This window comes from Bufo gargarizans, chromosome 7 (assembly GCF_014858855.1).
Source record: "Bufo gargarizans isolate SCDJY-AF-19 chromosome 7, ASM1485885v1, whole genome shotgun sequence".
Classification (NCBI taxonomy): Eukaryota; Metazoa; Chordata; class Amphibia; order Anura; family Bufonidae; genus Bufo; species Bufo gargarizans.
The window spans coordinates 187,430,621-187,537,114 of NC_058086.1; the positions used below are offsets into that span (position 1 = coordinate 187,430,621).

Consider the following 106,494-nt stretch of genomic DNA (forward strand, 5'->3'; position numbering starts at 1 on the left):
GATAATCTGTGAGTCCTGGTCCTTCTCCTAAATCGGTCGGAGTTGTTGGGAGGAGTCCACTGGTTGAGGAGCCCCACGTTTATGGCGCTATGAATTGTTAGGGCAAAACCCCTACTTCTATGATCTACTGGGGTCCAAATCAGGTAAAGGTACGAGTACTCGGAAGAGATAAATGACACAGGCTCAAACGTGTATCAGAATGATCTCTCATCTTTATTGGGCGGATACAAAATATTTATACCCATTTTCTAGAACTCAAGCCAACACAGATATCGTCATTTACGTAAGCATCACGTGATTAATAATAATAATAATAACAACTTATTTTTGATGTTTGCATATCAAGCACATTTAATTACAAAAAAAAACTTATCTTATCCTTGAGTTGTTCATCCTTGAGAAGTATCTAGAACCAGTTGTACTCCCAGAACATCAGACACACATAGTTCTGAGAACTAACAAGTAATTAACTTTGTTTGTCTCAAGTACACACAGCTCAGCAATTCTCCATTCTGACCTAAAATAAACCAGCAAAGTAAATTGGAATCCAGGATACAAAATGAAGGTGCAATCCCTCACACGGTGCTGAAAGAAGGGGTTGGGGGAAAAATGAGGAAGAGTCAGATTAAGGAACATAAGCCGGCCTGAAAAGAAGTGTTTTTTAAGGCATGTTTAAAGCAAAGAAAGTTGAGCATCAACTTGATTGTCCGGGACAATGCATTCCAGAGAGCAGGTACAGCTTGGTCTTGAAGACCAGACAGAGGTTTAAATTATGGAGGATGGTAGTCTTAGATCATAGGCAGAATATAGAGCACGAGAAGGGTGGTAGATGGACATCAGAGAGGAGGAGATGTAAGGAGGTGCAGCACTGTGGAGAGCTTTGTGGGTGAGAAGTTTTGGCCATTTCCACAATGAGAAAAGGGCGGATTCTGGAGATGTTCTCGGGGTGCAGGTGACAAGTGATTGACTATGGGAAGCAAAGGAAATATCACACTTAACCCCAAGACATTAGGCATGCTGCCCAGGAGTTACGATTGTGCCACAGACCGAAACAGAATTATTTGGTTTAGGCCTCTTGCACTCCGCAAATTGCAGATCCACAAAATACAAATACCATCTTTGTTGCATCCGCATTTTTTGCAGCCAAGTATAAGACATGTTCTATCCTTTTGTGGAATGGACCTACAGATGTGGAAGGCACACGATCATTCATTTGCCTTCTGCATCCATATGTCTGTTCTGCAAAAAGATGGAATATGTCCAAAAAATGCGGACCACGGACCCAGTGAAGTCAGTGGGTCTGCAAAAAAGGTGCAGATGGCACATTGACAGGATCAACGATTTGCAGACCACAAAATGGATACGGACATGAGCACGAGGCCTTAGGTAGGTTAAAAGTAGATTGGGAAAGACAAGAAGTTCAGTTTCTAAGAGACTCTTGTTTTAGCTACAGAGAGGACAGAGGAGATTTAGGCTGCGTTCACACGGGCGAGATTTCCGCGCGGGTGCAATGCAGTAGGTGAACGCATTGCACCTGCACTGAATCCTGACCTATTCATTTCAATGGGGCTGTGCACATGAGCGTTTTTTTTCATGCATCACTTCTGCAATGCTTTAAAATCGCAGCATGTTCTATATTCTGCGTTTTTCACGCAGCCCTGGCCCCATAGAAGTGAATGGGGCTGCGTTAACGCATTGCATCTGCAAGCAAGTGCGGATGCAATGCGTTTTTCACTGATGGTTGCTAGGAGATGTTGTTTGTAAACCTTTAGTTTTTTATCACGTGCGTGAAAAACGCATCAAAACGCATTGCACCCGCGCGGAAAAAACTGAACAACTAAACGCAATTGCAGCCAAAACTGACTGAACTTGCTTGCAAAATGGTGCGAGTTTAACTGAACGCACCCTGAACGCATCCGGACCTAATCTGTCACGCTCGTGTGAACTCAGCCTTAGAGAGTAAAGAAGCAACTAGCTGCCGCTTCTCCACTCTTCACATGCACCATTTCTGGTCAATTTCTTGTCTAGCTGACATCCTGATCTTCTGTACAAGTTTACATTTACAGTTCAGATTAATGGCTTTTCTTCCAGACATTGGTTGATGGCAGCCGAGATGAGGCCTCAGACATAGTTTCGCTCTACCACCATCTCCTTGAGATTCTTATCAGTGACTAAAAACATTATAAAAACCATCCCTGAGGTGTGAAAACAGGAAAAGAGCACACGTTATAATCACGTAATGTGGCCTCTGGGTCTTGTGGGAATGTCCTCTTCATAATTTGGATTGATTGCTTTGCAGGTGAGGCTTCAGGTAAGTCTCAAACACTGGAGTCACCTGCAAGAGAATTAGAAAAGGGGTATATTATCCACACCACAGATTTAGTATTGAGCAATACTCAGGAAATGAAACAAAATTTATATTTTATTTAATCACAGGAGACCACTCTATCCTATATTCTCTTAGGCCCCTTTCACACGAGCGAGTATTCCGCGCGGGTGCGATGCGTGAGTTGAACGCATTGCACCCGCACTGAATCCCGACCCATTCATTTCTATGGGGCTGTTCACATGAGCGGTGATTTTCACGCATCACTTATGCGTTGCGTGAAAATCGCAGCATGCTCCTCTTTGTGCGTTGCGGTGCGATAATCCACGCAACGCAGGCCCCATAGAAGTGAATGGGGTTGCGTGAAAATCGCAAGCATCCGCAAGCAAGTGCGGATGCGGTGCGATTTTCACGCATGGGTTCTAGGTGACACTATTATTTTCCCTTATAACATGGTTATAAGGGAAAATAATAGCATTCTGACTACAGAATGCAGAGTATAATAGTGCTGGAAGGGTTAAAAAAAATAAAAAAGTTAACTCACCTTTTCCTCTTGTTCGCGTAGTTCGTTCCCGGTCTGCTAGCTGTGTGCTTGGGCTAAAGGACCTTTGATGACGTCAGATCACATGCTCATTCACCATGGTGATGGACCATGTGATTGGAGCATGTGATCTGACGTCACCACAGGTCATTCAGCCCAAGCACACAGCTAGCAGACCGGGAACGAACTACGCGAACAAGAGGAAAAGGTGAGTTAACTTTTTTATTTTTTTAACCCTTCCAGCACTATTATACTATGCATTCTGTAGTCAGAATGCTATTATTTTCCCTTATAACCATGTTATAAGGGAAAATAATACAATCTTCAGAACATCAATCCCAAGCCCGAACTTCTGTGAAGAAGTTCGGGTTTGGGTACCAAACATGCGCGATTTTTCTCACGCGAGTGCAAAACGCATTACAATGTTTTGCACTCGCGTGGGAAAATTGCGCATTTTCCCGCAACGCACCCGGCTCTTATCCGGGCAAAAAACATGACGCCCGTGTGAAAGAGGCCTTAGAGGTTGTGGCCAGTCTCTGAGGCCTCTGCCTTATTCTTGGATAAAACGTTTTAGAGCCGGTGATACGTGCGTCTTTATTAGTATAGTGTGAATAGGAGCTTTTGGACTTGCTCCTGGTTTCCCCGTGCCCGGCTTCATCCATGCAGTTAGGTGCCTGACTACATTTATGTTTATAAATCATTTTTTGAATGTCCCACCAAGCAGAGGACAAGCATGTGGAACAGTAAGACCTTATGCACATGGCAGAGCCCCCATAACATAATGCTCCATCAGATGCCATTCTCTTAGGGAAGAATAGCTCTCTAACATGGGATCTGAGCATACAAAAAATAAATAAAAAAAATGAAATTAGATGCATACTGAGGCATCCTATTGTCATGTTGCCCACAAGCACTGCTGTGGTCTTTATTAAAAAATATTCAACGGTTCTGTCACAGACTGCTGGATGATTTTTTTTATTTTATTGTATTTTACTCATTTTGGGCAAAAATTTTTTTTTTTCAATTGGTCTTTATTAAAAATATTCAACGGTTCTGTCACAAAGGATTGTCTAGCCGTGTAAATCATACTTTCACTTTGTCCCGGTCATCTAAAACCATTTTCACTAAAGTACTAAGAGGTCATAAACTCTTATTTCAGCCACATTCTTAGCAGTAAGATGAGGACTGAGCTATAATGAGTGTTTGTAGGGTCAGAGATAAGGAGCTCGTCAGCTGAGCTGCCTGACAGGAAACAGTAAAGATACAGAGCCTGCTACTAGAGAAACTCAAGGCTGTACAGAGAAAGGGGCTCAAAATGTTTAATAAAGACCAGCTGAAAAAATTATTTTTAGCTCAAAATGAGTGCAATGCAATAATTAAAAAAAAAAATTGCCCCCAAATGTTAACATAACCTTTAACCTTTCTGTGCAGCCCCAAACCCCCACTGGGTTGACAGCCATTTCCTGCATATGCATAACAATCCTGCCCCTATAGGACCACTGATGGATGGGCAAGAGACTAGACCCGTGTGCCCAGCATGAGCAACCAGTGCATGCACAGTGTTACTGAATGGGGGCCCACTGATGGATTGGATTGTCTCGAGTTCCTCCATCAGCAGCCATGTTTGAGCAGGACTGTTATGTATAAGGGGGAGCTGGCTCAGCACAGGAGGCCAGCAATGCTGATGCTCTTTTTTGTTCGTAGGCTGAATATAATGCAGTTTCCAACACACTAGGAAAAGTTAGCATACAATGGCCAACCCCTTTAAATGGGTATGCCATAAAAATTTGGTGGCCTAACAACTAAGAGGACTATCAATCCCGTGCTCCGATAAGCACTGGGATATCAGTCGCCATCACCCCCAGGACTCACCTTCTTGTTCTCCGGATTTTTCTGAGCCCACTCGAGCAGGTTATGATACACGTGGCCATCATAGCTCCCCAGGGCCGATAATAACTCTTCATCTGTGTAATCAAAGGCATCAACAAGTAGAACTGCGTCTTTCCTACAAATAAAAAGAAATGTTTTCAAGGCGGAAAGTTAGGAAAATTTCCTCAAATGTTTCGAAACAGGTGATTGTTGGGGTCCGACAGCTGGCACTTCAGCCAATCAGCTATTTAAAGAGACAGAGCGCCATGTCGCCTTCCTAGACCACTGACATCACCTTCATTGGTTACAGTCACATGGGCTTGGTGCAGCCTATTGAAATGAATAGGGCTGAGCTGCAGTACCAAGCACAGCCACTATGCAATGGACTGCGCTGTGCTTGGTAAGCTGTGAGGAGGTTGTGGCATTCACCAAAACGCTAAGGCCGCCTCAAATAGCTGCCCCGGGGGGGGGGGTGTTTCTGGTTGTCGGACCTCTACCGATCACATACTGAGGAGCTATTCTGAGGATACTGTACAAAGGTGGACTGACCATTCAGGCACTCGGGCATGGACCGAGGGCCCACGTCCACTAGGGAGCCCCATGAGAGGTTCCTGCTGCAGGGCCGTCTGCGGGGCAGCTGCCCCACGGGGTCTACTGTACTGTACTACTCATGGAGGAGTCACTATCAAAGTAGCGCAGCAGGCAGGCCTGGCCGGATGTCAGTGCAAGCTTAACGTCACTCACTTCACGCCGCGCGCCTGCTTCATTTATAAAGTGGGAGGAGTAGGCGCGTGACTTTACGCTGCCGGCCTGCTGCTATGCAACACTAGTACTGTGAGAGTGAGTAGAGACTGAGTTAAGAGCTGGTGGAGCTGTCACTTAAAGGGAAAGGCAGCATATCCCTCATCGGGAAAATAAGCCAAGGCTGCACTGGGCCGTCAGCTTCAGGGCGTGTTCACACGTGACAGTCAGATTGCAGTTTTTGCCGTGTATTTGAGGAAGAGACGGGGAAAAAAACGCAATATGGACATAACATCTGAATACACCCTAAGGGGTTTCAGGTTAGTGTGACAACAGATGGACTGAAAGACTGACAACCACTTTTGTAAATCAGAAATATGCCCAGATCGTTGTCACTTCCTTTCTCCGCTCCAGCAGAGGGCGACACTGAGCAAAGCCAGAGGCACCTCCCCAGAGGCCCATCCCAAACTTCTGAATGAGGCTTTCCCCAGCATTTATCGCACCCCTCAGCCCCACCGAACAGCAATGAGCGCAGACACTTACGCTCCTTCAGCCTCAAAGACCCCCAAACCCAGCAGGGAAGGAGGATGCAGGGGTTTGTGGTCCTTTTCGTGGTCTCTTGGCTGCTGCTCTGAGGTGGCATGCTTGATGCTGGAGGCCCATTCCCTCGGCATCTATGCCTCCAAGAAGCCTTGTGCACGGACACCCCATGTTTGCCAGCGGGCTTCCCACGTACCCAGGCTTGTCTTGCTGCCCCTCTGACATCTCCTCAAAGGGCATCCACCAGGAGGCGGGGGCTCATCTGAGATGAGAGAAGTGGTGGGGTTTTGGGCCCTGGTGTAGAGGGGTGGGGATGGCATGGACTGTGGAGCACCGCCTCACTACTCACTAGGGGACACGGCCTGCCCATAACAGTGTGTCATCCACAGATCCATTATCCCCCATAACAGTGTGTCATCCACAGGTCCCCCATAACAGTGCGTCATCCACAGGTCCCCCATAACAGTGTGTCATCCACAGATCCCCTATAACACTGTGTCATCCACAGGTCTCACATAACAGTGCGTCATCCACAGATCCATTATCCCCTATAACAGTGCGTCATCCACAGGTCCCCCATAAGAGTGTCATCCACAGGTCCACCATAACAGTGCGTCATCCACAGATCCACCATAACAGTGCGTCATTCACAGGTCCCCCATAACAGTGCGTCATCCACAAGTCCCCCATAACAGTGTGTCATCCACAGATCCATTATCCCCTATAACAGTGCGTCATCTACAGGTCCCCCATAACAGTGTCATCCACAGGTCCCCAATAACAGTGTGTCATCCACAGGTCCCCCATAACAGTGTGTCATCCACAGATCCACCATAAGGCCCCATTCACACGTCTGCAATTTCGTTCTGAATTTTGCGGAACGGAAATGCGGACCCATTCATTTCTATGGGGCCGCACGATGTGCGGCCCGGCTCTGGAAATGCGGACCCACACTTCCGGGTCCACATTTCCGTTCCCGAAAAAAATAGGACATGTCCTATTCTTGTCTGCAATTGCCGGTGTCCGTGTTTTGCGGATCCGCAAAATATATTACGGACGTGTGAATGGGGCCTAACAGTGTGTCATCCACAGATCCCCCATAACAGTGTGTCATCCACAGATCCCCATAACAGTGTGTCACCCACAGATCCCCCATAACAGTGTGTCATCCACAGATCCCCATAACAGTGTGTCACCCACAGATCCCCCCATAACAGTGCGTCATCCACAGATCCCCCATAACAGTGCGTCATCCACAGATCCCCATAACAGTGCGTCATCCACAGATCCCCCATAACAGTGCGCCTGCGCACTGAGGAGAGACAGAAATGAGGGGAAAGAATCTGTGAAAGCAAGCAGAGGACGGCACAGCAGACGACAGAATAGCTTCTTTTGTAAGTAAATTGTTTTCTTATAAATGTAGTTAAGTTTAATGTCTGTTTTTGTCTTTTATTATGTTCTGGGTTTTGCTTAAAGGGACAGTAAAAATAGTTTGTTTGTTTTTTTCGTTATGTATGATGCTTTTTGATAATAAATAAATGTAAATGTAGTGGTGCTGTAATGTGGACCCCAGGCCTCTCTGATGCCCTGCAGGCTGGCGCTGGGGCAGCATACGGTTGGCCAGGCAGCAGAACGGCTCTGGGGCTGTCATTGTGCTCTGGTACTTTTCCCTTCACAGCCCTGCTATCTCCCTGCCTCTCGTACAGCGCGGACTCTGCAGGAGGCAGACTGTTTCATAAGTGCACGGGATGGGCAGGCAGCACCTACTGAGGAGACAGACTGGGCAAGCAGGTAGCAGGGCCAGGGGAGGCTTGTATTCTCTCTTGTGAGTGTTCTTTTTTTAAATTAAGTCCTGCGTCCAGTGCGTTACAGACTCCTGCGCTCAGTGCGTACTGTAGGTCATCAGTGTTAAACACTCAGACAACCTCTTTCATCCCAAGCCATTCATATCAGCTCTTGCCACTTTGTGCCGTGTGCCAACCTTCACCAAATCACTTACCGGAGCTCAGCCAAGAGGCCCAGGTAAGCAGTGGTGACCATGTCCAGCTGTTTCTCCGACAGGTAGCCATGTTGTAAGAAATCACCAGCACTTGTGAATATTCCGTGCAATGCGTACAGGTCACACAGCCGCTTCAGAACAGCTTTAATGGCAGGCTCATCGGACAGCGAATTCAGAGCAGAGACGAAAATCTTCACGGTTAAGTAGTGGGAATGAGCCTAAAAGACACGACGACATCAGTCACCTCTGCTGACATATGTACATGTATTCTTCATGAAATAATTCTGGATCATTATTTATTAGAACTCTGCACAGTGCTGTTCCTCTGTTATTCCTCCTGGAAACGTATAAATAAACTGACAACTAGGTGTTGCAATTCCCTTGGTCATACGGGTGTGTCCCTACACTGTTGGGACTCAATGGACAATGTGAAGAACCACACCTTCAACGGGTAACATCCGGCTGTCAATTTATTCATAATTTTCTAGGAGGAATAATGAGACAGCCCTCTAATGAGAATTTTGCTCACATTTCATTACACTGACAGACTAGGTGAGTAGGCACTTACTATTGAGGCTTTCACAAGCTCCACAGAGGTGCTGTTCCACGCCAGGTATTGCTCAGCCCCCGATTTCACCAAGCTCTCGATTTTGTTCGCTGCGGATTTGACTAAACTGAAAAAAATTTATATTATTGTATCATTTACAGTGTAATTACACTGACGAACATCATGGCGATACAATGCCGTTCTAGAGATAGAGTCATCATTACTGTTCTCCAGGAACACCCCTTTTACCAATTGTATAATTGTTACATCTTACATCAACTTTAGGGTTAAAGGCTATGTACACCTTTGGGACGCAATTTTTGCTTATGATTGAATTTTACTATATTTTTTTTCTAAAAATCATATTTTCAATTGGCCTTTATTAAAAATATTGAGCTGTTCTGTCACAAAGGGTTAACTCTTTTCCTATCTGTGTGACTGGTACTTTTACTTGGTAAACCTTCTCTCTAAACTACTAAGAGGTCATAAACACTTATTTAAGTCACATTCTTATCTGTAAGATAAGGATCGAGCATTAATGAATGCTTATGTCACAGAGCAGAGATAAGGAGTTTGTCAGATCCCCAACTGACGGAAAAGAGAGAAAATCCAGAGGCTGCTAGTAGAGCATCTCAGCTCTGTACACAAAAAAGGATTCCATATTGTTATTAAAGACCAATCGAAAAAAAATGATTTTTAGCTCAAAATACGTACAATGCAATAATAATAATAATAAAAAAAATGCCCCCAAAAGGTGTACATGGCCTTTAAGGTTCCTCCAGACCCCCTTCCCTAATACACGCTCAATACACGGAGTAATTCGCTGTCAGGCCTGGAGAACACAAGGATCGAGATTGTAAAATTCAACTATGTCCACTCCTTCTTCCCTCCTACCTGTCCCTCGAGATGGCCCAACAGCCTCTCTGCCACATAACAGTATGGTACTACGGTAGGTAATAGCTTTGTGGACCTGTTAAAAGATTCTGCATCTTGTCCTGGAGACTTCCAGTTACAGGGATGGGATGGCAGGTTCTCTTTAAGAAGGCAATGCTTCAATTCACCATTTTCTAAAGAGGGAAATTGCTGTACAGTCCGTCCCTCCACACCATAACCTTACTGCGGATAATTTGAATTGGTGCCATTTGGGCTAACCCTGTCCTCCAACTACCAAAACATAAGTGGTAAGTAATCTGCCTATGTATGAGACGGTTCTGTAATGTGCTATTGAACATCGGAAGAGGGCATCAAAAGTTTAGTGCCAACCTTCTCTTACCTGTATGCCCTATACTCATATGCCTTCAGGTACACCTCCGGATTCAGGAAGTCAGCAGGTCTCATGGCCTTGCATCCACCAGCCCCTGGAGAGGATAGATAGGCTGTACTGGCTGGTAATGGTTTCCCCAACTGGGCACCAGTAAAACATTTGATTAAAAATCTAGGAAAAATAATAAAAGGTGAAAATGAATTAAGAAAGAAAATGCATGAACAACATCTCTGTTGATATCAGATATTGTTATATAGTGTTACCTTGCAGTTTGCAAGTGCAGGACGGTATTCTCCCCTTCGTAAGTACACGAAGCAGTCACTCTGGTGTACAGAGAGGGTAAACCACTGAAAAGGGAATAGCCGTGGCCCCCACATGCCTTGCGGCAAACTTCTACTCCATTTGAGCAGACTTCTGTTGTGAAAGCCTTCATTCCGGCTGTAAGGGCATGGAGCTGAAAATACAAAAAAGATAGTACAATGTGAAAAACTAGATTATTTATTCTGTTCTTCTCATCTACAAGCGTTACGCAATCTACATAACATCTGTAGTGCCCTGGAGAAAGGGTACTTTGGACTATGGACATTTGTGAACATTTGCCCCTATTACTACTATGCAAAGATATCAACTCCCTACTTTATTGCACTTCGAAGGGTTGACTTGCACTATGATTTATGCTGTTTTGTGCACTTATACTGTTTTATACTGTTGAACTGAATTTGATATGGTTTATTATCTTGTTCATTTGCACTGTTCCGTGGAAAGGGGTAATACACAGCCAGATAATACTGAGAGACTTTGGGACTTTTTACCTGTACACTGAGAATCGATTAATTTTCCACAGTTATTAATTATAAGAGAATATGGAAAGCTACGTTTTTCAAGGAAAAAAAACAGACCTTTTGACCGTCTGATTAAGCTCTGTTAGACTGTATGTCTGAAAATTGCTTAGTTGTTCCCATTGACTTGTACTGAGGGTCTATACAAGTCTATGGCAGACTAAAATTGCAACATTACTTCTTTTTTCACCCCTCCCACTAGAATATTCTCATTCATTTATAAACTGTATAAAAGTAGAGCAATCAGAGCCCCTAATCTTCTGCAGATAGGGACCAGGGTTCAGTAGGAGAGAGTGCCAGACTGCACAAGTGACCAGAAGAAGATGCGGAAACAGGTATACTCTGCCACTGACCCTGGTTCAACAGCCTTTTGACCAGGGGGCCAGCTGACCGACTGAGCTACAGACCCTGGGCCACCAGCCCTTTTGGTCAGGGTACCAGTTTTCTGAAAGAGAGAGGGACAACTAGCTCAGACCTTTCCTCAGCTCAGAACCTTCTTCTGCCAGAGTGAAAACTGGAGAAGCCAATTTAGTGCCTTGCCTGTATTGCTTTCCATTTGAGTTCCTCCAGTAAAAGAAGTGAGTGCTGATACCCCCACCAATCGCTAGGGCGAGGAGAAAGAAGTGCATGCATATAGCGCTCTATTTTCTCGCTGCAGGAACATCTATGGGCCCATCTCACTTCTGTGAGAGAAACACAATATGTGAACACTTCTCTCTCCTTGTTCAAGTGATCGTGAGGGTCTCAGCGCTGACACCCCCGCCGGGGATCAACACGTTTTATATGCGTCTATGACATAGCGAAAGTTTTATAAAAACGCATTGACCCTTCAAATAGATATGATGAACATGTGTAGTTTTAAAGTGCAACTCTAACTTGGAGTCACTCATTAGTGAATGCCACTATAAACAGTTCAGATTATAATTTCACCATCACATCGCAATGTCAGTAACAGAGCAGAGCACTGTCAGAGAAATCAGATTAGATTCTGCAGCCCTGTAGGGGCCACCATCAGAGTATAGGTGCCATTTACAGCAGCTCTTATTCTGTGAATGTTTTGCCTACAGAGGGCTTTTGAGATGCCTATCAGTATATTGTGATAGCCCCGATCAGTGATCCTTTCACAGAATACAAGCAGCATAATCTGCACTTACATCCTGCAGGCAGCACAGTTTTTAAGCAAGCATCCAAATAGATGTAATAGATATCAGCTTTGTATACCCAGTAGACATGCTCCCTCCATATAGTATTTAAAGCCTATGTACACCTTTGTGGACTTTTGTTTATTACTGCCTTGTACTTATTTTGAGCTAAAAAATTATTTTTTTTCCATTTGGTCTTTATTACAAATGTTTAGTCCCTTTCTCTGTACAGCCTTGAGATTCTCCAGTAGCAGGCTCTGTGTTTTTGCTGTGTTCTGGCCAGCAGCTCAGCTGACGACTCCTTATCTCTAATCTCTGACCTTAATAACACTCTTATAGTGCAGTTCTTACCTTACTGATAGGAATGTGGCTTAAATAACCGTTTATGACCTTTTAGTAATTTAGAGATAATGGTTATTAGATGACAGACACAGCGTGAAAGTACGATTCACACAGCAAGGCAAAAGTCAACCCAGAAGTTAAGCTTCTAAATATTTTTAATAACGACCAACTGAAAAAATGATTTTAAGCTTAAAAGGCAATCATATAAAAATTGGCTCTGAAGGTGTCAATAGCCTTTAATATACGAGTGATAGAAAAGGTGAGCTACAAGATTGAACAAAGTCATCATTGTACCTCAGGAAGCGTGTTAAAGTTCTCCTTCTTAATCTCACTGTACACGTCGTGGTAAAATGTAGTCACATATTTTGCTGTAAAACTGACAGCGTAACACGTAGCCACGAGGGGCAAAAGTTTTTGTTGCTGAGTTTGGTAATCAAGGATTTTTGGTTCTTTGTCCCTAGGGTGAAAAATAAAAAAGTCACAATAAAGCATGAAAAAAACAAAGCTGCCTGTAATTTCTAATAATTTCTTACTAGCATGGAAACCATTACTACTTCTGAAGAAGCTCTAAAGTCTGCACTATAGTGGTAGCCTGTATTTGATCTTAAAGGAGTTGTCCGCTTTAGAAAACTCATTTTCTATTACCATTTTGAGGAAAACTGAGTTAATAGAGGTGGGAGGGGGTGGTCACCAACTATGGGCCCTTATTCTGTTGTTAGTTAGCTCTACCTAAAGATGGTGTATCTTTCACTCTGAAGGACCCAACATGGCCAGGCCCTTTTATTTTAATGAAAACCATGCAATTGCTGACTTTTCCTGTAGAGACGCTGCAGGGAGACTGAACAACCCACAGATTACAGCTGATTGTTGGGGTACACTCATCGAGGGATCCTTCTAACAAAAAAGGTGGACAACTCCTTCAAGTGATGACAGCCATTATGTTCAGACTATAGCCTAAGGATGAGTGATGTAACCAAGTCAACCTGTGATCTCATGAGAAGTCAATAAAAACTCACTTGGTAGGTGAAAAAATAAAAAATTTGTGGCTCCCGATGTGACCGCTATTACAGTTTGCTTTCCTAGAGGCCTCATGAACAAACCTGCCTAGTTATACTGGGATAGAGAAAGTTGCATTCCAGATATTTGAGAAAGTTGGTTAACAAACATTGATGTAGGTGTTATGGCAGCCATATTAATTGTCACTTACTTCTTTGAAAAACAATTATTATGAATGGTTGAGTAGAAGTTTCAAAAAACTTGACAGAAGAAGACAACTGAAAGTTATACACAAGCAGAAGGTTCTTGGTGATATACATGGTCATCGAATGCTGGAGAACATACCCTGGCTTTAGCTCTGACTGGCGTCTCACAGTAGAATATCGGACAGAGATGGTACAGGCTTTCATCAGAGCATCCAGAACCTCGCGTTGGATCATGTTGCCCCTTATAGCGATCATGGAGAAATAGTTCATCTTGTCAGATCCACGTTTAACATAGGAGCCATCAGGCAGAACCTGGTGCCAAAGAGGTAATCAACATCAACATCTCTACTGTACAGAATTTATGGAAATATCAAGCGCTGGATTATTATTCGTTTCTCCTGTTGTACAGCGTGAAAGATGTGGAACGGCACACATGGTGCCGTGGTGTCTCTACTGGATAATCCCTTTTCTGGTCTCACAATTTATGAAAAGTTTATTCTCCACACACTCATCACTGGGTGTGCGGAGAATAAACCTCTTGAGACGCGTGTGTGGCTGATAACAGATTCTACATGAAGCAGTATAACGAAAAGTACTTTCCTTCTCTTGCGGCTGGGGTGATACGTCCTCGGCTATGTTCACACACACACTCCTTCTTTGTTTGCAGTAATATACTATTCACATGTTTCATCATAGCTGACATTGTGAGATCCCAGCCTCCCCGATGTCTGTTCCTGCCCTACACCATCTACTGCTGGGGCATCACATACTATGTAGAACCCCGTGACCGGCCCCATGTGGGACATTCTCTTTGGTATTGCAGGCACAGACACCATCAGCGTTGTAATGGAGAATATTTTTATCTTCACTTTTTAGTATCCAATTTATGATATCGATTAAATATCTATTCATCCAGCATCAGACTGATGTCCCTTGGGCCCACCAAAGGAAATTATTCTGAGGACCCAAACCTCTGTTTATACAGGACCTTTAAGGCCCTGTTTAATTAGGGGTCCATTATTGTCAAAACATGGGCCCACCAGAGGATTTTCGGGTACTCTGCTGGGCCAAATCATCTAATATCTGCCTATCGACTCAGCTTTTCATTTGGTTCTTAGTCGTTCGCCGTCTTGTATAGTTATTTACATCCCACGTTACATTATCATATCTGCTCCAACAGATTGGTGACATGGCTCCCTGTCTTTCCTGAGCTGGACATTAAGGATCTCTTAAATATAATGGATTACATCCCTAAAAACACTCCCATCAGCCAGAAAGATGGAAATGGTTCTACAAGCTTTTCAGAGATCTGATATGTGACTTGCCAGAGGTTTTAAGATAGAAATTTACCCCTCAGACTCTTGTCTTTGCTGTGGGTCTCCACAAGCAGATATCACTCATTGTCTGTGGTCTTGTGGGATAATTCAACCTTTCTGGTCAAGGGTCACGGGACTTTACCCAAACACACTTAAATGGGTTTGTACTCGGACCGACTATCAGAACAACCGTGCCTTAAGCATAGCAGTAGAGGCGTGGCGGAACTGCTGTAAAGGGTAGCCTAAAGGGGGCCACCCTATATGGAAGGATAAAAGAAGGGGTTGGGTGGGAGGGGCACACGCTGCAGTGCCGGGAATCGTAACGACAGCTGCCAGGGGGGAGGGCATGGAGGTGCCTTAAGTAGTGAGTGCGGGAGCCTCTCCTCCCACAAATACGGCAACTGTGTTGCCTACACTTGTACTCGGACCGACTATCAGAACAACCGTGCCTTAAGCATAGCAGTAGAGGCGTGGCGGAACTGCTGTAAAGGGTAGCCTAAAGGGGCCAAAAATACACGACACAGTAATGTGAACAAAGGACTGTATTAACACACATCACAGTAACAAATTCCGGAAAGCTAAAGACATCTCGCGTCTAGGGTTGGGGATGTAGCGAGTGTAGCATAATGATTTCCAACGCCCTAACCTCTTAATGATGTGACCCGGTACGTTGTTTTTAGAGGCGGCTGATGCTGCGCCTATCCGGAAGGAATGGCCGGTAATGCTCAAAGGATCCACCCCCAGTCCCGGCAACAATGTGCGGATGAACCTGAGGAAAGTCTGGATAGTGAGTGGGCTGGAATCGTAAGCCAACAAGGGGGAGTGAGGTGCGTCATGTTTGATCACCACCGACCATTCGTTAAATATAGCTACTGGGCACCATGCATTGCCCGTGGGAAAATACTTAACCTTGGTGGCCTCGCCGGGTCTGGTCGTTTTGGTATGGTTAAGTGTGAGCACGTAGTGGGAGCCTAAGTGTAGTAAGTGTTGTTTCTGAATGAAAGTATCGCGGGACATGGGGCACGTGAACTCCCCGGGTCGTAGGAAGCCGTAGAAGCATAGGTACAGGGCGGTTTTAACTAGGGCGCTAGTCCTTAATCCGAAGGGGTTGGTATCTAGGATGGCCGATAAGGACTTAAACATGTCCCCGGAGAAGGGTCTCCTGGAAACTGTGCTGACGGCTGCTGAATTCTGGATCCCCTTGAGGATCGTTTTAATAGGGTGAGCGGAGAACAGCGAGGGTCTATCTGGGTAGGAGATATGCCAGCAATGTTGTATACCAGCTAAGTATGACTTGATTGTGCCGTGTGCTAGTTTGAGGTCTGAGTGGCAAAAAGCTATAAACGCGAGTAAATACGTAATATCGTCCATGCCCAGTTGTGGACACTTTAGCTGGAACCTAGAAAAATGGGACCACGCTGTCTTGTACATCCTGGCCGTATTGTCGGACAATGACTTCTGCATGAGGAGCCTGGCTGTGACCAGGTGCGTGTTCAAGGCATGACTAACAGGCTGTGCGATGGTGTAGGAGTTGGTACGGGATCCGCCTCTGGTGAAATCTGAAAGAAAAATTCCCGTTTACCTCTAGATAGAGCATCTGCTGCCACGTTTACCTTGCCGGGAATATGTGCACATTCGAAATGAAATTGGTGCTGTAAAGCCAACCAGATGAACCGTCTCATGAAGGCCATGATCTCACTGGAGACTGACCTCCCCTTATTGATCAGTGCTGCTAGACCTTCGTTATCGGTCAGAATCAACACTGTGTTCTTGCGCCAGTAAGCTCCCCACGCCTGTGCTGCAGCGACAATGGGGTAGATCTCGAACAGCGAGGATGACTGGGAAAACCCAGGTATGGAAGTAACCTCAGGTGGCCAAGCGCTGGCCATCCAGTGGTTGCCGTAAATGGCGGCGAAGCCCAGAGCTGATGAAGCATCGGCGTGGAGGACGGGGGAGTGGCTGGACACTGAGGGAGTGAACAACGAAATTCCGTTCCAGTTGGAAAGGAACTGGTCCCACATCACTAGATCGGCCAGAGCTTGTTGATCTAGCCTCACCTGGCTATCTTGGTCGGTGGTAGCTGGCAGAAGGCTAAGGAGTCTAGAGATGAAAGTCCTGCCTTGCGGGATGATCCTCATGGCATAATTGAGCATGCCAAGCAGGCTTTGGAGCTCCACTCTGGAACAAATGCCTGCGCAAGCTAACTTGTGGACGTTATCTCTGATTCTACGTAGTTTGTCGGGAGGCAAACTAGCTTGCAACGTGACGGTGTCTAGTTGGATACCTAAAAAGGTCAAACTGGTGTGTGGGCCCTCGAGCTTATGATTCGCTACTGGAACATTGAGTTTGCTGAACACTTCGGACAAGACTCCTAGATCACCTGGAGGCCGTGACGGAGGTTCGATCAGCAGAAAGTCGTCCAGATAGTGGATGACGTGATGGGCCCTGAAGGTGTGCTCAAGGATCCAGTGTAGACTGCTGGCAAACTGATCGAACAGCCACGGGCTTGATTTTGAGCCAAAAGTGAGACAATTAGCGAAATAATACAGCCCGTCCCACCTAACGCCATGCCACTGCCATAGTTGGGGGTGAATGGGCAGCAGTTTAAAAGCATCGGTGATATCTGCTTTAGACAGCCACGTGTGCTGCCCCAAAGACAGTATGACCTGAATTGCCTCATCTATGGACGCATATTTCATGCCAAATTCCTCGGAGGGAATGAGAGCATTGAGGCTAGGCACGTCAGAAGAATGTGGAGCTGACAGGTCATAAATCAGGCGTTTTTTATTGGAGAACTTGCCAACAACCATGCCTATCGGACTAATTCTCCAGCAGTCGAAAGGGGGCTGGCGCAGAGGACCTATCAGGTAGCCCTTTGCCACCTCTGCTTGAATGAGGCCACTGACTGCCTCGGGGTTCCTCACCGCGGACAGCAAGTTCCTACATTCGTACGTGGTCTGTGGTAGGGATATCTGGCCTGTGTGGAAACCTACGGTGAAACCGTTTAGGAGGAACCTCACCCACTGTTGGTCTGGATGATCAGCCAGGAATGTGGCTAGCGTGTCAACATGTACCCTGCCTAGTCATGCCGGGTGAAGGCCTTTCTGGGGGCACGCTGTCTTGGGGTGAGCCCTGAAGCAGTTGGTGCATAAATGCAGCAACCGGCATTGGCTGTAGAAACACCCTGTGTAATTGAAGTTATTGCAAATTTGTGATTTGCCTAAGTACTTGATGGGCCTGCCTAATTTATCAACCCCTGTGGCGGATTTGGGCATGACGCTATCGGGTGCCTGTCTAGTCTGGGAGCTGCCTGACGGAGGATTGCTGGAGGAGCACCACTCTGCGGTGTGGGAGTGTGAACTGCAAGTCGAGCAAGCGGGGGCTCTCAAGCCAGCAAAATGGCGGCAAAAAAGCTCGGTGTCCGTCACTGCCCAGTCGACGGTGTGCTGAAACTGAGTGAGTAAGGCTGCTGCCCTAGCGGAAAAAGACCTGTTATACTCATAGAAGGCCGTGCCACCGTATTTGTGGCCTAGGTCTACCACTTTGTAGAGGTATAGGTCTAATTCTTCACGGCGACTGGGCGACACGGAACAGATGACGTCCCGGTATAGGCTAAACGCCAGCACAAACTCAGTGATGCTGAGTTTGCGGTTTAGCCTGATGTCCCGTGACTTGAGTATGACAGACACCTCCCCGCAGGCGATGGTCTTATTGTCAGGTACCTCGTGTGTAGCGATGAGTAGGCAGGCTAAATTGACATCCTTACCGTCTAGAATATCCTGCCTAACGTTGGCCGGGATGAAATGCGATGGTGCGACATTGGGGAAGTTGGGGGGGGGGTTCGCCGCAGACGTGGAGGGAACTGACGGAGACATGAGTGTAGGTGCGCCAGCGCTGGAGGTGGATGCCCTGTTATGAATTTCCTCTAGTCTGCTATGAAAGCCAGACATGGAGGACGCCATGTTGTCAATTGCTGCATGTAGCTGGGTAATGGAAGTCTGTATGGTGTTGGGCGTAAGCAACTCTTGACTGGAGCCTGGTTCGGACTGTAGCAAACGAAAAAGTTCGGCCTTCCTAGCAGATGCCGGGAAAGGAATCCCTCTGCGTAACAGTTCCGTAGTTATTCTGGATATGGTCCATGACCTAAGGGAGGGGGTCGTGCCTCTTTCTGACTGTACGTCCCCGCTGGCTTGGGATGACGCAGATGCAGTCGGAACCTGGTTGTGTGGCAGTTCCATCTAGAATACATGAAAAGCATGACACGACGTCTAGCTACGCGTGACGATAGCCCGTACCATACGCCCTGGTGAACTAGTAAGGGAAGAAAGACTAACCGTGCAAGCTGTGCCTGAGGGAGATAACACACAACACCCGTGTACCGTGACATCCCCTGCCACCTAGAGTACCCCGTGACGGGGCATGTACAGCCATGACAGCTGACGACCGTGGGGGCCCGCGACTGCGTGTGAGTGGGTTAAAGTGGATGCCTGTGAGGCAGGAGACCTGTACGCTCGAACTGTAAGCCGTACCGAGCTGGGACTATACTGGCGCCTATAGCCATGACAGAACTAGCGTTATCTCTGAAGGCGTGACAGAGTTGCGTATGCCTGAAGTCGTGTCAGGACTTAGACTGAGTCTGAGGACGTGACAGACTTGACGTGTGTGCCTGAAGACGTGACAGGACTTGACAGAGTCTGAAGACGTGACAGACTTGACGCGTGTGCCTGAAGACGTGACAGGACTTGACAGAGTCTGAAGACGTGACAGACTTGACGAGTTCGCCTGAGGACGTGACAGGTCTTACGGTGAGTCTGAAGACGTGACAGAACTGACAAATGCTGAAACGTGACGGAATCGGCGTGAGAGTCTGAGCACGTGTCAGAAGTGGGGGGCTGAGATATGTCGTGACTATGAACTGAGTCTGATGACGTGACAGACGTGCCGAGGCCGAACGTTCCGGGACAGCGTGTGAGTCTGAGGACGTGACAGACCTGCCGAGGCTGAACGTGCCGGAACTGCGTGTGAGTCTGAGGACGTGACAGACCTGCCGAGGCTGAACGTGCCGGAACTGCGTGTGAGTCTGAGGACGTGACAGACCTGCCGAGGCTGAACGTGCCGGAACTGCATGTGAGTCTGAGGACGTGACAGACCTGCCGAGGCTGAACGTGCCGGAACTGCGTGTGAGTCTGAGAACGTGACCGCCCTGCCGAGGCTGAACGTGCCGGAACTGCGTGTGAGTCTGAGGACGTGACAGACCTGCCGAGGCTGAACGTGCCGGAACTGCGTGTGCGTCTGAGGACGTGACAGACCTGCCGAGGCTGAACGTGCCGGAACTGCGTGTGAGTCTGAGGGCGTGACAGACCTGCCGAGGCTGAACGTGCCGGAACTGCGTGTGAGTCTGAGGACGTGACAGACCTGCCGAGGCTGAACGTGCCGGAGTCTAAGGACGTGGGGAGAACCCCCCTTTTTTTTTTTTTTTATTATTATTATTTTTTTTTTAAACATTGGCTGTACATGAACCCCCTGGTGAGGAGTGGAACCCCTGGTGAGAGAGAGAGCAAGGAGGAAAGGGGAAGAGAGAGAGCGAAAAAATATATACATATATATATATATATATATATATTTTTTTTTTTTCTTTTTTTTTTTCTTTACCGGATCCTGACGGAAAAAGTACGTGACTACCAGACTGTGAAACGAAACAGAGCACCGGGTCAGCTTAGGGGAAAGAAACCATAAAACTGAAACCTGACCTAACCATGTTTCCGAAATCTACCTGCACCAGGATTTGTGAGAGTTTGATACTCTGACCGTCCGAACCCCTGAAGCCTGTGAAGACACCTGTAAAGGGATAAAATACAGCAATGATATCGACGGTGCCAACAACCGAGTGGCCATAGTGAACCTGTGAAACATGAACCACCGGACAGTATGTGCGACCCGTATGCTGGTCCAGAGCTAGATGCACGGGACAAGCTTCAGAATAATTACGTATGCCCGGCGTGGGTATCTGCAAATAGCGTGCTGGCCGGTGCGATCTCGAGAGCGGTACAGTTGACGCCACTGTATGACCAGTATTGTTGAACACGAATATTCGCATAGTGATTTAAATCGCGGCTTCCAGAACGTCGCTGAAGGCGATCTCAATTGCGAATATTCGCTCAACTTTCGTGCGCCTGTTCAGTGCGTGTGATGCGATTTTTGCAGTAAGAAACGATGCCATTAGTGAGTGGTGGGAGGGACCATGGACCGTGCGACTGCGTGCGGTAAACCTTTAAGGGGTCTCTGTGATGTCAGTACTAATGGCCTGTCCTCAGGATAGGCTGTCAGTATCAGAATACCCTTATAGATCAGCTGTTTGAAGAGGCCAAAATGAGCGCTGTGGCCTCTTCCTCAGCCGATGACAGCGCGTGTATGTGTGATCACTGACAGTGGCGGCAGCATCGCCGGACGGAGTAACAACTTGACGTCCGCCCCCACAGCCTCATGTGACCCGAGCAGACACGGAGCCAAGTAAACGTCGCTGCGGCTGCGGGCATGGAGTGGCCGGGAGGGGGGATCCGGTGAGTGTGGAGCCGACAGCACTCTCCGGCGGAACAGAACGTGCGCGGCTTAGGCGGTGCCGCCGCTCGGAGGATGCTGTCGGCTGCGTGTACCCATTGATGCCCGGCGGGGGAGGGGGATGGCACGCCGCAGCCATGCCCTCGTGGAGGGGGCCTGCCCGTTACCTGTGCCTGGATACCTGCCGGACGGGAGCGGCTGTGGGTAGTGGAGGTAAAGCTCAGTAAACGAGGGACGGCTGCTGTCGGACGCTGATCCACCACGTGACCCGGAAGTGACGCGGCACACGCTGCAGTGCCGGGAATCGTAACGACAGCTGCCAGGGGGGAGGGCATGGAGGTGCCTTAAGTAGTGAGTGCGGGAGCCTCTCCTCCCACAAATACGGCAACTGTGTTGCCTACACTTAACAAAATTTTGTTTTACCAATAACCTATCCTCTAATCTTTGGCTATTGGACACCTGGGACCCCCACGGATCAGATGTTTGAGAAGGCATTGGAGCTCGCAGTAGCGCTGCGGCCTTCTCTTAACTCGCCAAGCACAGCGCTGTACATAGTATAGTGGCCGTGCGTGGCATTGCAGCTCAGGCCCACTCACTTCTACGGGGCTGAACTGCACCAAGGCCATGTGACCAGTGAACAGAACTTCACATGGTCTAGAAAAAGCTGTGAGAAGGCCGTGGTGCTAATGTGAGCACTGATGCCTTCTCAGACAACGCGGTTGTCGGACCCCCACGTATCAGATACTGATGACCTGAGCGGACACGAAGCAACATTTTTGTGATCCAGGGACAATAAAATTGCTTCACATGATCTCTGCAGCAGCACGTGAAGCCATTCTACAAAAATGGACAGACCCCCAAGTCCCGGATTGGGTTGAAGTAACTGGTCATAAAGAACTTTAGGTCAAAATGTGTTTTCATATATGAAAGTCATAGCCATCCATTCTCTCACACCCCATTCAGAATAAAGTTAAAGATCACTTCACATACACTACGTGGTACCTGAAATACAGGGTGATCCCCTTTGCATGTTATATGGCGCTACTTTTGGAAGGAGCAGCTGCGGACTCACAGACTTTCCCCCTTCCTTCCCTTTTTTTTGTAACGCTGCTTGTTCTTTGTATTAATGTGAACACAGAGGACAGTGTTGCCTAATGTGTTCGATCACTGCTCCCGACTCTTGTCCAAGTCTCCGATTACCCGTGCCATTTTCTTTGAGGCCCTTTTGTTGCCCTGTTACTGCTGCTCTCATCCAAATCCCATATCTTTACCCACTAACATCTGCCTTTCCTTAGACAGCTTACCTAAATATGGCTCGTGGGTCGGAGCCTCGGGCAGGTAACCTACATAATAGATTATGCTGCCCCTTTTTGATGGTTTAGTTTCGAAGAAATTGATGAAAATTTGAATAAATACATTTAAAAAAAATTCTACTGTTATAATCTACTGTTATCCACCTACCTCTTTCTTTATGCATCTATCTAATCTACCATTTATCTTATCCACCCTACTGTGAATTAAATGCAGAGAATTTGCTAATAAATTATGCTGAAGATACAAAAAATCTGCTGAGCGTACATTATGTGACACAGTGGTGACCCTTATGTAAGCAGAAGATGCGCATGTGATCGTTAAACAAGGTGTCACCCATGGGTTGCAGAAGTTTGAAATAAGTCTCAAGTGACAGAAGTAGACAAACACCGGATGCGACTACTCCGCCCAGGACCGCCTGACTACGGTGTGTGCACAGGTTCTCTCTCTGTATTACAGCCAAAGGCAGGTTCCCACGGTGAGAGATCCACAACCCTTGGATTTCTGCTGTGGATTTTCAGTTTATATGCTGCAGCTGAGATGATGGATTTCAATAACGCTAAACTGCGAATGGCTGCTGATCGCGCTTTCCATGCCAAGAATTAACATGCACACCACTGTATATCTAGAACAGCAGGGTTTACCTGTTCTGTAGGCAACATGTGGCCCTACCGTGGGGCCAATATGCGATTTGTTGGCGCCATAATGAGGTATGATTATACACAGATGTCAACAGACAAGATCTAAACAGGATGGGGCATAATGCTGGCTAAAAAAAATGTGCATAAATCTGCACTATTTATCAAGATTTTGGTGCATTTACGTGGTTTTTGGTGCATCTTTTTAGTTTTTTGTAACAACCCCATGGAAATCTATGGGAAAAACCACTATACACAAGGGACCCGATGACTTACAAGATATATAAGCAAGTGTTACCTGTGAATATCTGCTTAACATGTTTTCCTTAGGGATGCGAATATTTCTCATTATGAGGAATCCATTGTCAAGGTACTCAAAGGACATCTTAGGTCCAATGTCCCCGACAGTTATTCCTGAAAAGAGGTAAATGATCTGCTCTGTTAGAGACTGAAATGGAATATCAAGCCTCTGTCCGCAGGATCAACCCTATTAAACTAGCCATAATGCCTGGTACGGATGACTTTGCTGATTTGCCAGAAAGAACGGCTTTCAAAATAGGCAAATTAGGGCTTACATTCCCCAAGGGCTGGCCCTACCCACTGCACCTTAGCTTCTCTGCTCTGCTTCCCTGGACAGTCCCCCCCCCCCTCCACCTGGAAGCCTGGCTATTTAATCTATTGGAGGGGGGTGCGTCCGGGGAAGCAAAGCAGAAGATATTAGGTGCATCAAGTGGCTTGGGCCAGGCCTTGGTGCACTTTGGCCCTAATTTGCATATTTTTAAAATTAGCACTTATTTCTCTTATATGCAGCAATGGATCGGGGAAAAAAGGCATATTGACAGTCAGCCGGGGTTGATCCTGCTGACAGATACTCTTTAAAGAAACTGGTCAAGTTAAATATATATATATATTGTAGGAAGGAACAAGGGGTCGTCATTGATGGTCGGTACGTGTCACCGAGGTTCCTGGCCTCGGTGAAGTAAGAGGCGTTTTTTCTCAAAGTGTAAGTTTGCAGATTGCAGTCTGATACTTCAGCCGTTTTAGTATGGCTGCAAAGCTAACCCGGGACGGCTCTTATTGGGAGTAGTCAAAGTGATGTGTGGGTGGCTACTCCCCACGTTCCAGGCCAGGTTATTGTTTGGGATATAAAACACAGGCAGCACTGTCAGGTGGTGTGGATTACTCCTCTGTGACAGTGGAGTGCTGCCAGTCTCTGTGTTGGGGCCTGGGAGTTTGGGCCGGGATTAAGGCCTGCTACCTTGTTTGTGTGAAAGCACGTGGATTCTGCTTTATTCAAGGACTTCTGCGTTACTGCCTGGTGTGAAGGAACACCAGAATCAAGGTGACCGTTTTTTCTGGGAACTGATGTTTTTTGTCACTTACTTAATGTGTGAATAAACACTGAACTGTTTAAGTTAAAGACTTTGTGATTGCCTCTATACTGCGTCCGCTAAACTGCCTACCAGAGCGAATCCCCACTATATATATATATATATATATATATATATATATATATATATATATACACAGTACAGACCAAAAGTTTGGACACACCTTCTCATTCAAAGAGTTTTCTTTATGTTCATGACTATGAAAATTGTAGATTCACACTGAAGGCATCAAAACTATGAATTAACACATGTGGAATTATATACATAACAAAAAAGTGTGAAACAACTGAAAATATGTCATATTCTAGGTTCTTCAAAGTAGCCACCTTTTGCTTTGATTACTGCTTTGCACACTCTTTGCATTCTCTTGATGAGCTTCAAGAGGTAGTCACCTGAAATGGTCTACCAACAGTCTTGAAGGAGTTCCCAGAGATGCTTAGCACTTGTTGGCCCTTTTGCCTTCACTCTGCGGTCCAGCTCACCCCAAACCATCTCGATTGGGTTCAGGTCCGGTGACTGTGGAGGCCAGGTCATCTGGCGCAGCACCCCATCACTCTCCTTCATGGTCAAATAGCCCTTACACAGCCTGGAGGTGTGTTTGGGGTGATGGTCCAACTAAACGCAAACCGGATGGAATAGCATGCCGCTGCTAGATGCTGTTGTAGCCATGCTGGTTCAGTATGCCTTCAATTTTGAATAAATCCCCAACAGTGTCACCAGCAAAGCACCCCCACACCATCACACCTCCTCCTCCATGCTTCACGGTGGGAACCAGGCATGTAGAGTCCATCCGTTCACCTTTTCTGCGTCACACAAAGACACGGTGGTTGGAACCAAAGATCTCAAATTTGGACTCATCAGACCAAAGCACAAATTTCCACTGGTCTAATGTCCATTCCTTGTGTTCTTTAGCCCAAACAAGTCTCTTCTGCTTGTTGCCTGTCCTTAGCAGTGGTTTCCTAGCAGATATTCTACCATGAAGGCCTGATTCACACAGTCTCCTCTTAACAGTTGTTCTAGAGATGTGTCTGCTGCTAGAACTCTGTGTGGCATTGACCTGGTCTCTAATCTGAGCTGCTGTTAACCTGCGATTTCTGAGGCTGGTGACTCGGATGAACTTTTCCTCCGCAGCAGAGGTGACTCTTGGTCTTCCTTTCCTGGGGCGGTCCACATGTGAGCCAGTTTCTTTGTAGCGTTTGATGGTTTTTGTGACTGCACTTGGGGACACTTTCAAAGTTTTCCCAATTTTTCGGACTGACTGACCTTCATTTCTTAAAGTAATGATGGCCACTCGTTTTTCTTTACTTAGCTGCTTTTTTCTTGCCATAATACAAATTCTAACAGTCTATTCAGTAGGACTATCAGCTGTGTATCCACCTGACTTCTCCACAACGCAACTGATGGTCCCAACCCCATTTATAAGGCAAGAAATCCCACTTATTAAACCTGACAGGGCACACCTGTGAAGTGAAAACCATTTCAGAAGGGTGAAGGCAAAAGGGCCAACAAGTGCTAAGCATCTCTGGGAACTCCTTCAAGACTGTTGGAAGACCATTTCAGGTGACTACCTCTTGAAGTTCATCAAGCATACGTAGCTTATGCACCCAAACTGCCTAAGCAAGACCCTCAACTGGGAATCGGCGTGCTACATAAGGATTTTGCTAAATAGCACCGAATCCTGGTGTGGGAGACTGTGTGCTGCTTTATACAGACATAGCCCCGGCACTGTGATGGTCGCGAAGCGGCCAGCCAGACGCCGTGATTTAAAGGGCAAACACCACGCCCCCATTCGGTGCTATTTAGCAAAATCCTTATGTAGCACGCCGATTCCCAGTTGAGGGTCTCGGCTTAGGCAGTATGGGTGCATTAGCTACGTCGGCTCCTGATGAAGTGCACGAACTAGATGCACGGAAACGTGTAGAGCCATAGCTTAGTGTGTTCAGGTTCTGCTGAGTGCTGGATGCACTATAACCGACACCAGCAGTGACCTGCGTTTCTTATGCACCTACATGAGGGCCAGTGTATGAGGGATGGCATAGTGCACTGCCGCTCCTCTCACTAACAGTCACTGCCCAGTGAGACGCCTGTCACTGGTCAGTTTATTTTGTATGCTGCGTATGGTATCTCTTTATTTGGTTCTGGGAATCTATATGTAGTTACATCTCCCAGAGGATATACCATACTTTCAGTATTCATTCCACCAGTACATATTTAGTCAATAGGCAGCACTCTGCCTTTCGGAGTACTATATCCGACCACTAGTGCGGTGGAATTGTATACACATATTTTAGTTGTCCGTTCTATCTATATAGGGTATCCACAGTGTTCCTCCAATACACCATATACGTGAAGGTCACTGTTATTACATGATTAGGTACCCTATTCTGGATAGATGGCACTGACTTAGTGCCTTGTTCTAGTATTTATAGGTTTTCACCCCACATAAGTTTCCACTATTAGCACTAATAAAGAATTTATAATTTTTGCTCCATTTTAACGTCCTTTTCATTTATTTGGTCTTATTAGATGACCGGCACAAAGTGAAAGTAGGATGCACACAGCTAGAAAAACAGTTACCCTTTGTGACAGAATGGCTCAATATTTTTTAATAAAGAGCTATAGAAAAAGTGATTTTTAGCCCTAAAGACGTAAAATACAATCATTAAAAATAAAATTGTCCTCAAAGGTGTACATAGCATTTAAGAAGAGTGACTGTTATAGCGGCAAATAACTTTTGGAAATTAGATGTCGGATGAGCTTACACAGTGCATGGGTCATGTTCAGGTGTCCACGTACAAACAGTCTAGTGATTGTTACCTGGGAGTGGAGAGTGGTCCTCAAGACTTCGGACCTGGACTATGAACGGATGCATGCCGTAGTTCTTTCCGTTGCTATATAGCTGAGCTAGGACCACTGCATGAGTGCTGGTTTTTCCTACTGCACATATAAAAAATACAAAAATAACTGGACGTTATGTCACGTTTTATAATATATCAAAAATTGGAGCGCAAAATGGTTAAAAAAAATAAAATAATGACTTACAATCTCCTGGCCACCATTTTGTTGCTGTAATCTGGGGAGTGTCTATTATAAATTCCTGGGTGGAAGGGTCAAACGTGGCCGTGGTCTCTAAACCCCGCAAATATGATCCTGCAAAGGCATAACATAAAGGCATAAAATATGCAGACGGTTAGACCATGCGGCAAATGTACTCCAGTAGCAGTGTCCATATACAGTACCAGTGCGCGATTAGTCTGGGGCTCAATATTCAGTGTCATATAGTTGTGTAGTACAAAGGTTTTATAGTACGGTAGTACCCACACAGAAATACCATACAGTACGGGTCAGATACACTATAGCAGTGCCACATACAGCCATATGTAAAAGGTGCAAACACTTGGTTGTTGGGTGATCACATCTTTCATTTGGCAGCACGTCTTCCTGTATAACCAGGGGATTTGCCATCCACAATATGCAAGCTGAATGGGGGAGAAATGATCGCAATAATGATCATAGTAATGATCAGGACAAATGATTGTAGTAATGATCATTCCTCCCCAATCACTTTTCTTCAGGGTATGTTTTTAACACAGCCTCATGCAAAGTGAATTTTACGTGAATTCATTATTACGATCATTCGTCTTCCATTCAGCTTGCATATTGTTTGCAGCAAATCCCTTGGTTATACAGGTTGATGTACCACCGCATGAAAGATAAAATCACCTGACAAACATCACCCTGTACAACCAGGGGATTTGCTGCCAGCTATATGCAAGATGAATGAGGGATAAATGATTATTATTACGGTCATTCCTCCCCATTCGCCTTTCTTCAGGGTATGTGAAAAGCCCCTTGAAAACAAGCGCTGATCGATGATATATAAGTTGATTGGCACTCATTTTAAAGAGGCTTTTCACACAGCCTGATGCAAGGTGAATAGAGGAAGAATGATCATTATTATGATCATTCATCCGCCGTGCCTTGCAGTGCTGGGGTCCTAAGTTCGAATCTGACCAAGGACAACATCATCATGAAGTTTGCATGTTTCCTCATGTGTTGTGTGGGTTTTCTCCGGGTACTCTGGTTTCCCACCACACTCCAAAGGGATACCGACAGGGAACTTAGATTGTGAGCCCCATTGGAGACAGCATGAATGTTCATGTCTGTAAAGCACTGCCGAATATGTCAGCGCTATATAAGCGCGTATAATAAATAAATAAAAATTTAGCTTGCATATTGCCGACAATATGCAAGCTGAATGGGGGACGAATGATCGTAATAATGATCATTCCGCTCCCATTCCCTTTGCATCAGGTTGACTGTGTGAAATGCCCCTTAAACGAACACCAATTGACTTGTATATGATTGATTGCTGCTTGTTCATGGCTGCCTGGTGTAAAAAGAGCCTAGCACATATCGATAGTGATTTCATTACTGTATGTCAAGCACATGACAAATTCAGCTCTGCTACATGTGCAGACAGGGGCGTAGCTATAGGGGGTGCAGAGGTAGCAGTCGCTACAGGGCCCAGGAGCTTCCCTGCCCCTGGCCACAAAGCACTGAGGGAAGGGGGGCCCCAAGCTGAACTCTAGCACCAGGGCCCATGAGCCCATAGCTACGCCCCTGTGTGCAGAGATATTATTGCTAGGATCTAACATCAGCTAGATTGCAAAGAATAACGACTTACCAGTGTCCTAGTTCAGTCTGTGCGTAGGTTCCTATGATTTTATAATTTTGTGCGAGGGGCAACCACTTAGCAACTTGCTCATCGGAGCCCAGGGCGCTGATCGAATCCACAAACACATTATGTATATTAAGAGCACTTTCTCCTCCTAGTGCCCTGAAATCAGAAGATCAGAATAAACGGAATCAGTAAACAAGGCTGGCATCGTAGACGCCTCGCACCAGCACAGGCTCACCATTGTAAATGTTTTTTTTGTTTTTTCCTTTTTTCTTTTCTAATTTAAAGGGAGACTCCATCTTCAGTTATTTTCTGACATTACAATTAATCCTGATCATTCGGAAAGCCTGATGAAAAAGTATACCTGTCTAACCGGCCTGATCAGAGAGGTCACAGCTTTGACAGCTTTGGCCTCTAATGAAATCCTATATGACACGAGGCACCTGCTTTTACTTATTATATACCGTAGTGATTTTAAGTTACATGATCTTTTCTTCTCCATTCAGTTCTAAAGCTAGGTTTTGAAGTCTGTGGGTTTCCGGTTTTGGAATAGCAGTGCATTGTGGGAACTTATTGCCCGTACACCTTCATGAGCGGTTGACTGCCTCCTCCATACACATGCATTCTTTTTTTTTTCCGGGATGAGCATGCATGCGTTTTCAAAGAAGCTGCTGCCAGACACCTTTAACCAAAGAATAGGGTGTTAACATTCAGTTTGCCCGATCCAACACCATATTCTGGGGGACAGTTGGGAGGTCCCCATACATTAACTAGTGGTCTAGCCCTGCCCAAATCGGCACGTTTAGTAGGCCACAATCTAATGTGCATGGGGCCCTAAGGGGTTGTCCAGCTTTCAAGCACTTTTGGGCAGCCCCTCACCAATGTGTTTGCGTTCCAGTCCCAGCTTGTAAACTTATGAACAGACATGGCTCACATGTGCTGCTGCAACCAATGACTGGCTGCAGTGATCATGAGTCACCCAAGCTGCAGTTACTGGCTGCAGCGGCACATGTGACCCAGTCCAGTCCAGAGTTTAACGAGCTGGGACCAGAGCGCAATGAACACAGTGGTTAACTAAAGGAGCTGGAACTAAGTTGTGGGGAGCAGGTAAGTACGCCTCCCTCCACAGGTCCGGCCGGAAAGGGGTTTCGCTGCCCAAAAGTGTGTAAAAGCTGGCCAACCCCTTTAAGCTGCTACCTTTTTGACAATTTAAAAAAAACAGCCATGTAAATTAGTGAATTAAATTATATAAAATAGCATAACATTTTTATTTTTTATTTTAATACATTTATGGTCTATATCAATTGGTAATGAGGTAAAAGGAGGCCATGTTTTTCAAATGTGTAACGCCCCAGAGTGGCATTACCACCTTTTACGCATCTCCACTATCTTCTATGGTTGACACAACATCATTCTATGCATTTTTCTCCTGATCCTGCAAATATGTGTGTATTCATTTCTATGTAACTGTCACGTTTATATTAATGTACCTGGTTCACAAGCAGATGGCGGCAGTAATGGCAGAGCTAGTTTACCCGGAATGGAGCTTTTCTTTCCATTCTAGCTCTCTCTTTAGAGGGAGGAGTTTAGTTAGTGAAAGTCAGTCTAGCCTTCCCCTTCTAGGGGATAGGTGGTGTTGAGAGGACCCCCTGCAAGAGGGAGGTTGTGCTGCAGACAGGTCGTCCCTTCTGGGCGAGCCCTGCCTAGGCCAGCAGAGCATCATCAGCTCTGCTGGAACAAGAGAAAAGAGCCTCAGAGAAGCCAGGAGGAAAGGTTCCCTGGATAAGGATAAAGACAGAGTGAGAGTACAGCACGTTAAGTACAGCAGAAAGGAAAAGTTTACATTTAATCCTGACAGCACAGCAGAGCTAGAGAGCAGTTGGTGTTACAGAGCTGAGTGTGTTTGCCTGCCAGAATTCATGCCAAAGCTTGCTGGTGACCAAGATAAAGTTGGAAGATTGTTGCCTGATACAAGTTTATTCAAGTAAAGCTGCTGTTCAATGTTATGTTATATTAAGTCTGGACTCCATTTCTTTAATTATTCCTTCACCAACTATTTATCTTAGTTGCCCGGCTGTGGATGACCACACCTGGGGTTCCAGTGTATCCAGGTCGGAGCACCGTGACAAGTGCACAGCCACACCTAAAGGGACATTATAGGCAACCCTTACACCACTGGCATTCCTACAACTGGGTATCACTATCACCATCTACTTAGGGGGGACTCCGTCCCTCGTTGCTGAAATGCAACTGGCGTCACAACAAACTCTTAACAACTCATAACACCTTAAAGGGACTCCCCCCCACCCATCCCCCCCCCCCCCCGCGCGCGTGTTCCTCGTGGTTAGTGCAAATGCAAAAAAACTGTGAAACAGCGCCCTTCCTTCATAATCCACTTACCGAAAAATTCTCATTAGAAATGGATCAGCAATCCTTCTTCAATAATTGGTAAAAATGATGGGAGCCATATCACTGAATTTACTATAAATTATTTTCATTCTCAAGTCATAATGCGGTAATTTATGCCCCTGGGGTTTTCTTATATTTAAAAAAGACACCAATTTACAAAAAAAATATACGAGGTAAATGACATATATCCACACCTTTCTAAATGTAAAACACGCTGACTGTTTTGAAATATTACGTTTTTGGTTGTCCAGGATCAAAAAGTCTTTGTGTTCCCCTCCGCCAGTGAACACCAGGAACCAGGCTCGGACTGGCCCGCAGGGTTACAGGTGAATCCCCCGGTGGGCCCCTGAGCAAGGTGGGCCCCTAGTCCCCCACCCCCTGCACAAGTGGCACAGTAGACTTACTGCACTACAGACATATATTCAATGTACAGCACCTCAACCAGCCGATGTTCATATAAAAACTTGATAGATTATTGAAGAAACACTCTCCAGTTTATTATTATAGGACACGATTAGAGCTGAGAAGACTGTCTAGGTATAGAGGAACGCTACCAGTGTCCTCTTCTCCCCAGGACCCTAACTTCTCAAAGTTGCTGCAGGGACCCCCATATTCAATCATCCGGTAGCATCTTGCTGCTGTGCGAGCAGGTAATATTTTAATGTATCCGTACAGTGAGCCCCCAAAATAAATTTCACTGGTAAGCCCTAGGCAAAAATCGCATCAACTTTGCTGGTACATGTATTATGATCTCTGCGTGAAAATCTGTGCAGAAAATCCATTGTGCGTGTATACGCGACATGACTTCGCGTCACTGCTGAGGCCAGTCATTGGCGCGTGTGACCCTATCCGTGCAGAAGCCGATAGGCAGGGACCAGAGTGGCGGAAAGCAGGTGCCTATAGATGTCTTCACATGTACTGCTGTGGGGTGGGATGAATTTTTCAAAAAAATCCAGTGCAACCCATTTTTTTAATTAGATTTGTGAGAATCCTGTGAAAATTAAAGGGGAGCGCCCCCCACCCCCCCTTTCCTAAAGTTATGATCGGTTGGGTTGCGAACTTATATGGTCAAGTGGCATAGGGGGAATGGGTTTTCTAGGTATTGGAAAAAATCTGGACGAAATCCAGGGCCTGCTCTACGGGTGGAAATTTAGCGGATTTTCAGAAAGGTTTTCACCTTTTGTAATGCAAAGTGTGAAAATCTGCGCCAAAATTTTTCAGATGTCAAAATTTGAGGAGGAAAATAGCTGCCCTAAGGCCCCTTTCACACGGGCGAGGATTCCGCGCGGGTGCAATGCGGGAGGTGAACGCATTGCACCCGCACTGAATCCGGATCCATTCACTCCAATGGGGCCTGTGCACATGAGCCGGTGATTTTCACGCAACGCACCCACATCTTGTCCGGCCCCTCACACGCGACACCCGTGTGAAGGAGGCCTAAGAGCACGAAGACTCCGCAGAGTCCTGACCTTCACTGCGCGAGTATCCTGGAGGACTCCTACATGAATTATGTACACTGGAAATCTCCATTTTCCTGCACGTCATCCCTTCACCGCGGATAATACGTAATAATCTAGAGAAATAACCTGAAAATGAGTTCAATTTCCGGACCGTTTTCATCCCATCCCATTTCCTTCATCTTCTTCTTCATGTGGAAAGTGTTCCTGACGGCTCCTTCGTATCTCTCAGAGCGGGTCTTGAAGTACAGATATTCTCGGCTGAAGACAGGGTCCTCGAGAATGGCGCTCACTAGGGAAATCAGAGCAGATATGGGTGGCCGTTATCATTTATAGAAAGTGAAATGCAAAGAAAATATTCAAGAAAATGGATTTACGTAATCACCAAGGCCAAGAGACCAAAAAATATAAAGGATCTAAAAAGCGCCGTTCACTTAAAAAGGGCTCCGACCGGCCCAAAACCTCAGCCTCCTTCATTCACACGGCCGTATGTACTCTGTGGCCTGCAAAATACGGATGGTGTCCGTGTGGCATCAGCTTTTTTTTTGTCGACTCATCGACTTCAATGGGTCCATGGTCCACAAGAATAGAGCATGTTGTATCTTCTGCGGAACGGACATACGGATGCGGAAAGCACACAGATGCCGTCTGCATCTATATGTCCGTTCCGCAAAAGATGTTCCTATACTTAGCCCCAAAATGGGTCTGCAGAAACAGACGTCAATACAGACGACATCCACATTTTGCGGATCCAAGTTTTGCAATAAACAAAATACATACGGTCGTGTGAATGCACCCCAGGCTTCATGCGTATGGCCGCACTGCAGCTTTATTTTGTACGGAACCGTAATTAGGCAGCCATTCACACTGTACTGTCATAGGAGCAGCTGCGCTCTATAGGACGAGCTCATACAGCAGATCGCTTGTACGTGGTGATAATGCTAATTTACCTGCAGTCCTATGTAACACTATAGATAACCTATCAACATGTATTTGCCTAATGACAAATGTAGCTCTGCTACATCTGTATCTGTGTATATTATGATGGTGAACCTTTTAGAGGCCGAGTGCCCAAACTGCAACCCAAAATCCACTTATTTATCTTAAAGTGCCAACACGGCAATGTAACGTGAATACTACAGTCCAACATCGTATATCTTCCATGTACTTTATCATTTAGTTATAATACCCTGCCTACATTTACCCGCTGTTTGCAGGCTGCAATACTGGCATGGCTGTGTGCATGAGAGCTTATTGAAATATTATAACGGGAGCCCCACATATAATGACATTTTGCTCACAGGTTCCTATAAAATAAAAATAAAATTACGTTTTCCACTGAACGCATACAAATGTCACACCAACGTATGCGACTTTGGCGTGCTTCCTGCAATTTACAACCTACCTGAAGGGTAGATGCACACGGCAGTGTAGTTTCTGCAGATTTTCCCCACATGAGCCCCTTGTGGATTTCGACCGATTTGCACCCGGTCCCAGCTTTGACATTGAAAAGGGTAAAATCTGCACTAAAAATCCGCATGCAACGCTCGACATGCTGCGGGTTTCAAAATGCACACGGCAGGTCAATTTCTGCATCGAGTATATGAGATTTAGAAAATCTCATCTCACTTAGCTGGGACGGTATTACACCGCGTGTGCATATACCGCTAAAGCAGGGAGCAGCAACCTCCGGCCCTCCAGCTACTGTTAAACTACAACTCCCAGCATGCACACTCATTCACGCAACCATGCAGTGCTTTGCGGTCCGTAAATTGCGGATCCGCAAAACACGGATGCCGCCCATGTGCCTTCCGCAATTTGTGGAACGGAACAGGAGGCCCATTATAGAATGCCTATTCTTGTCCGCAAAATGGACAAGAATAGGACGACTCATAATTTTTGCGGGGTCACTGAACAGAGCAACGCATGCTGTCCGCATCATGGACAAGAATAGGACGTGTTACTATTTTTTTTTTCTGGGCCACGGAATGGGTGCGCCGTCTGCATCTTTTGCAATGAATGGGTCCGCGCCCGCATCCCATCCGTAAGAAAAGCGGATCAGATGCGGACCGAACATACATGTCGTGTGCATGAGCCGTTATAGAAGTGAAAGGAGGATTCTGGGAGTAGTAGTTTCAGAACAGCTGGAGTGCCGGAGGTTGCGGATAGTGTTGAGCGAACTTCTGTTTTCAAGTTCGGCGTATCTATGAATTTTGGACTGTGGTAGCGGAATCCATAACGGAATTCTTAGATAACCCGAACCTTGTACGGCGAACTTGAAAACACAAGTTCGCTCATCCCGAGTTGCTGATCCCTGCCACTTGCACACAGGTGTGGGTGAACGGATATGAGATCCGCATGAATTTCCGCGTGGATATATGTCAGTTTCTGCAGCATATTCGTACTAAAATCCACAATGTCCTAATTGCACTTTTTTGTGCAAATTTGCCCCGGATCTCACTCTTCCATTCAAAAGGGTGAAATCCGCAGCTAAAACTGCAAACGGTAATGGACATGCTTTAAATTTGGAAATCCGCACAGGAAAAACCTGCAAAGTGTACATGGGATCTGTGTAATCTCATACACTTCGCTGGTACTGTACTACGCTGCGGGCACAGAAAAACTGCCTGTATTCCGCAACGTGTGCAGGTGGCCTAAGTGACCAACTACTCTCACCGGGCATAGGCTGAACAGCGCTTTCTGGCTTAGGAACGGTTGCAAACGTTTCATAAATTGGAATGCATGCAAAAGAGAATTAGTCTAGGCGTGTGCCTAATACAACTACAAGTTCAGCTCTGCTACATCCGTATATATTTTAACAAAACTCCAGTGTAATAAAAGAGGAGCACAAAGTCAGTACACAGCGCCCAGTGCACCTGACAGGAGCCCTTACCTACTGCTCTCCTAAAGCGAGTCTCCTCCACACCTCCATCCAGAATGTTAGTAAGGGCCTCCACATTGAAGGAAGGGCTTCCCCTCTCGCTGCTGAGGTCAGGGTTAGGGTCTCTCCCTGCAGCGCTCGTTTTCCACCAGGCCATGGTGCACTGTGTCTTCCTTGCACTGGTCACACTGACACTGCCTGGATGGTAGCTTTGCACAGGCTCTAAGTAGTCAGAAGTCTGATCGGAGGGAGGGACATGATCTGCAACTAGAAGGAATTGTCCTCCCTGATGCTAATGTGAAGGGCTGGGGGGGGGGGGGGGGGTAGGACCTCACATGGGAGCACAGCTATTCTCCTGTGTCAGTGCAGGGAGGCGTGCACTGGGGTAACCCTTTCCAGACCAGACTTGTAAAGTTGTGAAACCTCTTGAAAGAGAATTCTATTCATGAAATTAAAGGGGTCATCCGTAGAGTTGAGTAGACACCTGGAAGTTCGGGTTCGACAGGTTCGGCCAAACTTCGCAAAAAAAGTCGAACTTGACCCGAACCCGAACCCCATTGAAGTCAATGGGTACCCGAACTTTGGAGCACTAAAATGGCTCTAAAAAAGTAATGGAAAGGGCTAGAGGGCTGTAAAAGGCAGCAAAATGTGGTTAAGAGCATGGCAAGAGCTCTGCAAACAAATGTGGATAGGGAAATGACTTCAAATAACATAAAATACATAAAAATAAAAAATAATACTCTTGATCTAGGAGGAGGAGGTCTATATGGAGTAGGAGGTTGAGGAGGCGGTGGATGAGGAGGTAGCCTACATTGGTTTTTTGTTTTGTTTTTTTATTATTTTTTTTGTTTAAATTTGGGCAGACCCCAAAACATTGGGAAATATAAATAAAACAAAGAGAAAGTGCGCTGCAGTATAACAATGGCTGGTTAGGGTCGGTATACATGTCTATTCTGCACAAGGTACGGACAAGTCCTGTGGGATCCACGTCTGATTCATTTTAATGAACGTGAGCTTGTCCATGTTGGCTGTGGACAGGCGGCTGCGCTTGTCTGTGATGAACGTCCCCTGCCGTGCTAAACACACGTTCAGATAATACACTGGCTGCAGGGCAGGCCAGCACCTCCAAGGCGTAAAGGGCAAGTGTAACTTCCCAGAGTATGTCACTAAACGCTGTCTCCCTGCTATAATATGTTAAGTGTATATTCTTATCATCTTGTGTAGTCTTGCTTTGCATTTTCCATTATATGTATTTCCTATGCCTGTTTTATATTATTGCTGTAATTTTCCATGTACACCAGCAGGTGGCAGCAATGTGTTTAGTATCAGTTTAGCATATCTAGACTGGAATAGTACATTCCAATCTAGCTCCCCCCCCCCTCTTTGAGGAGGTGTGGAATTTTCCCACTTCCTGCCTCATGGGGAGGAAAGAAAGTTCTAGTTAGTGTACCAGCCACCCCGGCTAGGGGAAGGCTGTGTTAGTAGGAGCTCCCAGAAACAGGGACCCCAAGACAGGATCGAGCCTCGGCTGAGGTAAAGATCACCCTTCCCAGCCGGAGTCTTCTACCTCAGCTGGTTGATAAGGAAGCAGCCATCCACAGAACTATAGATCTCCAGGAAGAAGACATCATACCCTGCGAGCAGTCCTGTGAGTACAGATCCAAAGTTAAGGAGAAGCTAAATACCTCCTCAGCTAGTCAGGCCCATTATAAGCAGACTACAGACAGAGCAGAAGACAGATACCTGCCAGATCTACTAGGCGTATGACAAGAAGCAGAATACATATAGATTCCTGCCACATATTGCCTATACCTGCTGGGACCCAAGACTATTGCTGTAACTTATATGGATTTAAAGCTGCCATTCAGTAAAGACAAGTTGGATCATATTACCTGTTTGGATCTTATTTACTGCTACCAAAGTTCCTCAATTACTCCTATTAACAACACTCATTTTATTGCAAGTGAGCCAGGATCCAGGCGTCCAGCCGTACCAACGTAGGAGACACCGTTGACACTATTACATTTGCTATACAGAGACATTATCCCTCCTCTGGCATTCCTCACCTGGTATGTGAGTTATAACATCTTAAAGGGCCCTGCTACAGTACCTTCGCAAGCTGCAATTGGCGTCACAAACTATTACATTTATATACTGACCCACTGCATAGCAACCCCTCTGACCCAAGTGTCCTGCTCATTGCATAAAGTGGCGTCACGAACAGGAACGGATTGAATTGTGTGTCTACCCCTGTCCAACAGAACCGGATCCAATTGTGTGCTTAACCGGATCCAACTGCATATTTCACAGTACTACAAGATCTGAAAATCTACTATATTGCTTCATTGCCGTGCCAGAAAGCACCATGCAGTGCCCACGAGTACTCAGGGGGTTAATTCGCCATATTCGCAAAATGTCGCCGCCTCTCCATGCTTGTCGGAGGCGGGAAAAGCCAAGAACGCCCTCTCAAGAGCGCGAAGATGTCGATTACGCCCCTCTAGAAGCGGGAAAACTAAAGGCTGCCCACCATGAACTTTGCATTGTGAACCAAGGGAGTGCAGACTCCTCCCTCTGGGCTGCACCCTTACCTCCTGCATGCACCATAATGAAAGAGAAGATGGCCGCCAACCCGGAAACCAAGATGGCCGCCGATGCTGAGCCTGCTCCCGCGGAGGATGCCGCTGATACAGTCACCCAGGCTTTGGACCAGCCTGCACCGCGGATGACAACTGGAGCTCCAGATGACTACCAGGAGGCACCGGAACCGGCCGCGACAACAGGTAGGAGCAAACGTGCTCCCTGAGGCCCAGGCCCGGTCCGTACCTGCCCCTGCACCGCTCCCTGAGGGTCCCGATACATCTAACAGGCCCAGGCCTGCTCCGCCAAGACACTTACTGGTGCAGCGGAGGCGGCCGGAGCTTCCACTTCGCCGCCCAGTGCTGCAACTACTGCCAGAGTGGGACGCTTGAACCCGGAGGTCCCCATGGTGATCCCTGAACTCCCTGCTGCCTCAATTCTACAAGTACCAAAGAAAAATGTTAGGTCAGCACTACTCACTGGTTTCCCAATCTTCCAATTCGTGGGGGTGCCTGCAGCGTTGGATCCCGGTCTGATGGTTCCCGTGATAAATAACAACAGAAGAAGCCGCGGCACTCAGAAGGATAAATTCCAATTTCTTTTATTTCACCTCTTGTGGCAACGTTTCGACCAAACGGTCTTTATCAAGCACAATACAATCATGGTATAGTGAACATATAAATACCTCCCCCTGGCCTCACATTGGCCACAATTCAGACATTCCCTTTTAACCCTCTATTCACATTCTGTATCGTTTCTAATATATATTACAAAACACAGATCCTCATTGGTTCAACTATTCAGGGCTTAGCATACCGTGCCTCTATGCTGTTCGAGCTCCGCCCGGATCCACATCGCTCCAAACTGCATATACTGTGTATTTTCTCCACCCGGCGTCCCTCCGTTCAAGCTGCGCCTGCGCCGGCCGCATTACTTCCGCCCTTCTAAGTCACTTCCGCCAGTCCCTCTGTCATGCGACGGAGCTCCCAATCACATGACTAGAGGTCTACAGTGACGTATTATCGTTGCTATGTTACCGGACGCCAGGCTCTAATTATATATACAAATTCGGGAGAAAGTCCTTCTGTGGCATAATGCGGGCGATCAAGGGTACACCAGAACATTAATTATACCGATTATTTTACTATATACGGAACACTGCAATATGGGAACTGCAGATGTCATTCAGGGTTCATTTTTCATGTCGTATTCCAGGTGAACCACATGGTGCTATTAGGTCACTATCAGGCCTATCCACCACTCAATCTACAGCTGGTATATAGACCATAAGAAATAGGGGAGGCAGCCCCCAGTTCTCATGGCCATCCAGCCCTATAATCACATTCATTCTTATGGAATCAAGGGGATGGAGGACTACAGTCCAAAAGCTGGATAAGTCATCTCCCTTACCCCTTATCCTGTTTAGTTTTTATGGATAGGATGCCTGTTTCATTGATCAGCCCAGTCACCATCTCACTCCATTTCCATTCCTATCAATCCCTAGAACGACAGCTGCAGATTCCCCATTCGCAGTCACCAATTATTAATCCATTTTATCTGGTATACTTCTGGGAGGTAGTGTGGTGCTGTCCAGAAGTATACCAGATAAAAGGGATTAATAATTTATATGTTCACTATACCATGATTGTATTGTGCTTGATAAAGACCGTTTGGTCGAAACGTTGCCACAAGAGGTGAAATAAAAGAAATTGGAATTTATCCAAGTGGCGCAAATAAATAACCTAGTACTGACTTTCAGTCTGAGTACAGGGGCACGTCTTACCCAGAGAGGTCCGTAAGTTGTCCCTCATCACGCCGGTTGCCACTCCGCTGCCCAGAGAGAGTGCTCCTTCCCTGTCATTGTCATCACTGGCGATACCTTTGCCAGAGCCACTACAGCCAGCAGTTCCCAATGTACAGCAGCTCACCGCAGCTTTGACCAGCCTCACTACCCAGACAATACCAGAAATTGCCACAAGAGGTCAGTGTAGCTCCATCACCGCAACCTGTCTAAACTATAAGATGCAGGAGCGCCCTCTTGTGTTCAACAGTTCCTGCAGTGATGAAGAAGTCACCTGGCAGGATAACCTTGCCCAATGGAAAGCCCGCAGGTGGAGTAAATTACAGGACTTGCTAAAAATAGCGGAAGAACGGAAAAAGATACAGAGGATGTTTAGTGAGGAAGCCTCCAAGTCTTCTTCTCAGCCGCCTGCTAAAGACAGCACACCTGATATGACTATCAGAACCAGCACCGAATCCGCAGCTATTTGCTATGAAACACCAAGGGTCTGTCCTTTATTGCTGTCCAGAAAACCTGTCACCTACAAGGAAAAAGCCAAGGCTTACAGAAGATTTTCCAGAGAAAGGTGATCCTGCAATTCCAAGTTCTGCCACAGAACGCCACCAGGAGATTGCAGATGAAGTTTCTGCTAGAGTTACAGCTGCTGAGAGCACCCAGGTTAAAGAAGAACTTTTGCCTCTTCAAACATGGGATCCAGGAGGAAGATTTCCAGACTTTCCTGTGAGGAAAACTACCCATTGTGCAAATTACCCACTACCTTGTGTGGATTACAATTAACTCTTATTGTTCCTGTCCACAGTCAAGCTTTTCAAAGAAAAAAGGGACTCAAGTCATATTTGAGCGTATTATGATAATATTGATTGCATTGATATTTGCATAATGTTTTTGCACTAATTTTACCAGTTTACAGGTTATGCAACGTTTAAGATAACATGCCCATTGTGTGTATTCTCCCTCTAGGTGCCGCAATGTGAATTTATGCACTGTTTGCCATGATTGCACTTAGCAAAAATGTAGCAACTTGCTTAAACTGTGCCTTTTTACAGCTCTTGTTCTCTTCCCCCTTATACGGACTGTCATCATAGGGACGTTTTATACTAATGGCCTACACCCGGTGATGTATACCCATAGGTACCCAGGGTAGGACCAAGTGGTAAGTCCAGGCAGATCCAATTACTACACAGGTACCCCTGCTGCTTTGGGAATCGTTAGAAGCCCTAGGCTGCTCCTTCCCGCTTGTTTTATGTTCCAGATTGTTCCCATCCGGAGGTGTCTCATTTCCAGGAGCGCACGGGATTAAAGACCCTCCTCCTGTGACTAGCCAGAAAGTGACATACAAAGTCAGTCAGTAATGTTTGCTATGTGCAGTATTAGGTTACCTGGTTATACCAAGAGAAGGAAACTGTGTGTTGGACACCTTACTCTAGCAGGCAGGAACCTCGAGGAAACCGTTATATGTTTTGTCTATGTATATCATTTTATGTAAAGTCACGCAGCACTTTGTATTTATTGGGTACCCAGAGCTGATTCCTCCACCCTCTTAGCATACGCCGAGGACGGCTTCACTTAAAGTAAGCGGGTAAGTAACATCCCAGAGTATGTCACTAAACTCTGTCTCCCTGCTATAATATGTTAAGTGTATATTCTTATCATCTTGTGTAGTCTTGCTTTGCATTTTCCATTATATGTATTTCCTATGCCTGTTTTATATTATTGCTGTAATTTTCCATGTACACCAGCAGGTGGCAGCAATGTGTTTAGTATCAGTTTAGCATATCTAGACTGGATTAGTACATTCCAATCTAGCTCCCCCCCTCTTTTAGGAGGTGTGGAATTTTCCCACTTCCTGCCTCATGGGGAGGAAAGAAAGTTCTAGTTAGTGTACCAGCCACCCCGGCTAGGGGAAGGCTGTGTTAGTAGGAGCTCCCAGAAACAGGGATCCCAAGACAGGATCGAGCCTCGGCTGAGGTAAAGATCACCCTTCCCAGCCTGAGTCTTCTACCTCAGCTGGTTGACAAGGAAGCAGCCATCCACAGAACTATAGATCTCCAGGAAGAAGACATCATACCCTGCGAGCAGTCCTGTGAGTACAGATCCAAAGTTCAGGAGAAGCTAAATACCTCCTCAGCTAGTCAGGCCCATTATAAGCAGACTACAGACAGAGCAGAAGACAGATACCTGCCAGATCTACTAGGCGTATGACAAGAAGCCGTTGACACTATCACATTTGCTATACAGAGACATTATCCCCCTCTGGCATTCCTCACCTGGTACGTGAGTTATAACATCTTAAAGGGCCCTGCTACAGTACCTGCGCAAGCTGCAATTGGCGTCCCGAACTATTACATTTATATACTGACCCACTGCATAGCAACCCCTCTGACCCAGTGTCCTGCTCATTGCACAAGCTAAGGCCATGTGCCAAATTTGGAGACCCAGAAGTGAAAGGGGGCAGACCCATCATTCAGTACGTGTAGGCGTGTGCACACATACTGCTCCACCATGTTGGTGAAATGCTGCCTCCTGCTAAGACGTTCCATATCAGCTGGTGGTGCTGGTTGTTGTGGCGTGCTGACAAAGCTTTTCCACATTCCGGCCATGCTAACCCTGCCTTCTGAGGTGTTGGCGGTGCCCCAGCTGCGTTGGCGACCTCTTCCTCTGCCTTCTGCTTCCACTGAGCCCCCGCTGTCAGGTGGGAATGCCACCAGCAGCGAGTCTTCCAGTGTGCGCTTGTACTTGCTCACCTTCCGATCAGTAACAGACGTTTTTACTAAATTTAGTTCCCTGTCACCTATGCAGAGCAGGGGTTTTCACCAGCAAAAATGGGTTAATGTCAACTATCAATGTAACAGATGAATTTTAGAAATGTAGGTCCCTGTCACCTATGCAGAGCAGGGGTTTATTCATGGCAAAAATGGAAAAATGTCACCCATGAATGTTACAGACGCTTTTGCACCCTGCTCCCTCTTCTGCTGTGCTGGTGGCTCTGTGCGACCACCGCCTCTTCCTCCGAACTGAAAACGTCACTCGCATGACCTTGATTCGATGTGGGGTCGAGGACCTCATCATCCTCCACATCATCTTCCACCCAGTCCTCACCCCTGCCCTCCTTGCCGGTCTGCACACTGCAGAAATCCACAGCAGTTGGCACCTGTGTTTCGTCATCATCCAAAACGTGCTGCGGTGGTCCTCCCATGTACTCATTCTGAAACATAAGTGGTTGGGCATCGGTGCACTCAATCTCTTCCACTTCTGGTGCAGGGCTATGTGGATGGCCCACGGAAACCCTATCAGCAGAGTCATCAAAAAGCAGAAGAGACTGCTGCATGACTTGGGTCTCAGACTGCTTGGCTGATTTGCAAGGGGGTGAGGTCAAAGACTGATGGACATCGGCTGCAGGTGCCAACTCTGAGCTTTCAGCAGGGGACTGGGTGGGAGACAATGTGAAGGAACTGGAGGCACTGTCAGCCACCCAATCTTCTATCGCCTGTACTTGTTCTGGCCTCACCATTCGTAGAGCCGCATTAGGCCCGACTAAATACCGCTGCAGGTTCTGTCACCTACTCGCACCTGAGGAAGGTGTTTCACTTGTGCGTGTAACTGCCACAGATTGACCACATCCTCTTCGTGCAACAGGAGCTCCACCAGCAGCACCACGACCGGGGCCACGTCCCTTATTTGACGCTCTCCTCATTCTTTGCATTCACCAATCAAACTAACAGATGGTTTATGTCAGGCGACGATGTAACCGACAATAGACAGTAAGGCAGTGCCGGTGTCATAAAGAGGAAACATTTCTTGAGGTCACACGATAGTGTGACAGGCGAATTTTATACAAATACTTAATAAGTAATAAGTAAGTCCATTGATTGTAGAGAAACGAAAAGAAAGGTTCCAGCACTTGAATGCGATTTTGTTGCATAGTCTTTATTTTTTCAAAAACAGCTTCACATGTATGAACACATCCCTGCTATCCCGCACAATTGACGCGTTTCGAACTTTGCGTTCTTAATTATTTTTATTATTTTTTTACTGCAATGCATTTTTCTTTTGCACACGGAGCAGACAAGAGAAGGCTGATAGTTGCCACAAAGGGGGCAGTTCTAAAACCCAGTGGGGCCCCTGGTGATCCGGTGACTAAATGCTGATATAAAATTTTTCCTACAGTAAGTAATCATAGTAAAGCTCTCATTTTTGGAGGCCCTTTTAATAATAATCTTTAGTTCTATAGCGCCACCATAGTCCGCAGCGCTTTACAAGTCAGATGGGTTCATGTACGAATCAAAAGACATCACAGAATTAAATTACAGGCTAATATACAATTGGAACACCAGGAGTGGGGACCCCTGCTGACAAGAGCTTACATTCTATGAGGAAATGGGGCGTTTTCTAAAGCGGTCCGGCCATCATCGCACTAAACAGAGCAGTGCAGATGGAGCTGGTCCCCCGAGTGTGGGGATTACTGTCGGAGGTTGGGGGATAAATGAGGAAGAGTCAGTTTACCGAACATAAGCCGGCCTGAAAAGAAGTGTTTTTTAAGGCACGTTTAAAGCAAAGAAAGTTGAGCATCAACTTGATTGTCCGGGACAATGCATTCCAGAGAGCAGGTACAGCTTGAGAAAAGTCTTGAAGACCAGACAGAGGTTTGAATTATGGAGGATGTTAGTCTTAGATCACTGGCAGAATAGAGAGCACGAGAAGGGTGGTAGATGGACATCAGAGAGGAGGAGATGTAAGGAGGTGCAGCACTGTGGAGAGCTTTGTGGGTGAGAAGTTTTGGCCGTTTCCACAATGAGAAAAGGGCGGATTCTGGAGATGTTCTCGGGGTGCAGGTGACAAGTGATTGACTATGGGAAGCAAAGGAAATATCTGAGTCACACATAACCCCAAGACAGTAGGCATGCTGCCCAGGAGTTGCGATTGTGCCACAGACTGAAACTGAATTATTAGGTTTAGGCCTCATGCACAAATTGCAGATCCGCAAAATACAGATACCATCTTTGTTGCATCCGCATTTTTTGCAGCCAAGTATAAGACATGTTCTATCCTTTCGTGGAATGGACCTACAGATGTGGAAGGCACACGATTGTTAATTTGCCTTCTGCATCCATATGTCTGTTCTGCAAAAAGATAGAATATGTCCACAAAATTCGGACCACGGACCTAATGATGTCAGCGGGTCCGCAAAAAAAGAAAAAAAAGGTGCAGGTGGCACATTGACAGGATCAACGATTTGCAGACCACAAAATGGATACGGACGCGAGCACGAGGCCATAGGTAGGTTAAAAGTAGATGGGGGAAAGACAAGAAGTTCAGTTTCTAAGAGACTCTGTTTCAGCTACAGAGAGGACAGAGGAGATTTAGAGAGGAAAGAAGCAACTAGCTGCCGCTTCTCCACTCTTCACATGCACCATTTCTGGTCAATTTCTTGTCTTGCTGACATCCTGATCTTCTGTACAAGTTTACATTTACAGTTCAGATTTATGGCTTTTCTTCCAGACATTGGTTGACGGCAGCCGAGATGAGGCCTCAGACATAGTTTCGCTCTACCACCAATTCCTTGAGATTCTTATCAGTGACTAAAAACATTAGAAAAACCATCCCTGAGGTGTGAAAACAGGAAAAGAGCACACGTTATAATCACGTCATGTGGCGTCTGGGTCTTGTGGGAATGTCCTCTTCATAATTTGGATTGATTGCTTTGCAGGTGAGGCTTCAGGTAAGTCTCAAACACTGGAGTCACCTTCAAGAGAATTAGAAAGGGGTATATTATCCACACCACAGATTTAGTATTGAGCAATACTCAGGAAATGAAACAAAATTTAGATTTTATTTAATCACAGGAGACCACTCTATCCTATATTCTCTTTGAGGTCGTGGCCGGCCTCTGAGGCCTCTGCCTTATTGTTGGATGAAACGTTTTAGAGCCGGTGATATGTGCGTCTTTATTAGTATAGTGTGAATAGGAGGTTTTGGACTTGCTCCTGGTTTTCCCCGTGCCCGGCTTCAGCCATGCAGTTAGGTGCCTGACTACATTTATATTTATAAATATTTTTTTTAAAGGAGCACCAAGCAGAGGACAAGCATGTGGAACAGTAAGACCTTATGCACATGGCAGAGCCCCCATAACATAATGCTCCATCAGATGCCATTCTCTTGGGGGAGAATAGCTCTCTAACATGGGATCTGAGCATACAAAAAATAATAATAATAATTTTTTAAAAATATATATTTATTAAATTAGATGCATACCGAGGCATCCTATTGTCATGTTGCCCACAAGCACTGCTGATCCAGACTGCTGTATGTGGGGATGAATTTTTTTTATTGCCTTTTACTTATTTTGGGCTAAAAACAATTTTTTCAATCGATCTTTATTAAAAATATTCAACGATTCTGTCACAAAAGATTGTTTACCAGTGTTAAATCGTACTTTCACTTTGTCCCGGTCATCTAAAACCATTTTCACTAAAGTACTAAGAGGCCATAAACTCTTATTTCATCCACATTCTTATCAGTAAGATGAGGACTGAGCTATAATGAGTGTTTGTAGGGTCAGAGATAAGGAGCTCGTCAGCTGAGCTGCCTGACAGGAAACAGTAAAGATACAGAGCCTGCTACTAGAGAAACTCAAGGTTGTACAGAGAAAGGGGCTCAAAATGTTTAATAAAGACCAGCTAAAAAAATTATTTTTAGCTTAAAATGAGTGCAATGCAATAATAAAAAAAATATTACCCCCAAATGTTAACATACCCTTTAACCTTTCTGTGCAGCCCCAAACCCCCACTGGGTTGACAGCCATTTCCTGCATATGCATAACAATCCTGCCCCTATAGGACCACTGATGGATGGGCAAGAGACTAGACCCATGTGCCCAGCATGAGCAACCAGTGCATGCACAGCGTTACTGAATGGGGGCCCACTGATGGATTGGATTGTCTCGAGTCCCTCCATCAGCAGCCATGTTTGAGCAGGACTGTTATGTATAAGGGGGAGCTGGCTCAGCACAGGAGGCCAGCAATGCTGATGCTCTTTTTGCAGCCTATTCGTAGGCTGAATATAATGCCGTTTCCAGCACACTAGGAAAAGTTAGCATACAGTGGACAACCCCTTAAAATGGGTATGCCATAAAAATTTGGTGGCCTGACAACTAGGAGGACCATCGATAAGCACTGGGATATCAGTCGCCATCACCCTCAGGACTCACCTTCTTGTTCTCCGGATTTTTCTGAGCCCACTCGAGCAGGTTATGATACACGTGGCCATCATAGCTCCCCAGGGCCGATAATAACTCTTCATCTGCGTAATCAAAGGCATCAACAAGTAGAACTGCGTCTTTCCTACAAATAAAAATAAATGTTTTACAGGCGGAAAGTTAGGAAAATTTCCTAAAAGGTGGGGGGGGGGGGGGGGGGTTTCAAATGTTTCGAAACAGGTGATTGTTGGGGGTCCGACACCTGGCACTTCAGCCAATCAGCTATTTAAAGAGACAGAGCGCCATGTCTCCTTCCTAGGCCACTGACATCACCTTCATTGGTCACAGTCACATAGGCTAGGTGCAGATGAGTCCCATTGAAATGAATGGGGCTGAGCTGCAGTACCAGACACAGCCACTATGCAATGGATGGCGCTGTGCTAGGTAAACTGTGAGGATGTTGTGGCACTCACCAAAACGCTGTGGCCTCCTCGAATAGCTGCCCCGGGGGGGTTCTGGTTTCTGGGTGTCGGACCTCTACCGATCACATACTGAGGAGCTATTCTGAGGATACTGTACAGGGGTGGACTGACCATTCAGGCACCCTGGCATGGACCGAGGACACACGTCCACTAGGGGGCCCCATGAGAGATTCTGGCTGCAGGACCGTCCGCGGGGTCTACTGTACTGTACTGCTCATGGAGGGGTCACTATCAAAGTAGAGCAGCAGGCAGGCCTGGCCGGATGGCAGCGCAAGCTTAACGTCACTCACTTCACGCCTGCGCGCCTGCCTCATTAATAAAGTGGGAGGAGCAGGCGGGTGACGTTACGCTGCCGTCCGGCCTGCTGCTATGCAACACTAGTACTGTGAGATTGAGTAGAGACTGAGGTAAGAGCTGGTGGAGCTGTCACTTAAAGGGAAAGGCAGCATATCCCTCATCGGGAAAATGAGCCAAGGCTGCGCTGGGCCGTCAGCTTCAGGGCGTGACAGTCAGATTGCAGTTTTTGCCGTGCATTTGAGAAAAAAAAAAAAATGCAATATGGACATAACGTCTGAATACACCTTAAGGGGGTTCAGGTTAGTGTGACAACAGATGAACTGGAAGACTGACAACCACTTTTGTAAATCTGCCCAGATCAGTTGTCACTTCCTTTCTCCGCTGCAGCAGAGGGCGACACTGAACACAGCCAGAGGCTCCTCCACAGAGGCCCATCCCAAACTTGTGAATGAGGCTTTCCCCAGCATTTATCGCACCCCTCAACCCCACCGAACAGCAATGAGCGCAGACACTTACGCTCCTTCAGCCCCAAAGACCCCCAAACCCAGCAGGGAAGGAGAATGCAGGGGTTCTTGGTCCTTTTCGTGGTCTCTTGGCTGCTGCTGTGAGGTGGCATGCTTGATGCTGGAGGCCCATTCCCTCTGCACCTATGCACCCAAGAAACCTTGTTCACGGACACCCCATGTTGGCCAGCCGGGTTCCCACGTACCCAGGCTTGTCTTGCTGCCCCTCAAGAGGCATTCCACCAGGAGGAGGGGGCTCATCTGAAATGAGGGAAGTGGTGGGGTTTTGGGCCCTAGTATAGAGGGGTGGGGATGGCACGGACTGTGGAGCACCGCCTCACTACTCACTAGGGGACACGGCCTGCCCATAACAGTGCGTCATCCACAGGTCCCCCATAACAGTGTGTCATCCACAGGACCCCATAACAGTGTGTCATCCACAGGTCCCCCATAACAGTGCGTCATCCACAGTGCCCCCATAACAGTGCGTCATCCACAGATCCACCATAAGGCCCCATTCACACGTCCGCAATTTCGTTCTGCATTTTGCGGAACGGAATTGTAGACCCATTCATTTCTATGGGGCCGCACATCCCTGCACTTCCGGGTCCGCATTTCCACATTTGCGGACAAGAATAGGCATATTCTATTAGTGCCGGCGATGTGCGGTCCGTGTTTTGCAGGTCTGCGAAGCACGTTACGGATGTGGGAATGGGGCCTAACAGTGTGTCATCCACAGATCCCCCATAACAGTGCGCCTGCGCACTGAGGAGAGACAAAAAGGAAGGGAAAGAATCCGCGAAAGCAAGCAGAGGACGGCACAGCAGACGACTGAACAGCTTCTTTTGTAAGTAAATTTTTTATTATAAATGGAGTTAAGTTTAATGTCTGTTTTTGTCTTATATTATGTTCTGGGTTTTGCGTAAAAGGGACAGTAAAAATAGTTTGTTATTTTTTTCGTTATGTATGATGCTTTTTGATAATAAATAAATGTAAATGTAGTGGTGCTGTAATGTGGCCCCCAGGCCTCTCTATGCCCTGCAGGCTGGCGCTGGGGCAGCATACGGTTGGCCAGGCAGCAGAAAGGCTCTGGGGCTGTCATTGTGCTCTGGTACTTTTCCCTTCACAGCCCTGCTATCTCCCTGCCTCTCGTACAGTGCAGACTCTGCAGGAGGCAGACTGTTTCATAAGTGCACGGGATGGGCAGGCAGCACCTACTGAGGAGACAGACTGGGCAAGCAGGTAGCAGGGCCAGGGGAGGCCTGTATTCTCTCTCTTGTGAGTGTTCTTTTTTTAAATTAAGTCCTGCGTCCAGTGCGTTACAGACTCCTGCGCTCAGTGCGTACTGTAGGTCATCAGTGTTAAACACTCAGACAACCTCTTTCATCCCAAGCCATTCATATCAGCTCTTGCCACTTTGTGTCTTGTGCCAACCTTCACCAAATCACTCACCGGAGCTCAGCCAAGAGGCCCAGGTAAGCAGTGGTGACCATGTCCAGCTGTTTCCCCGACAGGTAGCCATGTTGTAAGAAATCACCAGCACTTGTGAATATTCCGTGCAATGCGTACAGGTCACACAGCCGCTTCAGAACAGCTTTAATGGCAGGCTCATCGGACAGCGAATTCAGAGCAGAGACGAAAATCTTCACGGTTAAGTAGTGGGAATGAGCCTAAAAGACACGACGACATCAGTCACCTCTCCTGACATATGTACATGTATTCTTCATGAAATAATTCTGGATCATCATTTCTTAGAACTCTGCACAGTGCCGTTCCTCTGTTATTCCTCCTGGAAACGTATAAATAAACTGACAACTAGGTGTTGCAATTCCCCTGGTCATACAGGTGTGTCCCTACACTGTTGGGACTCAATGGACAATGTAAAGAACCACACCTTCAACGGGTAACATCAGTCTGTCAATTTATTCATCATTTTCTAGGAGGAATAATGAGACAGCCCTCTAATGAGAATTTTGCTCACATTTCATTACACTGACAGACTAGGTGAGTAGGCACTTACTATTGAGGCTTTCACAAGCTCCACAGAGGTGCTGTTCCACGCCAGGTATTGCTCCGCCCCCGATTTCACCAAGCTCTCGATTTTTTTCGCTGCGGGTTTGACTAAACTGAAAAAAATATATATTATTGTATCATTTACAGTGTAATTACACTGACGAACATCATGGCGATACAATGCCGTTCTATAGATAGAGCAGCACTATACACCTGGCCGACTGGCGGGAAGTCTGCAGAATGGCTCTTCAGTGGTGACTGGTTAGGATGAGCATTTTGTCTGTCACTGGAATACTCGGCAGTGTACAGTGTGAAATATTATCGATTTCCATGGCTCAGTATGCACTTTTCTCTGATGATACCCAATATTATGTTACTACACTGCTATTAGATTTGAAGGGAGTAAAATATTTATCCGACTCCCAGCACCCCTGTCGATCAGCTCTTTGAGGAAGCTGCAGTGACGTCACATTCATCAGTCACATGGCCCAGGTGCAGCTCAGTCCAATTCAAGTGAAGGGGCCTGGACTGCTATACCAAGCACAGCCACTATACGATGTATGGCGCTCTGCTTGGTAAGCTGCCAGGAGGACTGTGGGCTCCTTATCATGGCTGATCTATGGCAGTGCCAGAAGTTGGAACCCCTACCAATTAAATATTGATGACGGGTCATCATTACTGTTCTCCATGAACACCCCTTTTACCAATTGTATAATTATTACATCTTACATCAACTTTAGGGTTAAAGGCTATGTACACCTTTGGGAGGCAATTTTTTATTACGATTTAATTTTACATTTATTTTTTTCTAAAAATCATATTTTCAATTGGCCTTTTTTAAAATATTGAGCTGTTCTGTCACAAAGGGTTAACTCTTTTTCTAGCTGTGTGACTGGTGCTTTCACTTGGTAAACCTTCTCTCTAAACTACTAAGAGGTCATAAACATTTATTTAAGTCACATTCTTATCTGTAAGATAAGGATTGAGCATTAATGAATGCTTATAATGTCAGAGAGCAGAGATAAGGAGTCTGTCAGATCCCCAACTGACGGAAAAGAGAGAAAATCCAGAGGATGCTAGTAGAGCATCTCAGCTCTGTACACTAAAAAGGATTCCATATTGTTAATAAAGACCAATTGAAAAAATTAATTTTAGTTCAAAATACGTACAATGCAATAATAATTTAAAAAATTGCCCCCAAAAGCTGTACATAGCCTTTAAGGTTCCTCCAGACACCTTCCCTAATACACGCTCAACTTCTGTCAAGTGTATATATGTGTTCTACACCGGAGAGGGAAGCAATTCGCTGCCAGGCCTGGAGAACACAAGGATCGAGAATGTAAAATTCAACTTTGTCCACTCCTTCTTCCCTCCTACCTGTCCCTCGAGATAGCCCAACAGCCTCTCTGCCACATAACAGTATGGTACTACGGTAGGTAATAGCTTTGTGGACCTGTTAAAAGATTCTGCATCTTGTCCTGGAGACTTCCAGTTACAGGGATGGGATGGCAGGTTCTCTTTAAGAAGGCAATGCTTCAATTCACCATTTTCTAAAGAGGGAAATTGCTGTACAGTCCGTCCCTCCACACCATAACCTTACTGCTGATATTCAGATTTGGTGCCATTTGGGCTAACCCTGTCCTCCAACCACCAAAACATAACTGGTAAGTAATCTGCCTATGTATGAGACGGTTCTGTAATGTGCTATTGAACATCGGAAGAGGGCATCAAAAGTTCAGTGCCAACCTTCTCTTACCTGTATGCCCTATACTCATATGCCTTCAGGTACACCTCCGGATTCAGGAAGTCAGCAGGTCTCATGGCCTTGCATCCACCAGCCCCTGGAGAGGATAGATAGGCTGTACTGGCTGGTAATGGTTTCCCCAACTGGGCACCAGTAAAACATTTGATCAAAAATCTAGGAAAAATAATAAGTGAAAATAAATTCAGAAAGAAAATGCATGAACAACATCGCTCTTGATATCAGATATTGTTATATAGTGTTACCTTGCAGTTTGCAAGTGCAGGACGGTATTCTCCCCTTCGTAAGTACACGAAGCAGTCACTTTGGTGTAGAGGGAAGGTAAACCACTGTAAAGGGAATAGCCGTGGCCCCCACATGCCTTGCGGCAAACTTCTACTCCATTTGAGCAGACTTCTGTTGCGAAAGCCTTCATTCCGGCTGTAAGGGCATGGAGCTGGAAATACAAAAAAGATAGTACAATGTTAAAAAATAGATAATTTATTCTGTGCTACTCATCTACAAGTGTTACACAATCTACATAACATCTGTAGTGCCCTGGAGAAAGGGTACTTTGGACAATGGACGTTTGTGAACATTTGCCCCTATTGCTACTATGCAAAGACAGCAACTCTCTACTTTATTGCACTTTGAACAGTTGATTTGCACTATGATTTATGCTGTTTTGTGCACTTATACTGTTTTATACTGTTGAGCTGAATTTTATGTGGTTTATCATCTGGTTCATTTGCACTGTTCCGTGGAAAGGGTAATACACAGCCACTTAATACTGAGAGACTTTGGGACTTTTTACCTGTGCACTGAGAATCGATTAATTTTCCACAGTTATTAATTATAAGAGAATATGGAAAGCTACGTTTTTGAAGGAAAAAAAAAACAGACCTTTTGACCGTCTGATTAAGTTCTGTTAGACTGTGTAGGTCTTAAAATTGCTTAGTTTTTCCCATTGACTTGTACTGAGGTTCTATACAAGTCTATGGCAGACTAAAATTGCAACATTACTTCTGTTTTCACCCCTCCCACTAGAATATTCTCGTTAATTTAGAAACTGTATAAAAGTAGAGCAGTCAGAGCACCTAGTCTTCTGCAGATAGGGACCAGGGTTCAGTAGGAGAGAGTGCCAGACTGCACAAGTGACCAGAAGAAGATGCGGAAACTGGTATACTCTGCCACTGACCCTGGTTCAACAGCCCTTTTGGTCAGGGTACCAGTTTTCTGAAAGAGAGAGGGACAACTAGCTCAGACCTTTCCTCAGCACAGAACCTTCTTCTGCCAGAGTGAAAACTGCCTTGCCTGTATTGCTTTCCATTTGAGTTCCTCTAGTAAAAGAAGTGAGTGCGGATACCCCCACCAATCGCTAGGGCGAGAAGAAAGAAGTGCATGCATATAGCGCTCTATTTTCGCGCTGCAGGAACATCTATGGGCCCATCTCACTTCTGTGAGAGAAACACAATATGTGAACACTTCTCTCTTCTTGTTCAAGTGATCGTGAGGGTCTCATCGCTGACACCCCCGCCGGGGAGCAACACGTTTTATGTGCGTCTATGACATATCAAAAGTTTTATAAAGCCACATTGACCCTTCAAATAGATATGATGAACATGTGTAGTTTTAAAGTGCAACTCTAACTTGGAGTCACTTATTAGTGAATGCCACTATAAACATTTCAGATTATAATATCACCATCACATCGCAATGTCAGTAACAGAGCAGAGCACTGCCAGAGAAATCAGATTAGATTCTGCAGCCCTGTAGGGGCCACAATTAGAGTATAGGTGCCATTTACAGCAGCTCTTATTCTGTGAATGTTTTGCCTACAGAGGGATTTAAAGATGCCTATCAGTATATTGTGATAGCCCCGATCAGTGATCCTTTCACAGAATACAAGCAGCATAATCCGCACTTACATCCTGCAGGCAGCACAGTTTTTAAGCAAGCATCTAAATAGATGTAATAGATATCAACTTTGTATACCCAGTAGACATGCTCCCTCCATACAGTATTTAAAGCCTATGTACACCTTTAGGGAGCTAAAAATCTTTTTTTTTCCATTTGGTCTTTATTACAAATGTTTAGTCCCTTTCTCTGTACAGCCTTGAGATTCTCCAGTAACAGGCTCTGTGTTCTGGCCAGCAGCTCAGCTGACGGCTCCTTATCTCTAATCTCTGACCTTATAAACACTCTTATAGTGCAGTTCTTACCTTACTGATAGGAATGTGACTTAAATAACCGTTTATGACCTTTTAGTAATTTAGAGATAATGGTTATTAGATGACAGACACAGCGTGAAAGTACAATTCACACAGCAAGGCAAAAGTTAACCCAGAAGTTAAGCTGCTGAATAATTTTAATAACGACCAACTGAAAAAAAATATTTTAAGCCCAAAATGAGTAAAATGCAATCATAAAAAAATTGCCCCTGAAGGTGTCAATAGACTTTAATATACGAGTCATAGAATAGGTGATCTACAAGATTGAACAATGTCATCATTGTACCTCAGGAAGCGTGTTAAAGTTCTCCTTCTTAATCTCACTGTACACGTCGTGGTAAAATGTATTCACATATTTTGCTGTAAAACTGACAGCGTAACACGTAGCCACGAGGGGCAAAAGTTTTTGTTGCTGAGTTTGGTACTCAAGGATTTTTGGTTCTTTGTCCCTAGGGTGAAAAATAAAAAAAAGTCACAATAAAGCATGAAAAAAACAAAGAGCTGCCTGTAATTTCTAATAATTTCTTACTAGCATGGAAATCATTACCACGTCTGATGAAGCTCTCAAGTCTCCACTATAGTGGTAGCCTGTATTTGGATCTTAAAGGGGTTGTCCACTTTAGAAAACTCATTTTCAATTACCATTTTCAGGAAAACTGAGTTAATAGAGGAGGGAGGGGGTGGTCACTAACTATGGGCCCTTATCTGTTGTTAGTTAGTGCTACCTAAAGATGGTGTATTTTTCACTCTGAAGGACCCAGCATAGCCAGGCAATAATAGGGGGAGCCCATTTATTTTAATAAAAACCATGCAATTGCTGAATTTTCCTGTAGAGACGCTGCAGGGAGACTGAACAACCCACAAATTAAAGCCGATTGTTGGGGTACACTCATCAAGGGATTCTTCTAACAAAAAAAGGTGGACAACTCCTTCAAGTGATGACAGCTATTATGTTCAGACTACAGCCTAAGGATGAGTGATGTCATCAAGTCAACCTGTGATCTCATGAGAAGAAGTCAATAAAAACTCACTCGGTATGTGAAAAAATAAAGAATTTGTGGCTCGCGATGTGACCGCTATACAGTTTGCTTTTCTAGAGGCCTCATGAACAAACCTGCCTAGTTATACAGGGATAGAGAAAGTTGATTGACAAACATTGATGTACAGTAAGGTCCATAAATATTGGGACATCGACACAATTCTAACATTTTTGACTCTATATACCACCACAATGGATTTGAAATGAAACAAACAAGATGTGCTTTACCTGCAGACTGTCAGCTTTAATTTGAGGGTATTTACATCCAAATCAGGTGAACGGTGCAGGAATTACAGCAGTTTGCATATGTGCCTCCCACTTGTTAAGGAACCAAAAGTAATAGGACATAATAATAATCATAAATCAAACTTTCACTTTTGAATACTTGGTTGCAAATCCTTTGCAGTCAATTACAGCCTGAAGTCTGGAACGCATAGACATCACCAGACGCTGGGTTTCATCCCTGGTGATGCTCTGCCAGGCCTCTACTGAGACTGTCTTCGGTTTCTGCTTATTCTTGGGGCATTTTCCCTTCAGTTTTGTCTTCAGCAAGTGAAATGCATGCTCAATCGGATTCAGGTCAGGGGATTGACTTGGCCATTGCATAACATTCCACTTCTTTCCCTTTAAAAAACTCTTTGGTTGCTTTTGCTGTATGCTTTGGATCATTGTCCATCTGCACTGTGAAGCGCCGTCCAATGAGTTCTGAAGCATTTGGCTGAATATGAGCAGATAATATTGCCCAAAACACTTCAGAATTCATCCTGCTGCTTTTGTCAGCAGTCACATCATCAATAAATACAAGAGAACCAGTTCGATTGGCAGCCATACATGCCCATGCCATAACACTACCACCATCATGCTTCACTGATGAGGTGGTATGCTTAGGATCATGAGCAGTTCCTTTCCTTCTCCATACTCTTCTCTTCCCATCACTCTGGTACAAGTTGATCTTGGTCTCATCTGTCCATAGGATGTTGTTCCAGAACTGTGAAGGCTTTTTTAGATGTCGTTTGGCAAACTCTAATCTGGCCTTCCTGTTTTTGAGGCTCACCAATGGTTTACATCTTGTGGTGAACGCTCTGTATTCACTCTGGTAAAGTCTTCTCTTGATTGTTGACTTTGACACACATACACCTACCTCCTGGAGAGTGTTTTGGCCACGCCTAATGTTTTTCCTATCTCTGATGTTTTTTTTGTTTTTTTTCAGCCTAATAATGGTTTACTTCACTGTTAGGCCGAATGCACACGGCCGTTTTTCACGGTACAGTGTATTACTGTACTGTGGCCGGCAGCAGGGAGCGCACAGTGTCATAGCAACCAATGACGCCGTGTGCTCCTGCTCTCAGCAGGAATCCAGCCCGTAGTTCCACGGACCACTCACGGCCGTGAAAAATGGCCGTGTGCATTCGGCCTTAGTGACAGCTCTTTAGATCTCATCTTGAGAGTTGACAGCGACGGATTCCAAATGCAAATATCACACTTGAAATGAACTATGGACCTTTTATCTGCTCATTGTGATTGGGATAATGAGGGAATAACACACACCTGGCCATGGAACAGCTGAGAAGCCAACTGTCCCATTACTTTTGGTTCCTTAACAAGTGGGAGGCACATATGCAAACTGTTGTAATTCCTGCACCTTTCACCTGATTTGGATGTAAATACCCTCAAATTAAAGCTGACAGTCTGCAGTTATAGCACATCTTGTTTGTTTCATTTCAAATCCATTGTGGTGGAGTATAGAGCCAGAAAATGTTACAATTGTGTCGATGTCCCAATATTTATGGAGCTGACTGTAGGTGTTATGGCGGCCATATTAATTGTCACTTCTTTGAAAAACAATTATTATTATGAATGGTTGAGTAGAAGTTTCAAAAAACGTGACAGAAGAAGACAACTGAAAGTTAAACATAAGCAGAAGGTTCTTGGTGATATACATGGTCATCGAATGCTGGAGAACATACCCTGGTTTTAGCTCTGACTGGCGTCTCACAGCAGAATATCGGACAGAGATGGTACAGGCTTTCATCAGAGCCTCCAGAACCTCGCGTTGGAGCATGTTGACCCTCACAGCGATCATGGTGAAATAGTTCATCTTGTCAGATCCACGTTTAACATAGGAGCCATCAGGCAGAACCTGGTGCCAAAGAGGTAATCAACATCAACATCTCTACTGTACAGAATTTATGGAAATATCAAGCGCTGGATTATTATACGTTTCTCCTGTTTTACAGCGTAAAAAAGGTGTGGAACAGCACACATGCTGGTGCCATGGTGTCTCTACTGGATAATCCCTTTTTTGGTCTCACAATTTCTAAAACGTTTTTCTCCACACACCTATAGGGCCATGAACACGGCTTGTGAATGGCCCAACTATGCTTATGGGTCGAAACATCACTAGGTGTGCGGAGAATAAACCTCTTGAGACGCGTGTGTGGCTGATAACAGATTCTACAAGAAGCAGTATCACGAAAAGTACTTTCCTTCTCTTGCGGCTGGGGTGATACGTCCTCGGCTATGTTCACACACAGTCCTTCTTTGTTTGCAGTAATATACTATTCACATGTTTCATCATAGCTGACATTGTGAGGTCCCGGCCTCCCCGATAGTCTGTTCCTGCACTACACCATCTACTGCTGGGGCATCACATACTATGTAGAACCCCGTGATCGGCCCCATGTGGGACATTCTCCTTGGTATTGCAGGCACAGACACCATCAGCGTCGTAATGGGGAATATTTTTATCTTCACTTTTTAGTATCTAATTTATGATATCGATTAAATATCTATCCATCCAGCATCAGACTGATGTCCCTTGGGCCAAAAGGAAATTATTCTGAGGGCCCAAACCTCTGTTTATACAGGAACTTTAAGGCCCTGTTTAATTAGGAGTCCATTATTGTCAAAACATGGGCCCACCAAAAGGATTTTCTGGTACTCTGCTGGGCCAAATCAACCCCGTATCCATCTAATCTCTGTCTATGGACTCAACTTTTCACTGGGTTCTTAGTCGTTCGCTGCCTTGTATAGTTATTTACATCCCATGTTACATTATCATATCTGCTCCACCAGATTGGTGACATGGCTCCCTGTCTTTCCTGAGCTGGACATTAAGGATCTCTTAAATATAATGGATTACATCCCTAAAAACACTCCCATCAGCCAGAAGGATGGAAATGGTTCTCCAAGCTTTTCAGAGATCTGATATGTGACCTGTCAGAGGTTTTAAGATGGACATTTACCCCTCAGACTCTTGTCTTTGCTGTGGGTCTCCACAAGCAGATATCACTCATTGTCTGTGGTCTTGTGGGATAATTCAACCTTTCTGGTCAAGGGTCACGGGACTTTACCCAAACACACCTTAAAGGGGTTTAACAAATGTTGTTTTACCGATGACCTATCCTCTAATCTTTGGCGATTGGACACCTGGGACCTCCACTGATCAGATGTTTGAGAAGGCACTGGAGCTCGCAGTAGCGCTGCGGCCTTCTCTCAACTCGCCAAGCACAGCGCTGTACATAGTATAGTGGCCGTGCGTGGCATTGCAGCTCAGGCCCACTCACTTTTACGGGGCTGAACTGCACCAAGGCCATGTGACCAGCGAACAGAGCTTCACATGGTCTAGGAAAAGCTGTTAGAAGGTCGTGGTGCTAATGTGAGGCACTAATGCCTTCTCAGACAACGCGGTCAGAGCCTCGGACAGGTAACCTACATAGTAGATTATGTTGCCCCTTTTTGATGGTTTAGTTTCGAAACAAATTGATGAAAATTTGAATACATAAAAAAAATTGTCTAATATCTGATATCTAATATCTATTATCTGTATATCATCTACCATCTAATATCTATTTTCCTACTATTATATATTATCTATTTATCTATTATATATCTACTATCTCTCTATCATCTATCTACTGTGTCTATCATCTATCTAATATCTACCCATTATCTATCATATACTGTATCTATTATATATCTACTGTTATCCACCTACCATCTACCTCTTTCTTTATGTAATTTTTCTTTATGCATCTATCTAATCTACCCTTTATCTTATCCACCCTACTGTGAATTAAATGCAGAGAATTTGCAAATAAATTATGCTGAAGATACTAAAAATCTGCTGAGCAGTACATTATGTGACACAGTGGTGACCCTTATGTAAGCAGAAGATGGGCATGTGATCCTTAAACAAGGTGTCACCCATGGGTTGCAGAAGTTTGAATAAGTCTCAAGTGACAGAAGTAGACAAACACCGGATGCGACTACTCCTCCCAGGACCGCCTGACTACAGGTGTGTGCACAGGTTCTCTCTCTGTATTACAGCCAAAGGCAGGTTCCCACGGTGAGAGATCCACAATCCCTTGGATTTCTGCTGTGGATTTTCAGTTTATATGCTGCAGTTGTGACCATGGATTTCAATAACGCTAAACTGCGAATGGCTGCTGATCGCGGTTTCCATGCCAAGAATTAACATGCACACCACTGTATATCTAGAACAGCAGGGTTTACCTGTTCTGTAGGCAACATGTGGCCCTACCGTGGGGCCAATATGCGATTTGTTGGCGCCATAATGAGGTATGATTATACACAGATGTCAACAGACAAGATCTAAACAGGATGGGGCATAATGCTGGCTAAAAAAATAATGCACATAAATCTACACTATTTAACAAGTTTTGGTTCATTTACGTGGTTTTTTGGTGCATATTTTTTGTTTTTGGTAACAACCCCATGGAAATCCATGGGGAAAACCACTATACACAAGGGACCCGATGACTTACAAGATATATAAGCAAGTGTTACCTGTGAATATCTGCTTAACATGTTTTCCTTAGGGATGCGAATATTTCTCATTATGAGGAATCCATTGTCAATGTTCTCAAAGGACATCTTAGGTCCAATGTCCCCGACAGTTATTCCTGAATAGAGGTAAATGATCTGCTCGGTTATAGACCGAAATGGAATATCAAGCCTCTGTCAGCAGGATCAACCCCTATTAAACTAGCCGTAATGCCTGGTAGGGATGACTTTGCTGATTTGCCAGAAATAACGGCTTTCAAAATAGGCAAATTAGGGCTTACATTTCCCAAGGGCTGGCCCTACCCACTGCAGCTTAGCTCCTCTGCTCTGCTTCCCTGGACAGTCCCCCCCCCCCCCCTCCACCTGGAAGCCTGGCTATTTAATCTATTGGAGGGGGGTGCGTCCGGGGAAGCAAAACAGAAGAGATTAGGTGCACCAAGTGGCTTGGGCCAGGCCTTGGTGCACTTTGGCCCTAATTTCCATACTTTTAAAATTGGTACTTATTTCTCTTATATGAAGCAATGAATCAGGGTAAAAAGGAATATAGACAGTCAGCCGGGTCAGTGCGATCAGCCATTATGTTTTATTTTATTTTATTTTTATGGGGTTGATCCTGCTGACAGATACTCTTTAAAGAAACTGGTTAAGTTAAAATTATATATATATATATCCCCAAGGCGACATTTCTTACTTGTGACTGCTACGATTTTCTTTTACAAGAAACGTTCAGCTTCATTATAGGTTTGTTTAAGCAAATGCTTTTAATATATAAGATATTATTCTTGTCTTAGATCTCAGCATTGTGCTGTTCTTCTGTTATTCCTCCTGGAAATGTATGACTTCACTAACAACTGGGTGCTACTATCCCGTGGGGTGTGTCCCTCCACAGTTTGGCACTGTCAGCTCTGATTGGTCAGTGCTATTGTGTAGCAATTGGTCAGGGTGAAGCCAACTGTGAACCAGACCAAAGTGCTCAAAATCAGTGTGTATCTCACTTTTGCTATTTTGACTGAATGGACTTGAATCCATGTTTTAAAGGCTATGTACAACTTTGGGGACAATTCATTTTTATTAGTGCATTGCACTCCTTATGAGCCAAGAATCATTTTTTTCAATTGGTCTTAATTAAAAATATGGAGTTCTTTTCTCTGTACAGGGCTGAGATGCTCTACTAGCAGGATCTGAATTTTCTCTCTGCTCTGTCAGGCAGGGAGCTGATGGGCTCCTTATCTCTACTCACAGACATTATAAACACTCATCAAAGCTCAATCCTTATCTTACTGATAAGAATGTGGCTTAAATAAGTGTTTATGACCTCTTAGTAATTTAGAGATAAGGGTTATTAGATGATCGGCACAAAGTAAAAGTAGGATACACACAGCTAGAAAAACAGTTATCCTTTTTGACAGAACAGCTCAATATTTTTAATAAAGACCTATTCAAAAAAAATATATAATTTGCCCCAAAATACAATCATAAAAAAACAAAAATAATTGTTCTCAGAGGTGTACATAGCCTTTAACCCCTTAAGGACCCAGGACGTACTGGTTACGTCCTAACTTTAAAACTACAATGCGGCGCGGGGGTTAATCGGAACAGGATGTCCGCTGAAATCATTCAGCGGGCATCCTGTCACAACTCCGGGGGGCGATCGCATCGGCGATCGCAGCAAACCGCAGGTCAATTCAGACCTGCGGTTTGCGGCTTTTACCTGCGGTGCCATCGGGTCCCCATGCGGCTGTAGGGGGGACCCGATGGCATGGAAGGCAGCACGATGCCTTTCTTAGGCATCAGCGCTGCCTTCCGGTGACGAGCCTGTGAGATCCAGCCCCCTGGATCTCACAGGCCGGAAGCTGTATGAGTAATACACCCAGTATTACTCATACAGCCAATGCAGAAGTATTGTAATGCATTGTAAAGGGGATTAGACCCCCAAAAGTTCAAGTCCCAAAGTGGGACAAAAAATAAAGTGAAAAAGAAAGTTGAAAAAAGAAAGTTATCCCCCCAAAAAAATTTTAGTTTCAAGTAAAAATAAACCAAAACGTCATTTTCCCCGAAAAGTAAAAAAAAAAAAAGTATACATATTATTAGGTATCGCCGTGTCCATATCGACCGGCTCTATAAAGATATCACATGACCTAACCCCTCAGATGAACACCGTAAAAAATAAAAACTGTGCTACATAAACCATTTTTTGTCACCTTACATCACAAAAAGTACAACAGCAAGCAATCAAAAAGGCGTTTGCCCACCAAAATAGAACAAATCTAACAGTCACCAAAATTAGCCCCTACCTAAGATAATCGCCCAAAAACTGAAAAAACTATGGCTCTCAGAATATGGAGACACTAAAACATGATTTTTTTTTGTTTAAAAAATATTATTGTGTAAAACTTACATAAATAAAAATAATGTATACATATTAGGTATCGCAGCGTCCGTATCGACCGGCTCTATAAAAATATCACATGACCTAACCCCTCACATGAATACCGTAAAAAATAAAAACTGTTCTAAATAAACAATTTTTTGTCACCTTACATCACAAAAAGTGTAAATGCAAACGATCAAAAAGTCACACGCACCCCAAAATAGTGCCAATAAAACAGTCATCTCATCCCGCAAAAATCATACCATACCCAAGGTAATCGCCCAAAAACTGAAAAAAATTATGGCTCTCAGATTATGGAAACACTAAAACATGATTTTTTTTTTGCTTAAAAAATGAAATCATTGTGTAAAACTTACATAAATAAAAATAAAGTATACATATTAGGTATCGCCGCGTCCGTGACAACCTGGTCTATAAAAATATAACATGATCTAACCTGTCAGACGAATGTTGTAAATAACAAAAAATAAAAACCGTGCCTATTTCTTGTTAGGCTACTTTCACACTAGCGTTCGATCGGATCCGTTCTGAACGGATCCGATCATAATAATGCAGACGGAGGCTCCGTTCAGTACGGATCCGTCTGCATTATTTTAGCATAAAAACAGCTAAGTATGAAAATAGCCTCGTACGGATCCGTCCAGACTTTCAATGTAAAGTCAATGGGGGACGGATCCGCCTGAAGATTGAGCCATATTGTGGCATCTTCAAACGGATCCGTCCCCATTGACTTACATTGTAAGTCTGGACGGATCCACACGCCTCCGCACGGCCAGGCGGACACCCGAACGCTGCAAGCAGCGTTCAGCTGTCCGCCTGTCCGTGCGGAGGCGAGCGGAGCGGAGGCTGAACGCCGCCAGACTGATGCAGTCTGAGCGGATCCGCTCCATTCAGACTGCATCAGGGCTGGACGGCTGCGTTCGGGTCCGCTCGTGAGCCCCTTCAAACGGAGCTCACGAGCGGACAGCCGAACGCTAGTGTGAAAGTAGCCTTACCTTGCCTCACAAAAATACTGCCACCCTATCCCGTAGTTTCTAAAATGGGGTCACTTTTTTGGAGTTTCTACTCTAGGGGTGCATCAGGGGGGCTTCAAATGGGACATGGTGTAAAAAATGGTGTAAAAAAAAAACAAAAAACAGTCCAGCAAAACCTGCCTTCCAAAAACCGTATGGCATTCCTTTCCTTCTGCGCCCTGCTGTGTGCCCGTACAGTGGTTTACGACCAGATATGGGGTGTTTCTGTAAACTACAGAATCGGGGCCATAAATATTGAGTTTGGTTTGGCTGTTAACCCTTGCTTTGTAACTGTAAAAAAAAATATTAAAATGGAAAATCTGCTAAAAATGTGAAATTTTGAAATTGTATCTCTATTTTCCATTAATTCTTGTGGAACACCTAAAGGGTTAACAAAGTTTTTAAAATCAGTTTTGAATACCTTGAGGGGTGTAGTTTATAGAATGGGGTCATTTTGGGGTGGTTTCTATTATGTAAGCCTCACAAAGTGACTTCAGACCTGAACTGGTCCCTAAAAATTGGGTTTTTGAAAATTTCAATATTTGCTTCTAAACTTATAAGCCTTCTAACATCCCAAAAAAATATCATTCCCAAAATGATCCAAACATGAAGTAGACATATGGGAAATGTAAAGTAATAACTATTTTTGGAGGTATTACTATGTATTATAGAAGTAGAGAAATTGAAACTTGGAAATTTGCAATTTAAAAAAAAAAAAAAAAGGTAAATTTGGTATTCTTTTTTAGAAATAAAAATTATTATTTTTTAATTCATTTTACCAGTGTCATGAAGTACAATATGTGACGAAAAAACAATCTCAGAATGGCCTGGATAAGTCAAAGCGTTTTAAAGCTGTCAGCACTTAAAATGACACTGGTCAGATTTGCAAAAAATGGCCAAGTCCTAACCCTGGGTTCACACCTGAGCGTTTTACAGCGCGTTCAAACGCGCTGTAAAACGCTTAAGACATGAAAACCAATGCTTCCCTATGGGAAGGGTTCACACCTGGGCGTTTTACAGCGCGTACGAACGCGCTGTAAAACGCCCGACGCTCAAGCAAGTACTTGAGCTTCTTTGGGGCGTTTTGACGCGCGTTTGTGGCCATAGGACACTGCAGTCAATGACACAAACGCGCGTCAAACGCGCGTTTACTATTACAAAAAACGCGCATAAAAACGCGCGCGTAAAACGCGCGTTTGAGGAACGCTCAGGTGTGAACCCAGGGTTAAGGTGAAATAGGGCTGAGTCCTTAAGGGGTTAGGAAGAGTTATAGCAGCAAATAACTTTTGGAAATGAGATGTCGGATAAGCTTACACGGTGCATGGGTCATGTTCAGGTGTCCACGTACAAACAGTCTAGTGATTGTTACCTGGGAGTGGAGAGTGGTCCTCAAGACTTCGGACCTGGACTATGAACGGATGCATGCCGTATTTCTTTCCGTTGCTATATAGCTGAGCTAGGACCACAGCATGAGTGCTGGTTTTTCCTACTGCACATATAAAAAATACATAAATAACAGGACGTTATGTCATTTAAGAATATATCAAAAATTGGGGCGCAAAAGTTTAAAAAATTTAATAAAATGACTTACAATCTCCTGGCCACCATTTTGTTGCTGTAATCTGGGGAGTGTCTATTATAAATTCCTGGGTGGAAGGGTCAAACGTGGCCGTGGTCTCTAAACCCCGCAGATATGTTCCTGCAAAAGTATAACATAAAGGCATAAAATATGCAGAGGGTTAGACCATGTGGCAAACGTACTCCAGTAGCAGTGTCCATATACAGTACGAGTGCGCCGATCAGTCTGGGGCTCAATTTTCGGTGCCATATAGTACGGTAGTACCCACACAGAAATACCATACAGTACGGGTCAGATACACTATAGCAGTGCCACATACAGCCATATGTAAAAGGTGCAAACACTTGGTTGTTGGGTGATCACATCTTTCATTTGGCAGCACGTCATTCCTGTATAACCAGGGGATTTGTCATCCACAATATGCAAGCTGGATGGGGGATTAATGATCGCAATAATGATCATAGTAATGATCAGGACAAATGATCATTCCTTCCCAATCACTTTTCCTCAGGGTATGTGAAAAGCACCTTTAAAACGAGTGAGATCGATGATATACAAGTCAGCACTCGTTTTAAAGAGTTTTTTTAACACAGCCTCATACAGTGATCATTATTGCGATCATTCGTCCTCCATTCAGCTTGCACATTGTTTGCAGCAAATCCCTTGGCTATACAGGTTGATGTACCACCGCATGAAAGATACAATCACCTGAAACATCACCCTGTACAACAGGGGATTTGCTGCCAGGTATATGCAAGATGAATGAGGGATAAATGATCATTATTACGATCATTACTCCCCATTTGCCTTTCTTTAGAGAATGTGAAAAGCCCCTTGAAAACAAGCGCTGATCGATGATATACAGGTTGATTGGCACTTAAGGAGGCTTGTCACACAGCCTGATGCAAGGTAAATAGGGGAGGAATGATCATTATTGCTGCGCTGGGGTCCTAGGTTCGAATCTGACCAAGGACAACATCTTCATGGAGTTTGTATGTTCTCCCTGTGTTTGTGTGGGTTTTCTCCGGGTACTCTGGTTTCCCCCCACACTCCAAAGACATACTGATAGGGAACTTAGATTGTGAGCCCCATTGCGGACAGCATGATGTTCATGTCGGTAAAGCACTGCCGAATATGTCAGCGCTATATAAGTGCGTATAATAAATAAATAAAAATTTAGCTTGCATATTGCAGACAATATGCAAGCTGAATGGGGGACGAATGATCGTAATAATGATCATTCCGCTCCCATTCCCTTTGCATCAGGTTGACTGTGTGAAATGCCCCTTAAGACGAACGCCAATTGACTTGTATATGATTGATTGCTGCTTGTTCATGGCTGCCTGGTGTAAAAAGCCTAGCACATATCGATTGTGATTTCATTACTGTATGGCCTCATGCACACGACCGTTGTGTGCATCCGTGGCCGTTGTGCCGTTTTCCTTTTTTTTTCGCGGACTCATTGACTTTCAATGGGTCCGTGGAAAAAAAAATCGGAAAATGCACCGTTTTGCAGCCGCATCCGTGATCCGTGTATCCTGTCCATAAAAAAAATTAGACCTGTCCTATTTTTTTGACGGACAACGGTTCACGGACCTATTCAAGTCAATGGGTCTGTGAAAAAACACGGATGCACACAAGATTGGCATCCGTGTCCGTGATCCGTGGCCGTAGGTTGCTTTCATACAGACAGATCCGAAGATCCGTCTGCATAAAAGCTTTTTCAGATCTAAGTTTTCACTTTGTGAAAACTCATATCCGACAGTATATTCTAACAGAGGCATTCCCATGGTGCACACTGTGCCACCAACGAATTATTACAATAGAGGGAGGAAGGGGGGGGGGGCGATGGGGGGCGCACACTGTGCCACCAACAAATTATTACAATAGAGGGAGGAAGGGGGGGCCGCACTGGCCACCAATGATATTCAAACTGGGGAGGGGGGGGGTCTGCCCCCTGCTGCCTGGCAGCCCTGATCTCTTACAGGGGGATATGATAGTACAATTAACCCCTTCAGGTGCGGCACCTGACGGGTTAATTGTGCTGATCACGGCCCCCTGTAAGAGATCGGGTGCTGCCAGGCAGCAGGGGGCAGTCATGTACACAGTTTGTAGTATATTCTAACTAGAAGCGTCCCCATCACCATGGGAACGCCTCTGTGTTAGAATATACTGTCGGATATGAGTTTTCACGATCTAACTCATATCCGACAGTATATTCTAACATAGAGGCGTTCCCATGGTGATGGGGACGCTTCAAGTTAAAAAATACCATCGGATTGGAGAAAACTCTGATCCGATGGTATAAAAGGGACTTCTGACTTTACATTGAAAGTCAATGGGGACGGATCCGTTTGAAATTGCACCATATTGTGTCAACCTCAAATGGATCCGTCCCCATTGACTTGCATTGTAATTCAGGACGGATCCGTTTGGCTCCGCACGGCCAGGCAGACACCAAAACGACTTTTTTTTCATGTCCGTGGATCCTCCAAAAATCAAGGAAGACCCACGGACGAAAAAACGGTCACGGATCACGGACCTACGGACCCCGTTTTTGCAGACCATGAAAAAATACTGTTGTGTGCATGAGGCCAATGTCAAGCACATGACAAATTCAGCTCTGCTACATGTGCAGAGATATTATTGCTAGGATCTAACATCAGCTAGATTGCAAAAAATAACGACTTACCATGTCCTAGTTCAGTCTGTGCGTAGGTTCCTATGATTTTATAATTTTGTGCGAGAGGCAACCACTTAGCAACTTGCTCATCGGAGCCCAGGGCGCTGATCGATTTCACAAACACATTATGTATATTAAGAGCAAGTTCTCCTCCTAGTGCCCTGAAATCAGAAGATCAGAATAAACGGAATCAGTAAACAAGGCTGGAATCGTAGTTAACAAGAGACGTCTCGCACCAGCACAGGCTCACCATTGTAAACCCCCCCCCCTTTCTAATTTAACCCCTTAAGGATCCATGACGTAGCTGTATGTCATGGATCCGATCCCTAAACATGGCGCCCGCTCGCATCGTGCAGCGGGCACCTTAGCAGAGACCCGCGGCACATGTATGCGATCAGCCATAATCGCATACATCTTACTTTTCAGATGCCGTGGTCAAATGTGACCACGACACCTGCGCAGACCAGATCCGGAAGTCGTGCGCTTCCGGGCCGGTAACAGCGTTCCTGGCTGAGATCGGGGGTAGGGTTGAGCGAATCCGAACTTTTGGATTTTTGGACCCCGGACCCGAACCTTTCAGTAAAAGTTCGGGTTCGGTGTTCGTCGATTTAATGGCGCTTTTTGAAAGGCTGCAGGGCAGCTAATCAACAAGCGTTTCACATGGCTGTGATTGGCCAGTGCAGCATGTGACCCAGCCTCTATATAAGCTGGAGTCACGTAGCGCCGCACGTCACTCTGCTGTGCTTAGTGTAGGGACAGGATGCTGTTGCTGTGAGGGAGAGAATAGGAAATAATCTGATATCAGAACTTGTTGTTAACTCTGCGATCTACAGCGATTTTTTATGTGGGTGCAATGCAACATTTTTGTACCCTGCCCTGAGCCCAGTGACACAGAAAAATTTCGTTTTTTTCGTCTGTTAGTTAGGTGGGCGTCGGTGGCTATGTAGTGTACGGGAGAGTAATACCCCGTCACTACTGAAGGGTCACTTGGGTATTGTCGTTCCCCCTGTATTTAAGGGGAGGTTGGTATAGAACATCTTGTCAATGTACTGCCATATATTTTCCTGTTACTGTGAAACGTGCATGTGCAGGCCGGCTAGGGTGTTATTCCAGCTCTGAGTCACTAGAGGGAGCTAGGGAGCCCTAGTCTATATAAGGCCCAGTCAGGAAGTAGTAAGCAGGCAGACAGTGGGAAGAGGAGTCAGAGATGATCCTGTGTCTGAGTCAAGGCCAGGCTATGGGCCTGTGAGAGGAGCGCAGGCCTGAAGCCTGCCGACTAGGAGAGGGTAGTAAAGGCCCTGTAACCGGGTTCCGGATCCAAGGAGAAGGTTCCCCTCCTGAGTCATCATCCGTTCAGATGAAACAGCATAAGTAAGCCATCAGCCAAGACACAGAATACCACAGAGGCCGATCAGATAAAGCAAGAGGTACTCAAGATAACAGAGGAGGTACTAGATAAGGACAGCTTCAAGGGTACGCCAGATAAAGGGCATTAGACCTTGGAGAGAAAGTCACATGTGTCAGGACCAGTCAGGAATAGTGTGCAAGCCGCCTGTACTGCATCTCCTGCAATCAACACTCTGTATTATACATTGCTAAGACCGGCCATTCTGTAATTCCAAGAACCACCTGTATTCTTATATAAAACCAACTGTCTTTCATGGAACGGCGCTTCTAACTGCGTCCATGTATTATTATCGCTGATATTCAGTAAAGTTCCAGTTTTTGTTGGCTATCCTGTGCTTGCTTCATTCTTCTACAATACCATACACGGCGTGTCACCGTTTAATTGACACTGGCGTCACGAACTTTTAATCACCTGCCTGTTCCAGTATTTGCCCCGATTTGAAGACGACAGTGGATCCCAGGTTAGTGGGTAATCTGCACTACAAAGCCCAGCATACACTACTGACCCCCTGGGACACTGCAGCTATTTTATGCAAGTTCAGTGCACCAGCACAGCATATGTGCCAGGGAAAGGGAAAATAATATAGGGAATCCGTCTGAGTTCAGGGACCCAGGGGGTGACATATTAAAAAAAAAAATTCTGTAAAGTACAATCTAAGTAAATCCATCTGTTAGATTCTGTGTGGACAAATTATTTTTATTTTTTTTGCTAAAAAGTACATTTGCGCCCCGCACTGCATTTGTGATAGCGAAAGAAAATCTGTTAAATCCATCTGTTTAAGGCCGAATGCACACGGCCGTGTTCCGCAGCCGAGAGAGGTCCGTGGTATGCCGGGCTGGGTTCCTGTTCAGAGCAGGAGCACACTGCATCATTGGTTGCTATGACGCCGTGCGCTTCATGCCGCCGCTGCTGTACAGTAATACACTCGTATGATCTATACGAGTGTATTACTGTACAGCGGCGGCATGAAGTGCATTCGGCCTAATTGTGGGTGAAAAAAAAAAACAAAAAAAAACCCCCAAAAACTTTTTTCCCATAAAGTACCTTTGCGGCCTGCACTGCAAATCTGAAATTAATTGTTGACTATTGGCGGTTACATTGTCGCCTGACATAAACCATCTGTTAATTTGATTGGTGAACGCAAAGAATGAAGAGAGCGTCAAATAAGGGACGTGGCCCAGGTCGTGGTGCTGCTGGTGGAGCTCCTGTTGCAGGGAGAGGACGTGATCGATCTGTGCCAGCTACACGCACAAGTGAAAGACCTTCCTCAGGTGCGAGTAGGCGACAGAACCTGCAGCGGTATTTAGTCGGGCCTAATGCAGCTCTACAAATGGTGAGGCCAGGACAAGTACAGGCGATAGTAGATTGGGTTGCTGACAGTGCCTCCAGCTCCTTCACATTGTCTCCCACCCAGTCTCCTGCTGAAAGATCAGAGTTGGCACCTGCACCCCATGTCCATCAGTCCTTCACCTCACCCCCTTGCAAATCAGCCAAGCAGTCCGAGCCCCAAGTCATGCAGCAGTCTCTTCCGCTTTTTGATGGCTCTGCGGATTGGGTTTCCGTGGGCCATCCACATAGCCCTGCCCCAGAAGTGGAACCCTGCACCGATGCCCAACCACTTATGTTTCAAGATGAGTACATGGGAGGACCATCGCAGCACGTCTCTGATGATGACGAAACACAGTTGCCAACTGCTGTGGCTTTCTGCAGACCGACAAGGAGGGCAGGGGTGAAGACTGGGTGGAAGGTGATGTGGAGGACGATGAGTTCCTCGACCCCACATGTAATCAAGGTCATGCGAGTGACCTGTGTAGTTTGGAGGAAGAGGCGGTGGTCGCACAGAGCCACCAGCACAGCAGAATAGGGAGCAGGGTGCAAAAGCGAAGTGGCAGTCCCCTAGACAGTACGCCTGCTACTGCCCACCGCAGCAAGGGACTGAGCACACCAAAGCCAGTTCCAAGGAGTTCCCTGGCGTGGCAGTTCTTTAGACAATGTGCTGACGACAAGACACAAGTGGTTTGCACGCTGTGCAATCAGAGCCTGAAGCGAGGCATAAACGTTCTCAACCTGCATGACCAGGCATTTACGTGCTAAGCACGAGCTGCAGTGGAGTAGACACCTTAAAAAACTCAGTTTGCCTCCTGTTGCTTCCTCCTCCTCTATCGACTCCTCATCGGGTCAGCGTAACACCTTCACCACCAACTTCAGCACAGCCAGGGGTAAACGACAGCAGGCAGTTTTAAAACTCATCTGTTTGGGGGAAAAACCCCACACCGCGCAGGCATAGGCGTGCGCATGGGGTGTGCCGGGTGTGCCAGGGCACACCCTAATAGTCACCTCCGTGCTCACTGCCCGCCGCCAAATCCCCTGTCTGTTATGCTGCCGCCGCCCGCCGCACTGTAAATTAATTTACAATACCTGGCTGTGGGCGGCGGCTAGTATTCACATAGGGGGTGGAGTCCTGGACCCAGCGGAGGCAGAGAGGGAGCCGTACAGTGCGTGCTGTGCGGCGCAGGTAATATAACCCCCTCACCCCTGTATTATGTCCCTGATAGCCCTCCTCAGCTATATTACCCCTGTGGTATCAGGTTAAATTATACAGGGCAGGGTAATATGACTAAGGTGTATCAGGGTACATTATTATACAGGGGTAATATAACTAAGGGCTATCAGGGTACATTATTATACAGGGGTAATATAACTTATATTACCCCTGTATAATGTCCTTGATAGCCCTCCTCAGTTATATTACCCCATGTATAATTTACCCGGATAATCCTCGGTTATATTACCCCATGTATAAATTTACCCGGATACCCCTCAGTTATATTACCCCCTGTATAATATCCACTGATAGCCCTCCTAAGTCATATGTAATCCACAGGTCCCCCATAACAGTGTGTCACCCACAGGTTCCCCATAACAGTGTGTCACCCACAGGTCCCCCATAACAGTGTGTCACCCACAGGTCCCCCACAACAGTGTGTCACCCACAGGTCCCCCATAACAGTGTGTCACCCACAGGTCCCCCATAACAGTGTGTCACCCACAGGTCCCCCATAACAGTGTGTCACCCACAGGTCCCCCATAACAGTGTGTCATCCACAGGTCCCCCATAACAGTGCACCCGAGCACTGAGGAGAGACTGAAAGCAGGGGAAGATCCGCGGAAGCAAGCAGAGGACGGCACAGCAGACGACTGAACAGCTTCTTTTGTAAGTAAATTATTTTATTATAGCGCTGAAACTGTTTTAAACTCTAAAGAAAAGTGTTGGAGAGTGTTTCTCTCTTTCTCAGGTCTGAAGCAATACCGAGGAAGAAAGGAAAACTCTTGAAAGCTTGTCTTTTAAGTATTAGGATAGTACAATAAAAAGATATCCCTGCATACCACAATACTCTCGTATTTTGTAATCTTATTTATATATACTTATTTAGGTTTTTTTCAGTAGTATGATTAAGTGGTGAAAATTATTAGTGCTAGGGTGAGACCCGGCGTGTGTGTGTGTGTGTGTGTAGTGTGTAGTATATGTAGTGTATAGTAGTGTGTGTATATATATACACACACACATACACGGCGGGGCGTGTGTGTTTGTGCTTTAGGGTGCACACCCTAATGCAATAGGCTGCGCACGCCTATGCGCGCAGGAGCTGTGGACGGGCATAGAACAACAGACCGATGAGTGGTTGGTGCCAGCAAGCCTCAAGCCCAGCCTGGTGGTGTGCGATAATGGGCGAATTTCTTAGCAGCTCTGGGGCTAGCCGGTTTGGCGCACATTCCTTGCCTGGAGCATGTGCTAAATTTGGTGGTGCAGAGGTTCCTGAAAAATTACCCCAATATGTCAGATCTGCTGCATAAAGTGCGGGCCGTCTGTGCACACTTTTGGCGTTCTCACCCTGCTGCTACTCGCCTGTCAGCGCTGCAGCGTAACTTCGGCCTTCCCGCTCACTGCCTCATATGCGATGTGCCCACAAGGTGGAACTCCACCTTGCACATGCTGGCCAGACTGTGCGAGCAGCAGCAGGCGATAGTGGAGTTTCAGCTGCACTGGTGTGTGGCTGGGGGTATACAGAGGATACAGACGATACACCTCCCACAGAGGACAGCTTGTCGTTGCCTCTGGGCAGCCTTGCACACATGAGCGATTACATGCTGCAGTGTCTCCGCAACGACCACCGAGTTGCCCACATTCTAACTTGTACTGATTACTGGGTGCTTGTTACAAGGACAACGTACTGTGCTTAATTCCGTCACTGGAGAGTGATCGGAAGATGCGCGAGTACAAGCGCACACTGGTAGACGCGCTGCCGATGGCATTCCCACCTGACAGCGGGGGCACAGTGGAAGCACAAGTCGACGGCAGAGGAGGAGGAAGAAGTCGCCAAAGCAGCTGGGGCACCACCAGCACCTCAGAAGGCAGGGTTAGCATGGCTGAAATGTGCTTTGTCAGCACGCCACAACAACTAGCACCACCAGCTGATACGGAACGTCTTAGCAGGAGGCAGCATTTCACCAACATGGTGGAGCAGTATGTGTGCACACGCCTACACGTACTGAATGACGGGTCTGCCCCCTTCAACTTCTGGGTCTCCAAATTGGGCACATGGCCTGAGCTTGCCCTTTACGCCTTGGAGGTGCTGGCCTGCCCTGCATTGTTATACTGCAGCGCACTTTTTCCTTGTTTTATATATTTCCAAATGTTTTGGGGTCTACCCAAATTTGAACAAAAAAAAAAACAAAAAAAAAAACACACAGTGTTGGCTACCACCTCCACCCACGTCACCACATCCACCGCCTCCTCAACCTCCTACTCCATATGGACCTTCTCCTCCTAGATCAAGATTACTATTTTTTATTTTTACGTATTTTATGTTATTTGAAGTCATTTCCCTATCCACATTTGTTTGCAGAGCACTTGCCATGCTCCAAAGTTCGAGTCCCCATTGACTTTTTTATGAAGTTCGGCTGAACCCATCGAACCCGAACATCCAGGTGTCCGCTAAACTCTAATCGGGGGACCTGTTACCTCAGCTGGCTTCAGAGTCAATGAGATGTGTATATCAATACAGGCAACTAGGTGGCAGCCTTGTATTGATATAGTGCAAATTAAGTCTTCAATGATGGCTATTTAGCCATCACTGAATACTATGGGCAATCAAATGATTTCCAGTTATTGTCACCCAAGGCGTTTTACTTTTTTTTAAGTCGTTTATACAAATATAAAAAAAAAATATATAAAAAAAAAAAAGTTCTAAATCACCCCCCTTTCCTTAAAATAAACATCATGGGCATCGCCGTTTGCGAAAAAATGCCCATACTATTAAAATATAACAATATTAATGACATACAGTAAATGGTGTAGCGAAAAAATAAATTAAAAAAACCCAGCAATTTGCCATTTCAACTATTTAAAAAAAAAAAAAAAGTGATAAAGTCATACACACTTAAAATTGGTATCACTGAAAAGAACAGATCGTCCCGCAAAAAATGAGCACTCACACAGCCCTGTACCCATAGCTACAAAAAAAGTTTTAGGGGTCAGAATATGGTTATGAAAAAATAAATAAAAAAATTATTATATTTTTTTTATATATCTACACTCCTGAATAAAAGTGAAATATGTAAACTTTTATTCACCCATAATATGGCAAACTTGCGACGTTTCGGCTCTCGAGACGTTTCCACAGGCTGGAAGAAGGCTCTTGTGAGCCGAAACGTCGCAAGTTTGCCATATTATGGGTGAATAAAAGTTTACATATTTCACTTTTATTCAGGAGTGCAGTCCTATTTTTTCTATTTTTGTACTATTGGGGTATTGCCGCTGCCCTTGTGGACATTGCACCCGCTTTTTGGTTGGTGCTCCCGCTGGACTTTTTCTACAATATATATTATATATAATTTCCTCAAATGTTTTAATTTCTTCTTCAGTATTAAAACGCAAGAAACATTATACAAGTGTGGCATCGTTGGAACCGTACTGACCTGGAGAATGAAGATAACAGGTCAATTTTACTGCATAGTGTACAGTGTAAAAAATAATAAAAAAAATAAAAATAAAAATCTTTATCAGAATTGCGTTTCCCCCACCCAATTATACCACATTTAGATTTTTTTTCCCGCTCCCTACTACATTTTATGCAACAGTAAATGGTGCCATCAGAAAGTACAACTTGTCCCGCAAAAAATAAGCCCTCATAAGGCTATGTCAATGGAAAAATAAAAAAGTTAGGACTATGGGAAGGTGGGGAGTGAAAAACGAAAATGCAAAAATGGAAAATCCCAGGAGTTAAAGGGAGACTCCATCTTCAGTCATTTTCTGACATTACAATTAATCCTGATCGTTCGGAAAGCCTGATGAAAAAGTATACCTGTCTAACCATTGAAAATTAGAATACAGTAGTAAATGTTTCAGATATTAGACACGTAATAATTAAATTAGCATAAGTGAAAAAGAGGAATATACGTGCTTCTAAAATGACCTTTATTAATAAATTATGAGCAATAGGACGAACCTGTTGATAAAAGACTACACTCACCTAACAATAAAATAGATAGATTAGCAGGGATGGTGCAGGTATAGGCATAATCTCTGGGGTAGCAGATATGAAGAGGCTGGGTAGATAAGAAATCTATCCCTAACCGACCCCAAGGTAATCTCTGCCCAGGGATGCCCCCTAATGGTGGAGGCACCCTGTCCCTGTGCCTAGGCCCTAAACCACACCCTATTACAGCCCTACATACATATATATACACCCAGCATGTGTATATGAACTGCTGGAAGCATGAAGATCATCTTAAATATTGCAACCCCGACGCGTTTCCTCCGCAACTCGCGGCTCATCAGGGGGTGATCACTGAAGAAATAATATAGTAGGGATAGAAATATATAATATATACCGTGTCTAACCAGCCTGATCAGAGAGATTACAGCTTTGAAATCCTATATGACACGAGGCACCTGCTTTTACTTATTATGTAGTGATTTTAAGTTACATGATCTTTTCTTCTCCATTCAGGTCTAAAGCTAGGTTTTAAAGTATGTCAGTTTCAGGTTTTGGAATAGCAGTTCATTGTAGGAACTTATTGCCCCTACACCTTCAAGAGCGGTTGACTGCCTCCTCCATACACATGCATGTTCCCCCCCGCCTTCTCCTTTCGGATGAGCATGCATGTGTTTTCAAAGAAGCTTGTGCCAGACACCTCTAACCAAAGAATAGGGTGTTAACATGCAGTTTGCTCGATCCCACGCCATCCCCCCACCCCCCCACATCATATTTCGGGGGACAGTTGGGAGGTCCCCATACATTAACTAGTGGTCTAGCCCCACCCAAAATCGGCACGTTTGGCAGGTCACAATCTAATGTGCATAGGGCCTTAAAGGGGTTGTCCAGCCTTCAAGCACTTTTGGGCAGCCCCTCACCAATGTGTTTGCGTTCCAGTCCTAGCTTGTAAACTTATGAACAGACAGGGCTCACATGTGCTGCTGCAACCAATAACTGGCTGCAGTGGTCATGAGTCACCCAAGCGGCAGTTACTGGCTGCAGCGGCACATGTGACCCAGTCCAGTTCAGAGTTTAACAAGCTGGGACCAGAGCGCAATTAACACTGTGGTTAACTAAAGGAGCTGGAACTAAGTGGTGGGGAACAGGTAAGTACGACCTCCCTCCACAGGTCCGGCCGGAAAGGGGTTTCTCTGCCCAAAAGTGTGTAAAAGCTGGCCAACCCCTTTAAGCTGCTACCTGTTTGACAATTTAAAAAAACAGCCGTGTAAATTAGTGAATAAAATGATATAACATAACAAAAAATAATAATATTATTTGAATACATTTATGTTCTATATCAATTGGGAAGGAGGTGAATAGAAGCCATGTTTTTCAAATGTGGAACACCCCAGAGTGGCATTACCACCTTTTACGCCTCTCCACTATCTTCTATGGTTGACAACATCATTCTATGCATTTTTCTCCTGATCCTGCAAATGTGTGTGTATTCATTTATATGTAACTGTTACGTTTATATGTAATGTACCTGGTTCACCAGCAGATGGCGGCAGTAATGGCAGAGCTAGTTTACCTGGAATGGAGTGTCACGGCTGAGGATGGGGGAAACCCTCAGCCGTGCGATGCCAGGTGGTGTAAAGGCTACTCGGCCATGAGCACAGGATAGGGAGCAGGTCACCTCCTACAGCATCCCTACCCTGACCCTAACTCCTAACCAGCATGGGCCGACCTTTAAGGTAGCAGGACCCATGCGCAGGAACCTCGGAGCCCTATCTTACCCTCCGCAGATCCCTGCGCTAGGAGCTGGGTAGACGACCTACTCCTCCTTGGCACGGAGGAGCAGGAGTCTCAATGGCCAAGCTGTTGGGAAAAGGGGAACACTAACAGACTAATGGAAATGGCAGGCGAACTAAGTAGTTCTACCAACCTGCCACAGCCTTGCTGACTGGATCCCTCAAGAGACAGGAATCCAGAACCATTAGCTGCACCAAAACATAGAAAGCTCCCAACAGAAGAACATACAACCTCACCAACATAAAGACATCAACAAGAACTATAATTTTATGACCACAGGGGTGGCTCTCACAGGCAGGTCAAATGCACAGGAGGCTGCTCCAGCTAGCAGGGCTGAAGCAACCTACTGAACGATGCCAAAGACTCAGCCTATATAGGCCAAGAAGCCACACCCACATTCAGACACACCCAGTGACATCACACACACTGGGAAGGGAGTTAACCCTTCCAGCACCACAGAAGGGAAAGTCACAGACAGGGGAAGTGTCCGACAGATCACACTGTGGCTGTTGCCGCTGGCAACGACATAGGTGGCAGCCGTCCAGGGAGACAGCCCGAAGGCCTGGACACTGCCACCACATGTACAACATACCAAACGTTGCCACGGGCAGCCACAGAGAAAGGAAGATGTCTGTGCGCACCAAACAACAACAAGTGCACACCAGACATACAAACAAAGTGCATCCACACACGCACGCAACTCCCCGGGAACCGCACACAAAGCTGTTGTCCGCGGCAACCGCACTGAGACCAACTACATTATGCCTCAGCTGCGGTTGACACAACAACCACAACCGCGGGCAACTGTATGCGGCTCCCAAGGAGTCACGACCATAACCGTGGCCGTGACATGGAGATTTTCTTTCCATTCTAGCTCTCTCTTTAGAGGGAGGAGTTTAGTCAGTGAAAGTCAGTCTAGCCTTCCCCTTCTAGGGGATAGGTGGTGTTGAGAGGACCCCCTGCAAGAGGGAGGTTGTGCTGCAGAGAGGTCATCCCTTCTGGGCGAGCCCTGCCTAGGCCGGCAGAGCATCATCAGCTCTGCTGGAACAAGAGAAAAGAGCCTCAGAGAATCCAGGAGGAAAGGTTCCCTGGATAAGGATAAAGACAGAGTGAGAGTACAGCACGTTAAGTACAGCAGAAAGGAAAAGTTTCCATTTAATCCTGACAGCACAGCAGAGCTAGAGAGCAGTTGATGTAGCAGTGCCAAGTCTGTTTGCCTGTCAGAATTCATGCCAAAGCTTGCTGGTGACCAAGATAAAGTTGGAAGATTGTTGCCCGATACAAGTTTATTCAAGTAAAGCTGCTGTTCAACGTCATATCAAGTCTGGACTCAATTTCTTTAATTATTTCTTCACCAACTATTCATCTTAGTTGCACGGCTGCGGATGACCACACCTGGGGTTCCAGTGTATCCAGGTCAGAGCACCATGACACGTGCAAGTCCACACCTAAAGGGACATTATAAGCAACCCTTACACCACTCTGGCATTCCTACACCTGGGTATCACTATCTCCATCTACTTAGGGGGGCGCCGTCCCTCGTTGCTGAAATGCAACTGGCGTCACGACAAACTCTTAACTCATAACAGCTTAAAGGGACTCCCCCGCCGGCGTGTTCCCCATGCTTACTGCCAATGCAAAAACTGTGAAACGGCGCCCTTCCTTTATAATCCGCTTACCGAAACATTCTCATTAGAAATGGATCAGCACACCTTTCAATAATTGGTAAAAATGATGGGAGCCATATCACTGAATTTACAATTAATTTAATTTTCAAGTCATAATGCGGTAATTAATGCCCTTGGGGTTTTCTTATATTAAAAGACACCAATTTACTAGAAAAACACGAGGTAAATGACATACGGTATATCCACCCCTTTCTAAATGTAAAACACGCCGACTGTTTTGAAATATTACGTTATTGGTTGTCCAGGATCAAAGGTTGCTAAAAGGGAGTCACACCCAGGGAACAAGTCTTCGTGTTCCCCTCCGCCGTGAACACCAGGAACCAGGTTCGGACTGGCCCACAGGGTTACAGGTGACTCCCCCGGTGGGCCCCTGAGCAAGGTGGGTCCCTAGTCCCCCACCCCCTGCACAAGTGGCACATAACACAGTAGACTTACTGCACTACAGACATATATTCAATGTACAGCACCTCAACCAGCTGATGTTCATATAAAAACTTGATAGATTATTAAAGAAAAACTCCCCAGTTTATTATTATAGACACGATCAGAGCTGAGAGGACGTGTAGGTACAGTGGAAGGCAGCGGCGTAGCGTGGGTTGCCAGCACCCGGGACAAGCCAAGTATTGAGAGCCGATAACTCTCTGTGTACAGATAATGTAGTAGATATCACCTGCAGTCCTATGTAACACCACAGATACACAGGTGATAACTCTGTGTACAGATAATGTAGTAGATGGGTGTGAGGCCCCAGATTTCAGAACACGCACAGTGTGACCAGACGTCTGGGGCCGGGTTGCTACAGTGTGGGTCCAATTCTATATCCACCCTCCCATCACTACAGAACATTCAGGGTTAGGGCCCCATACCTCTTACATCCAGTGATGTAGATGTTCCTTACCTCATCTTCTACTTTCAGACCAGACCACCATTTTTCAGCCATTTCTCGTTTCTGCAGTCTTTCAGCCATATTAGTTTACTACTTTTCCATCATCCTCTCATCTTCTGGACAAATCATCCTACCATCCCCAATACTCTGCCTGCCGTGCTCCCCTATATTATACTGCAGAAACAGATAAACCCCCTGATAATACTAGTACCACACAGATAATGCCCCCTTCAATAATTGCCCTGAAATAACTGTGCCCAAATAGTGTCCCACTAATAGTGTAAACATAACGTCCCCCCAAAAATAATTGTAGTCAGCCGATACTGTGCCAAGGGGCCCCCTAAAGTCCCACCAATAGGAATAATTCTCTGCTAGAGCACACATGGTAGTAATAGTGCTCCTACAGTGCCCCCAACATGTCCCCACTGTGCCCCAGAAGTAATAATGCTCCCATAGTGCCCATACTAGTAATCATGTTCCCCATAGACCCCCAGTAGTAATAACTTTCCTTATAATGTGCCATTGCAAAAAAAAAAAAAAAAAAAAAACACCCCCCCTTTTAATGCCCCCAGTTGAGCTAATGTCACCATAGTGCCCCATAATGTGCCAGTATAAAATACCCCTATATAGTGCCCCCATAGTGCTCCTCTCCCCCTTCCTCCTAGTGCCCCCCATATTGTACCAGTATAAAATGCCCCATATATAGTGCCCCAGTAGATGCCCTCAGTTTCCCCAATAATTTGCAAGTATAAAATACCCCTTCTTAGTGCCCCCCATAAATGACCCCATAGTACTCCTCTCTCCCCTTCTCCATAGTACCCATCATAATGTGTCCCAGTATAAAATGACCCTATACAGAGCCCCCCATATAAAATACTCCTTTGTGGCCTCAGTAGATGCCCCCCCAATAATGTGCCAGTAAGTGCCCCCATAGATGTCCCCCAATAATGGGCCAGTAAGTGCCCCATAGATGCCCCCCCAATAATGTGCCAGTGAGAAGTGCCTCCCATAGATGTCCCCCCAATCATGTGCCAGTAGCCAGTATTGTAAAATATAAAAAAAATAAACACTTATACTTACCTCCATGGCAGTGGTGCGATGCAGGCCTCTTCCGGCCTGTGTCCCGTGCTGTACGGCTCAGGCGGCGCGAGGATAGGCTGCAGCCTATCAGAGGAAGGGGGAAGGGAGACGCCTCTCCCTCCCCTGCCCCGCAGCCCATCCATCTGTATCACTGTCCTGAGGACAGCGATACAGATAACTATGGGGATGAGCGCTTCCACAATGGAAGAGCTCATCTTCCTGTGCCCTGACGCCGCCGCCCACTTGTGAGCAGGGCTGTGCCGCCTGGGGCGATCGCCTCACTTTGCCTAATTGGCGGTGCGGCCCTGCTGGTGCCCCTTAAAATTTTGCGCCCAGGGCAAAGGCCCCCCTGCCACTGGTGGAAGGAAAGCCGGTATCCTCTTTTCCCCAGGACCTACCTTCTCAAAGTTGCTGCAGGGACCCCATAATTAATCATCCGGTAGCATCTTGATGCTGTGTGAGCAGGTAATATTTGAATGCATCCGTACAGTGGGCCCCCAAAATAAATTTTACTGGTAAGCCCTAGGCACCCCAGTCCTACTTTGCCGGGAGCCATCAGGTTTCCCTTTAAGGGTATATTCACACTGTGCATATTACGAGGTGAAAGTCCGCAGCATGATACAGTACCAACTAAGCGGATGAGATTTATTTTCCAAGTGGAAATTGACCTGCGGAGCGGATTTTAATATCCAGAACTGATTGCAAAGGGTGAAATCTGCACAATGGGGAGGGAGAGATCTATGGCAAATCCGCAAAAAACGCATAAAAAAAACCTGCACTGCTGTGTGCATACTGCGAATGTACGCTGTGCGGATTTGTATGCGGAAAATCCACGTGAAAACCAAGATGAACACTGCACATAAATTCACATTATTTATCGCGGTTTTTAGTGTGGAAATGCCGCAAAATCCACACCGAATGGTCCGATTTCCTGTGTATTTGGACACCCCTATTAGGGTCTATGAGGAAAAAACTGCATCACATCAGCTGCACAAGAAATTGAAGTGCCGCAGATTTTAAAAGTTGGACTGGAAGTCAATTTCCGCACGTACGCAATGTAGTAATGGAATTAGAAAAATCGCATTCAATTTGCTGGTACTGTATCCATTGTGCGTGTATACATACCCTAAAGGAGACATGTCTCTTGTGTCACTGCTGAGGCCAGTCATTGACCCTATCCGTGCAGAAGCCGATAAGCAGGGACCAGAGTAGAAGAAAGCAGGTGCCTATAGATCTCTTTACATGTACCGCTGTGGGGTTGGATGAATTTAAAAAAAATAAAAAATCCAGCGCAACCCATTTTTTTATTAGATTTGTGGGAATCCTGTGAAAATTGAAAGGGAGTGCCCCCCGCCCAAAGTTATGACCTGATTGGTTGGGTTGCGAACTTATATGGTCAAGTGGCAAAATTATCGAAGATTTTTTTGGGTGTGCGACAACTTTCAGAAGAACACATGCAGATGGGGTTTTCTAAGGGCTCATGCACACGACCATGCCGCAAAAAACGGATGCCATCCGTATGCCTTCCGCAATTTGCGGAATGGAACAGGAGGCTCATTATAGAAATGCCTATTCTTGTCGGCAAAACGGACAAGAATAGGACATGCCTCAATTTTTGCGGGGCCACGGAACGGAGCAACAGAGTGCTGTCCGCATCTTTTGCGGACGCATTGAAATGAATTGATTCCGTATACGGAACACAAAAAAAAAAATGTTCGTGTGCATGATCCCTAAGTATTTGAAAAAATCTGGACGAAATCCAGGGCCTGTGCTATGGGTGGAAATTTTGCGGATTTTCAGAAAGGATTTCACCTTTTGTAATGCAAAGTGTGAAAATGTGCGACAAAATTTTAGCATGACAAAATTTGAGGAGGAAAATAGCTGCCCTAAGAGCACGTAGACTCTGCAGTGTCCTGACCTTCACTGCGCGAATATCCTGGAGGACTCCTACATGAATTAAGTACACGGGAAATCTCCATTTTCCTGCCCGTCATCCTTCACCGCGGATAATACGTAAAAATCTAGAGAAATAACCTGTAAATGAGTTCAATTTCCGGGCCGTTTTCATCCCATCCCATTTCCTTCATCTTCTTCTTCATGTGGAAAGTGTTCCTGACGGCTCCTTCGTATCTCTCAGAGCGGGTCTTGAAGTACAGATATTCTCGGCTGAAGACAGGGTCCTTGAGAATGGCGCCCACTAGGGAAATCAGAGCAGATATGGGTGGCCGTTATCATTTATAGAAAGTGAAATGCGAAGAAAATATTCAAGAAAATGGATTTGCGTAATCACAAAGGCCAAGAGACCCAAAAATATAAAAGGATCTAAAAAGCGCCGTTGACTTAAAAAGGGCTCCGACTGGCCCAAAACCTCAGCCTCCTTCATTCACATGGCCGTATGTATTCTGTGGCCTCCAAAATACGGATGGTGTCCGTGTTGCATCAGTTTTTTTTTGCTGACTCATCGAATTCAATGGCTCAATGGTCCACCTTCTGCGGAACGGACATACGGATGCGGAAAGCACACAGATGCCTTCTGCATCTATATGTCCGTTCCGCAAAAGATGTCCTATACTTGGCCCCAAAATGGGTCTGCAGAAACAGATGTCAATACGGACATCACACAGACGACATCCACATTTTGCGGATCTGAGTTTTGCAGACCACAAAATACATACGGCCGCGTGAATGCACCCCAGGCTTCATGCGTATGGCCGCACTGCAGCTTTATTTTGTATGGAACCGTAATTAGGCAGCCATTCACACTGTACTGTCATAGGAGTAGCTGCGCTCTATAGTACGAGCTCATACAGCAGATCGCTTGTACGTGGTGATAATGCTAATTTACCTGCAGTCCTATGTAAAACAATATAGATAACCTATCAACATGTATTTGCCTAATGACAAATGTAGCTCCGCTACATCTGTATCTGCGTATATTATGATGGTGAACCTTTTAGAGGCCGAGTGCTCAAACTGCAACCCAAAATCCACGTATTTATCTCAAAGTGCCAACACGGCAATGTAACGTGAATACTACAGTCCAACATAGTATATCTTCTATGTACTTTATCATTTAGTTATAATGCCCTGCCTACATTCAGTGTGCTGCCTGTGCCGTCCATGTGCGCCCTGTGCTGATGAGTGACAGGAAAAGTCTAAGCCATATTGGCACACCATAGACTTTTTCCAGGGTGCGGGTGCCCACAGAGGGGGCACCGAGTGCCACCTCTCGCACCCGTGCCATAGGTTCACCACCACCGATATATGGGATTATGTAACCTTAGTTTAATGCCGCCATTACCACATCAATACAGAAAAAATGTCAGGATCTCGCAAAGAAATATGGAGGGATCCTCATGGGAATATAATCATCCCAGCGATTTACATTTAGTGGTTTTTGGCAGGAAATTTCCCGCCAAAGAAATGAGGCATATGGGCTAAAAATAGTAGGGTTACTGGGCAGAAGGGCAGAGTTCATTCATTGGGTCTGGGAGGGACCAATTAGATGCCGTTGCTAGGCAGAATGGAGCTAAGGATGCCCAGCAACAGGCATAGGATTGGTGGGGAGCTTTGGGCTTGGGACCTGGTTCGGGTTTATAAGTGCGGTGTCTGTCAGACAAGTACCTGTGGAAGGATTGCTGCCCCGCCTGCCCTTCCCCTTTTGTTTTGCTAAATGTCACGGCCACTTTATTAGAAGGAGGGTAAAAGTCGCTCACTGATAAGGTGAGCGGATGAGCTGAGTCAGTCGTTTAGGCCCAGCTTATGGCTGGTCTAGTTATTGGTTTGTTAATAAGATATTGATGATTTAATTTTATGAGGATTTATTGTTAGAGGACATTAAGCTAATCTTTAATAAAGATGGCCGTGGCCTAATTTATTCCTCCCATTAAAGTGTCCACGTGTATTTTTATTTGGTTAAGCTATTGGTTAGTTAGTTATATGGTTTGGGTACTATTTATAATCCCATACTGTGGTTTTGCAGCGATCTTGCTAAAAATTGTGGTGCTGTGCATCATGGGAAAAGAGGCAAAGACCCCCTAAGGCAGTGATGGCTAACCTCCGGCACTCCAGTTGTGGTGAAACTACGACTCCCAGCATGCTCCATTCATTTCTAAGGAGTTCTGAGAACAGCCAAGCAAGTGTACATCTTGGGAGTTGTAGTTTTACCACAGCTGGAGTGCCGTTGGTTAGCTCTCACAGCCCTAAGGTGTGAGACAATCCTCAGGGAAAACATTTTTTCCAATACATTACAGGTGCAGCTGAGCTGAGTTTGTCATTTGATTTAGGACTCATTCACACAACCATGCCGTGTTTTGCGGTCCGCCCGTGTACCTTCTGCAATTTGCGGATCGGAACAGGAGGCCCATTATAGAAATGCCTATTCTTGTCCGCAAAACGGACAAGAATAGGACGACTCATCATTTTTGCGGGGCCACGGAACGGTGCAACAGATGCTGTCCGTATCTTTTGCCTCCCCTTTGAAGTAAAAAATTGCATCTCGGATGCAGACCAAAACCACGGTCATGTGAATGAGCCCTTACTAATTCTTATAACTCTTATGGCTCATGCCCACAACCGCATCCATCTTGCAGTCTGCAAATCGTGGATCTGCAAATCACAGAGCCCGGCCGTGTGCATGCCACCATTTTTTTTTTGTAAACTACTGTAGAAATATCCCATCCTTGTCCACAAAATGGACAAGAATAGAACGTGTTCAATTATTTTTTCTGGGCTGCGGAATGGACTTTGGGTGCGCCGTCTGCATCTTCTGCAATGAATGGGTCTGCGCCCCCATCCCATCCGTAAGAAAAGCGGATCAGATGCGGACCGAACATACAGTCGTCTGCATGAGCCGTTATAGAAGTGAAAGGAGGATTCTGGGAGTAGTAGTTTCAGAACAGCTGGAGGTTGCTGATAGTGTTGAGCGAACTTGTGTTTTCAAGTTTGGCGTATCTAAGAATTCTGATATGGATTCCGCTACCACGGACCATAACTTATGGTCCGTGGTAGCAGAATCCATAACGGAATTCTTAGATAACCCGAACCTTGTACGCCGAACTCGAAAACACAAGTTCGCTCGTCCCGAGTTGCTGATCCCTGCCACTTGCACACAGGTGTGGGTGAACGGATTCAAGATCCACGTGGATATATGTCCGTTTCTGCAGCATATTCGTACTAAAATCCACAATGCCTAATTGCACTTTTTTGTGCTGATTAGATGCAATTTTGCCCCGGATCTCACCCTTCTATTGAAAAAGGGTGAAATCCGCAGCTAAAACTGCAAAGGTAATGGACATGCTTTAAATTTGGAAATCCGCACAGGAAAGAGTGTACATGGGATCTGTGTAATCTCATACACTTTGCTGGTACTGTACTACGCAGCGGGTTTTTTCACCTGTATTCTCCAACGTGTGCAGGTGGCCTAAGTGACCAACTACTCTCACCGGGCATAGGCTGAACAGCGCTTTCTGGCTTAGGAACTGTTGCAAACGTTTCATAAAATTGGAATGCATGCAAACGAGAATTAGTCTAGGCGAGTGCGTAATACAAAAAAGCCTGAGGAGGCGATCATATGGAGTATGTAAAACCTAAAACATAACTTTTAATACATATTACTAATAAGGTATCCCTGCGTGTGCGCAATACAACTACAAGTTCAGCTCTGCTACATCCGTATATATTACTTAACAAAACTCCAGATACTCAGTGTAAGGAGGAGCACAAAGTCAGACACAGCGCCCAGTGCACCTGACAGGAGCCCTTACCTACTGCTCTCCTAAAGCGAGTCTCCTCCACACTTCCATCCAGAATGTTAGTAAGGGCCTCCACATTGAAGGAAGGGCTTCCCCTCTCGCTGCTGAGGTCAGGGTTGGTGTCTCTCCCTGCAGCGCTCGTTTTCCACCAGGCCATGGTGCACTGTGTACAGGGATCTGGGGCCTTCCTTGCACTGGTCACACTGACACTGCCTGGATGGCAGCTTTGCACAGGCTCTAAGTACAGTCAGGACTCTGATCTGAGGGCGGGACATGATCTGCAACTAAAAGGAATTGTCCTTCCTGATGGTAATGTGCAGGGCTGGAGGAGGAGGCCTCACATGGGAGCACAGCTATTCTCCAGTGTCAGTGCAGGGAGGCGTGCACTGGGGTAACCCTTTCCAGACCAGACTTGTCAGTTGCGAAACCTCTTGAAAGAGAAATCTACAGAGATTCATGAAATGAAAGGGGTCATCCGCCATTATCACCTATACCAAGGGGATCCTGCCATTTGGAATAAGTAGGAGGAGTAGGAATGAGTGAACTTGTGTTTTCAAGTTCGGCGTACAAGGTTTGGGCTCGGTTTATCTAAGAATTCCGTTATGGATTCCGCTACCACGAACCCAAGTTCGCTCAACACTAGTGACGGCCATGCACGTGCATTCATTTTGTCATAGCCAAGCAATTATACCGACAAGCATCCCCAACCGTCCCAGATTTGGCAGGGCAATCCCAGAATTTGGTAGCTCTCCCGTGGTCTCGGGACGGTTGAGGTATGTCATGATTTCAACTGTATCTGTATCCTGAGGCTGATTAGGGTTGCACACAGGCTAGGGATCATTCCGTGCCAGGGGCATCGGCCTGTGTGCTCTGCCACCCAGGTCAGCAGGAGCAATGTCACTGCATTATGCCTGCTGCCGGGGAGAGCGGGATGGGCTTCGCTCAAAGGGGAAATAGGGCTAAGTGACTTTTACATTTTTTTTTTAATTCTATTAACACTACTGGGGAAACACTACTGTAAGGGGGCAATACTACTCTAAGGGTGGTACCTAAGAGGCACCACTACTGTAAGGGGGCAATACTACTGTAAGGGTGGTACCTAAGAGGCAGCACTACTGTAAGGGGGCACCACTACTGTAAGGGGGCAATACTACTGTAAGGGTGGTACCTAAGAGGCAGCACTACTGTAAGGGGGCAATACTACTGTAAGGGTGGTACCTAAGAGGCAGCACTACTGTAAGGGTGCACCACTACTGTAAGGGGGCAATACTACTGTAAGGGTGGTACCTAAGAGGCAGCACTACTGTAAGGGGGCACCACTACTGTAAGGGGGCAATACTACTGTAAGGGGGGTACCTAAGAGGCAGCACTACTGTAAGAGGGCACTAAGGGGACAGCAGTACTGTAAGGGTGATACTTAAGGGGTAGCACTATTGTAAGAGGGTAGCACTACTGTAAGGGGGCCACTAAGGGGCAACACTTCTGTAGGGGTGGCACTCTAGCAGGCAGTGTTACTTTAAGGGGGGCACTAAGGGGGCAGCGCTACTGTAAAGTGGACACTAAGGGGGCAACACTTCTGTAGGGGTGGCACTAAGCAGGCAGCGCTACTTTAAGGGAGACACTAAAGGGACAGCACTACTGCTGTAAGGGGGCAGCACTACTGTAAAGGGGGCACTAAGGGGACAACATTACTGTATGTGGGGCACTAAGGGGGCAACACTACTTTGTGGGGGTACTAAGGGAGAATAACCACTGTGTGGAAGCACAAGGGATTGGGCATGTATAGACAGGCAGCAGAGTTAGGGCTTGTTCACACGACCGTTGCCCCTCTGTTGCCGTATTGCGGCACGCATACTGCGGGTCCGCAATACACGGGGAACCGGCCGTGTGCATTCCACATCACACATGCGGACCAATTCACTTGAATGGGTCCCCAAATCCGCAGATGCGGAACAGAACGGAACACTACGGAACTTGCTCTATCTTTTTGCGGAACGGACAGATCACGGACCCTATTCAAGTGAATGGGGTAGCGATCTGCATGCGGGTGCCCGTACATTGCGGACCACAATTTGCATTACACAGCACGGGCACGGAGGGGCAACAATCGTGTGAACAAGCCCGTAAAGGCATGATTTAGTGCAAAAAATAAAAATGACACACCACTGCTGTTGTCCCTCATTGGGCTTTTAAAAAATCTGCAGGTATGTATTAGACATTGCCTTGTGTAGGGCCTGGTAGACTTCTGTCCGTGCAGACCTGGGGGTCTTTATTAGACCCTCAGCTGTGATGGTAACCCATTGGCATCCCTTGGCCCTATAGTGGGCCACTGATGGTACTTACAGAGGGAGCCTGTGAATAGACCATCATTGTGTTGTACTAGTATGGGAGCTTGTATTAACCACATCGCAGCCACAATGTGATATCTCAGTGCAGGGTGACCGGCGAGTGGCTAAAGTAACGTCTTGCTGGAGTAATTTTGACCTGAAAAAGAAAAATGTTACCCCCCAAAAAAAGTTTTAAAAAAAGTAGTACAATACTGTGTGTGAATCCAGCCTAAATTCGTTACTCCTGCCTTATGAAGCTTTGAGAAATTATACTTTTTTTTTACGAAATAGAAACCTTGAAAACTAAAAATGTTTAAAGGAGTCTGTCACTTCCAGAATAATTTTTAAAGTAAGTATACCGCCATGTAGAGTAAAGGCCACAAAACCTAACCATCTTCAGAGAATTCAATTCTCTAAGGCCTCATTCACACGACCGTATGTATTTTGCGATCCACAAAAAATACGAATGACGTCTGTGTGCATTCCGTATTTTGCGGAACAGAACAGCTGATCCCTAATACAACCGTCCTATCCTTGTCCATAATGCGGACAATAATAGGACATGTGCTATTTTTTTACGCCACGGACATACGGAAACAGAATGCACAATGAGTAACTTTCTTTTTTTGCTGACCCATTGAAATGAATGGTTCCGCATAAAAAAACGGAACGGACATGGAAAGAAAATACATTTGTGTGCATGAGCCCTAATCCTGAGATGGTGCTATGCTTCCATTGAAGCTGATTTTGGAGGTGGCGGACTCTCTTTCAGACCAGGCAAAGGTAAAAATTACAGTGTAAAGTCTAAAATGCTAAACAAGTTCAATGATTAAAAAAAAAAAAGTTGCACAATAACAAAACACAGACACAACCTATGATCTGGGAAGAATCCAGCATTTTTTTTCTTATTTAGTGCGGGGGCCTGTCTGTTGACTGTGGCCTATGGCCATCATACGGTACCCCACTCGAGGATACAATCTCACTTGTTGGTTACATGCAGTACACATTGTGGCACAGAGCTTCGTGGTCACACGTACTGTTCGTGTGTATGTTATCTATAGCAAAGGAACAGTTTCTACATTCAGTTTGCAAAATATGTCCACAGACGGTTGTCATTGGTAACAGGACAGTCTCTAAATTCCACAGGTGGTTGCCATCGGTAACAGTGCATTCTCTATACTCTACAGGTGGTTGTCATTGGTAACAGGACAGTCTCTAAATTCCACAGGTGGTTGCCACTGGTAACAGGACAGTCTCTATACTCTACAGGTGGTTGCCACTGGTAACAGGACAGTCTCTATACTCTACAGGTGGTTGTCACTGGTAACAGGACAGTCTCTATACTCTACAGGTGGTTGCCACTGGTAACAGGACAGTCTCTATACTCTACAGGTGGTTGCCACTGGTAACAGGACAGTCTCTATACTCTACAGGTGGTTGCCACTGGTAACAGGACAGTCTCTATACTCTACAGGTGGTTGCCACTGGTAACAGGATAGTCTCTATACTCTACAGGTGGTTGCCACTGGTAACATGACAGTCTCTATACTCTACAGGTGGTGGTCGCCACTGGTAACATGACAGTCTCTATACTCTACAGGCAGTTGCCAGTGGTAACAGGACAGTCTCTATACTCTACAGGCAGTTGCCAGTGGTAACAGGACAGTCTCTATACTCTACAAGCAGTTGCCAGTGGTAACAGGACAGTCTCTATACTCCTCACACAGTGCAGTTATATCAGCCAGTTGCACCTAGCAATAGGACAGACTTTGAACAGTTGTTGAACAAACACCAGTGGTGTGATTATTATGTGGCTTGCTACCTCATGTATGTATATGTGAGCACTTTAAGGGTACTTTCACACTAGCGTTAAAGTTTTCCGGTATTGAGTTCCGTCCTAGGGGCTCAATACCGGAAAAAAACGCTTCAGTTTTATCCTAATGCATTCTGAATGGAGAGCAATCTGTTCAGTATGCATCAGGATGTCTTCAGTTGAGTCACTTTTACAGTATTTGGGCGGAGAAAATACTGCAGCATTCCGTAATTCCGGATCCAGCATTATTTTCCATTGAGATGTATTAATGCCGGATCCGGTACCAAGTGTTCTGAAAAAAACAGACCAGTTTTTCCGGTCTGTGCATGCGCAGATGCTCAAAAATGTGAAAAAAATAAATACCGGATCTGTTTTTCCAGATGACACCGGAGAGACGGATCTGGTATTTCAATGCATTTGTCAAACAGATCCACATCCGGGTCCGGAAACAAATGGTATCCATTTGCACACGGATTTCCGTATCCGGCAGGCAGTTCCGGCAACGGAACTGCCTGCCGGATTCCTCTAACGCTAGTGTGTAAGTACCCTTATATGTTACGTGTGACACAACATGTGAAGTGCCTTAAGCCACTTTGTGACGCCTGCGTGATACTGAAGTATCGCATTCAGTGCTGTGGGTTAGCCGTCCTGAGTATCATGCCCTGTAAACTGTGTGTGGTGATGTCACAGCTGTTTTGCGGACAAAAATAGACAGTTCTATTTATGGGCGGCCCATTTCATTCTGGAACCGTGTTTTGTAGATCCACCATTTGCGGACCGCAAAACACAACGCGGTCGTGTGTATGAGGCCTTAGGCCTCATGAACACGAATGTATTTTCTTTCTGTGTCCGTTCCATTTTTTTTTGGCCGACCGTATGCGGAACCATTCATTTCAATGGATCCGCAGAAAAAAACAGAAGTTACTCTGTGTGCATTCCGTTTCCGTATGTCCGAATTTCCGTTACGCAAAAAAATAGAACATGTCCTATTATTGTCCGCATTACGGACAAGGATAGTACTGTTCTATTAGGGGCCAGCTTTTCCGTTCTGCAAAATACGAATGCACACGGATGTTATCTGTATTTTTTGCGGATCCGTATTTTGCGGATCCGTATTTTGCGGACTGCAAAATACATATGGTCGTGTGCATGAGGCCTTGGCCTGTAAAATCTGAGATAGAGGTAGGCGGTAGGATGGAAGACTTTAGATATGATTCACTAGAAGAGAACATGTGATTATATGCAGGGGACCTTCTGATATTTTTGGGAAATCCATATTACGTAGTGGTAGACATTCTACAAGTTCGGAACATTTTCAAGATTGGTAATAAATTAGGAAAAAGTAAAAGCTGGCATAAGTCGGCGCTAGAGTAATAGCAGGTAAATTGGATGAAGAAAGAGATGCTACGGTGAGGTACAGAGGCTGCTCATTTAGTTTAAAAAACCTAGGGGCTCATTTATCAAACTAGTGTAAAGTAGAACTGTAAAGTAGATTCCTCCTTTCATTTTCCAAAGGAGCTGTCCAAAATGAAAGGTGGAATCTGATTGGTTGCTATGGGCAACTAAGCCATTTGTAGAACTTAAAATTTAAGAATTTTCTAGAAATGTGTTGGAAAAGGTCCGACCTGGCATTTTTAGAATAAGCAAGATTCATCAACAGGGCAGGCACCCTGTGGATACCCTGCACAGTATAGAGATACTGGAGCACTGCTGGCAGCGTGCATCAGTATTACCAGAGCTCCATTAATGAAGATCTGTTATAAAGTTTTGTCAAGCATAGCCTGAATAAAAAATAAGTAAATTTGTTGGCTCTCTCAGTGGGGCCTAAACTACATTTTGTTATAGGGCCCTATGATTTCTGTGCAGCCCTGTGGTCCAGCCGCCCCACTATTTTTACCTACTTGCATGATCTGTCCTAAGTGACGGCCCACAACTGGACAGCAGTCCCTTCTTAGGCTACTTTCACACTAGCGGCACAGACCTCCAGCAGGCTGTTCTGTCGGGTAAGCAGCCTGTCGGATCCGTCCTGCCGCTAGTGAACGTGGGCCCCCAGACTGCCGCTCCATTCCCATTGACTATAATTGGGGCAGGGCGGAGTTCCGGCAGCGCACGGTGAGAGGCTGCCGGAATAAATGTCGGACATGTCATAGTTTTATTCCGGCAGCCTCTCGCCGCGTGCTTCCGCTAGGACTCCGTCCCTATTATAGTCAATGGGGACAGTGCGGCAGTCCGGGGGCACACGGTCACTAGCGGCAGGACGGATCTGACAGGCTGTTCACCCGACGGAACAGCCTGCCAGAGGTCCGTGCCGCTAGTGTGAAAGTAGCCATAGCTAAATGGAGGAGCCTCAACAAAATGGGAAAGAGTAGGGAGACAGGAAGAGTTGAAATCCAGACCAGGATCCAAAATCAGATACAAATACACAGCAAAGTGAAACCAGGAGAAAACGTCAAAGTCAGCAGGCAAAGGTGAGGTCATAAACTAGCAATTAAGTCAAATACCAGGAGGTCACATCAGAGGCAAAGTCAGTAAGCAGAAGCAATGTCAGCGTCAGCAGGCAAAGGTTTGATCCAGAGATTCAAACACTCAGATATCTAGTGAGGAATTAGACGCCGGAACAGAGCCGGATTGGCCCGACGTGTCATTGACCCCATGTCACTGGTCTCAAAGCCTATCATTGTGCCCAGTAAGGTAGCAATGGAGGCTGGAATGGAGGTCTAGCCTCTTCAGCGATGAGTCCTGCTTTTGTCTCGGACACAATGATAACCGGAGATTGGTCTGGAAACCATGTGGGCAACGTCATGAAGAGGCCTTCACAAGGGAAAGTCACACCGGTCCTACTCCCTGGATTATGGTGTGGGGTGGCATAATGTACGGTAGCCAGACCCCTCTAGTCTTCATTTCAGGTACTCTAATAGCGTTACATTGAACCAGTAGTAAGGCCATTTCTCCAAAGTGACAAAGGATCCAGTGTTCAGCAGAACAACACCAGGTCTCATGTTGCTCATACTACCGTGAGCATCGAGCAATTCTGGAACGTCATTGGTCGGCAAATTGAAAAATCCACTTCCCATAAAAAATCCAGACATTAAATACATGTACAGTCTACGCGTTTCGGACCCTCACATAATGGTCCTTTATCTATCATCATTGGTCGGCAGTTGCAAAGGCAGCTGTCAGCAGCTGATCTTGATGATTTGCATGCCCAAGTGCATTCAGCATGATAGCATGTCAAGTATTTCTGTGTCTGGTGCTCATACTCAATACTCAAAGTCGAGATGTTTTGAATATTTTGTTTCCATTTTTTTAGCACTAAGGCTGGGTTCACATCACATTTTTGCCACCTGTTTAACGTATACAAAAACATATGGAAGTACTCACTAGTATGCAGAAAGGGTAATTACAGCGCTTCACTCCCCCGCCTCCTGCACCCCATCTGCAGATTTCCCCTCACTCACCAAGTTACACCAGTACTCTCTGCTCTGCATTGATGAGGGACAATCACCCCGAAACTGCTGTCTGAAGATGGGGTGCTGGCTTATTTAATAATGAGTCATGTCTCAAGGCCTAGTTAAAGGGTCGAACATTGACTTATAGGATAGCTACCTTACATCTGGTGCTATCGCAGATGAAAGAGTCATAAATACTTCTGAACTGGGATTATATGATGAGATAATCAGATTGCAGACAAGGTTATGTTTGTAAATGAATAATCATATCATAAAGACAAACCACAAAGCTCAACTTTGCTCTATTTAATACAATTTCTGCAATGTACGAAAAGAGCTCTTCTCAATGAAGGTGTCCATAGAGGGAAAGGAATTCAATATAGGGGGTACATAGAGGGAAAAGAGGGCAATATAGGGGGTACATAGATGGGAAAGAGGGCAATACAGGGGGTACATAGGGGGGGGAAGAGGGCAATATAGGTGTTACATAGAGGGGAAAGAGGGCAATATAGGGGGTACATAAATGGGAAAGAGGGCAATACAGGGGGTACATAGAGGGAAAAGAGGGCGATATAGGGGGTACATAGAGGGAAAGGATGGGCACCATTACAAATATCCAAATGATGCTCCCTACTGTATCTGCATCATGTTTTGCATCCTAGGGAGGTCTGGTACTTGTTGTCCGCCCCACTTTCCACCAATGACAAAATCTCACTTGTACAAGTCTGGGGAATATAGTGGCCTTAACCCCTTGCTCACAGTTCGCTCCTCCGTAAACAGTTCATGAACCTGTGCCGGTGAGTTCCCTGAGGTGCGGCATGTTGCCCCATCTTTGTTCTGTTCTGCAGCATCACTGTTGAAGAGCTGCAAGCAGTATCAGTCAATATAATCAGACGTGCCCAAAGATGCATAGACGTTAACGGGGACCACTTTCAGCATCTTTTGTGACTTCTTGGTAATGAAAAAAAAATAATTCACTTGCTTGTTCATCTTGTCATACTATCGTTGGAGGCGGGCTACTTTTTCATGGGCCACCCTGTATTAATTTTCTGATTTCTCAAGCCATGGTTATCACATAACTGCTGCAAAACCATCGGCAGTATGTGCACAAATATCGTAGAAATGTTACTATTAAGATGATTCATAGGGTAAGCCTTGTAATTAACAATGAATACTGGGATTGTATAGACTGTTACAAAGGAGCAAGTGAGGAGCAACTGGAAGAATTTTACTTGGTTGTTGCAGTGACCCAGTGGCCAGGGTTTTGCAGATTTCATTTTATACTATGTTTTGTGAATGTTATATAACTCCTGGCTGACCCATAGGGTTAATCCCAGGTCCTTGTCAACCATCGTCAGGAAGGGGTTTGGCTCCTTTCTGTGTCTTAATAGTTGGCGGATGAGGCATGAGGATATGGCGGATGAACAGCCTGCAAGAGGAGGAGTCCTGTGAGCATCTAGAGTCAGATTTTGGGGTCCAAAGTGAAACTTATGGGAACTTGCCAGACTGAGTAAGGAGTGAGGAAAAAAGACTATTATTCGGAAGGTTGAGCAGCCAAACTGGAGGGTGCGAGGGAATGGACTGTGGAGGTAGCGCTGATGTTGGGGCTGCTGGACTCCACAGGCCATGGCTGGGTTTCAACAGCCTCAGGCCCCCAGTCATAACATAAGGACAGGTACCCGGAGACAACTCTCCTGGTTCAGCCTGGAATGTATTAATACTACTTAAGAACTGTGCATACAGTACATCTGTTGAATTGCACTGGCCTCTCCATTCCATCTGCTGCCAGTTCCTTGCACCTGACAGACATTCAACATCCAGGTCACCCCACCTTCCAACAGACAGGAGACCCCAAACCAGGGGAACAACAGGTGCGTCCCCTACTCCCCTTGCACTGTTCGTAGCCCAAGGAAGCGGTGGAGCAGGACCACCACCACTGTGAGTAGCCCCAGCATCCTCCACTACCACCACTCCGGTCCTCTTCTCCACTACAGGCCTTTACCCGCCGGACCGATGCAGTGTGATCAGACCTAGGCTATAAAAATTAATAATGTAGAATATATAACCGCAGGGTACAACTTATATATAGTCATCCATACCCCAAAAAATATTTCCAACGAACCAAGACTTGCGTGCTTGCTTTATTTTCCATTAGACATATGATATAACATCAAGTGTGTCACACAACATACAGTATGAGCAAAAGTCAACATAACCAAGGCATCACAATATGGCAGGCACAGTAAAATGACAGCCAAGGGACCAGGTTAGTTTGTGACTCCCACTGGCGGAGTTGGAGGCAGTAATATGTCCTGTAATAAATAAATGTTAGAAAACAATAAGATTCGGCCTCTGAGATTACATAGGAATTTATCCATTACTTCACTAAACAATATTCAATTTAAGGGTTTTTCGATTATAGAATTTTACCTTATATCATCGACATATGCCCTAAATGTCTGATCAGTGTGGGACTGACAGCTGGAAATGGCACTCGATATAAGAAAGAGGGAGTCCTGTCTCCAATCAGTCCCTGTCTCTGATGAAGCTAGAGTTGAATACGAACCATCGCTCTCCATTCCGGAGTAATAGCTCCCCCCAGCTCCTAACAGTTACACTATAAAGGGTTTTTCCAAAGGAATACTTAAAGGCTATGTACACCATCGGAGGCAATTTTTTTTATGATTGTATGTTACTAATTTTTGGCTAAAAATAATTTTTTCAATTGGCCTTTATTAAAAAATATTGAGCTGTTTTGTCACAAAGGGTTAACTGTTTTTCTAGCTGTGTGACTGGTACTTTCACTTTCTGCAGGTCATCTAATAAACCTGATCTCTAAACTACTAAGAGGCCATAATCACTTATCTTACTGATAAGAATGTGACTTAAATAAAGGACTGAGCTATAATGAGTGTTTAGGAGGTCAGAGAGCAGAGATAAGGAGTCTGTCTGCTCCGGGTCTGACTGAAAAGACAGAAAATCCAAAGGCTGCTACTAGAGCATGTCAGCTCTGTACAGAAAACAGGATGCCATATTTTTAAGACCAAGGTAAGAAAGTATTTTTAGCTTAAAATAAGTACAATGCAATAATAAAAAGGGACAAGGGTTGAAAATAACAAATAATCATTACACACCTCACCGATCCCCCACCGCTGTTGCTGTCCCCGCTGCTCTCCACTCCTTGGTCTCAGGTTTAACACACAGGACATGGCTTGCACTGCCCTATCAATCATGAGATGAGGCAGTGCTGGTCCTAAGAATTTTATGGCACATTTAGATTTTGGTTGAAAAACCACTAATGGTGGTATTGTATGCCAGCCTCAATCTCTGTCTCACTGGTGTGAGATGAACCACAATTATTAGGAGGTGCATGCCTTTATATTTGTAGCATATATTTGCAGGTCTCTGCACCAGAACTGAAATCTGGTCTCATCTGAGGTCTAAATTACAACCGTTTCCTTGAGGAAATTATAATAAATGTCCTGGGTTGGCTATGTCCGGCTCTGCCCACTTCCCACTCACTTTTTGAAAAAGTGGAAAGTGGGTGAAAAAACTCCAAAGAGACACAATCAAGGCATGTGTCAAAATTTCTAATTTTTTCTAATTAAAATTATCTGGCATACTTAAATTTATAAATGTGGGCTTATGAGTATTTTTTTATTTTTTGTTTGAAATGCTACAAACAGATGTTAGATGGAACTATATCTGCAAATGGTTTGTTGTTTAATGTTATGTAATGTATTATGCGCAGCATAGCTGTGTATAGATGACACAACCAGGGTTAACAATCTTGGCTCAGCCCCTGCAGGTTGCTAGGTGGTGGCTGGCTCCATCCCTAGCTTGGAAGCTCCTTCTTCTTAGTCCCATAAAGCTTCAGAGACTAACAGATCTCTACAAGATCCACAGGAAGAGAGAAAAGAAGACAAAGACGAGAACTCATGGTCAACCATAGGAGTCAGCAAGGTAAAGTGCTACTACAGCCATTCAGACTTTGCTGCATTGAGGGACACCATTAAAACACCCATCACACTTGACCATGTCCTGGCCAGATATGCCTTCAAAACCCTGCACCCCACAGTGGACATTACAGCCATAATTGCCAAAGTGCTGTTGCCTACCAGATTCTACTGAGAGAGACTCAGACTTTTGGCCTCCATCTGGCTAGTACTCCTTCACAAGTTCTCATTATCAACTGCAGAAGAGTTGGGATCAAGCTGGACAAGACCCTATAACAGTCTATAGTACAAACAGCCTAACTGGTAAATAATATATTATAATATATGATAATATATCTAAATGTAAAAATACCTGTGGAACCATGGCTGATTCAGATGATGAAGAATCCATTCTCCTACCTGATCTTACCTGAAAACAGAAGACAGAAAAGTGAAGAAAACAGTCGAAGATGTCTACTGTCATTAATATATGGAAAAGGCCATAATGTGTGGCCACAATAGGTCTATGCAGACTCTAAAGATGACTTTCCATTGAGAATTGTGGTCAGATGGATGACCATACAACTGTGCTTTTTGGTGAGGGCACAAAAACATCTTGCCCGCGTCCATAAGGAAGATCCATAAGGGTTCTTTGGTTACAGACATCCCCTTTATCAAGTGAATCCTAAATGGATCTTTCTAAGAAGAGGAGGTCCCTAATCTAGATTATCCTTCTAGTAGCTTAATAAAGACTGTATCCGGCACAAGATGGAGAACAGATCGACAACATGGAAATTTTATTCCACAGAGACTTTTTATTGAAAAGTTACTAACCCTTAAGTTGCGTTCATCAATGTCTTCGCTGCTCTCATGATCACACCTCCCAAGAGAACAGGATCCATCTCCACCATGTTTCCTTCCAACAATGGGCAGGATCGCAGATGCTTCAGTTTTTTTCAGAAAGGCTGATAAGAAATAATCTAACATAAATAATATATCCCGTGTTTTTTAATGTCTTTGTGACAGTCAGGCATACACATACGCTGCTGGATGTATAGCCAATGACTGTACAGCATAGACAGTACATTTCAGCTGATGCTCTATGGCAGTGCCCAGGGTCGGCAATAACTCCAATCTTTCCCATTTAACATCTTAGATGCTGTGCCAATAGCGACCCTGACAAAAAGAGAGAGAGATGTCGCGCCTGTCATTCTGTTGGTATCCCCGTAAAGCTATTGCTGTATGCAGTTGGATTGCTATGTCAGCCAGGGGTCTAATAGTGGCCCCCAGGCCTTTCACGTACAGAACCCAATTAGACCCTGATTTGCAAGAAGAAGAAAAATCCAAGTTTAAAAAAAATAAAATAAAAATGCCTTTTTTCTGTACAAAGTGCCTTATTATTGGGGAAAACATTTAAAAAATGTAATTGGTATTGCTACATCCATAAAAGTAACAAAAAGTAAAATGTACCATAAAATAATACCAATAAAAACTACAGCTCACCCTGAAAAAAAATAAAAAATAAAAATCTCAAGATCTGGGACTGCCCTTGTCATATTGATTTGCAGAAACAATGAAACACAAAACCCCACAAACTGCAAAAATTGTGTATTTTTTCATTATCGCCCCACACCATAAAAATAAATAAGGAAAAACTAGCTGAGCTCTCAGGGTGTTATTGGCACCGCCTCCTGCGACATATCAACCTAAATGGAGCACATTTACCAATGAGATTCTTACCCAAGTGTGCAAAATGGAAAACCAGGCCGTAGCAAACACTCAGAGCCAACAGAAGCTTCATGTCTCCGAATACAGCCTCGTCCCTCGCAGACCCTTTTATAGCCACCTGTGTACATACCAGACAGTGGCACTCACCTGGGATTAGACGTTATTATGCTATCAATATGTCTCTTCACATACAGGAGCCTCTGTTGAAGGATAAGGGATGTGTTTCATAGACGAGGATCAGTTGTCTTCATAAAAAATCTCAGATTAAAAGATTATCAGACGATACACTCGAGTAGGTGGTGAACTCTTGCATTCCACAGGAATTTATTTTTTTTGTACATTTACGTCATGTTGATGGCTATTGGGATTTTAGCGTACAATACATTGCAGCCATTAACATAGCTCTTAGTCAGGCCTGGGTTTACCTATAATATATAAATCCACGGCACACTCGAGTAGTAATAAGTTATGAAGAAATATTTTATTAGTGTCCAACACCAACTTGAATATAGTATAACAAAAGAGCAGGGCCAAACCAGACGCCGATCGATGACGTCAGACGCCACTCTCCACGAGTTGGCTCATTACAAATAGATCGCACGGTGTCAGTTCCTCCTATACCACCAACGAGCATACATTGTTTCCACAGCATATAGGTAAGAATATGACTATTTCTTTAAACCTTTTTTTGACCTGCATCTTGGGCCTTATTCAAAATGTCATTTTTCGCATGAAGTTCTGCATATATTCCTTTTGCTGCACAATACTGTTCTCTGTATAATATTGGATACTTATAGACTGCTTGCTTTATATTACATCTATTGACTGTCTGCCAACTCCATGGTGGATAACTTGACCTACACGGCTGATAGCTAGTCATCCATACCCTATTTAAAACAAAACTAAATTAATGAGCAATTACTCATATAATAATATATAGAAATATATCTTGTGGCCAACAACCTTTATCTAAAATATTGTTATACGATACGGATTTGACTCACTCTCACCGTGTGTGTTCATTTTTTCCACTATTGGGTAGACTAATACCCGTTAGCTATTATTTATGAACTTTTTTCAATATGTGGATTTTCTTTGCCCTATCATATACTTTATATTTGACTACTGTGATCCAACAACCGGCTGATGCTATATAAATATTTCTGTATTGTCTACAGGCCGTGATCAAGGTCCGGTTGGACCGAAACGTTGGCCCTGCTCTTTTGTTATACTATATTCAAGTTGGTGTTGGACACTATAATAAAATATTTCTTCATAACTTATTACTACTCGAGTGTGCCGTGGATTTATATATTATTTGATATTCAACAGCCTCTCCACTGAGCACCTCCCAATTGGAGTATATACTCCTTTATTTTGGACAGAGTGCCTTCCAAATTTTTTTGATATGGGTTTACCTATAGACACAGCAGGCCTGTGCCTAAAGGCATCCCTGAAGAAGGGCACCTGCAAATTTACCGCATACGGCAGGTCCGCATTACATTGTCACCGGCCGTGTGCACCCCGCATCACGAATGCGGACCCATTCACTTCAATGGGTCTGTAATCCGGGAGATGCAGTGCTGAACGGAAGCATGGATCGGAAGCCCATGGAAGCACTACGGACTGCTTCTGTGGTGTTTCTGCCCGTGCCTCCGCACCGCAAAAAAAATAGAACATGTTCTATTTTTTTACGGTGCGGACAGATCACGGATCATTCAAGTTGAATGGGTCTCGATCCGACCCGGCCGCCGCACGGATGCTGCCCGTGCATTGGGGACCGCAAATTGCAGTCCCCAATGCACGGACCGGCCGTGTGAATGAGCCCTAATTAATATCTTAATTAACTTTCATAGAGTTTTAGAGAGTCAATGTGCCTCCTCTACCATAGGCGTGCTTTGGGGATCCCAGTGGTCAAACCCCAATATTAAAATGTATCATCTATCCAAGTGTCTGGGAAATTATTTCATAGACACAATTGATTTTCCATAGTGATTCTCACACCTAGAGAATAAATGGCCTTTAATAGATTTACATTATATACAGTCGTTTACCGAGCCGGCTATAGATATTCTATACTCAGCAATATTCAGGGCAGCGTCTGACTAATTAAAAGTGGAGACTTTCATCTCATCTCATGTTCCTACTTGCGGAATGTAATTGAATATTGTAATTTTGAAGGATTTCATTGTACAGTGGCGCCTGACTCTTAGTAGAAGGAGAATACCCTAGTTATGTCTAAGACGGGCCATCGTTGTCTTGGCCGCACTTTACCCTGTAGGCGATACCTTCACTCGCAGAACAATAACTTAATAAAATTAATTAACTGAAAAGAATAAACTCAAAAGAATGACCCTCTGTATAGAAGGGTCAGTAGGGGAATAAGACACAGATTTTATTTTTATTTTTTAATTGGTAAGTTTTATTCTAAAGCTCTTTGCACGGGGCCGTTGTTGGCAAACAGCAGGTCTGCAATACACGGGCATCAGCCGTTTGTGCACCGCATCATGGAGACGGACCCATTCAATTGTATAGGTCCACAATCCGTGAGGCAAGGTGAGGAATGGAGGCACAGAAGCACTATGGAGTGCTTCGTGGGTTTCTGTCCGCGCCTCGACACCGCATGCACTACTCTTTTGAGGTGCGGACTGTCAGATGCAGATTCAAGTTAATGGGTCTGCGTCCACACAGTCAGTGCCCGCGCATTGAGGACCACAAGGCTGGCACACGGTCGTGTGCATGAGGCCTAAAGAAGAGATAACGCTACAAGATTCTCCTCAACCAATTTCTAGACTTCAAAGATCTCTTCCCTTCTAATCGCTACAGGAGTCTAGGGGTACGGAGAAAGATAATAAATATGTATGGAGCAGGTAATCTATTTTATTTAAAGGGGTCGTCTCACTTCAGCAAATGGCATTTATCATGTAGAGAAAGTAAATGCAAGGCACTTACTAATGTATTGTGATTGTCCATATTGCTTCCTTTACTGGCTGGAGTCATTTTTCCATCACATTATAAACTGCTTGTTTCCAGGGTTATGGCCACCGCTGCAGCATGGATAGGCCAGTGCGTTTTCAATATGCAAGCATGACCACCGATGCTGGATTGCAGGGTGGTTGTAAGCCCTGAAAACGAGCAGTGTATAATGCGATGGAAAAAAAAAATCAAGCCAGCAAAGAAGGCAATATGGACAATCACAATACATTAGTAAGTGGCTTGTATTAACTTTCTCTACATGATAAATGTCATTTGCTGAGGTCAGACAACCCCTTTAAGGCCTCTTGCACACGACCGTATGGCTTTTTCAGTATTTTGCGGTCCGCGTGTATTCCGTTTTTTTGCGGAATGGAACAGCTGGCCCCTAATAGAACAGTACTTTCCTTGTCAGTTATGCGGACAGTAATAGGACAAGTTCTATCTTTGAATGGAACAGAAAAACGGAAACGGAAGGCATACGGAGTAGATCTGGTACTGGAGCTGCACTGAAACAGCCGATCGTCAGCGATGCGGGGTGTGGGACCTCTGCCCATCAGATATTGAGGAAGGAAGAGGACAGCCCTTTTGAAGGAGAGGACAGCCCCTTTAAGCCCTAATGAAATAACAAAAACATAAACGCACACCTGCTTGCGATAATTAGATTTTTATTACAGTCATGAGAAGTATTTCTGGTAACAATTCACAAGTTAAAGCAGAAAAACGCTCAATAAAAAATATATACAACATTCATTTTACCTGCCTTAACAAACGTCCATAATAATTGATTGACCGTACTCCAACTTTCATCCCGGGGGCTCAAAGCACAGTACGAAATGCACGGTGAGCCTCTGTTGGCGTGTTCTGCCGCTTACACAAAACGAAGGCAGTCCATCCCGCAAAACGGCTGCCGGTAATGTGCACAGACGGCAGATACACTACAACATACAGCATAAGAAGCTGTCAACAATTAGCCAAAAAAGTGATAAAAATATATTTAATATTAGTGATTGTGCTATTAGCAACAAAGAAAAAATAAGAAAAAAGAAAAAAAGCATAGTTAAGGCTACTTTCACACTTGCGCTTGATCGGATCCGATCATATTAATGCAGACGGAGGCTCCGTTCAGTACGGATCCGTCTGCATTAATAACTTAGAAAAAATTCTAAGTGTGAAAGCAGCCTGAGCGGATCCGTTCAGACTTTCAATGTAAAGTCAATGGGAGACGGATCCGCTTGAAGATTGAGCCATATGGTGACATCTTCAAGCGGATCCGTTCCCATTGACTTACATTGTAAGTCTGAACGGATCCGCTCGCCTCCGCACGGCCAGGCGGACACCCGAACGCTGCAAGCAGCGTTCAGCTGTCCGCCTGTCCGTGCGGAGGCGAGCGGAGCGGAGGCTGAACGCCGCCAGACTGATGCAGTCTGAGCGGATCCGCGTCCATTCAGACTGCATTAGGGCTGGACGGAGGCGTTTGGGTCCGCTCGTGAGCTCCTTCAAACGGAGCTCACGAACGGACCCATGAACGCTAGTGTGAAAGTAGCCTTATACTAGGCTGGCTTTTTTTTTCCAGAAGCCACCAGGTGGACAATTTCATTTTGCTTTCCAGTTGCCCAAAAAATGGTGTTAAAAGGATCTTGGAGACTCATTTGTAAAATATTGTATATGAAGAAGTTACCTGTAGCCACCCCCACCAGATCAATAGCAATAACAACCCTATGTTTTATTGCATAATAAAAAAATAAAAAAAATAAGCGTCAGAGACTCTTCCCTAAGGCCCCTTTCACACGGGCGAGTTTTCCGTGCGGGTGCGAAGCGTGAAGTGAACGCATTGCACCCGCACTGAATCCTGACCCATTCATTTCTATGGGGCTGTGCACATGAGCGGTGATTTTCACGCATCACTTGTGCGTTGAGTGAAAATCGCAGCATGCTCTATATTGTGCGATTTTCACGCGACGCAGGCCCCATAGAAGTGAATGGGGTGCGTGAAAATCGCATAGCATCCGCAAGCAAGTGCGGATGCGGTGCGATTTTCACGCATGGTTGCTAGGTGACAGTCTATTCACTGAATTATTTTCCCTTATAACATGGTTATAAGGGAAAATAATAGCATTCTGAATACAGAATGCATAGTAAACTAGCGCTGGAAGGGTTAAAACAAAATAAAAAATGGTTTAACTCACCTTAGTCCACTTGATCGCGGCCCGGCATCTGTCCTTTGTTGAATAGGACCTGTGGTGAGCATTGCAATAATTACAGGACCTTTGATGACATCACTCCGGTCATCACATGGTATACGTCACATGATCTTTTACCATGGTGACGTACCATGTGATGACCGGAGTGACGTTGATGACAATCTTTTGCACTCGCGCAGAAAAATCGCGCATTTTCCCGCAACGCACACGCCTCTTATCCGGGCAAAAAATCTGATGCCCGTGTGAAAGAGGCCTTAGGCCCCTTTCACACGGGCGAGTTTTCCGTGCGGGTGCGATCCGTGCGGCGAACGTATGGCACCCGCACTAAATCCTGACCCATTCATTTCTATGGGGCTGTGCACATGAGCGATGTTTTTAACGCATCACTTGTGCGTTCAGTTGAAATCGCAGCATGCTCTATATTTTCCGATTTTGAGGTGACGCAGGCCCCATAGAAGTGAATTGGGTGTGTGAAAATCGGATGGCATCCGCAAGCAAGTACGGATGCAGTGCGATTTGCACGCATGGTTGCTAGGAGACCATCGGGATGGAGACCCGATCATTATTATTTTCCCTTATAACATGGTTATAAGGGAAAATAATAGCATTCTGA

The 106,494-nt window shown here is 45.3% G+C and overlaps 2 protein-coding genes across 2 annotated transcripts; both read right to left on the bottom strand.

Annotated features, from left to right (window-relative positions):
* Positions 1–1,958: 1,958 nt before the first annotated feature.
* Positions 1,959–36,157, bottom strand: LOC122943873 (peroxisomal acyl-coenzyme A oxidase 2-like). Its single transcript, XM_044301959.1, has 14 exons — positions 36,007–36,157; positions 33,243–33,405; positions 29,256–29,406; positions 27,609–27,717; positions 27,384–27,503; positions 23,474–23,589; positions 13,492–13,664; positions 12,445–12,607; positions 10,091–10,281; positions 9,837–9,998; positions 8,585–8,690; positions 8,017–8,234; positions 4,740–4,872; positions 1,959–2,335 (listed from the first exon to the last, which is right to left on the bottom strand). The coding sequence occupies exons 1-14, from the start codon at positions 36,149–36,151 to the stop codon at positions 2,273–2,275; spliced, it is 2,013 nt and encodes a 670-aa protein (XP_044157894.1). The 5' UTR covers positions 36,152–36,157; the 3' UTR covers positions 1,959–2,272.
* Positions 36,158–44,278: 8,121 nt separating this feature from the next.
* Positions 44,279–87,746, bottom strand: LOC122943473 (peroxisomal acyl-coenzyme A oxidase 2-like). The gene is made up of 14 exons (XM_044301237.1): positions 87,465–87,746; positions 83,734–83,896; positions 68,356–68,507; positions 65,676–65,783; positions 65,454–65,573; positions 60,683–60,798; positions 57,841–58,013; positions 55,121–55,283; positions 52,870–53,060; positions 52,619–52,780; positions 50,870–50,975; positions 50,302–50,519; positions 47,580–47,712; positions 44,279–46,115 (listed from the first exon to the last, which is right to left on the bottom strand). Exons 1-14 carry the CDS (start codon positions 87,607–87,609, stop codon positions 46,053–46,055), a joined length of 2,013 nt encoding a protein of 670 aa, XP_044157172.1. The 5' UTR covers positions 87,610–87,746; the 3' UTR covers positions 44,279–46,052.
* Positions 87,747–106,494: the final 18,748 nt, after the last annotated feature.

Excerpts from the sequence above, each read along its gene's own strand:
- LOC122943873 (XM_044301959.1), bottom strand. The coding sequence starts at position 36,151 with ATGGCCTGGTGGAAAACGAGCGCTGCAGGGAGAGACCCTAACCCTGAC. Across the intron at positions 33,406-36,006 it reads TCGCTTTAGGAGAGCAGTAG|TGAGCGCCATTCTCGAGGAC; the intron begins GTAAGGGCTCCT and ends TGATTTCCCTAG. Across the intron at positions 23,590-27,383 it reads GGACCACTCTCCACTCCCAG|GAATAACTGTCGGGGACATT; the intron begins GTAACAATCACT and ends ACCTCTTTTCAG.
- LOC122943473 (XM_044301237.1), bottom strand. The coding sequence starts at position 87,609 with ATGGCCTGGTGGAAAACGAGCGCTGCAGGGAGAGACACCAACCCTGAC. Across the intron at positions 65,574-65,675 it reads AAAATGGTGGCCAGGAGATT|TAGGAAAAACCAGCACTCAT; the intron begins GTAAGTCATTTT and ends TTATATGTGCAG. Across the intron at positions 53,061-55,120 it reads ACTTTAACACGCTTCCTGAG|CTCCATGCCCTTACAGCCGG; the intron begins GTACAATGATGA and ends TTGTATTTCCAG.